Below are 144,179 nucleotides of genomic sequence, written 5' to 3'. Positions count from 1 at the left end.
GTCTCTCTGTCACTCTCAATCTCCGGCAAGGACCTCAGAGTCTCTCAATCACTCACCTCACCATCATCACAAAAATAATATGGAAAGTATGTCATACATGATATCAGTCTCAACACATATCACCAATATGCAATCGACAAGTACAAGTCATATCATTGTCCACTGTCCAATTATCAATATTATAATTCTTTTTCATGTGATGAGTGAGCTAGTATGTGACGGAGGTACAACCAGGTGATAATCACAGAAAATAACACATATGGCGACAAGCCCACATAACAGCTATCGAAACCAACTTAATTGGAATTCATCTCCACTTCATGCCCGAAGGCCTATCATGCTATCCCGTCACTTTCTACAACTACATACGATTCTCTAATCAGAGTCTAACTAAAGTAGACCGTAACCTACCTCAATGCCGAACAGGTGCCACGAACGCTCACACCAAAGCTTTTCCCTTCCGAAGTGCTTCCAAACGGACAGTGTCTATCAAATATATAACTTACGTTATTTACGAGTCTAAATCCTAACTTAGGATTTAATTCTCACTTTCCACAACTCAAATATCATGGATTTGAAGGTTTTCATATAATCCATACACTCAATATTCCATTACATCTACACAATATATAAAATTAACAAAAAGAATAAAACTTCAAACTGCAAAGTCAACCACCTCTAATGCATTATATATATATATATATATATATATGAATCAGTAACCAAACCAATTGCCTGGTTTAATCTAATCTATATATGATCATGTTTTCATTTAATAACCTATTAAGTATACTTAGTATCTTTTTTCCTTGTACTATTATTAGTAAAAATAATGACTTCCTCCAAACAGTATACTCACTTAACAAACTAGGACCTACAGTGGCAATGGCTAATTTGCTACAGACACAAACTAAAGTAAAATAGAGAAACAATTACAAGGACATAAAAGATAACTTAAAAAAAAAAAAAAAAATGTGGCTTCAGTAATAAAGGTTGAAACTCAAGAATTGCTTTTGACTTTAATAGACTCAATATGCCAAAATTGAAGTTGTAATCATGATGAACAAGGAGAATTTCAAAACCAAAAGAAAAATAGGGACCCACTGCTTTCCATCAAACAAGAAACGTACAAATACCATTATCCAACAACCATTCTATATTATTTTATCATTAAATGAACCCTCCAATCATTGAGTCATCATTATGCTACCTCTAAGTTTCACCAATTTCTAATATATAAAAACAAGAACTGCACACGAATTAATGGAGGGTACTATGAAGAAATCAATTCAATTATCTAACCTAAACTAGTATTTGATGGGAACTGCACTGCCACTTCTTCTTCTCATGGTGAGCAGTTTTTTTCTTTCTTTCTTATGTTCGTGCAAACTTTTAATCCCAAAAGCCAATAATAATTCTTCCACCCTAATATATCATATATTCTAGTATGTGGACTAGGAATAAATGGGGCTAGCCCACTCTTATAAATGACCCAAATTACTTAGTCACCCAACTAATATGTAACAGTGTAAATTAAGCTCACTAGCCACCAAATTAATTCTCCAACTTATACCTTATATAACTGCAAATAAAATTCCTATGAATAAGCTATTCACACGCATTAAATAAATATATTTCAAAAATTACACATCAATTATATAACCGTGCCCCTATCCCCACAAGTTAAGAATGCCATTTAAAGCTACGAAAAGGGTTTTTTAACGAAAAAGAGTTCAAAAGTGCTAAACGACCAAACGGATCGTTACATCAGATACCAATCAAACAATCGCTCGTCCTCGAGCGATAAGGGAAAGATGGAGAAAAGGGTACCTGAACTGTCGAACAACCGAGGATATCTACTCCGCATATCCGCCTCGGTCTTCCAAGTGACCTCCTCAATCGGACGGTGCTTCCACTGTACCTTGACCGAAGCAATATCCTTGGACCTTAACTTTCTCACTTGCCTATCTAGGATTGCTACCGGCTCTTCCTCGAAGGATAGATTCTGATCTAATAGTACCGAATCCCACTGAATGATATAAGACCCATCTGAATGGTACTTCTTCAGCATGGAAACATGGAATACCGGATGAACACCTGCCAAACCTGGTGGCAAAGCCAACTCATAAGCCACCTCGCCAACACGACGAAGAATCTCAAAAGGGCCAATAAACCTCGGGCTCAACTTGTCCTTTTTCCCAAATCGCATCACACCCTTCATGGGTGAAACCTTCAATAGGACCTGCTCACCAACCATGAACTCCATATCACGAACCTTCCGGTCAGCATACTCCTTCTGCCTACTCTGAGCTGCCAAAAGCTTTTCCTGAATAAGCTTCACCTTATCCAAAGACTCCCTCAGCAAATCTGTGTCCCAAGGTCGAACCTCAAAAGCATCAAACCATCCAATAGGAGAACCACACCTCCTACCATATAAAGCCTCGAATGGCGTCATATCAATACTGGAATGGTAGCTATTGTTGTACGCGAACTCTGCCAAGGGTAAGAATTTGTCCCAATGACCACCAAAATTAATAACACAAGCCCTCAACATATCCTCAAGCACCTAAATAGTCCTCTCGGACTGACCATTTGTCTGCAGGCGGAACGCGGTGCTAAGATCTAACTGAGTTCCCAATTCCTTCTGCAAAGTCCTCCAGAATGGGAAGTAAACTGAGTGCCTCTGTCGGAAATGATGGAAATAGGAACCCCGTGCAATCACACTATCTCTCGAATGTAAATCCTGGCCAACTTCTCTGCATTATAAGTAATCTGAACCGGAATGAAGTGTGCGGATTTAGTCAGCTTATCCACAATAACCCAAATCGAATCAAACTTGCCCAAAGTCTTCGGAAGACCAACCACGAAATCCATAGCAATCCTCTCCCACTTCCACTCGGGAATGGGCATTTTCTGAAGCACACCACCTGGTCTCAGCTGTTCATACTTAACCTGCTGACAATTCGAACACTGAGCAACAAACTCCACAATGTCTCTCTTCATTCTACCCCACTAATAGTGTTGCCTCAATTCACGATACATCTTTGTTGCTCCCCGATGAATGGAGTATCTAGAACTATAAGCCTGTTTCAAGATCAACGGAATCAAATCACCAACTCTAGCACTTTATCCCGAATCTTGCACAATTTCACATCCTCAAACTGCTGGGCCCTAATCTGCTCTAAAAGAGACGACCTTGCCTCCACACAAGCTAGAACCTTACCAGGTTCGGAAATATCGAGCCTCACCATACTATTAGCCAAACACTGAACCTCCATAGCTAAATGACGCTCTCCCACAATCAAACGCGCCAAGCTGCCCATACTCACTGTCTTTCGGCTCAACGCATCAACTACCACATTAGCTTTTCCCGGATGATAGAGGATAGTAATATCATAATGCTTGAGCAACTCCATCCATCTACGCTGCCTCGAGTTCAGATATCTCTGACTAAACACATGCTGAAGGCTACGATGATCTGTGAAGACCTCACAATGAACTCCATACAAGTAATGCCTCCAAATCTTCAAAGCGAAGACTACTGCAGCCAACTCTAAGTCATGAGTAGGATAGTTCTTCTCGTGAACCTTCAACTGTCTTGAAGCATACGCGATCACCTTACCCTCTTGCATCAACACACATCCTAAGCCAATACGTGAAGCATCACAATAAACAGTAAGGTCCTTTCCCTTCACCGGTAAAGCCAAAATCGGGGCTGAAGTCAATAAAGCCTTAAGCTTTTGAAAGTTCTCCTCACACTCATTAGACCACTGGAAAGGCATATTCTTTTGAGTCAACCTAGTCAAATGGGAAGCAATAGATGAAAATCCCTTCACAAATCGGCGATAGTAACTCGCAAGGCCTACGAAGCTCCGAATCTCAGTCACCGAAGTAGGCCTGGCCCAATCTCTAACCGCCTCGATCTTTTTGGGATCAACCATAATCCCATCCTTGGACACAACATGTCCCAAAAATGCTACGGAGCTGAGCCAGAACTCACACTTGGAAAACTTGGCATACAATTTCTTCTCCTTCAACAGGTCAAGCACGATCCTCAGATGCTTCTCATGATCTTCCTTACTCCGAGAGTACACCAGGATGTCATCAATAAACATGATCACAAATGAATCCAAGTAAGGCTTGAAGATCCCATTCATCAAATTCATGAAGGCTGCAGGGGCATTAGTAAGCCCGAAGGACATCACCAAGAACTCAAAATGACCATAACGGGTCCTGAAAGCGGTCTTCGGAATATCCTCCGCTCGAATCTTCAACTGATGATAGCCTGACCTTAAATCAATCTTAGAAAAGATCGACGCACCTTGAAGATGATCAAATAAGTCATCAATGCGAGGTATTGGACACCTATTTCTGATTGTAACCTTGTTTAATTGCCGATAATCGATACACATTCGCATGGTACCATCTTTCTTCTTCACGAACAGAACGGGAGCACCCCAAGGAGAAATACTAGGTCTAATAAATCATTTGCTCAGCAAGTCTTGCAACTGCTCCTTCAACTCTCTCAACTCTGCCGGAGCCATCCGATAGGGTGGAATAGAAATAGGTCGGGTGCCTGGCTCCAAGTCAATGCAAAATTCAATATCTCGATCAGGCGGCATACCAGGCAAATCTATAGGGTAAACCTCTGAGAACTCACAAACAACTGGCACTGACTCTACGGATGGAGTATCCACACTAGTATCCCGAATATGAGCCAAATATGCTAAACATCCCTTATCCACTAACTTCTTCGCCCGAAGAAATGATATGATCTTCTTAGGTGCTGGACTAGGAGTACCCTTCTACTCTAACCATGGAATACCTGGCATGGCCAACGTGACTGTCTTGGCATGACAGTCTAAAATAGCATGATAAGGAGATAACTAATCCATGCCCAAAATAATATCAAAGTCCACCACATTCAAAATAACCAAGTCTACCCAAGTATTATACCCTATAAACGTGACCACACAAGACTTATAGACCCGATCTACTATCACAGAATCTCCAACAGGAGTAGAGACACGAATAGGTACTTCAAGCATATCACAAAGTTTATCCAGACCTGTAAAGAAATAGGTGGACACATAAGAGAAAGTAGAACCCGGATCAAATAAGACAGAAACTGATCGGTGACAAACCGAAATAATACCTGTGATAACCGCATCAGAGGCCTCGGCCTCTGGTCTACCTGGAAAAGCATAGAAACGGGCACGTCTACCCTTGGACTGTGTGCCTCCACGACCACCACGAACTGCCTGAGATCTTCCTCTCACTGACTGAGCGCTGCCCCTACCAGACTGACGACCACCTCTGCTAGGCTGATGGCCATCCCTGCCCGACTGCGAACCCCCTCTACTAGAATATCCTCCTCCTCTAGCTGGGAGTGCTGGAGGCCTAGATGTCTGAACTCTGGAACCCTGCCTGGATCTAGGACACTCTCTCGCGTAATGCTCTGTCTCACCACACTCAAAACATGCTCCTCTGGCCATAGGCTGCTGAACTGTCATAGAAGAACCAGAATACCCTCCGCGGTCTGAAGGTCGAGAGTAAGACCCTCGGGAAATCTGCTTAGAGTTGTGGCCGCTATAACCTGAAGAATCACCTGCTAAATCCTGTAATGATGATTGGATGGGGGGGGGGGGGCTGTAGGGATGATGACGAACCCTGTCATGGTGTCCCCCACCTCTAATAGGACCTCTAAAACTGTCAAATCTACGAGCTTTCTTGTCGCCACCCCCACTATGTGCCCGACCCATCTCTGACTCAACCCTCCTGACATGCTCTACTACTGATTGAAATGAGGCCCCAGAACACTCCAACTGTAAGGTCGCCAGTCGAAGTGGAAGGTCCAAACCCTTCACAAATCTCCTCACTCTCTCAGCCTCTGTGGGAAGTAATGTCGTCGCATAACGGGACAAAGCGAGAAATCCTGTCTCATACTCCGCAACCGACCTACCCCGCTGCTCCAATGTCAAAAACTCATCCTTCCCGTTGTCTCTCAGAGTACGAGGGACATACTTCTCCAGGAACACCTGGTAGAACTGGGTCCAGGTCAAAGGTGGTGATACAACTGGTCGACACTCCATGTACGATCTCCACCACTACTTGACATCCCCAACAAACTGGAAAGAAACATAATCGACCCCGTGAGACTCCACTACACCCAACTTATGAAGCATCTCATGGCAGCTAACAATAAACTCATACGCATCCTCCCCGGAAGTACCATAGAACCAAGGAGGAGACATTTTGGTAAACCCCTCGAACAATTTTCGCTCCTCACTGGTCAACACTGTCCCATCCATAGGCCTTAGAGCAAAATCAGGCACTGGAGTAGCATTAATACGGGGAGCCACTGTTGCTGCCGGCAATACCCTCGATGTCCGAAATCCTGGAGTAACTCTAGCATCGGGAGTATGACCTCCCACTTTAGTCTGCGAGCCATCTGGAGCAACTGGAATCATGCCCGCCTGAGCCAAACTGTCAAAGTACCACAACACTCGAAACACAGCCTCCTGAAAATCAGGAGTTGTAGCGACCCCAGGCTGTGCCTCAGCAGCCCTAATCTCCTCCTCCGAAATGTCATCAAGCTTCGGAGTCAACTCTCTGTCAGGATCCTGAGCAGGTGCTGGTGCTTGGTTCCTATCTGGATTAGCTGCACGGCCTCTGCCCCTGCCACGTCCCCTGCATCGCCCAAGGACAGCTGCTCAGGCAACGGGTATGGATGCGGGTGCGGGTGCGGGTGCAAGCTCCTGGCCTCCAGTAGCGGTCGATCGCGTCCTCACCATCTGTGAGAGAACATAGAAATGAGGTTAAGATACCAATCTGAACAATCTCGCACGAAAAGAATGAACTAGATACCAATCGGATTGAACTAGCACGAAAAGAGAATAAGAAGTGGAGTGTTTCCTAAATGTCCTATAGCCTCTCGAGGATGGGTACAGACGTCTACGTACCAATCCGCAAGACTCTACTAGACATTGCTCTTGTACTCATTAGACCAATTAACCTAGAAGCTCTGAGACCAACTTGTTACGACCCAATTCGCGAGTCGTGGTGGCACCTACACTATCCCTCCAAGTAGGCGAACCACATTACTAATAACAAATTAAATAAGCGGAAAATTAAATAAGAATAAGTTATCAAGTCTTAAATACTTATCATAACTAGAAATGTCACGACAACCCCAAAATCTGGTCAAAGGGTACAAGAGCGCTAACATAGTACGAAATATAAGTCTGAAAATACCCGAAGGCTACATATTGTCTGTCGAATACAAAAACAGAAATAAATAGAGGAGGTCCTTCAGGGGCCACGGATGACCAAGTAGCTCACCCTGAATGACTGAGAGATGTCACCCTCGCGTATCAGTCACGGGGTGTAGAACTGGAGCCTGGATCGTACTCTGCACTCAACAAAAGTGCAGCAAGAGTAGTATCAGTACAACACTAGTACCGGTAAGCATTATAGGCCGAAAATGATTAGATAACGCATGAAGAAGTTGAAACCAACAAGTATCACATAGAGCAAACAGGTATGGTCACGTATCATATACAAGTAAAGTGTAAAGGAATCATGAAATCAACCAAGACAGATATAAATCACCAAATGATCAGTCAAATATATGAGTGGATGAATGCAGTGCAATGCAACAGTCACCTCTCCCACTCCACTCTCGTACACACATGCTAAGGGCAGTGCCTCAAAGCCATGACCCATGGGGGACCCGCGAAGTCCATGTACCACTCGTGCTCTCCGGCAGAAACCTCGGAGGCTATCAATCACTCTCAATCTCCGGCAAGGACCTCGGAGTCACTCTGTCACTCTCAATCTCCGGCAAGGACCTCAGAGTCTCTCAATCACTCACCTCACCATCATCACAAAAATAATATGGAAAGTATGTCATACATGATATCAGTCTCAACACATATCACCAATATGCAATCGACAAGTACAAGTCATATCATTGTCCACTGTCCAATTATCAATATTACAATTCTTTTTCATGTGATGAGTGAGCTAGTATATGACGGAGGTACAACCAGGTGATAATCACAGAAAATAACACATATGGCGACAAGCCCACATAACAGCTATCGAAACCAACTTAATTGGAATTCATCTCCACTTCATGCCCGAAGGCCTATCATGCTATCCCGTCACTTTCTACAACTACATACGATTCTCTAATCAGAGTCTAACTAAAGTAGACCGTAACCTACCTCAATGCCGAACAGGTGCCACGAACGCTCACACCAAATCTTTTCCCTTCCGAAGTGCTTCCAAACGGACAGTGTCTATCAAATATATAACTTACGTTATTTACGAGTCTAAATCCTAACTTAGGATTTAATTCTCACTTTCCACAACTCAAATATCATGGATTTGAAGGTTTTCATATAATCCATACACTCAATATTCCATTACATCTACACAATATATAAAATTAACAAAAAGAATAAAACTTCAAACTGCAAAGTCAACCACCTCTAATGCATTATATATATATATATATATATATATATATATATATATATATATATATATATATATATATATATATATATATATGAATCAGTAACCAAACCAATTGCCTGGTTTAATCTAATCTATATATATATATATATATATGAATCAGTAACCAAACCAATTGCCTGGTTTAATCTAATCTATATATGATCATGTTTTCATTTAATAACCTATTAAGTATACTTAGTATTTTTTTTCCTTGTACTATTATTAGTAAAAATAATGACTTCCTCCAAACAGTATACTCACTTAACAAACTAGGACCTACAGTGGCAATGGCTAATTTGCTACAGACACAAACTAAAGTAAAATAGAGAAACAATTACAAGGACATAAAAGATAACTTAAAAAAAAAAAAAAAAAAAACTGTGGCTTCAGTAATAAAGGTTGAAACTCAAGAATTGCTTTTGACTTTAATAGACTCAATATGCCAAAATTGAAGTTGTAATCATGATGAACAAGGAGAATTTCAAAACCAAAAGAAAAATAGGGACCCACTGCTTTCCATCAAACAAGAAACGTACAAATACCATTATCCAACAACCATTCTATATTATTTTATCATTAAATGAACCCTCCAATCATTGAGTCATCATTATGCTACCTCTAAGTTTCACCAATTTCTAATATATAAAAACAAGAACTGCACACGAATTAATGGAGGGTACTATGAAGAAATCAATTCAATTATCTAACCTAAACTAGTATTTGATGGGAACTGCACTGCCACTTCTTCTTCTCATGGCCAATAATAATTCTTCCACCCTAATATATCACATATTCTAGTATGTGGACTAGGAATAAATGGGCCTAGCCCACTCTTATAAATTATCCAAATTATTTAGTCACCCAACTAATATGTAACAGTGTAAATTAAGCTCACTAGCCACCAAATTAATTCTCCAACTTATACCTTATATAACTGTAAATAAAATTCCTATGAATAAGCTATTCACACACATTAAATAAATATATTTCAAAAATTGCACAACAAGTATATAACCGTGCCCCTATCTCACAAGTTAAGAATACCATTTAAAGTTACGAAAAAGGTTTTTTAACGAAAAAGAGTCCAAAAGTGCTAAACGACCAAACGGGTCGTTACAAACTCAAATCTAAAAAAATAAAGGAAAAAACAACAAGATAGACATGAGATTTTTTTAAAGATGCATGCACCCGATAAATATGGCACCATAAAACTCGTTGAGCTTCGGTGCACAATGTTTAAATAATTTTAAAAAAAGTGGTATTATTATACATGATCTAGGGCGAGGAGCATTTTTATTTGTGTAAAAAAACAAATTGTATACAGAAATATATAATTGTATACCTAGGGAGAGGAGCATTAGTTATAGATGCACTCCTGACTAGAGATCTATTGCCTACTTATTAGTGAAAATACATTAAGAAAATTGTGTGCAAATAATTTTGTAACTTTACTATATGTCAAAATTATTATTTAAAAAAAAAAAGAAAAAAACTTTAAAAGGTGGATCTTCTTACTAGAAAATACAATAATAATAGTTGTGCCTTAATATCAAACAAGTTATAATCGACTATATGGCTTAATATTATAGGTATAAGGGGATGAGGCTCCTCTCCATTTCCACTCTCTCCATTTTCTCCAAGTTCCAACTTAGATGAGAGACACATGTCATAGTTAAGAATTAAAGGTTAGGATTTAATTGTCCAAAAGCAAAATCTTAATCATGGTTAGGATGATAAGTATTTCCTTTATTTACTCTAAAATTTTGACAATTCCACAATTCTAGCTAAAACATTATCTCATTCAAAAATATATTTAATTTTTTCTGACCTTTCCTATTCTATCGTGTGTTCCTTTTTTTTTTCTTTTTAGTTACACATACATATCTATATTTTGTCAAATTGTGTTATAACTCTTTTATAATTACATTTGTTCCATTGGACACTTAAGACATGAAAACACTTACGATCATCTAATTCGACCAACAATCTTATTCTATTCATTTTTGTAGCTATTTTGTTGCTAAAAGATTTCCATATAGTTATAGCAAAAATAAAGAAAATTAACCTCTTACAAATTCTTTTTAATTTAAAATTTACAAATATTATTTTTTATTTTTAAAATTTTCAATTAGTAAATGTTGATTCAATTTGGTCTTACTATTCCCACTGAGCTAATGATGTCTATTTCTCTCATATTTGATAGGAATGTAAAGAAGAATTAGGGGGAAAATATAAAACTAGTAATTTAATACATGTATAAACATAAAAACAAAACTTTTTTTAAAAAAACTCGTAATAAAGTAGGAAAAGTGAGAAAACCTTAAATATATTTATGGATGAGATAATGTTTTAGCTAGAATTGTGGAATTGCCAAAAAAAAAAAATAGAGTAAATAAATGAAATATTTGTTATTCTAACCATCATTAGGATTTTATTTTGGGCAATTAAATTTTAACCTTTAATTTTTAACTATGACATGTGTCAATCGTCTAAATGAGAAATTGGGGAAAATGGAGAAGAGCCCAATTAGTATACTGGTATTAAAAACGACTCTTTTTAATTCTGGGTATAAATAGTCCTTCCCGCCTATCAAACTTCCCAGTTACATTTCGACTTAGCTCTCTCTCACCACTCTTCTGTTCTGTGGAAACAAATTAAATATCAAGAATTGCCCCCTCTTTCTTTTGTGTAAAGCCCTCTAAAAATGGATCCTTCAATTCCAGGTTCTTCTTCTTTATTCTTCTTGTTTTTTTTTCTTTTGAAGTTTTCTTCCAAAGCTTCCTCATTTCTTGAAAGTTTATGTGAAATTGGATTATGTTCAACATTTTGAAACGCCCCAAAATGACATGTAATTGGAATACCATGGATTATCTTCTTGTTTTTTTCTTTTCAAATTTTCTTCCAAAGGTTATTGAATTTCTTGAGTTTCATGAAAGTTTATGTGAAATTGGATTATGTTCAACATTTCAAAATGCCCCAAGATGGATTGAAGGAAAATATTTTATTGATAAACTCTATGAATTCTCTGAATGCTTTCTACAATTCCATAATATAAAATAACTAGCAGCCACCCTATTTATAATAATATAAAATCTATTTTAACTCAAAACAGGAAAACCTAGTCCTATACTAATTTGATTATAAATCCTAGTTAGATATGAATTAAAATACCAAATCCTAACCTATTTTGGTTTCCTACAATTTTGAATTATTATTTCCAACATTCTCCCATAATTCAAAATTGTATATCTAATTCTTGATGCACTTGTCATCATCTTCCAATTTTGAAGCATTTGTTTCCAGCCCATCAATTGTTGAAGCACTTTCTCTTCAACCGTCACTCACCATCTTTTAATTTTTTAAAGCACTTTCTCTTCCATCTTCACAATCATTAGAGTACTTTCTCTCCAACATTCCAGTTTGTTGATGCACTTTCTCACCAACCTTCAATTGTTGAAGCACGTTCTCTTCAACCTTCACAATCGTTGGAGCACTTTCTCTCCAACATTCCAATTTATTGATGCACTTTCTCACCAACCTTCAATTGTTGAAGCACTTTTTCTTCAACCTTCAACTGTTAGAGCACTTTCTCTCCAATATTTCAATTTTAGTGATGCAGTTTCTCACCAACCTTCAATTGTTGAAGCACTTTCTCTTTAACCTTCAACCGTTGGAGCACTTTCTCTCCAACATTTCAATTTTGTTGATGCACTTTCTCATCAACCTTTAATTGTTGAAGCACTTTCTCTTCAATTTTCACAATCATTAGGACACTTTCTCCCAACATTCCAATTTTGTTGATGCACTTTCTCATCAACCTTCCATTTTTTTTTTGCCTTCTCTTTAACTTTTAGAGACGATATCCTTCCTCTTGTGCCATATGTGCTTGCATCTCTTTAAACATGCAATAGTTTGTTATTCCTTCTCAACATGATTGTTTTTCATGCATATCATTAGCTCGATATTTGCCAACATCATCATCATTGGCCAGACGGGCGACATATATGAGTCATAGCCGCCCGCCGGTAGCGGAAGCTCTTTAATTCTTTACGAGGATCGTAGAAGCTCTGATACCAATTTGAAGAAAAATATTTTATTGATAAATTCTATGAATCTCTGAATGCTCTCTACAATCTCCACAATATAAAATAACTAGCAGCGACCTTATTTATAATAATATAAAACTTACTTTAACTCAAAACAGGAAAACCTATTCCTATACTAATTTGACTACAAATCCTAATTAGACATGAATTAAAATACCAAATCCTAACCAATTTTGTTTTCCTACAATTTTGAATTATTATTTTCAACACGAATTATCTTCTTGCCCTTTTTAATTTATTGGTGTCAAATTACTTATGGAGAAAGGTAACACATTTCTGAAATCCATTCTATTGTTGACAGAATCAGATGGTAGGGGCCATCTTTATGTGAAGTTTGAGATTTATAACTTGCTGGGAAGGCTGCTCGATAGGGAAAAAAATGTGAGAGGATAGAAAAGAAAATACCACTTTTGATATGGGAAAAACTGGAACTAGTAATGGATAATTTCCTTCTTGAGAATTATTCAGATGATTGAGACTTAGATAATCAGAATGTGTCAGTTTCTGAAACTGCCGAGGCACCATCCGATTTGATCTTGCCACTGTTGAGGTACCAAAATGAGTGGTTGGCTTGGTCATTAAAGCAAGAAGAATCTAAAGCCAAAGGGGCTATTCTTGCTGATGAAATGGGAATGGGGAAGACTGTTCAAGCCATCGCACTTGTGCTTGCTAAACGCGAATTACAGAAACTCTTGTTGTCTATCCTGTGGTTGGAGCAATGCAATGGTTTTGCGAGATTGAACGTTGCACTACTAAAGGAAGCAACAAAACTCTTGTTTACCATGGCGCCAACAGGGAGAAACTTATGCACAAACTGGAGGAATATGATTTTATCATTACTACGCACTCCACTATCAAGGCCGACTATAGGCCAAAGTAGTCAAAGCAGCACAACAAGAACTCAAAACCTCGGGTAGAAATGTTGGACCAGAAAAGATTCTACAGAAAAATTGAGTGACGATGGTTCTATTGATAATTCAGTCAATGTTTCTAGGAGGAAGTCAGTTTTGCATTCAATGAAGTGGGATCGCATCATTCTGGATGAGGCAAGTCATACGTTCACAGATTCATGCATTATGTTGTTGTTTTCTTCAATTGGCGTTCAATTGGTTTCCCTGTATATGTCCATTTGCTGTTTAAACGATCTCTTTATGTAACTTGTAAGTACCAGACATTCTTCAAGCTTATTATAGATCTTCCCCTCATGAGCTAGATTTTGGGTTGAGTTAGGCCAAGGCCATATCTTACAAAGCTAGACTTGAAAATGTGGAGATTGGTGTGGTGAATTCTTAATGAGCTATGGCGGTTATGGAAAAACCTCTACATAGCTAACTGCTGAATAATGAAGCTATGGTGGTTATTAGAATGTAAATAGTCTTATGTTGGCTCTTAGAACGCCATGAAGAGTCTTATAACGGTAATGATGAAACTTTTACAGTTAATTATTGAATAATGTCGGTGAGAGTACCTACATACCTCTCTGATATTTTAGGTATTAAACTTTATCAGAATATAAGAACATGAAATTTGTCTTTGTCCTAAGTTAATTCATTTATTTGCTTAACTTCTCATCATGTGAAATTTTATCTGAAATTTTAGTTTGATAGACATCTTTTATCTTCATAGCAGATCATGGATTTTATGTGATCTCTGCTCCTATATTAAATGATGTTGCATGTTATTTTACTTTCTGCCTGCCTTAGTCATGGGAACTAGTCGCTCATGAGAGTAGAATTCCTAAATTACATTTGATACTAAATCTTTTTATCTGGATTTTTTTTACCTGATTGCACTTCTGTGGCATAGGCTCATTATGTAAAAGATGCACACTGCAACAAGGCAAGAGCTATTTTTGCTTTAGAATCTTCTTACAAGTGGGCCTTAACTGGTATACCCTGCAGAACCGTATGGGAGAATTGTACTCGTTCGTAAGTTAAACTTTTGCAGGTTTATCGTTTTTCAGAACTTTTTATTGTTGTGAGGTTAATTACGTTCTTTACTTTTGCACAGGTCCGTTTCTTACAAGTTACTCCTTACGCTTATTACTTTTGCAAAGATTTTCTTGCAGAGCACTTGATTATAGGTATACATAAAGTTTCTGTTTTTAAATCTTGATTCCTACCCCTGAGGGTGAAAAGATGCAATGGCTCAAGTACTTAATATATGTTATTCTTTGCTTCTCAACCAATGCTATTGAAATGGTTCAGTAACTGTCTCGAAAAATCTCTTTTATAATATGTTCTTTGATAAATGTGGTGTACCCCTACCTGGCGCGATAACAATTTATAATTTTGTCTATTTCAAAAAAATGTGATGTACTACAGCTTCTCAACTGAGTACCCACAAGTGCCGCCACAAACGTGCACACCACTTTCTCTTGTGGAATAGAGTAAGTAATACGTAATTAATATACATAATTTTGAGGCTTTATCTTATTGCTATCATGGTAAAGTTGAAACATCTTGTTTTTCTAGTATATTGCAAAACCTTTAGAATCAATTCAATCCAATGCGACTAGTAGAGATGCGATGGTTTTATTGAAGCACAAAATTTTGAAAAACCTATTGCTAAAACGTACCAAAAAGGAGAGAGCTACAGATCTTGGAATTCCCCGGAAAACTGTAAGTTATGTCTTACATTAATGCTGTTTGCTTCAATTTGATCATAATTTCTCATGGGTGTAGTTTGTTACTTATTTTTTGGATTCAGGTTATTGTGAGAAAAGATTCTTTGGACGTGAATGAAAATGAATACTACCTACAAATGTTAGAAGAAACCATGGCAAAGTTGGATAAGTATGCTCTCTCTGATACTTTATTTTCAAAACTGAGCTCTTTTTGTTTGCAAGTTCCACTTTGCTCGTCTCTTGGGCTGCAAATTTGCTGGTCACACTAAAGTCGCATTTTCCCATAGAATTTATTTCACGGGATTGGCTCATTTTTGTTTTCCTTTTTGGGTTGCATATCCTGTTTTCTTGTCTTATGCATGAAGTACTTGCATGTAATGTGTTTCCGACAATTACTTGTTCTTAAGTAGTTTTGGAACATATTGGGTTAGTTTCTAGGTATACTAAATACCTAAGATCTTACAAGTCTTTTTCTTCCCATAAAATTCTCAATCATTTGTGTCATTACCTCGCCTGCTAAAAGTACGAAGAGGATATTTTTATTTCTAACTGTGTTTTTATCCCCTGATGTATTTTGTGCAGATATGCTCAGGCTGGACCTCTAAGGAAGAACTATCCCTCTTTAAATACACGCATACAGCAGGTACGAAGACAATGTTGTATAAATGACATGCGTGAAACCTGCATATATATTTATTGTTCTGCAGCTTCTTTTATATTTTCATCTTCTGTTTCCTATTCAATTTTCTGGTGTAATTTTCACATAAATATTTTCTCGTTAAAATTTAATCACTATAGTATTACGAGCCCGTTTGGATTGGCTTACAAGTAGCTTATAGGCTGTTTTCAGCTTTTTTGAGTGTTTGACTGACCAGCTTAAAGTCATTTTGTGCTTAAAATAAGCTCAAAAAAATAATTGGGTCAGTTTGACTTAGCTTATCTAAAGCAGCTTATAAGCTGAAAACAGTTTTCAGCCAGTTCACATTGTTTTTGGATCTAATACAATATTCTCTTCAGAATGTAAGATATAAAAATATTTTATGTTCTTCCTTCCCATTTTCTCCTCCTTTTTTTTTTGTCAGTGTGTAACAAAAAATAAGCTTGTCATGTATGTTTTTGGCAGTCGGGCGTCAAATTTGTTCAATTAGTTGGAAACATGTCTATTTCTGCAAGAGACACAGCAGTTACCAGATTTACTGAGGATCTAGATTGCAGGATATTGCTTGCGAGCTTTAAAGCTGGAGGCGTTGCCCTCAATATTATAGTTGTATCACATGTAAGGGATCTATTTTCTTTCTTTGTGAATGTTGACTCTGGTAACCATTTCATATCCAAAGACTTGTGGATATCTAGTGTCTCATTCCTGTCTCTTTAGATCTCCTCTTATGTTGTTCACTTGGTATATTTCAACTTCACTTCTATTTGCACTTAAAGAACCATTATGACTTGTAATCATCTATTAAAGAAGTACATGATATGTGGCTCATCTCTTGACCTATGCTAGGTTTTCTTGATGGAACCCTGCTCGAATCCTGCTGTAGAGCAGCAAGCCCAAGATAGAGTCCATCGAATAGGGCAGCATAAACCAGTCAGGTGTGTTTTGCATTCTTGTATTTTTATGCCCTTGAATGGCTCTTATTTTTGTCTTCTCATTACTGGGATTGTGAGATTTATTATTGAGGATACAATTGACGAGAGGATCTTACAGTCGCAAGAGAAGAAGAAGCATCTTCAAAAGTGTCTTTTTACAGTCGTTTAGATTGTTGCATATGTTATCTGACAAAAAAATGCCGATGAGCTGAAGTTATTTACATTCTGATTTCGTGTTCCCCTTCTTTGCTTCCACCCTTCCCTCCTCTGCTCTTTATTGCAGGACGATGACTGATTCTTTTGAGGCCTGGGAGAAACTGTCGTTTGAGGAGTGGGGGTTACTGTTCGAGCGCGACTTCGTTTAGAAAACATATTAACATTTACTTTTTTTTTTTAAGCTTCTAGCAAAAAATTTGTACCTAGTGTCTGCCATTTGCCCTGAGGCTGTTGTACAACTTTTGATCTGTCCAGAGTGAGTTTCTGTTGCCTCTGAATCACAGTGATTAGTTCCATCAATTGTAAATTGTTCTAATTGATTCCACAAGTATCTTTCCATTTTAGTGTCACCAACATCATAAAAGATGCATCTTCATACCCTCTCAAGGCATGGTCATAGAAATGTGTATCTTTATTTTGCCTTTGGTTTTTGTGTTTACGTGATACTTTCCATCTTAGGCCCCTTCCAGTTCTTTCGCGATTTGGTTCAGACAAGCTTATCCTTTGTTCTATTCGTTAACATAATGAATAGTTTTTTTTTTTTTTTTTTTTCAGATTCCTCTCTTTACCCCCTTTGCCTTATTTATATATTTTTATGGTTGTCTTGTACATAACTTGGAGTGGCAACGTGTGTCAGATATAGATGGGTCGAAAATAGGTTAAACAAAAATGGAGGAAAAACACTTAAAAATAAAAAATTACTCGTAAAAAATTTTAAAATAAGGAAATAAAAAAAAATTAAATAAAAAAAATTCTAAAAAAATTAAAAATAAAAATGATTACAAAAATAAAGTTAAATAATAATTAAAAATAAAGTTAATCATGTTTTGTAGCTTTTATACTTGTGAATGGGTGACAATTGATGGGTCAATTTGCGCTCATTTGATGGGTCAGTTTGGGTTGATGATTTGTGATGGGTCAACTTGAGTTAGCCCAAATCGTCTCATCTTCAAAATCAATCTAGTCCAAACCCATTAAAGCTTGGGAGGATCAAGTGGATTTGGACTAGTTTTGCCGCCCCTAATGACCTTAGATTATTCGAAAAATGTGTTTGTCAACTCACTACAAGGTGAATTTTTCCAGCTCAACGTATGCGTATGTTTACCTGTTTTATTTTTCAAGTAACTCATTTTACTATTCTGGACAATAATTTGTGATTTTTCTAAGTGACCTCATAATTTAAAAACACCCAAGCGATTGAGTTCAGTAGTTAATCATACAAAATTATTAATTATAGGGATAGGACAATAAGGAGAGAAAAAATTGTTTCAAGCACCGACAAAATTGAAATTGCCCCTTCTTTCAAAGAGAGGGACATGTTATTTACAACTGGCATACCATTGTGTGTTGTGGTTCTTACTAGGACCGGAGATCTTCCATGACGTTCTTTTGTTGGGTTTGGCCGCATTGGATTTGTAATTGCAGTAGTGTAGGTGTTTTTGGACTGAACTGGGACGGTAGATATGTTACTCAAGAACAAATGTAGTTTGTTGGCTACGGATTCATTTGAAATCACTACTTTTGAGACGGAGTATAGATATATATATGTAAAACCTTAGTAAATATCTAGAAATATTATATTTTAACTAAGCCTGTCAATTGGGCCGGGTCGGCCCTGGACCGACCCACCTAACCCGGCCCCCCAACCCGATAAGAGGTTGGTGGGCTGGGCTAGTGGAAAAAATTAGGGGTCTGGGCCGGACATGCCATTTAGCCCGGTAGCCCGGCCCACCAATAGCCCGGGTTCTAGCCCATCGGGGGCCCGACCCGGCCCACTTGGAATTAATTTTTTAAAAAAAATCATAAATAAGCATTTTTACATATATATAATAACACTATTGAGCATCATGGATATTATTATAAAAATAATCAATTAGCATAATTAAAAGGAAGATAGTTATGTCGAAATGCTGTGTCATCAGTCATCCCTACTAATAGTTGAGTTTACAGAATCGTTAAAATAAAATAAAAGGATCAACTCAAAGAGAAATTGGAAGATAGATTGTCATGACGTAGGCAAATGTAGAACAACGTAGGAGAAAAGTAGGAAGAGAGATGTTCTTTTGATATATTTATGGATAAAATAACTGTAGCTGTAATTGTGGGATAATCATTTGAGTGGAGGATTATCATTATCCATTAAATTTAAATTTTGAAATTTGAACTTGGAAGTTGGAAGAGAGAGAGAGAGAGAGAGAGAGAGAGAGAGAGAGAGAGATTTAGATGCGTAGGAAATTTAGAGAAAGAGGAGAGTAGGGAATTGTGAGATAATATGGAGAAGAATGACTGATATTTATAGATTGAAAATAGGGCCAAAGTATAATTTAAGGAACTTGATGGTTAAAATAAAGTTGACAACAACTAGATTTTAAAGTATCAAACTTAATAAATTTAGTATTAGAATTTTTTTTAAAATAATTAAAATCCGGCGCAGCCCACTAACTAAAACCCGGCCCGGCCCACTTAGCCCACTATGTACCCTTACCCGGGTAGAGGGTTGGGCCAGACATCCTTTCCCTCCCCCAACCCGGCCCACTAACTATGGCCCGATCCGGCCCCATGTGACCCACATTTATATGACCCAGCTCGGCCCACTTGACAGGCATAATTTTAACCCATAGTTTAAAAAAAACATGGTACAATGCTAAAATTCTTAAAAATTGACACATTAACTTTATAACCTGGACTTGTCTCTGGTATTACGTACTAACTGTAGATCACTTAAATATACCTGATGCACCTATTGGCTGTCGTCGATGGGTCTATGATGGTGGAGCGTTACACTCAATTTCTATTACTAAAATGTTACCACAATAATACAAATAGGATTTAGAGAGGGAAAATATACAAAATGTATTTACCTTAGTGATGTTATAACCTAAAATTCATCAGGTCCCGTTGTGATCAATAATCAAATGGAAAGCCAATGTCCATAATAAAAAGTAAAATTAAAAAGAGAATATTACATGAAGCGCTCAAGTAGAAAGGGTAAGGGATTGAGTACAAGTAGTCAGTGTTATTTAGAGCATGCTTGGAAAGTCATCATGTAATTGGATTTGAGTGTAATTGAGTGTAATTACATAGCTTTAGTCTGTTTATCTGACAAAGTAATTACTTGGTCTGTTTGTCTCACAAAGTAATTATTGGTCAGCATGTAATTGGGTGTAATTGAGAGGTTGTAATAACACTCTACTATTTAGGTAATTTCTTTCCTTTTTGTTTTTATTTTAATTTCTTTTTTTCTTAATTTTTCTTAATTTCTATTATTTTTACTTTTAAAATTGTTTTTATTTTTAAAATATATTTTTCTTATACATTATTTATCTTTTATTTCTTTTCTTCTCATTTCCCAATCTTTGCTTCTTGTGATTCCATATAATTGCCCTTTTTTAATTTCTTTTTTTCTTTATTTTTTTCTTTTAACATAACGACATTTTTTATTCTAATTTTTGAAATTATACCTCATAATATTAGAAAGAATGATTCATTAATAAACTTGGTATACAGTGAGAGATAATTAAAGTAGAATTTCATTGTTGAATGAGATTATAGACTTATGTTTTTCTTTTCTTTTGAATTATATTTACTTAAGTTATATTGGAACATATTTTATGTTATGTTGGAATTTGACATAAGAATATTATGTTAACCTATTTTATGGATTTTAAATTTCTGTTGTATTTTCGTTTTCGATTCATTTGCTTTAGTAGTATTGACTTGTTATTTCAAATTGCATGCCGTTCATTTTTTTGTTAGAATTGAAAGTTTTTTTTTTTGTCTAACATTTGAATAATGATATAGTATTATATTTATAAATATTAATAGTTTTGTTAAACATGCCGTCCGTGATGTTCTTAGAAAATGATGCTTTTAATTTTTATAATTAATTAAATTAAAATATTATTAATTTGAAAAAAAATATATCAATTATTTTTTACAATATTAGTCACAAATAAGTAATTATTATTTGATATATTTTCAAGAAACAAGGTGTATCTTAAATACCTAATTTTAATATCATTTATAAAAGCACATATGTCAAATATTAAACTTTTAATTTTTGACAATTAACATTTATTTTTTAATTTAATCTAACTGTGTAATTAAACTTGTACAACCAAACAGTACGCTTGTAATTATACTGTAATTACATTATGACAAATAAACAGGTCGTCGTAATTTCTAGGCCGTGTAATTACTACCCAAGTAATTACACCAATTCCAATTCCCAGGTGGCTTTCCAAACAGACCCTTAAAGTACACAAAATACCAGTTAAAGGCAACTAGATTAAATGCTTTCCTCTTTAACGTCTTTTTTTTTTTATTATTATTTTATCATCTAGATTTAATGAGATTAATTATTTTGTGCAGTTGTGTGGTAAAGGAAATTTCTAATCAACTATTAAGTTGTCCGAGAACTAAAAAGCATTTTGTCGATGTCTTAATCAACTTTTGAACTCCTTCGTCCTTTTGCAACTTTCTACCAAAATTCTAGTTAACACTTTTCTTTTTCTTTGTTGCCGAATTCAATACCATTAGAGATTGTGCCTTTTGAATTTTGATGCTAGTGACGAGATATTCGTTTTCCCGAACTAATCATAATTCGTGTTTTCCCGAACTAATCATAATTCGTTATGTATATTTGTTCTGGTTTGTTTCTATGATACTATACTACTAGACTATATATGCATTTTAATGCTTTTAACTACACAATTATATGAGCTAAACTTGGGTGAGTAAAATCAAGGATTGATAAGAGTTTGGAAAACCACTTGTTTAACATAACGCTATAATTAGTATTCGTAGCCTTTAATTTTGCTTTTAAAAATGATGAATTCTCAACTTTTTAAATATTTTGTTTTAAAAGCATTTTAGCTACCTATTGGCTGGAGTAGTGACGACTGTAGATGAATTTGTAGTCATTTATAAAGAACAAATTGGGGGGTTTTGAGCAAAACACGGGCTTATTAGTGACATAAATTTCGATTTTGCTGATGTAGTGGAGTTACTAGGGCTTAAGCCTATGAAATTGAAATTGAGAAAATCTCTCGATATTCTTATTTTTAAGCTTTTTCACCCTTTCATATTACTTATTATGTTTCTTTTAAATGATTCAGTCGATATTTAATTTTCGTTAGTTCACACAAGAATTATTATCGGAATAAAGAACTAACCCAGAGGCCAAAATCACTATTTTTTCATAACATAGATATTTCCATCTTTGGTCAGAAATACACGTTATTAATGAATGCCTAATTAGTATTCCTTTACAAATGTTACATACGAGTTGGCTCTAAAAATTCGAACCAAAACTACCGAATGAAAAAATAATTACAGTAATACATTTGATTTTTCTTTTCGTCAAATAATTATACAATTGATGACCGTTGATTGTTAGGCCTGCAGAGCATTGGATCATCACCTGGTAGAAGTGCATTGGAATTAAACGCGGTGAAAATCATTAACACAAGTGATACTATCACTGATAATCCAGAAAGAAGCAGCATTAATATATGGGAAGCAGTGTTCTTCATTTCTTGAGCATATTTGGTTGATGCAATTGCCATCACTGTTAAAGGGAATGAATATGCCCAGCATGATACATTGAATTTCCTCATTGATCTCTTAAATAACACTGGTCTTGATATCTGTACGTTTTCAACAAGTTAGGAAACAGCTGTAGCCATACATTCATAATTTTTCAACTATCAGAAATGGCTCATTTATGTTACTCGTCAATAATTTGGCTCATTTATGCCATCGAACTATAGGAAATGACTCATTTACGCCATCGAACTATAGGAAATGGCTCATTTATGTCATTCATCAATAGTTTGACTCATTTATGTTATGACATGTTACCAAAATGACTTATCCATGCCATATTTCATTAAAGCTGGTTTTACAATACTATATATGACACGTGGCCTCCAACTAGATTATGGTTGTGGGTGGATTAGGTGTATGGGTCGGATTTTTTTTTATTAATTTGGTATTTGAAATTGGGCTGATTTAATTAAACGACATAGACTTCTAATTGGAGGCCACGTGTCATATCTGGTATTATAAAACCGGCGTTAATGAAAAGTGGCATGGATGAGTCATTTTGGTAACGGACGATGACATAAATGAGTCAAACTATTGATGAGTGGCATAAATGAGTCATTTCTATAGTTCGATGGCATAAATGAGTCATTTTCTATAGTTCGATGACATAAATAAGCCAAACTATTGATGAGTGACATAAATGAACTATTTTTTATAGTTAAATGACATTTTTGAGTCTTTTTCGTAGAAAAAATTACTTCTAGATAAGACAACTAAATAAATCTTAGTGGTGAGGCCTTAGGTTGACAAAAGAGCACACACGTGTTTAATTTGATGGTGACAGCATGACCTAAAATATGGTTGGTAGCTAACTACCTACATCATTTCTTACAAAGAAGAATAATATGAAGACTGCTTCAAAATCTTGCAAAAGCCAACTCGAATACTTCTAATAGGTCAATTTAGGGGTCACCTTCAGTCTCTTTTTTCTTATGTTCAGTTTTCTTTTTTTCCAAAGAACGGCAAAGACCAAACAAATAAATGCAGGAATATGCGTCGTGTTTCATTAATGACATTCCTTCTAGTCCGTTAAAAAATGACTTTTTTTTCCCGGAAAGTAAGTGGGGTTTTTACTTCTTTTCTGATGTTTGGTAAGCACAAAGCAAAATATATTATCTCAAAAATATTTGTATTTTATAATCTAGGCACACACTATAGCGGATGGTGGGGTGGGGGTGGATATAGGATGTGTTGGAGGGTGTGAACGAGACAGTCAATGTGTAATATTATATGGAATTTGTTTTCTCTACTTCCATTGAGAAAGTTATTTTTCTTATTCTTAATGAACTTATTTTCCTAATGAAAATGTTTTTCAAATACTTTGACCAACCAAAGATTCAAAAATTCGAAAACATCTATATCAAACACACCCTTAATTATATGTTCTTATAATCATACAATGTCATGACATATTTAAGATAACAAATTAATTATAAGACCACTTTTGATTTGTGTCAAAATTCTTAGTTTTTCTTTTCATAAGCTCGTCGAGCATTAGGACTGCGTGTAAAATGAAACATATTGCAAGAAACAAAAATGCTCACCAGTGAAAGGAAAAGGAAGAGGGAGAGGAAGAAAAGCATCTTGGATGAAATATCGAACTCTCCATAAATAGAATCCCATGCCAAGCTTGCCATGCTCGGAGTAGCTAAGAACAAGAAGAATACTGGCCTTAGCATTGCCGGAATTGAATTACTTCCTGGCAACCTCTGATAAAGTGTCACAAAAAGCACTAAATAGTGTGACATTCCAATTGCAAACAAAAAAAGTGCACACTCATTCCATCCCATTTGAGCAGCTGCCCTTGCTCCTACCAAATTCCCAATAACCGATAGTTGGCTCGTAGGATTAGCTACTCCTGATAAAAAGCGCTTCCCCTTTGTGATCCATTGTCCATATAACTTGATGTCCAGTGCCAGTATAGGTATAATAAAGATCAACCAAAGTAGAAGAAAATAAACCTCTTTGGGTTTGAAAAATGGGGTGGCTTGAAGCAAAACAAGCCACGAAATCCACGGGGTGAAAAGGTAATTTACTCCAACGTTGTGTAAGAATTCACTTTTAACCATGTCAAAGTGAAAGTGGAGACGAAGTAGATATAGTAAAGAGAGTGATACTAATGAGAATAAAGCTAAAGACCATAGAAGAATGAAGGCTGTAGAGGGAAGCAACCGAAAAATATTTATAAATTTATGAATATCATCCGATGGCTCACTTAATGTTTTCCATAATAATGCTTGGCCACATAAAGAAAGGCTTATTCTAAAATAACCTGCATGAAATCTACTTAATATTGATAAAAACTGATTCTTCTTATGTGACATAATAGTAGTAGCATTTTTCTGTGTTGGGTACAAAGCATCTTTGCTATGCATTTCCATTGGAAATTAGTAATGAGTCAAGTTTCATAAGTGAGAATGGGGTATTAATAGGAAAAACAATTGGTGGATGAAAAAGCAGTAATACTTACGTACGTACTTTCGTTGAAGCATAGGTAGGAGAAAAGTCGGCCGACTTAGGCTAACCATTGTGGACTTGTGCGTGGATTGTATTGTGCTTCTATGAGTTGTTCTCCAGTCTGTTACAGCTAAATCTTGTCTCGAGGGGACCAAATTTTATCTGGTCAAAATCTCTTCTAGAGTGTGCGAATAAAAACCTCATATTGATATTGGATAAAAAGAAGAAGTAAGCTATAGATAAAATGTAGGGCAAGTTAGATATTTGGCCAATCAATCAAAAATAATTACATTCGCTAGCTAAATATTAAAGAAATACATTATTATGTATCAAAAATGTATATTTTATGTACATTAATATACATTTACTGACTATTATTTTTGTGGGCGGCTATTATGTTAATTTTTCTAGCAAAGATATTCTAAATGGTGTGGCATTCTTAGAGTATCACACCATATTAACAATGTCTTTGGACTAGTTTAGTCGAACACCTCTCACTTGATAGAAGGTGTTGCTCTAAAAGAAATAACACTTAAAACTAAGAGATAGAATCACCTCTTTGTTGTTTTTTTTCATTTATGTGCGTAGTGGATGATGATATTCCTTGATCCGCTTTTGGTAATTAGGATAGGAAGGAACGTCATCCTAGCAATATTGGGAGTACTCAAAATGCAAAAAATTTAAACAAAAAGAAACAAAAACACGGAGTAATGAGCTTTTGAATAACTAGGAATTTCTAATAGTTAAGGTTTTGATTGATTTGAAGGAAGAGGGAAGAATAAAAAGAATTAATTGGAAGTACTATTCTATCAAAATGATCAAAACGCACTATCAAGCACATGTGATAATTGCATTCCGTTTTTTCCTCCTCGTGTCTTCACCCATTAGCTACATCTTTATAGTGGTGAGAGCACTCTTTAGTAAAAGGTTATAACTTGTAAATCTTTGTGGGGTACTTTTATTTTAGCTAAATACTATTCTACTCATCCAGTTGCTTCTACTATTCAGCCCACCCATTTCCTTGCTTGGAAACAGTTGGTCAAGATAAGAGATCAAGTGGAAGAACTTCTAATTTGAAAGATCAATAAGAGCAATAGTAATTTTTGGTGGGATAACTGGTGTGAAATGGGTGTTGTAGCTCAGATTATTCACAGAAATGATTTTAATTATGACCAAATTGTTACTGATGTTATTACTAATGGAAATTGGGATGTAAATAACTTACAGTTTCCTGAATATCTTGCTGAACACATCACCTCCATTGACATAGGTAATCAGGATCTAATTGATACTCCTATTTGGATGCCTTACAATAATGGTACTCTTTCTACTGCTTCTGCCTGGAGACATATTAGACAGAAAATGAGGTTTCTTATTTCTTAAAGAAGTTCTGGCATAAGCATTTACCTTTTAAAATGTCTTTCTTAATTTGGAGATTTCTGAAAAGAAACTTGCCTTTTAATGATACTATTGCTTCTAGATTTGGGGTTGACAGTGATGCCATGTGTTTTTGTTGTCCTATTGATCAAACAGATGCTATGCACCACACTTTCATTGGTGGGAAAATTGCTGAACAAATGTGGAATTTCTTTGAAAATCCTGTTGGAATTTCTTGGGAGGATATACCTATCAGGTGTGTGCTTCAAAAGTGGTGGAATATCAAACCAAAAAATTCACTTCATCAGACTATTCTACAAATTACTCCTATAATAATTTGTTGGGAGATTTGGAAAGTGAGATGCTCAGTCATATATGGAGGTAACATATGCTATACAAAACGGACTCAATATAAGATTCTTTCTCATCTAAAATGGGTTGTCTCCAAAGCAAAGAGTAATACTGAATGGAGTTCTAGGTGGGAAAATATGTATCAAGAGGTTATGGGCCTTATTCCCAAGATTGAATGTATTGTGGTTAAATGGTTGAAGACCCCTGAAAATTGGGTGAAGATTAACACTGATGGAAGCAAGGATGCAAATGGTAGAGAATTGGAGGAATTTGTAGAGATCACAGAGGAATAATTATCATGGCCTTTGCTCGAAAGGTGGGTATGGATACTAGTAATATGGCTGAAGTCAAGGCAGCTCTAAATGGCCTGGAATGGTGTTATCGAAATGGGCATAGCAATGTAATCATGGAATGTGATTCAAAGATTGTAGTTGAGATGATCAAAGGCAACTACTATATCCCTTCGGCAAATGAAGAGCATCATTACTCACATTTAAAATATATCAAGTACTATTGCTTGCGAGGTTCGACATTGCTATAGGGAAGCCAACCAAGTCGCAGATGCCTTAGCAAAATGGAGTATTACAAATGAGGATTTGAATATATTTGCACATGCGCATCTTCCATCGAGAGCCAATGGACCTTACAGACTTGATCTCATACAAATGGAGTCCCTTCGCCATAAACAGAGGAAGAATTCTTTTGTATAAAAATGGTCCAATTGAGATTGCCTATCACACTAGATTTGGCGCAGAACCTGGTCATTGTCATCTTCTACTGTATATTTTAACCATTCTTGGGATCCTTTGATGCTACATTCCGAGATCTGTTGCTTTATTTTTTGTGAGCAGTCATTAGCTGTAAATTGAAACAGAGGGTTGAGCTTATGTTCCCCTTCGCTTTGTAATTCTTGATTTATTGATATAAAGGTCACGCCACCATACGACGATGATTTTTTTTTTTTTTAAATTCTTTTAAAATAGTATATGTGTACATATATAATATGTGAAAATTGCATGAAAATAAATACTCTTTCCATTTCATTTATATGAAACTATTTTCGTTTTAGTCAGTTAAATGACAAGCTTTTACAATCAGGTAAAAAGTGTAGGAAATAAACCAAGAGTAGGAAACCTAAGTTGTTTAGGATTTAGTTTATTTAGTTCATGTCTAGTTAGGATTTATTTATCAAATCCATATTGGAATAGGTTTTTCTAGTCCTAGTGTATTTTGGTTTCTAGTATTATGAATAGGGATGCTATGTCACATATTTTCATTGTAGTGAGATTCAAGGATTTTTGAGTTATCAACTAAAGTCTCCTACATTCTCTCTTTAGTTTGATAAATTTCTTCTATATAGCCATTGTTGAGTCTTCCGCTTGTGCTTATATTATTCCTTTGAGTATTTTTTATTTCCTTCAAATTGGTGTCAGAGTCTGTGTGAGATCCGACACATATAAATGAATGTGGATATTCCATATTTACCAAATTGTCCTGTTTTTATGTTTCATGGCAAAAATTATTTTGAGAGTTGGTATCAACAGATGAAGAATTTTTTCAATGTTGTTGGACTATGATCCATTATTGATACAGGGTTCGTGGAAACCCCAGAAGGCACAACATTGACCGGTGAAGTAGCTAAAGAATTGGAGAAAAATAGACAATTGGATTATAAGACACGTTTTAACATGGCAGCAAGGTCAAACTGCATGTATGCAATAAATTTTTACAAGCAAAGTCCGCAAAGGAGGCTTGGAAAATTTTGGTGAATTCACGTCGAGGTTCCGCAGACGTAAGGAAAGTCAAATTGCAAGAGCTTAGAAGACAGTATGAGTTGGCCCAAATGAAACCTACAGATTCTGTCAGAGAATTCTTTACAAGAGTTATTGATATTGTCAATGATATGACGACTAATAGAGAAGCATTAGACCAAGTTAAAGTTGCTGAAAATATATTGCGGTCCTTGAGTATAAAATTTCACACTAAGAACGAGGTTCTTGAGGCAACCAAAGATCTTAGCACTTTGACACTTGATGATTTAGAAGGTGAACTGGTGACGTATGAGATGTCCCTGAATCAACAAACAACTGAAACAGTTGATGAGGCATTGCAAGCAAAGGTGAATCAACCTAAAGAAAAAGAAGAAACATCAAATCTGGCTGAAACAAATCAAAGAGGTCACTATTTCAGAGGTAGAGAACGAGGTGGTAGAAGTGATTATCGAGACCGTGGTAGAGGTAATTTTTCCTATCAACAGAGAAATGGTAATAATTTCAAGAGGGAACAACAGAGTAATCAAAATTTTCAAAGACGTGATAAATCAAATGATCAGTGTTATAATTGTGGAAAATATGGACATTATCAACGTGATTGTTGGTACAATGAATCTGAAAATAGGGAAGAACATGCAAAGATGGCTGAAAATTATGGAGATAAACAAGAGACAAGATTGTTTTCTAGCTCCGCGACTAAAGAAAATAAAGGGAATGAATGGTTTATTGATTCTGGCTGTAGCAATCATATGTCTGGAAATAAGGAATTATTTGTTGATCTGGATGAATCATTTAAAGCTATAGTAAGACTTGACAATAATGCAAAGGTGTCTGTTGTTGGAAGGGGAAAAATTCTAATTACTTCGAAAAATGGATCTTCTCATTTTATATCTGAGGTATATTATGTTCCGAGTCTTCATCACAATTTATTGAGTTTGGGGCAACTAACAGAAAAAGGTTATGATTTGTGTTTTACGTACGGAATGGGTACTATCAGTGATGATAAAATAGGACTAATTGCAAAAATAAAGATGAATAATAGTCGTTTATGGCCTCTTTATCTCAATCGTGGTGATTTACCTTTCTTTAGTTCTATGAATTGTGATGATACTTCGCTGTGGCATCTACGCTTTGGGCATCTGAATTTTGGAAGTTTGAATTTTCTTGCAAGAAAGAATTTGGTTGATGGTTTGCCTTCTATTGATTTTCCTGACAGAAGGTGTGAGTCTTATATTTTGGGAAAGAAGTACAAAGAACCTTTTCAAAAAGGCAAAGCTTGGAGGGCTAATGCACCATTAGAGTTAATCCACTCAGACTTGTGCTCAGTTGAAGTTCCTTCTAATGGAGGTAGTAAGTATTTTATTACTTTGATCGATGATTTCAGCCTAAAGACTTGGGTATATTTTCTGAAAAATAAATCTGATGCATGTGAAGTTTTTAGAGCTCAAGGCTTATGTACAGAAGCAAAGTGGATATTTTATTAAGACATTGAGAAGTGATAGGGGAACTGAGTTTCTTATGTGTGATAATTATTTGAAGAAGTATGATATTAAGCATTAATTGACAGCTAGATATACTCCTCAACAAAATGGTGTGGCTGAAAGGAAAAATAGAACAGTGATGGATATGGTGAGATCTATGATGCATTCAAAAAATATTCCTAAAGATTTTTGGGCAGAAGCTGTTTCCTGTGCAATGTATGTTCTAAATAGGACACCTACTCGATCTAATTTTGGAAAAACTCCACAAGAAGTTTGGACAGGTAAGAAACCAAGTATTTCTCATCTAAAAGTATTTGGTTGTCTTGCTTATGCTCATGTTCCTAATATTTTGAGAAGGAAATTGGATGATAAGGCAGAAAAGTGTATTTTTATTGGCTACAATCATGAGACAAAAGGTTACCAATTATTTAATTCGGATACAGGAAAAATAATTATTGGCAAAGGTGTTACCTTTGATGAGCAGAGTGCCTGCGATTGGTCAAAGAAGGATCCCTAAACCTTCCAAGAAGGATCCTAAACCTTCCACATCTCAACCAATAATTCCAGTCATGGAGGAAGGAAGTTCTAGCAGACATCAAGAGGAACAAATAGTGCAACCTGTTCAAGAAATCCAATTGCCCGCAAAGACATCACCATTTACCAGCTCGTTTGTAAGACTATGTTGTTGGTGATGATAATGGCTTATCCGACGAAGATATTGTGAATTTTGCTCTATTTGCAGACTGTGATCCAGTTACTTTTGAAGAAGCTGTGAAAGATGATTGTTGGATACATGCAATGAATGAAGCAAATTCATGCTATTAAGAAAAATAACACATGGGAATTGACTACTTTACCACCTTCAAACAGACCAATTGGAGTCAAGTGGGTATACAAGACCAAATACAAATCAACTGGAGAAGTTTATTGCTTTGAGGAAAGATTAGTTGTTAAAGGATATAAACAGAAAGCAAGTATTGATTATTTTGAGGTATTTGCACCTGTTGCAAGACTTGATACAATTCGTATTTATTTCTCTTGCTGCCAATAATTGTTGGAAAATTTATCACATGGATGTGAAATCTGCTTTCTCGAATGGTGTTCTGAGGAAGAAGTGTATGTTGAGCAGCCTGCAGGGTATGTCAAAAAGGGTCAAGAAAATAAAGTTTACAAGTTGAAGAAGGCGTTATATGGGTTGAAACGAGCTCCTAGAGCTTGGTATACTCGTATTGATTCTTATTTTATTGGACATGGTTTTCATAGATGTCCCTGTGAGCATACACTATACATCAAATTTAATTCTAGTGGAGACATTGTCATTGTGTGTTTATACGTGGATGACTTAATATTTACTGGCAATAATCCCAAACTAATTTCTGAATTTAAGGAGGCCATGATTAGACAGTTTGAGATGACTGATTTGAGCCTAATGTCTTATTTCCTCGGCATTGAAGTTTCTCAATTGGAAGTTGAAATTTTTATCTCTCAGAAAAATATCCTAGTGATATTTTCAAGAGATTTAATATGGACAAAGCCAAGCCAATTCTGTCCCCTATTGAAGAAAAATTGAAGTTCACTAAAAATGGAACTGGTGATTTTGTTGATGCTACATATTTTAGGAAATTGGTTGGGAGTCTAAGGTACTTGACTTCTACAAGACCTGACATTACTTATGGAATTGGATCAATTAGCAGATTTATGGAGTCGCCTCTTCAATCACACTTGCAAGCAGCTAAGAGAATTTTGAGATATATTCAAGGTACGCAATCTGATGGCATATTTTATTCAAAGACTAATGACAATAGTCTTGTTGGATTTACAGACAATGATCGGGTTGGTGATATGATGCAAAGAAAAAGTACTTCTGGATATGCATTTTATTTGGGGTCTGGTGTATTTTCTTGGTCTTAAAAAAAGCAACAAGTTGTTGCTTTGTCAACAGCTGAAGCAGAGTACATGACTGCAACAAGTAGTGCTACACAAGCATTATGGTTGAGAAGGATGCTTGGATTTCTTCAACACAAGCAAGATAATCCTATAAAAATATTTTGTGATTGCAAGTCTGCAATTGAGTTAACAAAGAATCCAATTTCATGGCCGCAGCAAACACATTGACATTAAATATCACTTCATTCATGATTTGGTTCAAGATAAGGAGATAGTTGTTGATTATTGCAAGACTGAAGAACAAGTTGCTGATGTTTTCACAAAGCCACTAAAATTGGAGTTGTTCATAAAGTTGATGAAGATGCTAGGCATGGTCAAGTTTGAAGATCTTGGTTTAAGGGAGGCTATGTAGGAAATAAACCAAGAGTAGGAAACCCAAGTTGTTTAGAATTTAGTTTATTTAATTCATGTCTAGTTAGGATTTATTTATCAAATATATATTGGAATAGGTTTTTCTAGTCCTAGTTTATTTTGGTTTCTATTATTATAAATAGGGATGCTGTCTCGCCCCGAACCATGGCCTGGGCATAACACGGCACTCGGTGCCTGACTGCATGTGACCAAGCGAACCACATGGCTTGCTGAATAATCATGAGGCATACATGAGGGAGTATAACGTGAATGCATGATGAGCCTTTATAAAACTTAACGAGTCATATTACTTAATAGAAAAATACTTGTTTAATCATGAGTGCGGAAATAACATGCATGAGCCAAAACGGCTAACCGACTCTGAAAGTCTAACATGAGATGAACAAGCTTGTTGGGACAAGTCCCCCAGCATACCTTTAGATGCAAAACTAAATAAGGAAAGACAATGTCTAAACCTCGGATGAGATGATGCTCACCAATAATCTGGTACGTGTAGATCCTAATAAGCAGAGGCGTCGTACTATAAATCAGTACCTGCATCGTGAAATTCAGGCCCCCAAGGCAATAAAAGGGGACGTCAGTACTTTGAATGTACTGGTAAGTAAACACATGAGAGAAATAAGCAGGCACATAATATATAGACATGAAATTGAAACTGAACATGAATGCTGAAACTGAACATGAACATGAGTACTGTAAGCATGAAATAATCTGTAACTGAGGTGAAAACATGATAATAATTGTAATACCGACATGAACCACCACGGGAAGAAACATGGAGTCTGATCTAGGTCCGATCAGCTAAGCCATCTTGTACCTTGCCAGGGTACAAGACATGAACATGACTTGAATGGATCCAAAATCCCTCAATGGGGAAAACATGAAGGAATCGTCCTAACTGGGCGGAGCGATCCTTATCCTACGTTGGCATACGTAGTTTCAGGCTATCCGAGTCTTCTCGGTATTAATACAACTCCCGAACATGAAAGACAACTGTAGACATGATTTTCTGATTCTTAACATGAACATGGATACATGAAGACATGACAATAAATACATATATAAATATATATGCAAGCTTTTCATGGAAATAAGCACAATATCTCATATCTTGTGTTATAGAACCCATGGGATACAAGTCATGGGTTTTCATAGATGACGGACTGAGTCTCAATCACCAAAATAGTAAATTAAGACTAATTAAACGGGATTGCAACTGACAATATAATATTTAAATCATGGTTCAAGTGTCTAGGGTTTATCATGAATATACCTAGAATCCTAAAACCTAGGGTATAATCATGGAATACTGAAACATGGGGAAGAACAAGGATGTTTCCACATGTGGATAGCGTCTACATACCTTAATCGCTCCAAAACTTGAAGAAAAGTCTGAATCTTTGAAGAAGAATTCCAAAAGCTTTGAATTTGGAAACCTTGAGAAGATTTTCACTGATTTTCGTAGCTACTGTTTGTGGCTCAAAGGGTACTGTTATGGACCTCCAAATCCAATCTCCACCGTTCATATTTTATACTTATGTGTTATGAACACTCAGTTAAAATTTAGGCTCGATCCAACGGTTCGATTTTCGGAAAACACCAAATTAATATGGCTGGTCGGAATGAAACTCAACAGAAAAATACTAGAGTTTTCTCCAACTTTTTACAACTCTTGATTTTTATAGGGTAACAGGATGGATGGATTTATTCTAGTCTTTATAAATGATAAATCTTGTAGAATACAAAGGTTCTTGATTAAAATATTTACCTTGGAGGAAACCTTAGGAACCAAATTCTTGAAGGTTTCTTGATTTTTCTTGATTGCAAGGATGAGCTTCTTGAAAGATTGAAGTGTCTAGGTTCTTTAGGGATGGAGGTAGAGAGAAATATAATAGCATCTTAGGGTTTATAATAGTGTTATGGACGTTTTTAATTCATCAAATAATAAAATAGGTAGTCCCAATTCGAGTAGGAAAAGGCTAAAAAACGTAACCCAAAATCTGAAAATTCTGCTCTAACTAGCGTTAGTAAAATAGGCATAACCCTTAGCACAAAGTTCTGTTTGGGCTCCACAAGATACCGTTGGAAAGCTATTCCAAAAGCTACAACTTTCATGTTTTTAGTTTTCTCAAATTATCAACTAATCCAGGAGTTACGAGTGCCCGAGGTAGGCTGGTCAACCACTCTCGTAATACGTACAAACTTTCAAATTTTTCGCTAAAACTCTAACGTTACGAGTCTAACATGAGTTCTGAGATACGAGGTGTTACAGATGCTATGTCACATATTTTCATTAAGTGAGATTCAAGGATTTTTGAGTTATTAACTAAAGTCTCATTTTCTCTTTAGTTTGATAAATTTCTTCTATATAGCCATTGTTGAGTCTTCCGCTTGTGCTTATATTATTCCTCTGAGTATTTTTTATTTCCTTCAAAAAATTTTGACATGTGAAAGCCACAAATATGTTATGGTGTGTTAGAGACACAAATGTTATAGTCACATACATATATGCATGTCTACATTTGGAAACACTTCAATTTAAACTTGGCTAAAGTTATCGATGGACCCCTAAACTTGTCCTGATTTTCCATTTAGACCCCCCAACTAAAACGTTGACCATCTGGATCCTCGAACACACGCTAAACTGTGTCATTTGAACACATCGTGCCAGCTTGGCACATGCGTGCAATACACAGCTTTAAACAGAGCGTAAGAGACCAAGTTTTTTCTTTTTTAATTTTTTTAAGCATTAAAAATTAATTTTAAGAAAAACTCTATTTTAAAATCTATTTAAATAATTAAAAAAAACTGAAAAACTCAACCCATCCTCTCCGATAGCCCACTTCGCCGCCGCCACTGCCACCGCTGCTTTCGCCGCTCCACTTCAAAATCTATTTAAACAAATCTCCGACAAAAAACGACACCATTTTTTTAATTATTTAAATAGATTTTGAAGCAGCAGTGGCAGTAGCGAAGTGGGCTATCGGAGAGGATGGGTTGGGTTTTTCAGATTTTTTTAAAATTATTTAATAGATTTTAAAATTAATTTTTTTTATTGACATGGCTTATTTTTATTGGTTTATTTTTTCATGTCACAGCAAGTGTAGCTCACGCACCACACTTGATCTGGACTGTGTTCAAATGTAACAATTTAGCTTGTGTTCGAGGGTCCAGATGGCCAACATTTTAGTTGGGGGGTCTAAATGAAAAATCAGGACAAGTTTAGGGGTCTATCGATGACTTTAGCCTTTAAACTTTTCTATTTTACTTTTAATGACAAGTTTTATAGCCACAAAAATATTATGGTATGTTTAAGATCACAAATTTAATCATAAAACCTACATTTTTCTAAACCTAGATGCCTAATCAGGCTACATATATAAATGAAACAGAGGGAGTAACACAAATAAGTATCTATTTGTGATAGGGTGTAAAGCCTTAAACCAATACGTTCATCCTAAACCTAAACTCACTAAGAAATCAAATTTCGAATTTGTATTTTCTTTGTGCATCAATAAAAAAAATCAAGACTTTTTTCACGCTCATGCTAAGTCTAGTAGTGTAGAAAATCGAAACCAAACCGAACCAAACCGATAAATATACATATATTTATAATTTTATATACATACATATACATGTATGTATACATACATACATATATATGTATATACATGTATCTATGTATCTATGTATATACATGTATGTATGTATCTATGTATTAAATTTAGATATTTGAGATAGTTGAAAAAGGTAAATTTATACATTTAACTCTTTATGAATATTCTTATGTTTTATAAAATTTGAAGGCCTAATATGTTAATTTTTTTTCTTTTGTAGATTATGATGGATCAGTTTTAAGCATTGATTAGTCTAGTTGTTGCAATTGAGATTCATAATGTTGCAATTAGTAGTGGCAATTAGTCATGACAATACAACTATATAACAACTTTTAATATCTATGTGAATTCTCGTTGCGTTTAAGTACTTGTTCCCTGCAAGTTGTGGAATTCACTATGCTAGATTTCAGTGTTTTAAAGTATTACTTTTTTTTTTCAACTTCTGGAAAATTCAGTACACAAAATGAACGGTGCTTGAAGGCTAAGACTGGTTAGTGTTTGGGAACGTTATTATGAAATTATTGGTCGTTTTTCACTTTAGCTTGCAGTGAAATGCCTTTTCTCCAACAAGAGTCAGGAGGTGCCGCTAGAGGTTGTGCCAAACGAAGGGCTTACATTCCAAGAACCTTTTACCACTGAGGCGAGCGAGGATGACGTGGAGGTCCTGTCCGAGGACGTCTCGCTTGGTAAAGAGTGGGTTATGAAGGTTAATGTGGGGATGGACGCCATCAACATATTTGGCCAACATTTAGGCAAGGTGGAAGGCACTCTTAGCGTTCTTGAGGGGAATACTCTTGAAGAAATTGAAAGCATCCGAAATGACTTGGAGAGGCGTATGCAGGTTGAGATTGAGGTAAAGCAAACCATCACTGCCTTAGAGTGCACTCATGGAGGCGTTGAGTACTATCGACGCCATGAAGGCAAAAATAGTGGCACTCGAAGAACAGGTCAACGTTGGTGTGACCAAGGCAACGAACAATGTTGTTGTGACGAGGGAGGCTAAGATCGAGGCTACCAAGCCACCAGTGTTCAAAGGGGTTCGTGATGCACAAGAGGTGGAGAACTTTCTTTGGGACTTGGAGAACTATTTCAGGCATGGAAAAGTGAGGGACGATGAGACCAAGATCAACACCGCTGTGTTGTACCTATCAGATACTGCCATGCTATGGTGGAGAAGAAAGGTCGCCGATGCTGAGAGAGGTCTATGCACAATTAGCACGTGGGATCAGTTCAAGAACGACTTCAAGCGACAGTTCTCACCAAGTAATGTTTTGTACAAGGCAAGGAGAAAACTTAGGGAGTTGAAGCAAACAGGGAGCATACGAGACTATGTCAAGGAGTTCACCACCCTTACGCTTCAAATTCCCAACCTCACCAATGATGACTTATTGTTTCACTTTATAGACGGGTTGCAAAATTAGGCTAAGCAGGAGTTGCAACGCCGTCAAGTCGCAGACATAGACCAAGCCATAGTAGAGGCCGAGTCTTTGATAGACTTTAGGCATGACAAGCATGACAAAGTCCAAGGCAATGAGTCACGGGGTAGCGATGCCAAAGGTGGGGGAGACCATGGCGAGAGCAAGGAGTCGCAACAACCATACTCCAAGACTCAAAATGCGAACAAGTTCAACGGCAAGAAGTCAAGTGATCGTCAGGGCTATGCCGAAAAGAAGGCACAGAATGAGAAGAAGGGATGCTACTTATGCGGACGGCCGCACAACTTCAAAAATTGCCCTGACCTGAAGAGTCTTAGCGCTTTGGTGCGTGAAAGTCACGAGCAGACGCAAGGTCAGAGTACGGGAATCACACAGTTGTGGACGATTAGACTATGTGGCGCTGTCACGAAGCAAGATAGTCAAACCAACAATAACAAAAACCAGTATGTGGATCTCACCATCAATAACAAGCCCGCTCGTGCACTGGTAGACACTGGGGAGACTCATAATTTTGTGACCGACGTCGCAGCGAAGAGACTAGAGTTGAAGCTCGCTCCAATTAACGCCCTCGTCAAGACCGTAAATGCTAAGCTAAAAAATGCTCTTGGTGTAGCCAATGGAGTTGGTGTCAAATTGGGTGATTGGAAAGGTATGACAAATTTTACCACCACTACTATGGATATCTTTGACATTGTTCTGGGGCAAGAATTCATTAGACATTGCCACGAGATGATCGATCCCTACCTCCAATGTCTCTTGGTCATGAAGCGAGAAGGTGCTTGCATGGTGCCTATTATGTCGCATGGACAGGACCATGCACAACTTTCAGCTATGCAGCTTGTCAAGGGGCTCAAGAAAAAGGAGCCAACATACATGGCAACTATTACAAGTTTGGAGGAAGATAATGGTACCCAAGAGACACCGCTGCCTTGGATAGATAATTTGCTCGAAGAAAACAAAGATAGTATTTCTGAAGAGCTACCTAAGAGCTTACCTCTTAGGTGTGAGCTAGTTCACAAGATTGAGTTGGAGCATGAACCGGGAAAGGGTCAATTCATGTACCGATTACCATCACCGCCTCACACGATAGGGGGATTGAAGCTATCATTGACTACCAGGCCAAGCGGAAACAAGGGCAAGAAGCCACTGCCATTTTTCTCGTCCATTGGAAAGGGCAATCACCAGAAGAGGTCACATGTGAACGATACAAAGACTTGTGGTAGTTTAAAAACAAGAGTTGAGAGTTTAAGCAGTAGCAGTGCACCGCGGTCGTCGCAACATCAGGTGGGGGAGAGTGTGATGACCCGCCACGTCATCATGCCACCTAGGCACCATGTGAAACTATTTTTGCCATGTAGGAAGCTTATGTGGATGCTTACATGGAAAGGAGGCTAACTTATGTGAGAAGGTTCTAGAGAAATATGGAGATTTCTTATGGAAGACTTTAGAACCTTATGGAATTGCATGTAAAGTCCTTGAAATAATCTAGTTGTGTAGAAATTTCTAAAATAGGGGCTTATTTGTAAATATGTAGGGACTTGTACGATAAGTATTATTTGCATACTAGTCCCTAGGTGAGTAGTATAAATAGGAGGGTCATTCATTTGTAAAATCATCAAGCAAAAATCAATCAACTCTTCTATAATAAAAAGCTTCCTTCTAGCAAATTTCTCTTGTCTTATTCACTTACCATTCCCTTAGCGATCTTGAGTGTAGTAATCTAGGCTGACTTGGCATAGCAAGATCGTGAGCAAGTTGTGTAAGAACGTGAGCGAGTTATCAAGTGTCGCACGTGCACTTAGTTGAAGACTAAGGACGTGACAACGTGGTATTAGAGCGAAGGTTACGACTAAGGTATTGGCAAACGACGGAGAAATCAACGCTACTAAAACCCAAGATAACGTCATCCAGGATGCTGCTGGCAAGAAGGGCCATAACAAAAAGAGGAATGTCGCCAACAAGAGCCAGGAGGTGCCGCTAGAGGTTGTGCCAAACGAAGGGCTTAAGGACGTGACATTAGGCTCCTCTTCATTTTCCTTCTCTCCATTTTCCCCATGTTCTATCTTGGATTAGTGACACATGACATCGATTAGAATTAATGGCTAAGATTTGATTGACTAATTATGTAATCATGGTTCTATTTTTTTTTTTTCAATCATGATAACTCTTTAATGGTGATATTTTTTTAGAATATAGACAACTCTTTCAGAAATATACAATTAATAATTGAATAATGGGGTCTATATTATGTGAATTTGTAAACATCATAATTGAAAAAAATGGAAATTATCACCAATTGAATAATGGATCTATTAGGGAAAAATAATTAAGTGTCAAAAAATAATCGGATAAATCAGAAAAGATTTTTTACTGGTTAGGAAAAGTAAATAGGAAGAGAGGGAAAAATATTCTAATATATTTATGGATAAGTTATTAATTATGTAATCAAGGTTAGGGCCTTGTTTTAGTCAATCAAATCTTAGCCATTAATTCTAACCTATGTCATGTATCTCTAATCTAATGTAGAACTTGGGGAAAATGGAGAGAAGGGAAATGGAGAGGAGCACAATCCTCATTGCTGGGACTTGAGAGTCAGCAACTTAAATGACCCAAAAAGTGACAGGAGGTATCAAAATAACGCATTTAAAAAAAAAGTTACTGAAGTACCTTTTACGCACTAAATTAATGTGCAATAAGACCAAACTATAAATTTACAGTTAAGTCCTATTGAGCACTAATTTAGTGCGCAATAGGTGTTTACCAAATCCCCCAACACTTTGTTCATTGGCCAATAGTTTTGAAATTCACGTTTTTTCCGTACTTTGACCAAAGATTAGTCATGTTTAAAAATGCCGAAAGATTAATATTTTATATAGAACTTGATATCTTTTTCTGCGCACAATAATATAGGCTCAACACATCTAGTATACCTATACATTTGGATCGTCGTTTTAGGGGTTGTAAAGTGTCTCGAAGTAAGTTTTGTTTGTTTGGAAACTTGTTATCTTTAGGTTTAAGTTTTTATTTTATAAGGTTTTGATTAATTTAGGACGTCGCACAAGTTATTATTAAACCACAATAAAAACTAAGATAACTAATTATCATTAAGAAATTAATACCAAATAATATATAATATTTACATAAAATGTATATTTTATTTACAAATACTCAATCTCCTTCCCCCTAGGTCCCATATGTGGGAGCTTTTAGAGTAACCTTAGGCCTAAGGCGAAGCCCACTGCCCTTCTTTCTCTTAATCCGTACATCCACTATGGCATGATCATCCTGCATTCCCTTCCTTGGGAGCTTGTTCAAAATATGCTTCCTATGGGACTAGACGGTGGCCGAAATGTGAGCTTCAGGAGATGACTCAATCTCAACAGGAGACGGGTCCACAGGTGTAGAAGAATGAACCTGAAATAACATATAAATAATTTAATTTAGATTTATGCTAAACTAAACATGGAATAACATATAAAGAATTAATTAATACATTATTTTATTGTAAAAAATCAAACCTGTATATCGATGGGCTCCTGAGATAGCTGGCGAGAAGGCTCCTTAGAGGGCCAATGAGCTAGCTCCTCAGCCGTCCCTGGAGCCGGAGATGTAGATGGTGCCGGAGCAGGAGACGGGTCCACAGGCGCAGAAGAATGAACTTGAAATAACATATAAGCAATTTAGTTTAGACCTATGCTAAACTAAACATGAAATAACATATAAATAATTAATTTAATACATTATTTTATTATAAAAATCAAACTTATGTGTCGACAGGCTCATGAGATGGCTCCTCAGCTGTCTCCTGAGCGTGCCCCGGAGTAGGAGACATGTCAAAGTCCTCGAATAAGTAATCAAAGTCCAGCTCTGTGCCACCCTGTAGATCACGAGCTGGCCGCTCACCCTATGGATAACGAACTAGCGGCTTGCAGGCGATGGCCAGAACATATGATCTGAAAATAAATCCAGCGTATATACTGGTGTTGACGGATGCTCTGAAGTCGTCGGTCGGTAAGAAGTCGACGGGATCTCTAAAGTCGACGGAGGCTGCTAGGCTAGAGCTAGAACTGGAGCATGCTCGTCATGCTCATCTACTAGACCACCAGCACCTCTGGGCCTACCACCTCGGCCACCAACCCCTCTGCCCCTACCCTCTCGGCCACCAGCCCCTCTGGCATGACCACGACCACGACCACCTGCTGCCTGATGCGGACCTCTGGGACACGCTCGTTGAGACGTCCGAGCTCCTGGGCCTGTAGCATACCACCGTCGGCTAGCTGAACCATCCCCGTTGCATATCCCGCTATCTCAGGGGCATCCATATGGTCCAAGCTCTCCCAGCGCATCCTCTATACGATTCATAGCTGCATTTGTTTGCAAATATCAATGATTGAATAAATTTGTAACGTAATACATAAAACGATTAATTAATTTTAAGAATAATAAAGCTTACCAACGCCTCATACTGTCCTGCGAGTAATGCATATCCTCGGTCATCTGCACGAGGCCTAGCGGGGTTGCCAATCAAGCTGCGAGTGATCCGCGTATACCACTCTATGTACCTTTAGAACGGAGTCGCATGTCCAACCACCGCTAGCATCCCCACCCTCTGATCCCAACGGTGGACCTAGAACTGCATAAAGGCTCGACATGCATCCGTGATGGCCGCACGCTCATCCCGCGAATAACGGTCGTGCTCCTAAGTAACTCGCTTAGGTATATTCTATACATGGCCGAACTGTCGTAAGACGCTGTCGGGCGCGTGATCCTCAACAATATCCATATGTATGAACAGACACCGCGACATCCACGTGTGCATATCAGCCCTACAAAACGTCTGCAGCTGATCCAATATCTGATCATACGGCGTCCATATAAAAGTCTGTAAAAAGAATTAAATTAGTTAACAATAAAACACTTAAATAGTAAAAAAAATTAACATACTAATGTTAAATCAAAAAAACTTACCGTGTCTGACGTTATACGATCTAGATGATCCTTGAACGAAAGAAATCTATGGTGCGTATCCATATATCAGATTTCGCTTCCCGTCCATCTCCGTGCGCTAGGCACCGCCTGACCAATATAGTCAAGCGGAGGGTCAACAGTTGTGGGCTGAAAAGGTCTCATCCTAGTCCACACCCATATTTGAAAGGGTCATTAAAAAAATGTTTTATTAGTGGTCGTTTCAAAAAGTTATATTTAGAATAAAATTACACACACTTAAATATATTACCTAGAGGAGCGGGAAAAATACAGCGACATCGGTCCTCGTGCCCATAGATGCTCGACAGAATCTGCGGTACATATAAGCTAGAACAACAACACCCTAACTGTAACATCCCAACTCGACCAGATGCTCAAGAAACGGCAAATGCCTCAAGCTCACATGGGAACCCGATGTGTTTGGGAATAGGATACCCCCGAATATGACGAGAAGGTACAGACGAGCACGTTGGTTAACATCCACCTGAGGCGTTTCCTCTATAATCAGATGCTCTATGTCTACGAGGCGCAACTGAGTAAAGAGTGAATGCATCAACAGCCGACTCTGTCCCCATATATCACGCTCCTAAGGTGGGAAGCCAGTGAGCCTAGTCAACTTCTGTCGATACGACGACATCTGCTGAGGCTCCTCAATATACAAAGCGCGTCCATCTACCTGTAGACCGTAAATGACCTCCACATCCTGAAAGGTGATGGTGTCCTCAATAGTGCGGAGATGAAATGTATGGGTTTCCAGTCGCCATAGCTCAATCATGGCCGTCACAAGAGTCCTATGATGTTGTACGCGACCAGCAGTGACGCAACGGAGGATACCACCCTAATATAGTATATCTAAGACGCGACGATGTGGGGGCCGAGCTGCTAAAATATCCCATGCTTGTTCCATCAACCTAGGATGGACCAAGCGGCTGGCATTTACATCTAAATGTCATACTAGCTGGGACTTATGTTGCTGCTGTAGATGAAGTACCTCTAGCTCGAAGGGCCTCGGATGAAGGGGGCGGATCCATGAAGGTGTTGTATCTGTTTTACGCATTTTTAATTAATCATTAACCTGTAATATTAATTATGTAATCTTTTATCGAAAAATTATACTAAGGATGTTCAATACTAAACTAAGGATGTTCAATTATACTAACTAACTAAGACTTAAACGGAAAATTATATTAACTATCTAAATTTTTGAATTAACAATTGTTAATTAATTATTATACTAACTATAATTAACTAACTAATATTAGATTAATGCTATTTTAAATCTTAAACTAAGGATGTTCAAACCTAACCTAAGGATTAAATACAATTAACTAACAAATATAATCTTAAGGATATTAAGGTTTAACTAAGGATGTTCAAACCTAAACTAAGGATGTATAATCCTAAACTAAGGATGTTCAATTATACTAACCAACTAAGACTTTAACAGGAAATTATATTAACTATCTAAATTTGTGAATTAATAATTGTTAATTAATTATTATACTAACTACAATTAACTAACTAATATTATATTAATGCTATTTTAAATCTTAAACTAAAGACGTTCAAACCTAAACTAAGGATTAAATACAATTAACTAAAAAATGTAGTCTTAAGGCTATTAAGGTTTAACTAAGGATGTTCAAACCTAAACTAAGGATGTTCAATCCTAAATTAACAAAATTTCACAAATAAAAATATAAAGATTAACAATTCATAATCATCTAATAAACAATTAGCTAGCAAAAAATTAGCAAATAATTAATAAATAGTTAACAAATAATTAACAAATAAACAATTAACTAATGAAACTATTAACAAATATTTAATAAATAATTAACAAATAAATAATTAGCTAATCCGACAATTAAGAAATACTAAATAAATAATCAACAAATAAAAAATTAGCTAACAAACCATTACGAATTAATTAATAAAAAATTAACAAATAAAAAATTACCTAACAAACATCTAACAATTAATTAATAAAAAAAAATTAAAAACCAAAAAAAGGGGCAGTGGACTGCCCCATTTGCGCTTAAGAAAAGTGCGTAGTATTTTTTCCCGAAATTCGCAACTATTACACAACAATCATGCTTAGGATAATAATATATTTAACAATTCAATAGAAAATTTGTAGTGAAATACCTCCTAGACTGAAGGTGGTTTTTATTTTTTGAAATCGAGTTCTACACAGCTTTATTTCGAAATCAAAGTTTTGAAACTTGTTCCTTGCCTTGAATATACCAATAATATTGACTTTCGGGTTAAAAAATAACACGGAAATGAAGTTTTTAAAATGTGGGGACCACTATTTTTGGTTGATGAGCCTTTTTTTTTAAATGGTGGGGGGACCGTCAGGGTGGGGAAGATGGTGGGGACTTTTGATAAACACCTATTGTGCACTAAATTAGTGCGCAAAAAGTACTTCGGTAACTTTTTTTTTTTTTTACTGGATTATTTTGGTGGCTTTTGTCACTTTTTGGATCATTTAAGTTGTAGACTCTCAGTGTTGGTGCATGCATATAGCTATGTATTAGACTAATTGTTCCATTGTGTTACTCGTTTTACACTGTTGCATTTTCATAGGAATACTTGAAAATCCTTTGTGTTACTCGTGAGTTTCTTTATATTTGGAAATTCAGAAACTTTTGTACCCCACATAGATGGAATACTCAACAAAGTGCTTGAAACTTTTGTTTGCTTTATTTTTGAATATTTGGTAAAACACAAATAACTGTAAAAATCCAACCAAATCGAAACCGACAAAATTTATATAATATTGATTTGGTTTGGTTTTAATATTAAAAAAACTGGTTTTTTTTTGTTTGGTTTTCTTTTAAATCAAAACCGAGTCAAATCGCACCATGAACACCCCTACGGCCATATCCCTATACATTGGTAGCAAAAGGATGATGTTGTAGTGTGTGGTGTACAGTGTTGATTTCACAAGATGGTAAAGAAATCTCCTCTCTATAGAACAAGAGATGAGAACATAATGAAAAGAAATAAAATAGTACTCCTATTACTTTACAAACTTTTTAGTACGCCACTACTTTTTATTAAAATTAAAATATAATTAAATGAGATTATTTTGTCTCATTAGAAACCATCAAAATCATGAGAGAGCTAGTTGTTAATGAGACCTAACAAAGATCATGCGAAGACAAAGTTTAAGAATTTAACTTCAATTAACTGGGAGGCAATATAGTAGACTTATTTTGAAAATAGCCAATCAACGTTGTGATGGTGTGTAAAAGCATTGCAGTTTCATTCAACCATTTTTTTCAATCAAGATCTTGTAACAACTAATAAGTAATTAAGAGCATTTATTCGATGGACACTGGAGAATCAACTCATGTTTCTCTTATCAAATATTCCTAATCTCCTTGACTTTGTGAACTTCTGTTTAATTTTATATCATGTATGTGTGAACCTTGAAATTATTGAATTTTTTCATTAAATCCTTGAGAATTGTCATGAGTTGTCTAGTGATGCCTCACTGTATTCCTGATATTGGTATTTTATTTTACGGAAAAGAGCCAAAATTACCCTTGAACTTTGGGAAATAGTTCATTCATATCCTTCGTTATACTTTAGGGTCAATTATACCCTTACCGTTATACTATAAGGTCAAGTATACCCTTATATCTAACAGCTGCCACGTGACATCATCCCAGCCCTTCAAAATTTTTTACCCACTAAAATAACCCAACCCGACCCGATTTTTTTGTCTTTCCAGCCAAGGGGTATTGGGTTGGGTCCGTATCAGTTTGGCTGGAAAAAACAATTCGGGTCGGGTTGGGTTATTTTAGTGGGTAAAAAATTATTTGAGGGGAAAATAATTTTGAAGGGCTGGGATCCACGTGGCAGCTGTTAGACATAAGAGTATAATTGACCCCATAGTATAACGGTAAGGGTATAACTGGCCCTAAAGTATAACGAAGGATATGGATGAACTATTTTTCAAAGTTCAGGGGTAATTTTGGCCTTTTTCCGTTTAGTTTATTAGGAGTATTTATGCAGGACCAGAGACTGATGGTTCTTGTAAACTTCCTGACGTTGTCTAATAAATAAATAAAATGCACCTTAGTCTATACATGTTTGAATAATGAAATACGATGCTCTCTCCGTCTCAAATTATTTGTCGCCTTTTTATTTTACACGTCTCTTAAGAAATATTAATTAGGAGGGAGTCTTGACTACTTTACCCTTATTTATATCTAAATTATAATTTACTCTTATATATGCATGTCATCTCCATTAATAACAAAATTTTACTAAGGGTAAAATGAAAAAAAAAAAATTAATTTTGTCTTGAACTTCTAAAACGATAAATAATTTGAGACAACTATTTTTAGTAATCACGGCAAATAATTTGAGACGGAGGGAGTAATAGCAATTTGTCTATTGTACAAAGTGATTAAATGTTTAGCTAAAGGCATAAAAGTTATTGTTACAGTTTCATTGACGTGGGATATTGCTCATTGAATTAAACTAAAATTGCTCGTTGAATTCATTGACATGGGATGAGTTAAATCGTGTACATGTACACGAACACGATTTGCCAAAATTAATTTTGTAAATCGTGTACATCTACAAGATTTGCAAAAAGAATTTTTCGCAAATTGTGTAGTGGTATACGATTTGCCCTTTAATTTTTTATTTTTTTTTAAACTTCACGGATGGAAAGACGGAAGCAGTTAAAAAATGGGTAAATCGTGTAGGACTACACGATTAACCCATTTTGGTTTATTGCGTAGGCCACAACCCCTTTTGGAAATTTTGGTCCAAATTTGTGCCATTTAGGCTCCGGACTCCGACTACTATATTAATTAATGACCCTTCAAATCAAACTATGAGGAGAAGAGTCACATTTTGTACCAATTAGTAATACATGAAATTAAATCTGTTTAAGCAAAAAAAAAAAAAAAGAGTTTTTGATATATTACTAGCACCTTAGCGTAACTACTGTGTAAGTAAAGCATTTCTTACTCCACAAATTGATAACTAGAAGACCAAATTCAGATTCACAACAAATTGGCATATAAAAGTACACTGAGAAATGGGAGGAACAAGTCAAGCTAAATTACATATCTAAAAGTGATATGATTCTGTTGGAAATTTTATGGATAATACTTGATGACAACACTGTACTCATGAATTCTTGAACAATCTCATAACTTGAGGCGTGTCAATTAAGACAATATCCTTAAGGATATTTCAACCTATATGGGTGTATCCCCCAAGATTCAACAAGCTCTTCTAGTACAAAACTAGGAGCCAGAATTAACAAAGATTTCAATAATATTATAAAATCCAGCAAAAGGAAAATGAAGAGTGAAAGAATTTGTCTGTGTTCTATCTCCCAAAAGAGAAGGAGTACAAGTGTATATATAGGTGAAGAAGGGCTCAGATGATCACAATCAAAGTTTAAGGTCAGAGAGTATGCTACAACGGTAATGGAGGATTAATGGCCAAGAATTAATACCAATAAATAAAGGATAATAGTTAATGGCAATAGGGAATCAATTCAATTGCCATAATCAGCCATCAAGACAAGTCAATATCAAATATTTGTTACAATATATAGACGTTAGGAATGTTAGGAATTTTCAAATATTATTATTTTTGAGATATTCTATTATTTTTTTCAACAGATCCCAACAAGCTCAAGAACATTCACTTAGAGTCAAGTAAGGGAACTCCAAGAGCTACAAGCCTTATTCATGAAGAGGGAAACATTGGAGGAGCTTGAAGAGAAGGCCTCGCGAGTGTACAACCTTTGGGAGATAGCTTGGGAAGAGATAGGAAAGGCTACTACACAAAGTGGCTAGAAGTGCAAGATGGATAGAAGTGAAAATCACGGTTAGAGGTTGCAACTCTTGGCTAAGGATGCAATTCAAGGCTAAGGATGCAATTTAGGGCTATAATTGCACGTCAATTGGACATGTGGAATGAAGGCCTCGTGTAGGGGTTATTTGCGCAAAGTATCCCTTTTGGGCCTTTGTTGTAATAAGGTTTAGTATAAATAGACCCCTTAGTCTCTTCATTTACACTTAGCTTGAATATTGATAAAACTTGAGTGTTTTGAGAGAGTATTTAGTATCTTAATAAAGTTTGTTTGGTTGACTAAGTGTGATTTCTTAGGTGTTAAGTGAATCATTTCCATTGAATTCACATAGGAATGCTCATTTGTAGAATTCCAATGTTGAGTCATCTTTGAATTCAAATAGTATAAGTTTTTAGGATTGATTCCAATTAGAAGGGTTTGGGTTTAGTATACCCAAATTTGTCCATAGAATCATTATTCTAAAGGTCTTGATTCTATCCTCTAAGCTTCTCAACCCTAATTCTCTTTTACTTTTCCAATTTTTATTTTTATTTTTTGAATTTCTAGAGTTTCTAATTAGGATCTTATTAGCATATCAGCCTTTAAAGCTTCCGAGACATTGTTGGTGAGGAATATCCTCTCACTTTGCAACTTCCATTCAAGGAACTCTTCTGGATCACTACTCCCCTTGAACCTTGGAAGGGGCGCCTTGATGGTATTCAAGTTTCGTTCATTATCCCTATGAGCCTCATGACCTTGCCATCTCCCTCGGTATTCATGACCTTGAATTGTCCCCCGGTATTCATGACGTTGGAACCTAGCCTCATGGCCTTGAAACCTTGCAAAGCCCCTTTGTCTTCCTCTACCCCGATTAGCCATCTCTCCACGTCTTCCTCCTTGATGTGTTTCATTCCACCACCTTTCTTGTGGCATCTCTCCATACTCCACTTCATCCAACGGGTTTTGGTATTGGTTTTAGAAGGGATCTTGTTGTTGATTTTGTGGAGGTGCTTGTGGAATATTTTGCGGGGTTCTTTGTGGTGTTGACTCCTATTGGGTTGTTTGGTACATTAAGGGATAGGTTTGTCGATTGGTGTTTTTGAAGGTGGGTGTTTGGTATTGTGGAGCTCTTTGGGTAGGTGAGGAGGTAGTAGGGGGATAGCACAATGTGTATACTCTCCCGGGTGTAAGGGTGGGAGTAGTCTCCGTGTTCTTACTCCGATCTCCTTCAACTTGAGAATAGGGAGTGCCCACTCTACTTGAGGTCTCAACTTGCACCACACTCATCTCCAAGCTCTCTATCCTTTTCGTCAACCTCCCTACATTGAGTACGCTCTCCTTGATTAGACATTATAACCTGCAAAACTAGCAAACAATGTTAGTAGTAAAAACCTCACTTCACTCATATTGAACTCTCAATTCTTACCACACTCCCGTCCTCTTTCAAAATTGTTGATGAATCACTTAACCAATTAAATTCACACGGTTACTTATCCTTTGTGGAAGAATGGATTCTTATTTAGATGAAAGAAGGATAACTCAAAGCAAACAGACAAAAGCCAATAAAGTTTCAACGAAATAAAAGAGAAAAGCTTGAAAGAAATTGACACGAAATGTAATTCGAACTCAAGAACTAGTTAACAACAAGTAAGATCGATTACTAGTTGTCAATTAGTTAGAAGAACTAAATAAAATAGATTAGGAAAGATTCAAACCATTTTGGACACTTAGAAAAGTTTTTGGAAAAATCTCTGATGGACCCATGTGAGACTTGTGTCGCGGGTGTATCGCGCAAAATTATGCCTCTGCAAGTGTAGTACACGCGCCTCGAAATTTCTGAAATTTTGTAAACTTTCTGTCCACAAGCGTTAGACGTACAACCCATGTACAACACCTGCAAGGGCCACACGCATTAGACGTGCGATGTGTGTCTCACGCGAGGGTCTCTGTACCCGATTGCTCGAACTTTGGGCCGGATTTTCTGACATTTGCTTACCTAATGGGCCCACTCAACCTAAGATCTTTCCTTTTTGGACTGGAAATATAACTTTTCACAACTTGGGTGAATTTCTTTGGATCATACTGCCCTTTTTGGTCTTCTTCTTCACTTTGAAGATATGAAGATGCTCAAGAACATGAAGAACACCCAATTTCCAAATCAGCTCCAAATCACCTCATTTTCCCTCCAAATTGCAGATTTAGACTCCTACTGAGTAGGAGAACAAAGCCCAATAGTAATTAAGACCAATTAAACCCTCACTCAACAAACCTACTTTTGAATTTTTCAAGCTTTAAAGGTCCTCCAATGGTGAAAACCTCAAAACTCTTCCAAACAACTTCAAATTGCGTATTTGAGGGTTTTCCACATCAACAAACTCATATATAACATTAAAATCAACAAACAACAACTAATTTTTGGATTTTTTTTTAAGCTTTTGTAGATCAAGGATGAAGAATTGATAGAACAATCCCTCTACCTTGCTCTGATACCAAATGATGAGATCCTAATTAGAAACACTAGAAATTCAAACAACAAAAACCAAAATTAGAAAAGTAAAAGAGAATTGCGGTTGAGAAGTTTAGAGGATAGAAGAAAGACCTTTAGAATAATGATTCTATGGACAAATTTGGGTATACTAAATCCAAACCCTTCTAATTGGAATCAATCCTAAAAACCTATACTATTTGAATTCAAAGATGACTCAACATTGGAATTCTACAAATGAGCATTCCTATGTGAATTCAATGGAAATGATTCACTTAGCAACTAAGAAATCACACTTAGTCAACCAAACAAACTATATTAAAATACTAAATACTCTCTCAAACACTCAAGTTTTATCAATATTCAAGCTAAGTGTAAATGAAGAGACTAAGCGGTCTATTTATACTAAAGCTTATTACAACAAAGGCCCAAAAGGGATACTTTGCGCAAATAACCCCTACATGAGGCCTTCATTCCACATGTCTAATTGACTTGAAATTATAGCCCTAAATTGCATCCTTAGCCTTGAATTTCATCCTTAGCCAAGAGTTGCAACCTTGTAGATCTTGGAGTTCACTTGCTTGACTCTGAGTGAATGGTCTTGAGCTTGTTGGGATCATATCAGAAAGTGATTTTTATTTCACTTGATCGATCTAAAGATTTTCTTTTTAAAATATTCATTCAATAAGCTATTCGACAGTACCATGATCCCTTTATTTAGCATATAAAGATAGTTATGGGTCAGGTATTGTGTCAGATGGGAGGTTTTTGGTTTGCCGTATTTGTTTTCATTAAAATTAAAACGTTTGAATCTAAATACACATCTGAATAATTAAGATGTGCATTAATATCTAGATGTCTGGATCTAAATGAACATTTGAATATTAAAATATGATCTCTAGATCTGAACACTGAATGATTAAGATTGTTTGTTTTCAATATCTGAATGTGCATTTTAAATTACACTATATCAGTAGATTAGTATAAAATTTTCATTTCAGCAAAATAAAAGTAGTTTTTGTGATAGAAAATAATATTTTGAATATTTATCTTGCTTTTTCTGATAAGCAACACAAAGGGAATTCTAATATGCCCCCTAAACTTTTGTATATAGTGTTGGAGTGTTATCATTAGTCTCAAGTGAAAAAAGGAAAAAGAAAAGTGACTTTTCTTTCAAATTGAATTGTTGGGATTAATATACAAGTACTGCTGCTATATAGTATCTATAATGGAGTGACAGCCATCACCAATATCACAAACGTGCTTTACCATGGAGCCCCAAACCAATAAATTTCTATCAGGGTATAATCTCAACACTAAACCTTAAACCATAAATCCATAAATTTATATCAGGGTATAATCTCACCACTAAACCTTAAACCCAATTTTTTTTTATTACTTTAAGCAAAGAGTTAATCTTTTTTTGTAACAAAAATATTTAAAAACGCAGTAGGTTGATAAACATCAATACACCCAAAAATATTGTGAATATCAAAGATATCATACAAAATACTTGTAAAGATTATTAGAATTTACCAGTTCAAGAGGGAAAAACTAGTATTTGGTTAAGAAAGAATTGCAAGAGATGTGAAACTTTTTTGGTGGAGGAGAGAAGGCAGAGGCGTCAAAGGTTTGAGTATTATTTTATGAGTCTGATGGAACAAGACTCTCTTACAGATCTTATTTATTCAGATCCATTAAGAGGTTTTATAAGGAAACAAAACAAATACACTTAATGAGCTAAATCTGAATAAGTAAGAGTCGGATCTCATAAATAAATGCACTTAAGATTCAGATCTCCATTAAGTGCAAATAAATGAGGCCTATGTATTGAGTTTAATGTTTTTATTTTTATGTTTTGGCTTAACAAATAAGGTGTCAATATATTACTTTTTAGATTGAGTGGTTTTTTGAGTGAAATAGCAAAAGATAAGTGACTTACATTACACCTATTTCCAGTAGTTTAGTGGTTGTTTAAGCAGTTAGCTCATTGTATTTGGAATGCACGTACCAACATGGGTTGTGGTGTGATGGTTGGGGACTTGGGGTCCCTCCACCTTTAATAAGAGGTCTTGGTTTTAAGCCCCCAGAAATGTACCCTGCAGTGCACTATCCGCATTTGATCGGGCTTCAATGCGCAGGTACCGAACACCGGGCAGGAAACAAAAAAGAAGAAACTCATTTTGTTAGTAACATCTTGCATTTGCTTTGACGGGGTGACTCGAGATATTTTGCAACACAAGGATTATCCACGTTTTCTTGACATGTAAGTTCCAACTTGTAGGTACATTTCAGATATTGTTAAAAATCTCAGTATCTTTGCGAGATAATTCCAACTTGTAGGTACTTTTCTTGTATTGTCCAAGTCTCTAATTATCTTTATCAACTTTAATTTAGTCTTCACCTAATAGTATGATTTTTCGTCAAGTTGTCTCCTGTAGCACATATATGCTGACAAATATTAGCTGGATAGTGGGAGAACAAATTGTATTGAACTTTTTCGATTAAGGTTAAGGAATTGTCCATATTCTGTAGCTGACGACCATGAAGAAAGATTAATCTTGATGAATAAAGAGAATACTATTTTAATTAGTTTAAACGATTTGTCAGCTCATAATGCATCAAAATTAGACAAATACTTGGTGAATTATTACGCTAGGTAACTTCGGTGAACTCTAGATATATCTGTAATGTGTTGTGAGATTATTTGGATAATGCGTTTTAAATAAAGGTGAGTTTTTCGAAGAGTTCGAATCAGGCATCTAAAATTAAGCCTGACAGTTAAGTCAATAAAAATAACAACTTCAAATAAATATCTTCAAATTTGAAAATATAAATTAAATCAACGATCTCAGAAAACCAAAAGAAGTTAATTAGAAAAAGATACAAAGAAGTTGGGGTTGATGCAGATTTAACATTCTGTCTCACGTATAAAACGCTATGCTTGCTACCTAGTACGGTAGTACCTTTATTACTTAAATCGGATAGGAAATACTTAATCCGTCCGAATTTAGGTGTTATTATTTGACTGGAACAGTTTTAATATATATATATATATATATATATATATATATATATATATATATATATATATATATATATTTCTTTTTGAAATTTATGATCTAAAATAAATCTTAGATAATGTATAGCCATAAATTATCTGATTAAGATTAAATTGTCTGATTAAGATAATATTGAAAATTTAAGTTAAGATCTTAGACATTATATAGCTACAGCCCATTTAACCCATATTCAAGTAGGATCTTCCATCATTGGAGTTTGGATGAAAAAGAGAAGAAGAGAAAATAAATTAATTAAAGGGTTTCGGGTCGGTTTAAACGGGTCGGTTTCTAAGGAAATCGGTTATTTAAAATTGAGTGGTTCATTTGATTCTGAGTTTTACACGTGTCCATATGTTAAAATTAAGGGCAAACTTGTGCCAAATTATAATGGGCGAGGTAAATTTGAACCGAAAGTATAACAACATGGGTAGCGGTATATTTGGCCCTTTTTCCGTTTTATTTTTAACAAAAACTAGTGAATTTGCCTACAAATAAAAACGGCTCTGTTGGCGAAATTAGGAAGCACTCTGCAGTTGTAAATAGCTAAGAGCAACGATTTTGTGTCTGTATGTGTACTTACCTTCGTGTGAATGATTTGCTAACATGTGTCATGTTCTTTTGCACTTATTCCAATTTATTTTGTATATTGATGATCTTATTGAAATAAAACCAAGATCAAATTTGGTGCTTTTTAATTTGCTATAGAGCATAGACACTCTTTTGCTTGTTATTTGAACTACCAAATGGCTTTCAATGATACAATATGCAGTTCATACATTGACAGTGGCCGGTGATGTAAGGATGTATTTGCTAAGAAAAACAAAAAAAATTAAAAAATACATTGACAGTAAAGCAGAAGAGAAACAAAACAGTAGGGATCTAGTAGCTCAGCTGGTTGACTACCTGAACTCTCACCTTGTTGGTGAGGGTTTGAATCCCCACGTTGTAATGCCCTTCCCCTATCCCTATGTAATAAAAAAAAGTTTTAAAAAATAAATATAAAAATAAAAAGAAGAGAAACAAAACAAGTTCAAGCAAATCCACTATGTTGTAACATAACAATCCCTGTACATTTGCTGATTGGTGATTCAGGCTACCAGATAATTATCTTTAACACCATCCCATTTTGCAATCTAAATTTATTCTCTTAATGATGAAATTCACATATGAATTCAAATGCATTTTTTCTCATGTAAGTGAAGTTAAAATGGAAGGACACCTTTGGAAACAATTAGAACTATTTATAATTGACTGTTGAAGGCGATTCTTATCAACTATGATGCAGAAGCAACATAAACTCACTATGGACAAATCAAAAGGCGTACACCCTAAGGGAAAATGTCAGAACACTTTCTACAAAATTTTTGCTAGAAGCTAAAGCAAAGCATATGTCAATTAGCTTGTCAAACAGAAGAAATAGAACATATCAAAAGTGAGGATAAAACTGGGATGCCAAGTCCTCCTTTGTTAGCTTTCCTAACCCATCTCAAGAACCACCGACTGTCCCGCAACTGAAAAGTTGGAAGTTCAGTATGTAGAGGAAAAACAAACACTTATGGGAAAATGTTTTCAAGAGAAAGATCAGAGGAAGGGAGGGTCGGAACAAAGAAGGAATGTAACAGACAGGTTTTGTCGGAACAAAGAAGGAATGTAACAAAAAGGTTTTTTGAGCTCTCAACTTGTCTTAACTATCAGTTCTACTATCTACTAGAAAATTACTTGACTCCTGCACCTTCTGGAGACCTCTGCAACTGAAGGAAACATATATATTTTTATCACAACACATATGCAACTATCTAAATGACTAAAAGGAAAAGACACTTGCCTTTAAAGATGTTTCTTCTTCTCTTGTGACTCTAAGATCTTCTCTTCCATTGTAGGCTCGATAATAAATCTCACAATCCTAGTAATGAGAAGACAAAAATAAGAGCCATTCAAGGGCATAAAAAAACAAGAATGCAAAACACACCTGACTGGTTTATGCTGCCCTATTCGATGGACTCTATCTTGGGCTTGCTGCTCTACAGCAAGGTTCCATCAAGAAAACCTAGCATAGGTCAAGAGATGAGCCACATATCATGTACTTCTTTAATAGATGATTACAAGTCATAATGGTTCTTTAAGTGCAAATAGAAGTGAAGTTGAAATATATCAAGTGAACAACATAAGAGGAGATCTAAAGAGAAACAGGAATGCGACACTAGATATCCACAAGTCTTTGGATCTGAAATGGTTACCAGAGTCAACATTCACGGAGAAAGAAAATAGATCCCTTACATGTGATGCAACTGTAAGATTGAGCGCTAACACCTCTAGCTTTGAAGCTTGTAAGCAATAACCTACAATCTAGATCCTCAGTAAATCTGGTAACTGCTGCATCCATTACAAAAGCAGACGTGGATCCGACTAATTGAACACATTTGACGCCCGACTGCCAAAAACACATTTGAAAGCTTTTTTTTTGTTACACACTTACAAGAAAAAAAGGAGGGGAATATGGGAAGGAAGAACAAAAAATATTTTTATATCTTACATTCTGAAGAGAATATTGTATCAGATCCAAAAAAGATGTGAACTGGCTGAAAACTACTCCTTTTACAGAACCATCTCGTTCAAACATGAGCCTAATTTCTTCTCTCTACATTTAAAAAAAAAAGTAGAAATGAACATCAAGCATGTATTTAGCAGACACCATTCACTTTGAAATTCATGATGGAGTTCCGTAATATCAAAGTAGAGATACTGTAGCAATATTATTGAAGTAGATCAAAGAGTTAAGCACACTAGCGCAACGTCAATCAAATTGATAAGATTTAGATTCTTCAATTCTTTCATACTTGAAATGGGGAATACAATTAATGCATAGGCCTCACTTATTCAGGTGAGTGGGGCACAACTAGATTCACAAAAATAGTTGGGTTTTCGCCAATGCAAAAGCACATAAATAGAGATACAAGATCATGAGTTCACACCCCTTGGGTTAGAACATCATATTAGTTCTAAATCTGGTCATTTAGATGGTATAACTGTGAGAATCAATTAGTGGCATGACACTCCTTGCTCTATTTGTGAAAAGGAAAGAAACACATAAGGAAAAGAAGAAAAGCAAACTGAGGAGAATATGATGATAGTGTAGAATGTAATTGCATACCAGAGCTTCTATTTTAGTTCTTGTCCGGAAAGGAGCGAGCTTAATTTTGCTCAATATACTTGTGGACTTAAACACTTTGACAGTAGGTTTAGTAATAAAATGCCGCTTATCGTTATCTGTGCTGGACTCAAGGGGTTTAACACATGAAGGGAATGACACTCTTTATGAACTTCCAACTTTGTCTCGAAAACACGTCATGCAAAACACATGACCACATGAAGTAACCTGCAGTGAGGTGCCATCATAAGAATTATAGAAGCATTTTTACGTGTTCAAAGTATAATAAAAAGGGAAGGAGGTCCATAGAGGTAAACAAACTCACTACTGAATTTTCCTCGTTACGGTGACATAAGCTACATGATAGCTTACCACAACCAGCATCTGTTTTCCAACACCCATAATAGGTGTCAGAAAATTCCACAAGGAAAGGATGATTCAATGCCTGCAAATGACAGGAAGCAACAAAAAAAGATTTATGTGAAATTACACCAGAAAATTGAATAGGAAATAGAAGATAAAAATATAAAAGAAGCTGCAGTACAATAAATATATATGCAGGTTTCACGCATGTCATTTATACAACATTGTCTTAGTACCTGTTGTACGCGTTTATTTAAAGAGGGATAGTTCTTCCTTAGAGGTCCAACTTGAGCATATCTACACAAAATACAACGTGGGAAAAAAAATACAGTTAGAAATAAAAATATCCTCTTCGTACTTTTTGTAGGCGAGGTAATGACACAAATGATTGAGAATTTTATGGGAAGAAAAAGACTTGTAAGATCTTACATATTTAGTATACATAGAAACTAACCCAATATGTTCCAAAACTACTTAAGAACAAGTAAATGTCTGAAACACATCACATGCAAGTACTTTATGCATAAGACAAGAAAACAGGATATGCAACCCAAAAAGGAAAACAAAACTGAGCCAATCCCATGAAATAAATTCTATGGGAAAACGCTACTTTAGTGTGACCAGCAAATTTGCTGCGCAAGAGACAAGCAAAGTGGAACTTGCAGGCAAACAGAGCTCTATTTATGAAAATAAAATGTCAGAGAGAGCATACTTAGCCAATTTTGCGAGGGTTTCTTTTAACATGAATTGGTAGTAGTAATTTGCATCCTCGTCTAAAGAATCTTTTCTCACAGTAACCTGAATCCAAAAATAAGTAATAAGCTACACCGGTGAGAAGATTATTATGAAATTGAAGCATAGGGCATTAGTGTAAGACAGACTTACAGTCTTCGGGGGAAGTGAAAGATCAACAACTCTCTCCTTTTTGGTACGTTTTAGCAATAGGCTTTTCAGGATTTTGTGCTTCAACAAAACCATCGCATCTCTACCAACCGCATTGGATTGAACTGATTCTAAAGGTTTTGCAATATACTAGAAAGAGAAGATATTTCAACTTTACCATGCTAGCAATATGATGAAGCCTCAAAAGTATGTATATTAATCATTAACTTACTCTATTCCACCAGAGAAAGTGGCGTGCGCGTTTGGGGGGCAATGTGAGCACCCTGCTGAGAAGCTGTAGTGCATTACATTTATCAAAGAACATTATATAGGCGATTTCAGACAGTTATTGAACCATTTCAATAACATTGGTTGAGTAGCAAAGAATAAGTAAAATAGATTTTGAGCCATTGCATCTTTTCACCCTCAGGGATAGAAATCAAGACTTAAAGAAAGAAACTTTATGTCTACCTATAATCAAGTGCTCTGCAATCACAATCTTTGCAAAGGTAATAAGAGTAAGGCGTAACTTGTGAGAAACAGACCTGTGCAAAAGTAAAGAATGTAATAACCTCACAACAATAAAAGGTTCTGGAAAACGTTAAACCTGAAAAAGTTAACTTACATATGAGTACAATTCTCCGATATGGTTCTGCAGGGGTATACCAGTTAAGGCCCACTTGTAAGAAGATTCTAAAGCAAGAATTGCTCTTGCCGTGTTGTAGTGTGCATCTTTTATATATTGAGCCTATGCCACAGAAGTGCAATCAGGTAAAAACATTGCAGATAAAAATATTTTGTACATATGTAATTCAGGAATTTACTCTCAGCAGCTAGTTCATGTTTTACCACCAACACGGATACACGATGACTAGAACAGGCACAAACTACAAACCACATGCAAAATTATTCAATAGCAACAGAGCGAACAGAACGTCCATGTCCACCATAAAGATAGAAAATGGTAAACTAGAATTGAAGATGAAATTTCCCAAGATGAGAAGTTAAGCAAAACAATGAACTTTAGGACAGATAATTTTTCACATGATGACCAAAGCAAAGAACTCTAGGATAGAGATACATTTTGTGTTCTTACATTTTGCTAAGTCTTAATAGCTGAAACATCATGGCGGTATGTAGGTACTCTCACCTACATTATTCAGCAGTTAATTGTATAGGTTTCTTCTTAGCCACCATAAGACTCTTCACACTCTAATAACAACCATAGCTGATAGCAGATTATTCAGCATTTAACTGCATAGCTTTCTTCGTAACCCTCGTAGATCATTAAAAGTTCACCATACCAATCTCCACAATTACAACTCTAATAACATGGAGACTTGAAAAACAGGTATTTATAAGAAAAAAATTGCATAATCTCAAAGAAACAAAGAATGTTCTCAAACCTCAGGTACTACAGAGACAGAATGCAATTAAGGAAAACAACAACATAATACATGAATCTGTGAATGTATATGACTTACCTCATCCAAGATGATGCGATCCCACTTCACAAAATGCAAAACTGACTTTCTCCTGGACACATCTTCACTCAATTTTTCTGTAGATTTCGTTTTCTGGTCCAACATTTCTATCTGAGGTTTTGAGTTCTTGCTGTGCTGATGATTTGATTGTCTGGGCCTATATTCCGCCTCAACAATAGAGTACGTAGTGACGACAAAATCATATTCTTCAATATTGTGGTTAAGCTTGTTGGAATCAAGATAAATGAGAATTTTATTGCTTCCTTCAATGGTGCATCGATTTATCTCATTTATCCACTGCTGGACAGCAACCACCGGACATATTACAAGGGCTCCCTTTACTAGTGGGAGTTTCTGGGAAGTACTTGGTGAAGAAGAAAATATACTGGAATCTTTCTTTAATTCGCGTTTAGCCAGAACAAGCGCTATTGCTTGAATAGTCTTGCCCATACCCATCTCATCGGCAAGAATACCGCCTTTGGCTTCAGATTCTTCTTGATTAAGTGCCCAAAACAACCACTCCTTCCGGTACCTGAACAATGACACAATCATATCCGATGAAGGCTCTGCTGTTTCACAAATCAACAAGTTCTGAATATCCAAATCCAAATCATCTGAAATTTCACATAATATTTCCAAGAAAATCAAGAACCTTTGCAAGAATACTTCAAAAGGAAAAAAAAACAGAAGAATGAAGAAAAGAATGACCTGGAATTGACATTTTTCCAAGAATGCAGAGAGAAGTCTTTACACAAAAGAAAGAAGATTAAGGTGTAATTGAAATGGAACTGGTAAGAGAGAGCTAAGTCAAATGGAAGGCGGTAAGGACTATTTATACCGACAATTGAAAACGCGAGTCGTTTTTTAGCCTTTCTTGTTGTCTTTTGCTTTCTTTTTTTGGGTGTGACATTTCTTTTAAACAAATAAAAATATTTCTCTCCCTTGATCATATATAATAACACTCTACTATATTATCTTAAAAATAATTGGAGGAGGAGGGAGTATAACTTCAATTTTCACTATAAATAGCAGTAATTCCAGGTTAATGTCGTACGGTATTAACCGCCATAAACTGTAATTAACTAAACCAATTTGATATGATGACATGTCAAAAAATCTAGCTAACCGCTCTAACTTTGAGTACTTGCAGACATGTCAAATGAGGTGGATAATTAATGTGCCCTATGCTTAGATCAAGGTTTCATATTCGGGAACACCTGATTAATACATCCGATTTGAAGTTAGATAAATGTGCATGATCGATTTTATGTTATAGAAATACTTCAGCACATACAAAACCAAAGGCAAAACTTGCATGAAAAATGGAAAAGATTGGAAAGAAATAAAGTCCCTACGTTTCTTGCTGTCATCAAGCTCCAAGTTGTGCAACAAACATTGAACCGCGACCTCCCCAAAACTGCAGGTTAGGTGTTCGTTGAATTGGCTTAATGTGTATCCGAGCTTCTAAATTGATCATGAGTAATAACAGGGCGTCAAATTAATCAGTGTTGGGTGTTTGGAGAGGGGTTAGTAGCGCGCTAGGTCAGCTTTAGATATATTAGCCTCTTCTGATTAGTTTTTGTTTCCTTTTTATTAGAAGTTGTATTTTGCTGTTTAGATAGTATTGAAGGAGAGTCCAGTATTGTATTTGCTTGCACTGTTATGGGCATAACGTCAATGTCGGGCATGTCGCTCGTAAGCTAAACTATCCTGGCAAATTAAGATGAGCTGCACTAAATTGCACTCTATTGTCTTATTGCTAATTGCCCACCAAAGAAAATCATGTTAGTTTAGTTCTTGTAGATTTGTTCTCATTTATTTTGTGTGACTAGGTGCATAACATAGGGGTGGATGCCATTCTATATTTCCACGATATGTGCTAGAGAACTTTTTGGTTTATAAGTGATTTAGCGAGGGGGAAGTCTGAGTACGTCTAAGCAAATTAAATGCTAATCTAAGCTCAATTGAGTGCTAAAATGAATTCATGCAAGCTCAATTTACATGGCTGCTAACCCTAACTATGTTGAGTGGAACGCAGTTATGGAAGGAGTAGAGAGAGAAATATTTTCTATTGAACTGTATGAATCATACAATGCTCATATCAAATATTTATCTTCTAATCAAGTCGGTGCTCAAGCAGTTAGTTAGTAACTAACTGCTCTGTACAAAGGCACCCTATAGTCTAGTCTAATTACACTTTGCACCCCTATATCTCCAGTATTCACCCTCAAGCTGGAGGGTGAAAGACATCAAACACTCCAAGCTTGGATAACAACAGTTGATGTTGTGCACCTCCAAGTGCTTTAGTCATCAGGTCTGCCAGTTGCAAAGTAGTTGGTATATATTACGGTGCAATCAGTCCACTCTTGATCTTTTCTCTCACAAAATGGCAATCCAATTTAATATGTTTGATCCTTTCATGAAATATGAAAATTGCTGCTATCTGAAGAGTTGCTTTGCTGTCACAGTGCAATTTTTCTGGTCCTGCTAATTGCACATTCAGTTCTTGTAACAAACCAACCATCCATGTGATCTCAGTTGATGCTGCTGCCATACTCTTATACTCTGCCTCTGCAGAACATCTGCTGATAGTCTGTTGTTTCTTTGATTTCCAAGACAGTAATGAATCTCTTAGTTTTAACACATAACCAGTCACAGGTTTCTTGTATTGGGACATGAAGCCCAATCAGAGTCACAAAATGCTTCAAGCTGGTCAACTGGTCCCTTCTTCATAAGGATTCCCATTCCCAGTGAACCTTTAAGATACCTTACAAGTCTCATGGCAGCTTCGATGTGATTGCTTTTGATGTTGCATAAACTACTCAACAGTTGTACTACAAAACAAATGTCAGTTCTTGTGATGGTCACATAAATCAACTTCCCAATTAACTTCTGGTAAATATCAACATTTTGTAGAATCTCATCTCCTTGTACTCCGACATGCTCATCATAATCCACAGTGGTGAGCTTCAATTTAGCTTCCAATGGTGTAGCAACGGGTTTAGCACCACTTAAGCCAGTATTAGATATTATTTCTAACATATATTTCCTCTAATTAAGCAGTATCCCTTTGTCTGACCTCATGACCTCAATTCCCAAAAAGAACTTTAAGAGTCCAAGGTCCTTCATCTTAAAGTTATTATGCAAAGTCTTCTTAGCTTCCTCTACTAAAGTCACATTGCTACCAGTGATCAAGAGATCATCTACATAAACTAGAATATAATGACTACATGGTGTTGTCCTGATCTCTTTGTAAACAAAGGATGATCAATAGTGGCTTTGAATGTATCCTGCTTCAAACAATGCATCAGTGAGTTTAATGTTCCATTGTCTAGAATTCTATTTTAGGCCATACAAATGAGTAACCTGCAAACCCCTTCCGTACTCCAACACAGCCTTATTTTTCAATTGCACTAACATTATTCAACACATCTTTGCACGAAGGAACATAGTGAAAGGCACCTGAGTCTACTATTCACTCTCATTCAAGTACACTTGCCAGGAAAACAATAATACATGTCATTTTGAATGCAGTTGAGCTCTCTCCAATCTCTTTGTTATTCAACCTGTTCAGCACATCTTCATATTGGCTCTCTAAGAGATGATGTCCTTGTAAGTTGACTCATGTTTTCCATTTTTCCTTAAGCAGCTGCATTGTTGACATGTGGTCCCTTTCTTGTGCAGGTGGTTGCTAATTTTGCTCTTGAAATTAGGAGGATATCAAACTAGTCTGTAACATTTATTTTTCAAATGTCCCTTATATCCACAATGCTCACATACCACACCTCCATGTTTTCTAGGATATGTACTTGGAGAACTCTATCCAGTGTAAAAATTCTGACTCTTGCTAGAAGTTTGTCCAGGTTGATAGTTCTGATTCTGATTAGAACTTTGTCCAAGATAATAGTTCTGATTTTGACTAGAACTTTCCCCAGGATAATAGTTTTGATTTTGACTAGAACTTTGTCCAGGATGAAAACTGTGATTCTGACTTCTACCTGTTGTCTGATTAAGATTGGAACTTTGTCCATGATAAAGTTGTGACCTCTACCTTCTAGCACAATTAGAGGTTCCTTACTTGTTGCTCTTACTCCCATTGTTCTTTGACTTTGTTCAGCTCCTACTCCTATTGTTCCTTGACTTTCTTCCTGAACTACTACTACATAGGCTTGGTTTATAGTAGGCACTGGTGTTATCAATAAGATTTCACTCCTAACATGTCAAATGCTCTCATTATTTTCGATTGATCTGTAAAATAATGAATCTTACAATGCTCGTATAAGATATTTATCTTCTAATCAAGTCGGCGCTCAGGCAGTTAGTTACTAACTAACAGCTCTGTACAAATGCACCCTCTAGTCTAGTCTAATTACACTTTGCACCCCTATATCTTTAATACTAAGTTTTAAGTGTGGGGTCCGTTTGACCTTTACTTTTACTTTGACTTGCCTTCTGAGATACAACTAGCGTGTTGCTTCTGTTGTTTACAGTTTTAGGTAAAAATAAGAAAAATTGGAAGAGCTAAGATTGACAAATCTGTAGCTAGACCATCCGAGGCTGCCCAGTCATCGAGGAAACATAAGGAGGATATGTCTAGCAATCACTGTAAAGAAGTTGCTTAATAATCTGCCAGACCACCAAAGAGGTCCCGTCATGGACCCAAGCTTACTAATGATGAAGGCAGGAAGTGGTATAAGAATTTCAAACTGCACGACCGCTATGTGTTTGAGTGGGTATTGATGAGGCAATTGTAGAGAAGAATTTTCCAAGAGTATTAGCAATTATGAAAGAACGGGTTTGGACTCTCTGCCGCACCCATATAGTCAAAGAACTATACGCTACCACACGGCAAATGGCAAGTAACTGATCAGGGAACCCCCCCCCCCCCCCTCTCCCAACAAGACACTCACTGAGTTCATCTGCGACCGACCTATAGGGACATCCTTCATACTCTATGTGTGGAGAGACCTAGGGTCTTGTGGACCTGCAATAGATGTAGGGAGCACCTCGAGATGCTGAGAGGTGAGTTTCAAAAGCCAGCCCGAGTCTGGTAGTTGATCGTTCAGGCTCATATCATACTGGGAGAGCACTGGACAAAGGTTACACGAGCTCGTATATGTTTCATTTATTTCTTGATGACAGGACAATCCATCAATGTAGGTGAGCTCATGCTTAATGAGATGCAGCGGACTAGATATCATGGATGAAGAGATTGTACCTAGGTAAGTTCTTGACAAAGTACATGTTGGATTCGGGAGTTCCTGAGTATACGGAAGATGAGATTATTCCAGCTTCTCGGGCTCTTTTGGATATCAACTCGGTGAAGGGTCCCGAGGATGAGAAGATAGTGAAGCTGACTAATGAGGAGAGACATGCCTGGACCGCGAGCATTTTAGTCCGCTTGTGTGGATGATGGAATTACGGTTGAAGCATAGCGGGGCCAACATGCGATAGTTAAATGTGCAATACCCTCTGTCTGGGCCAGCTAAGCAGCTGCTTGGTTACGACTCTATTAGTGACGTCCACCCTTAGAAGGATGAGAATAACGTTGTAGAGTTAAAAGAGTTCCTGGGACCCTAGACTAATGTTTATGCCATGAAAACAACAAAAAGATTTGTTGCTACGTGACTTAAATTGTCTATTAATACGTTGCAGCAAGTTAAACGCTCTAATAAATTTCCAAACCTGTAATCTGATTGCGAGTTAGTTTAACGCACGATGCAAATTGTTGCACTCATTACTCGGTATCAGTTTATTTTCTTACCTCAGAAGCAAGAGACTTTTACGAGCTTTTAGGTTGATGACAGTGGGGAAGAACTAGTTAACATGGAAGCCAATAGTAAACTCTGCCTACTAGTCCATAAAGTCACTTGTGGAGAGTTAAGATTCTGTGTTTATGGAAAACAAACACAAATATTAACACAGTTAAGATTGCATGATTTTTTAATTAATTTTGTCGTATAACAGCTATATGTATGGACAAACTTTTTCAAGTTAACTTCACTAATTGACTTTGCAGGTTTTCTATATTATTTCAATAGGAAAAAAAAAAGATACGCCAACTTTCAACTTCAAGGTGAAAAGTAAACCATTTCATCTGCATCGATCATGGATAAATCAATGAAAGCACCAATGCTACGATTCAAATACACAAAATCCAAAGGCAAACCGGACTGATTATATATAATATGAAACGAAAAAGAACGATGACAACTTGAAATTGTTTAACTAGACAACTGGAATGAAATTACTAGACAATTAAGATAGACAAACAAGAAGAAGAGATGAGCAGAAATAGAGTAGAGCAGAAAGAGAGATGAGAAATATTGAGAGAACCGACAACTTCCACGATGCCAACTGAGTGCCCTATTTGTAATTGCTTTCTATTAGCCTTCATTATCCACAATGTAGTCACCAAGTCTTTTATTTTTCATTCACATCCTAGAGCTTCTCCAAATTATATTTGTGGCATCCATAACATCTTGTGTCGGTAGGGAGCCCGATGAAGAAGATTCGGATTTATTATCGGTAACGTACTTCTCGTCATTCTGTTGCTGTTCTAATTGCTTTTTACGTAGGGCTTTCGCTTCGGCTTCAAGGATTTTCTGTTTGATCACCAATTTACCGAATTTTTTCCAGTCACCGACATCTGGGCTTTGGCTTAGTCTGTCTAATTCCTGTTTGATCAGTGAATACATGTTGCCTGTTTTAGCTTCTCCACTGCCCTTTTTCAGTGTATCAATGGCAGTCGGGTTGACTTTAAATAAATAAATAAATAAATAAATAAATAAATAAATAGACGCAAATCAAAACCATGTAGGAATAGAATTTCACTCCTCAAAACGAATAGGATTTGGATTTAATTTTCTCAACTCCAACACAAAATAGGAAATTTTCGTGCAGCAAGAAATCTTAGATTTAACAGTCTTTATTAGTACTATGCTACAAGTGGCATTTAGCCCTTGCTAAGCCCAGGCCCAAAGCTAATACTCTCTCTGTTTCAATTTACGTGAACCTATTACTATTTGGGAAGTCTACGAGATGGTTCTTTGACCACGTTTTCCTTACTTTTTTTCTAAATTATTTGAATTATAAATTATCATGACTTATAGCACTTTTTATGTAGTTTCTAAATATATGGAGTAAATTTTATTTTTACAAACTTGAAAAATCTATGTCAAAATTTAGGGTCAAAAGGCCCCCGGGCTCAATTGGTGAGAGTCGTCTCCTTTGGGAGAACAAAAGGCCTGAGGTCACGGGTTCGAAGCTCTGCAGGGCGCAGCGAACTGTTGTGATTTCACTGCTACAATACCTGAGTATGTCATGACAAGTCATGGTGTCCAGTTGTAAGGGGCTGGCACAAGGGTTCACAGTATGGCCAAGGCCCAGCTGTGGGTCCTCACAAAAAAGGCGACTTTTTGTCGAGGATCCGACCCCCTTGCGAGTCGGGTTGCCCCCTCCGTACCTGCATCGTGAAATACAGGCCCCCGGGCAATAAAAGGGGACGTCAGCACATTGAATGTACTGGTATATAAAGCAACTGAAAGAAATAACATAGGACATGAATAATATGATAAGAACTGAAACTGAAAACCTGGACATGAACATGAGCATGAGTACATAAGCATGAAATTGAAACTGAAACTGAGTACTGGAACTGAACATAAACATGAGTACTGTAAACATGAGATAATCTGTAATAATCTGTAATGATCTGTAATAATGACATGAACCACCACGGGGAGAAACGTGGAGTCTGATCTCCGCCCGATCAGCTAAGCCATCTCGTACCTTGTCGGGGCACGAGACATGAACATGACATGAACTGTAATACCGACATGAACCACCACGGGGAGAAACGTGGAGTCTGATCTCTGCCCGATCAGCTAAGCTATCTCGTACCTTGCCGGGGCACGAGACATGAATCTGACATAAATGGATCCAAATCCCTCAATGGGGAAAATATGAAGGAATCGTCCTATCTGGGCGGAGCGATCCTTATCCTACGTTGGCATACGTAGTTTCAGGCTATCTTGAGCCTTCTCGGTATTAATATAACTCCCGAACATGAGAATAACGTAGTTGGCTAAGAAGCCCATGACTTTCGTGAATTAACTTGTACTTGTCTTGAAATCATGATTTCACGAAATAACTTGTAAACATGGTTTCATGCAATAATCTTGTAAACATGGTTTCATGAAATAACTTATAAAATAGTTTCATAAGATAACTTGTCATAGTCTTGCAAACATGTTCTTGATTCATGAGTAATAAGAATATTTCGAAATCATATATATAATTGACTTGAAAACATGCTTGTAACTTGCTAGATAAAATCATGAAGTTTCATGTAATCATATTGAGAACCCATGAGGAAGAATTCATGATTCATGGATTAAGCTAGGGTTCCTAATAACCGTAATGGAAGATTAGGAATACAACAACGAATATAGATACAAAATTCATGTACATAAATACTTAAATACGGGCTACCAATATATTGGATTTAGTGCCCTAAGATTTGAACTTCATGGATATCAAGGAAACGAAGCATGGGGAAGAACATAGAGATTCCCTCATGTGGATGGAAGTTCTACATACCTTAGTTGCTCCAAAACTTGAATTAAAGACTTGGATTTTGAAAAAGATTTCCTAAATCTTGATTCTTGAATCTTGAGATGGGTTTTCTTGAAAACCCTAGATTAGGAATGATTATTTCTTGTTTAGATTACAAGGATATATGTTAGAATTGAGTTGGAATAATTGGAATGGACTTACCTTGGTGTTCTTGATGTTGGAGGAGAGTAGGAGGTCGTTCTAGGGTTTGAGGGAATGAAAAATAATGACTTGAACTGATATAAACGAACATATAATGTTCTGGAAAATGCAGTTTACGTCCAGCACTGTGCTGGCCGTATTTCAAGTTTACGGGCCGTAAACTGCAATACGGTCCGTATTCTGTCATACGGACTGCGCTGCCTCTCTTCAGTAAAATGGCCATAACTCTTTGCACAGATGTCCGTTTGACCCCCGTAAGATACCGTTAGAAAGGTATTTCAATGCTCTACAACTTCCATCAAGGAAGTTTTCTCAAATTCCAAACACGTTTTGAAATACGGGCCGTAAAGTACAATACGGTCCGTATTTAACCATATGACCTCAAAATGTCAAATTCCAGAATGTTCAGAAATTCTTGGTTTCAGTTTACGGGCACTGTTCATGGTCGTAAATTGAAATACGACCACTGTTCATGGGCGTAAACCACCATATCACAACATAACGGAAAAATTTCAATTCCCACATTCTTTATCTGATGTTCTAAGTCTAGGATCGTGGTCAAAACTTTCATTAAAAGTACGGGGTGTTACAAGTAGCTCACTTGGCTTGCTTCTGAAAAGTCAAAAGTATATTTCTTATTAATACTTATTTTAGGTTAATGTGTCTGATCAATTTTTTTTTTTTTTGAAAAGAAAATGCTTTTGAGTAGTAGCATAAGCAATTTTTCAAAAGTTAAACATAATATGCTACTTTTGAAAAGTATTTTTTTTCAAAAAAATACTTATGATAAACAATATTTTTAAGATAAATAGATTCTGAAAGTGATAAAACTAAGATTCCACTGAACCGTTTAGAGAACTAGGTTCTCTATTTGTTCCCTCAAGTAAAACATAGAAAGTAAATAACGCAAGATGTTTACGTGGAAACTCCTTACTCAAGGGATTAAGAACCACGACCTACCTTAATAGGATTTCCCAACTTCACTAAACTGAGCAACGTAACTTTATATTACAACCTATTGCAACCTAAGAATTAACCTCTTAATGCCTCACCCCTTACAATAACTCTATTGTAAGCCCTTTACAATAACTCTATTGTAAGCCATTTACAATAACTTTATTGCAGAGCTACAAACCTTGACTAACTCTAGCCAATAAACCAAAACAACAACGGTTGAAATCTGTCCTACAATGACACTTCTTGAAAGTAGTGTAGGATTACAAATAAAGAACAATATGACAAAGACTCAACAAACCTAAGGACTTAAGACATCTTCCATGTCGAGATCTGGTCTTTGAGCTTGTAGTAGCTTTGTTCTTGAGAGAACCCTGAGAGCAGCGGTAGCTAGCACTCGAGAGAGAATATGATTTTCAGATTTTGCAAGTGTTAGGTTAATCCTTGTAACGTGTTGTTTATATGTGAGAGAGCATGTGAGAAGAGATAGGGACATTTCATCTTTTAGTTTGGCCTCTAGCAAGCTGCAGTTGTGCTGCTGCATTGCTGCCAGTCAGTACAGTGCAGCAGCTTTTACAGCTGTAGAGTTGACTGTACAACGGCCAAGGGAACTGACCACACCTGGTCCCTATCTGGTTCCTCAAGAGTGTTTGGCAAATCATTAAAACACGAAATAGCATAACTTATCAGAAAGTTTGACCAAACAGGCTATTACCATCTTATTTGTATTACCACCATTAATTATATTTTAACTATTCTTCCCAAATAGAAAAGGTTGTTTCATCCAACAAAAAAAATTACTCGTCCTAATGTGTTTGTAGGTTTGTTTTATGATGTATAGTAATAAATTTCATATTTCTAGACTTAAAACTAAACTTAATTTTTTATTAGCATATTTTAAATATAAAAACTAAACTTAATTTTTATTAGTATATTTTTAAATATACGTGTACATTTTAAGTTGTAGAGGGGATATTTTTCGTTTTTTTTCGCGGGTTGCCCTTCAAATGCAATGGTCTTTAATTTTGTTCCTCATATCTACGATTTTTAATTTGTACCTCAAATCAAGTCATAATTTCTATAACATTTTTATCTTTCGAAATAGAATTTTTGCCTCGTTCGGCATAAATTACGCAGGAATTAAGTTATGCGGAATAAGTTTTTTAGCATTTTTCAGATTATGTTGAGTGTTGAAAGTTTTGCTTTGTTCGGCATAATTTGTGTGGATGTTATAATACATATGCCGAAGTTAAACATAAACTATGCCGAGCGAAATCTAAAATTATGCCTTTTTACAGGTTATGTTAAGTGTTGAAAGTTTGGCAAAGTCCGGCATAATTTGTGTGGACGTTATGATACATATGCCGAAGTTAAACATAAACTATGCCGAGCGAAATCTAAAATTATGTTTTTTTTCACGTTATGATGAGTGTTGAAAGTTTTGTCTTTTCCAGCTTATTTGTGCGTATGTTATGATACATATGCCGAAGTTAAACGTAAAATATGCCTTGCGAAATCTAAATTATGCCTTTTTTCAGATTATGTTGAGTGTTGAAAATTTTGCCTTGTCCTGTATAATTTGTGTGGATGTTAAGATATATATGCCGAAGTTAAATGTGAACTATGCCTTGTGAAATCTAAATTATGCCGCGCTAAAAATAATGAAGGGTAAAAATTAAAGATCACAAATTTAAATGGCAAAATTAAAGACCACCCCGAAATAGGGGCATTTGTGCGAATGACCCGGTTCAAGTAGGGCTGCATATCGGTCGGTTCGGTTCGGATTTGAAAGTTATCGGTTAAACTTATCGGTTATCGGTTTGTAGAATTGTAATTAAATAAATGGTTATCGAGATATCGGTTGACCCGTTAACAAAATTGGCCAAACCATGACCCGACCCAATAAGCCAATAACCACAGGGCACCACCCGATACCTGAACCAGTAATCCATTAACCCGAACCATTAACCAATAACCCAATAATTGATTCGAGTTATTGATTTAACCGTTAATTTGCACAGCCCTAGGTTCAAGTGCTTTTTATTAAGAGTTGTAAAGTAAATTGTGAATGCCTATGAAATATCTATATATATATATATATATTATATTAAAAGCATAAATTCCTCAACTTGAAAGTTAAATTACTAAAATGCCTTCTTATTAAAATTCCCTATCTAAGGAAAAAAAAAACTAATAAAACAAAGAGACGGCAACAGTTTTATTTTTTGGAATAGAGGGCAACGCTTCATTAAGGAGCACTACAATATCAAACAGACGCATAGAGTTGCTGAACAAGATCTTCTTTTTCCAATAACCTAACGGAGAAAAGAACAAATTTTGCTGCAAATTGGTAAGCAAAAGTTGAATTCCTATTATCTCCACTATCTACTTTGTCACCTATATAGTTGATGGACATATTAATGTTAATACCCTCCCCATTGCTCCTGAATTTGTGTAATGACAATTCTCTATCTAATTTTCAAATCATTAATTTACTCTCAATTTATTTTCCTAACGATTTTTATGGCCAATTAGTGGGCTGGACGACAGTTAAAGGGCTCTACTTTTGGTTCTTAACTTATTGAAGATAAACATATTTTGTCCCAAACATTTTTTTCACTGGTTTCACCCACTTTTTGTTTTGAATTTGAAAATTTTGTATTACTTATCTAAAAGTGTCTATCGAATTTTGTGTCCTTTATGTAAAGTTCATGCTTCTATAGTGCAATTTCATTGATTTGTTGCTGTTATTTTTCACCTAAATAAGTAATTTTCTCTAATCTTTTTCGGAGTTTTAATTTTCATTTGCACGACTTTTGGTAATAATTTTGCTCTCTGAGCTTGTATTAGCATAGACATGCCCAATTGATAATGCGCTTCCGAATTTCACTTGATTTAGTACTCAAGCTTAGTTGTGAATTGTGATGCTTATACTTGAGTACATATGTTATTGAGAACTGGATAAAAATTGAGAGAAGAGGAAAATATACCTCAAGGTCAGGGAATGTATTACTGTTTAAATATTTTAAAGTATGAAATCAACTAAAGTAAGAGGATAAACTGATTAGAAAATTATATAGGTGTAGGTTAAATTTATGAATAAAATGAACGTCAATTAAATACATCATTCAATAAAAAAACATTTTTAGCACAAATTCCCCCGAATTAATATTCGTACTTTCTTATATTATATTATATTATATATATATATATATATATATATATATATATATGGTGCATTACTTGAACTGATTCCAATTTAGTGCATATCTAAATTTTAAAAATAAAGCCAAAATAACTGAATAAAAATAATTTAAAATATACAATTACAATAATATTTTTCTTTTAGTGCAATTACATGAGTGATAAATCATTGACTTTTCACTATTTTCCCTTTTGTTCTTTCTAATGTATTCCGAGATTTTTCATGTGAAACAAGATTGTAAGATAACTCTAATAAGGTTTCAAAAAGTTTTGTAGTACAACCTTTCATCAGATAATAACTTTAAGATCGATATGGATGTTTGATGAAAGAATAATTTTAAGATAAAAAAATAACTGAATAAAAACAATTTAAAATATACAATTACAAGAATATTTGTCTTTTAGTGTAACTAGATGAGTGATAAATCATTGCCTTTTCACTATTTTTCCCTTTAGTTCTTTCTAATGTATTGTAAGGTAACTCTAATAAAGTTTCAAAAAGTTTTGTAGTACAATCTTTCATCAGATAAATAACTTTAAGATCAATAAGGATGTTTGATGAAAGATAGTTGTAGTACAACCTTTAGTTTTCAAATATATATATATAAAACAAGAAGCCTTATTTAGGTAGAAATGCAGTAATAAACCTCTACTATAAAATAGTACTAATTTTTTCAATAATCCTCCAAGTGTGATATATATATATATATATATATATATATATATATATATATATATATATATATATATATATATATATATATATATAACAAGAAGCCTTATTTAGATAGAAATGCAGTAATAAACCTCTACTATAAAATAGTACTAGTTTTTTCAATAATCCTCCAAGTGTGAGAAGTAGTTTTTGGGGTTCCTCGAAAAGGAAGCCTCTCTCCGTCTTTAATTCATGTAAGTTTTTATAACTATGTTTCTGTATTACTCTCCCAGTTATGTACATTATTAAAGTATTTATTGTAAATCTATATTATATAAATCTATGTTTAAGTACTTTTTTGTTATATGAATCTATTACTCTTAGTATATGGTTATTCTCTTAATTTCTTAATAAACTTGATGGATTAACCTGTAAATTTCTAGGTGTTAAGCGGTCATTAAAATGTCCAAAAGATGATAAAAGACTAAATGTTGGCCATGTCCGGGGTGTGGTTAAAGAAGAGGATTATTAAAAACAGAAGATAAGAGAAAGAGATGAACAGTATAACGAGATTCATGACTGGACAGAGTTCAGATTAAAAAAAAAAGATAAACAGAAACTTAGATATATAACTACATGATAAGAAGACATTGATTAGTGAGGAAGTACCGAGTAGGATTTTTTAAAACTTGATACAAACCACAGTGTCCTTGCCTTTATCACTTTGAATTTTGAATTTCCAATTTCTAAATTCTAATTTTTTTTCTACACCCCCTATCTCTTTGGTATTTTTCTATTCCCCCGCTCTCTTCGGTATCAGAGATAAAAGATTTTTGGACCTTAAGACTATATTTTTAGGAATAATAAATTATGCTAGAAATTTTATAAAAGGCTTAGGAAAAATAGCAGGACCTTTATATTCTAAGACAGGATCTAATGGTCAAAAACATTTTAATACAGAAGATATTAAATTAGCACAAAAAATTAAAGAAAAAATAAAAATTATCCCTGACCTAAATATTCCATTAGAAACGGACTATTTAATTATAGAAACAGATGGTAACTTTGAAGGATGGGGAGCAGTGTTAAAAGCAAGACCAAATAGATATAGTAATAAAAGTGAAGAAAAAATATGTGCTTATCAAAGTGGTAAGTACAAAGAAAAAGGCAACATGAGTAGTATTGATGCCGAAATCTTAGCTGTAATATACGGACTAAATAGTTTCAGGTTATATATTTTAAATAAACCAGAAATATTAATTAGAATAGATTGTGAAGCCATAGTTAAATTTCACCAAAAAATAAATGATAAAAATAGTAGTCGGAGAAGATGGTTAAATTTTATAGATACCATCTCAATATACAATTTAATTTTCGAACATATTAAGGGAAAAGATAATAACTTAGCAGACCAATTAAGTAGGTTAAAAATTACTGTCAACTAATAACTTTATTTCATTATTGACAGCATGAGACCAACAATCCCAAAGATTACACACAAGGGAAAGGGCATTCAAGCCTCACCCCAAGACATTTACAGACAAACAATATTAGGTAATCTTCATTTTAGACCACAAGCTTCATTAGGAAGTAATGTTTTAGAAAGAATACAGTTCGGTCCAAAACATAATTTAATATTTTTCCCACAGGCAAACATGACATTTAGAAAATTACCAGAATGTGTAATAGATAGACCACATACATGTTTAGTAGACAATCTATGGATATCATACAATAAAAAAGACACAAAACATTTTATAGCAACTTTAAATGCTCGTTGCCAATATTTTACAGACAAAAATCAAGACAATTTTTTTAAATTTTATGTTGTAATACACGGCAAAACAAACGGCATTTTTCAAACTTGGCCGGAAGTTATAGATTCAATTAAAGACATCAAGAAACCTTTGTTTAAAGGATTTAATGATTTTACTGAAGTCTCAAGACAAAATGGATGAGACGGGTGTGCATTCCCCAATGAATGCAGTAAAATCCACTGTATCGAATAAAGATACATCTAGTCCGGTTCAAAGGGTAGCTGATAAAGACTTATCAAATCCGTTAATGGCTGTCACTTTGTCAAAAAGTGAAGATGCAGGTTGTTCATCACTTCTGACAAGGCGAAGACTCCCAAAAACATTAACACTAGGAAACAATTCAAAAAAGAAAAATTTATTATCAAAAAAGAAAAAGTGAGAAAATAGAGGATACAGTAAAACAGACATTGGAAAAGTTTTTTCAAAAAAAAGAAGATCAAGACAAGCACATAATTAAAAATCTTAGTCCAGAACTATCCCCAAGTCCAGAAATGTCTCCAGTAGATAGGTCAGACCTTGAAAGAGATATGGTAGATTTTCAGAATAGTGCAATTCAAGATTCACAAGATCCAAACTACGTCGACTCGGGGATGAGTTTTGATTCTATTGCACTACACAATCTAGACACTTAAAAAAAAAAAACTGATAGACATATAATCACTACAGCCAAGACAAAGAAAAAGCAGATTCGATAGAAGAAAGCAACAAAGACGGATGAAGATAACTTTATAAAGTAGCTTTAATATAGCAGCTACAGGACCAACAAGGACAATAATATAAGGACTCTTCTGAAATTTTCACGTGATGATGAGGCCCAATGATTACTCGGCTGAATTCAGAAAGATTCTTTAACAATTTGAAATCTAAAGTTGAAGTCCGGAAGCTCCTATAAATAGAGGTCATTTGTGAAAACAAAAGACATCATCAAGAACACATACGAGCACCAAACACCAAGAAATCCATATTCCCCTTCCCTTTCATCAAATGCCTTAAATCCTTTTCCTAATCCAAACCTTTTTAATATAAACCTCTACTGTAAAATAGTACTAGTTTTATCAATAATCCTCCAAGTGTGAGAAGTAGTTTTTGGGGTTCCCCGAAAGGGAAACCTTTCTCCGTCTTTAAGTCATGTAAGTTTTTATAACTATGTTTCTGTATTAATCTCCCAGTTATTATTATTAAAGTATTTATTGTAAATCTATGTCATATAAATCTATGTTTAAGTACTTTCTTGTTATTATGAATCTATTACTCTTATTATATAGTTATTCTCTTAATTTCTTAAAAAACTCGATGGATTAACCTGTAAATTCCTAGTTGTTAAGCGGCCATTAAAATGTCCAAAAGATGATAAAGGACTAAATGTTGGCCATGTTCGGGGTGTGGTTAAAGAAGAGGATTATTAAGAACAGAAGTTAAAAGATAGAGATGAACAGTGTAACAAGATTTATGACTGGATAGAGTTCAGATTAAAAAAAAAAAAAAAAAAAAAACTTAGAGATAATAACTACATGATAAGAAGATATTCAGGAGTGAGGAAGTACCGAGTAGGATTGTTTAAAACATATATATATATTTGAAAAGATGAAATCACACGTATATTTGCCAACAGTTTTATGAGTTCCTATTTTACTGTTTTTAATTTGTTGCATTTCTAAACTAACATTATAGGCAATATAATTCTTACAAATTGGGGCAATATAATTTTTACTACATTTGGATTGGTTTTGGAAAGTAGAGGGACAAAGCAACATTAAAGTCCATCATTTTGATAAATGTATTAATTCCTTCTATAATTTCCTCTTTGTCTAAGTCCCTTATTAGTTTGTTTACACATCTTATAAATGTTTCTTTGTTGAACTTATGTTATCTTTATATTTGTTATATTTAGTTAAATGGAGAGAGAAAAGTCTATGGATTGAGATACAGCTAATATGAAAAGGACATTGGTAATCTAAGGAAGATATCAAGCTTTAAGATTTTACTGAAAGATAAAAAAAAAAATTTAATACTTTTGAATAGTACATGAGATATATAGACCTTTTTCATCTTACTTCAAAAGAAATGAGTAATCTAACATGTGATAAAGTTCAATTTGAATTATTGGATGCTATATTCTAAAAAACATTAGAAGAATAACGAAGGGAACAACTTTTATACTCCCTCTGTTTCAATTTATGTGAACATTTTCAGAGTACGAGAGTCAAACTTTAAAACTTGATCCTAAATTTTGACATAGATTTTTCAAGTTTATAAAAATAAAATTTACTTTATATATTTAGAAACTACATAAAAAGTACTATAGGTCATAATAATTTATAATTCAAATAATTTAGAAAAAAAAGTAAGGAAAACGTGGTCAAAGAACCACCTCGTAGACTCTCCAAATAGTAATAAGTTCACGTAAATTGAAACAGCGGGAGTATTAGCTTTGGGCCCGGGCTTAGCAAGGGCTAAATGCCACTTGTAACATAGTACTAATAAAGACTCTTAAATCTAAGATTTCTTGTTGCACGAAAATTTCCTATTTTGTGTTGGGGTTGAGAAAATTAAATCCAAATCCTATTCGTACATGGTTTTGAGGAGTGAAATTCTATTCCTACATGGTTTTGATTTGTGTCTATTTATTTATTTAAAGTGAACCCGGCTTTCATTGATACACTGAACAGGGCAGTGGAGAACCTAAAGCAGGCAACATGTATTCACTGATCAAACAAAGCCAAGATGTTACCGATAATCTCTGGATAAAATACGGTAAATTGGCGATCGAACAGAAAATCCTTGAAGCCGAAGCGAAATCCCTACGTAAAAAGCAATTAGAACAGCAATAGAAGGACAAGAAGTACGTTACCGATAATAAATCCGAATCTTCTTCATCGGGCTCCCTACCGACACAAGATGTTGTGAATGCTAGAGATCCCGCGGGTACAGATGTTACTTTAGATGCGACAAATATAATTAGGAGAAGCTCTAGGGTGAAAATGAAAAATAAAAGACTTGGTGACTACATTGTGAGTAATGAAGGCTAATAGAAAGCAGTTACAAATAGGGCACTCAGTTGGCATCGTGGAAGTTCTAGTAATTTCATTCCAGTTGTGTAGTCGAACAATTTCAAGTTGTAATCGTTATTTTCCGTTGTTTAATATATAATTAGTTGGGTTTGCCTTTCGATTTTGTGTATTTGAATCGTAGCATTGGTGCTTTCATTGATTTATGTCAAATTCTACATTAATTTTGAAGTTTAATTTGCCTTTCAGCTCTGTTTTTTCCCATATGTATGCTAATTATCCAAAATCGATGCAGAGGAAATAGTTTACTTTCTCCTTGAAGTTGAAAGTTGGCGTATTCAAAGTTTTTTTAGTAAGTTTTTTTTTTTCTATTGAAATAATATAGAAAACCTGCAAAGTCAATTAGTGAAGTTAACATGAAAAAGTTTGTCCACACATATAGCTGTTATATGACAAAATTAATTAAAATATCATGGAATCTTAACTATGGTGGTGCCGGGGAGGAAAAAAAAGGGTCGGGTTTTGGGCAGGTCACGGATCAAAGTTTGTTGCACAACTTCAAGCTTGATGACAACAAGAAACAAGGGACTTTAAAAGTTTTTTTCACTTTTTCCCCTTTTTCATGGTGTATTGGGTAAAATCCGGAGTTGTCAATAAGATACATACACATGACAGGTCAGGCATGAGTCAGCGATCAAGTGGTACCGATTAAGTTCATGTAACCGGTCATAACACTTGTCCTACACACGGTCTTCGCAAACACGGCTCTGGGGGAGTGGGGTTAAGTATGGGTCAGTGGCCCGATGGAATGAAGCTGAGAGGTCAGCGATTACGTAAGATCCCAAGATCCTCTCCGGACGTTACTCGGCCATTGTGATAGGCATCCATTTGACTTTAAGAGGGTGTGGATCGTGTCTCTCCATTTAACAGAGCATAGCACTTCTATTTCTGAAGGTCTTGTTCTACATTGAGTTTCCAAAATCTGTTGAGAAGTCTTCTACAACGGTCTCAGCTCATAGCAACACCGAGATTCAGGCTTGCTTTGTTCCTTCGTTTAATTGAATCGTCCTTCATAGTTCCTATTGCTAATTCTTATTTTTTAACTTGTTAATTTGTTCATCACAATCAGCATATCCATAAACCATATTTACAAATTCAACTGTAACGTTTTATGGGTAAACAGTTTGGCGCTCACCGTGGAACTTGGACATTTGTGGGACTAACTGGCTTAAATCTTTCACTAAGAAATCTCATTTCATTTATGGAAAATAACGGTGTCAACGACCAGATTAACATCAGTTTAGGCAACAAACGGCATAGTTGAGCGCAACGATTTGCATCCTGTACCCTTCGAAACCCAAAAAGAACATCCGTCCGACAAAAGTCGTCATGAGGGGGACAAAAAGACTCCTATCGGACGGAAGGGTACACCCGACGAACAGCGAGGAGCCATACCCCTGATGATATGGAGGACGAAGCCCTAGAGGACACAGTGAGCATCTTGACGGCGCAACAGAGAGATTATGAACCACCTTTCATGACGAGGAGTCATGCCTCTGGTTGAATTATACAAAATTTAGCAACAATGACAGAAAGAGAGTAACGATTTTAATATGTCAGACTTGGGAATTTCAAAAGAAGTACTTGATTAAAAGAAAAGACCACTTTTGATATGGGAAAAACTGGAACAAGTAATGGATAATTTCCTTCTTGAGAATTATTCAGATGATTTAGACTTAGATAATCAGAATGTGTTAGTTTCTGAAACTGCCGAGGCATCATCCGATTTGATCTTTCCACTGTTGAGGTACCAAAAGGAGTGGTTAGCTTGGTCATTAAAGCAAGAAGAATCTAAATCCAAAGGGGGTATTCTTGTTGATGAAATGGGAATGGGGAACACTGTTCAAGCCATCGCACTTGTGCTTGCTAAACGCGAATTACAGAAAATATCTAGTGATTCCATACAATTTCATCTTCACCAAGTACTTCCCAGGAACTCCCGGTAGTAAAAGGAACTCTTGTTGTCTGTCCTGTGGTTGGAGCAATGCATGGTTTCGTGAGATTGAACGTTGCACTACTAAAGGAAGCAATAAAACTCTCGCTTATCATGGCGCCAACATGGAGAAACTTATGCACAAACTGGAGGAATAGGATTTTTGTATTACTACGTACTCCACTATCAAGGCTGACTATAGGCCAAAGCAGCACGACAAGAACTCAAACCCTCGAGTAGAAATGTTGGACCAGAAAACAGATTCTACAAAAAAAATTGAGTGACGATGGTTCTATTGATAATTCAGTCAATGTTTCTAGGAGGAAGTCAGTTTTGCATTTAGTGAAGTGGGATCGCATCATTTTGGATGAGGCAAGTCATACGTTCACAGATTCATGCATTATGTTGTTGTTTTCTTCAATTGGCGTTCCATTGGTTTCCCTGTTTATGTCCATTTGCCATTTATATGATCTCTTTATGTAACTTGTAAGTACCAGACATTCTTCAAGCTTATTATAGATCTTCCCCTCATGAGCTAGATTTTGGGTTGAGTTAGTGTTGGGAATAAAATAGACTCAAAAATAATATTCACGGTATTAGTGATAAACGCGGAACATTAAGTTATGGTTAAATCAGCAAGAATAAAATGAAGCAATAATGACACCAAGATTTTACGTGGAAACCCTTCTGAATAAGGGAAAAACCACGGCCAAGAGGAGCAACTGATATCACTATAGCAAGGAATTTTACACTGTGTAGTAACGAGTACAAACACTCTTAAGACCACTACACCCTCAAAAGAAATAACACTCTTTTGATTTTCTCACCTCACTGCAATATCGCTCACACTCTATTTTTCTTCACAGACTATTTTCTTACACAGTTTATGGTATACCTCACTTTGCTCTCACTCAGATGTATTCTCTGAGATTTTTGGTGTGTCTTTAAACTGAAAGAGAGCTCCCTATTTATAGGGATGGACTGTGCAATTTTTCTCTTGGCATTAATTGGCTAATGCCAATTCTTCAAAGATTAGTCTGCCAAAACAAATGGCTGCAAATCACTTTCACACAATATGTCAAAGGAAATAAACATTTCCCTTAAATCATGGGTATGGGGCTGGACCCCACAAATCTCCCCCTTCAGACCCATTCACCTGAAGAAGGGTACACCGGGCTTCTAGTTTGAGTGTATGCCGACAAGTTCTTTGCACAATTCAAACTTGTCTCTTGGTAACACCTTGGTCAGCATATCTGCAGGATTTTCTCTCGTGTGAATCTTCTTGACCTGGAATAATTCGTTCTCTACCTGATCACGAATCCAATAATATCTAACGTCAATGTGTTTTGTTCTCGCATGGTACATGGAGTTCTTGCTCAAGTCTATTGCACTCTGACTGTCACAATAGACAACATACTCCCTTTGCTGCAATCCAAGTTCTTGAAGAAATCTCTTGAGCAATATCATCTTCTTGCCAGCTTCAGTAGCCGCAATATACTCTGCTTCTGTTGTAGACAGTGCAACACACTTCTACAACTTCGACTGCCATGATATAGCTCCCCCTGAAAAAGTAAACAAATATCCAGTAGTGGATTTTCTGTTATCAAGGTCACCTGCCATATCAGAATCTATATAGCCCTTCAAGATTGGATTTGATCCTCCAAAACACAAGCATTCATCTGAGCTTCCTCTTAGATACCTGAGTATCCACTTCACAGCTTCCCAATGCTTTTTCCCTGGATTTTCGAGAAATCTGCTAACAATACCGACTGCATGAGCAATATCTGGTCGAGTGCATACCATTGCATACATCAAACTTCCGATGGCAGAGGAATAAGGAATCTTGGTCATTCTCTCTTTTTCATCCGTTGCTGTAGGGCACATCTCTTTGCTCAATTTCAGATGACCAGGAAGAGGTGTGCTAACCCACTTAGCACTCTTCATATTGAAGCGCTCCAGTACACGTTCTATGTACTTTTTCTGTGACAATAAAGGTTCCTTTCATCTCTTGAACGAGTAATTCTCATGCCCAAAATCTGCTTAGCATGACCTAAGTCTTTTATTGCAAAAGACTTACTCAACTGTTTCTTCAACTCGTCAATCTTGGAAGCATTCCTGCCTACAATCAACATATTATCCACATATAGCAGGAGGATGATAAAGGCATCATCAGAAAATTTTTGTGCAAACACACAGTGATTTGAAGAAGTCTTCTTATAGCCTTGCTCCCCCATAACAGATTCAAACTTCTTGTACCACTGTCTGGGAGCTTGCTTCAATTCATATAGACTCTTCTTAAGTTTGCATATAAGATTTTCTTTACCTTTTTCCTTGAAGCCCTCAGGTTGTTCCATATAAATCTCCTCTTCTAAGTCACCACGAGGAAAAGCAGTCTTCATATCCATCTGCTCAATCTCCAAATCAAGACTAGCATTTCTAAACAACTATCGTTTGTGAATGTGGGTTGTGTCGGGGAGAGGAACGAAGCTTCGTCTTTGTTTTTCTTCAAACCCCCAATCAGTCAAACCAAGAACTATCCGAATGGAGGACATTTTCACGATAGGAGAAAATATTTCGTCAAAGTCAACACCATTCCTTTGACCAAATCCCTTAACAACCAATCTATCTTTGTATCTAGGCTTCAAGCTGTATTCTTCGGCTTTAACTTTGAACACCCACTTGTTCTTCAAAGTTCTCATGCCCTTAGGCAATTTCACCAACTCATAAGTATGATTCTGATGCAAAGATTTCATCTCATCTTGCATGGCTTCAATCCATTGATCCTTGTGCTCATCTTCCATGGCCTCCTCATAACATTCAGGTTCTCCCCCATCAGTGAGTAATACATACTCATTAGGTGAATCACAGGAAGAAGGAATGTGCTGTCTAGTAGACCTTCTACCTCATCAATAGCAGCATCGTTATCATCATCAATATGTTGATCTGGAACATGATTCTGGGCATCACCATCGTCATCGATCCCACCAACGTCATCAACATTTGTATGAGGGACTTGATCAAGATTAACTAAACTTTCAGAACTTGAAGATTTTGTCTTCTCCGCTTTGTTAATATCTTCAACGGTTTGATCCTCCACGAAGATAACATCACGGCTTCTCACGGCCTTCTTCTCAATTGGATCACATATCCTGTAACCAAACTCATCAAGGCCATAACCAATGAAGAGGCACTGCCTTGTCTTGGCAGTTAATTTTGACCTCTCATCTTTAGGCACATGTATAAAAGCTTTGCAACCAAACACTTTCAAGTGGTCATAGGAAACATCCTTGCCATACCAAACTTTGTTTGGAACATCAGTTTGCAAAGCAAACGCAGGGGATAGATTAATAACATGTGCGACGGTCAACAAAGCCTCACCCCAAAAGGAATTCAGCAACTTTGCTTCAGAAAGCAAACATCTGACTCTTTCCGTCAAGGTCTTGTTCATCCTCTCTGCTAAACCATTAAGCTGAGGAGTCTTAGGAGGAGTCTTCTAGTGTCTGATACCCTGTTGCTTACAGTATTCGTCAAAAGGTCCTCAATATTCACCACCGTTATCAGTACGAATACACTTCAGCTTCTTTCCAGTTTCTCTTTCAACTGAATCCTGAAACTGCTTAAAGACACCCAACACTTGGTCTTTAGTCTTCAAGACGTAGACCCAAAGTTTCCTTGAGCAATCATCAATAAAAGTAGCAAAGTAAAGTGCACCACCCAAAGTCCTTGTCTTCATTGGACCACATAAATCTGAATGCACCAACTCAAGCAACTCTGTCTTTCTTGAAGGAGGATGAGACTTGAAAGAAACTCTATTTTGTTTTCCAGCCAAGCAATGCTCACACTTTTCTAATTTAGCACTTTCGAAATTTGACAATTTCTTTTTGGCCAGAACATTTAGTCCTTTCTCGCTAATGTGGCTAAGCCTCTTATGCCATAATGTTGAAGAGCTATTGCTCTCAACTGCATTCACCATATCAACACAGGTAGAGGTCGTAGTTTAGTATAGACCACGACGCTTTTCGCCACGAGCCACAATCATGGAACTTTTAGTAAGCTTCCACTTTCTAGCACCATTGGTACTGACATATCCCTTATCATCCAAAACACCAACAGAGATCAAGTGCAAACGAACATCGGGTGCATGCTTTACATTGTTTAAAACTAGTTTAGTTCCAATACTAGTTTCCAGAAAACTCGTTCCAACACCAGCCACCCTAGATACAGTCTCATTACCCATACTCAAAGTTCCAAAGTCACTCGGAGTATAGGATGAGAAAAATTCCTTCCTTAATGTCACATGAGATGCGGCACCACTATCCACAACCCAGCTTGACTCATCACAAGAAATATTTATCAGATCTGCATCAAGGACAGTAACAAGATCTTCTGTAGTAACGGTGGCCACACGATTGCCATCTTCTTTCTTTTCCTCCTTATCTCTATTCTCCTTTTTTAAAATCCAATAGAACTTCTTTGTGTGCCCTTTTTTTCCCGCAATGATAGCACTCAATATCTTTAAGTTTGCTTCTGGATTTGATTCTATTATGTTCTCTATTTTGAGAACCACGATTCTTGCCTCTCCCCCTAGTGTCAGTCACCAAGACATCTGATGAGGAGGAACCTTGAGATTTTCTTCTCATTTCTTCATTTAAAAGACTGCTCTTGGCAAGATCCATAGAGATCACACCATCCGGAGCAGAATTTGATAATGAAGTTCTAATAATTTCCCAAGAATCTGGTAGGGAACCAAGTAGAAACAAGCCTTGAATTTCTTCATCAAAATTAATGCCCATAGCGGATAACTGGTTCATGATCCCCTGAAAAATATTCAGATGATCTGTCATTGCGGAACCATCGTGGTATTTTAAACCCAACATCTGCTTTATCAAAAACATCTTGTTGTTTCCAGTTTTCCGAGCATACAAACTTTCAAGATGCCCCCATAGGGTCCGAGCATGTGTCTCCCCAGAAATATGGTTCAACACATTATCGTCAACCCACTGTCTAATAAAACCACAAACCTGCCTATGTAACAAATTCCACTCTTCGTCTGATTTATTATCAGGCTTTTTAGTGGCAAAGACAGGTTGATGAAAATTCTTGACATAGAGCATATCTTCCATTTTGCCCTTCCAAATGGCATAATTTATACCACTCAAAGTAATCATTCTACTAGTGTTGGCTTTCATCGTTTATCACAAATACAAATATTATTTATTAGGAGACCAAAGTAATTCTTTTCTGATATGGAAGTTCAAACTGTGCTGCAACCACAGAGCATACTCAGACAGAACATTGGCTCTGATACCACTTGTTGGGAATAAAATAGAGCCGCAAAAATAATATTCACGGTATTAGTGATAAACATGGAACATTAAGTTATGGTTAAATCAGCAAGAGTAAAATGAAGCAATAATGATACTAAGATCTTACATGGAAACCCTTCTGAATAAGGGAAAAACCACGGCCAAGAGGAGCAAATGATATCACTATAGCAAGAAATTTTACACTGTGCAGTAACGAGTACAAATACTCCTAAGGCCACTACACCCTCAAAAGAAATAACACTCTTTTGATTTTCCCACCTCACTACAATATCGCTCACATTCTATTTTTCTTCACAGACTATTTTCTTACACAGTCTATGGTATACCTCACTCTGCTCTTACTCAGATGTATTGTCTGAGATTTTTGGTGTGTCTTTAAACTGAAAGAGAGCTCTCTATTTATAGGGATGGAATGTGCAATTTTTCTCTTGGCATTAATTGGCCAGTGCCAATTCTTCAAAGATGAGTCTGCCAAAACAAATGGCTGCAGATCACTTTCACACAATATGTCAAAGGAAATAAACATTTCCCTTAAATCATGGGTATGGGGCTGGACCCCACAGTTAGGCCAAGGCCATATCTTACAAAGCTAGACTTGAAAATGTGGAGATTGGTGTGGTGAATTCTTAATGAGCTATGGCGGTTATGAAGAAACCTCTACATAGCTAACTGCTGAATAATGAAGTTATGGCGGTTATTAGAATGTAAATAGTCTTATGTTGGCTCTTAGAATGCCGTGAAGAGTCTTATAATGGTAATGATGAAACTTTTACAGTTAATTATTGAATAATGTCGGTGAGAGTACCTACATACCTCTATGACATTTTAGCTATTAAAATTTATCAGAGTATAAGAACATGAAATTTGTCTTTGTCCTAAGTTAATTCATTTATTTGCTTAACTGCTCATCATGTGAAATTTTAGTTTGATAGCCATCTTTTATCTTCATAGCAGATCATGGATTTTATGTGATCTTTGCTCCTATATTAAATGATGCTGCATGTTATTTTACTTTCTGCCTGCCCTAGTCATGGGAACTAGTCGTTCATGAGAGTAGAATCCTAAATTACATTTGATACTAAATCTTTTTATCTGCAATTTTTTTACCTGATTGCACTTCTGTGGCATAGGATCATTATGTAAAAGATGCACACTGCAACAAGGCAAGAGCTGTTTTTGCTTTAGAATCTTCTTACAAGTGGGCCTTAACTGGTATACCCCTGCAGAGCCGTATGGGAGAATTGTACTCGTTCGTAAGTTAAACTTCTGCAGGTTTATCGTTTTTCAGAACTTTTTATTGTTGTGCGGTTAATTACATTCTTTACTTTTGCACAGGTCCGTTTCTTACAAGTTACTCCTTACGCTTATTACTTTTGCAAAGATTGTGATTGCAGAGCACTTGATTATAGGTATACATAAAGTTTCTGTTTTTAAATCTTGATTCCTATCCTGAGGGTGAAAAGATGCAATGGCTCAAGTACTTAATATCTGTTATTCTTTGCTTCTCAACCAATGCTGTTGAAATGGTTTAGTAACTGTCTCAAAAAATCTCTTTTATAATATGTTCTTTGATAAATGTGGTGTACCCCTACCTGGCGCGATAACAATTTATAATTTTGTCTATTTCAAAAAAATGTGATGTACTACAGATTCTCAACTGAGTGCCCACAGTGCCGCCACAAACGTGCACGCCACTTTCTCTGGTGGAATAGAGTAAGTTAATACGTAATTAATATACATACTTTTGAGGCTTCATCTTATTGCTAACATGGTAAAGTTGAAACATCTTCTTTTTCTAGTATATTGCAAAACCTTTATAATCAATTCAATCCAATGCTACTGGTAGAGATGCTATGGTTTTGTTGAAGCACCAAATTCTGAAAAACATATTGCTAAAACGTACCAAAAAGGAGAGAGCTACAGATCTTGCACTTCCCCGGAAGACTGTAAGTTATGTCTTACATTAATGCTGTGTGCTTCAGTTTGATCATAATTTCCCATGGGTGTAGTTTGTTACTTATTTTTTGGATTCAGGTTATTGTGAGAAAAGATTCTTTGGACGTGAATGAAAATGACTACTACCTACAAATGTTAGAAGAAACCATGGCAAAGTTGGATAAGTATGCTCTCTCTGATACTTTATTTTCAAAACTGAGCTCTTTTTGTTTGCAAGTTCCACTTGCTCGTCTCTTGCGCTGCAAATTTGCTGGTCACACTAAAGTAGCATTTTCCCATAGAATTTGTTTCACGGGATTGGCTCATTTTTGTTTTCCTTTTTGGGTTGCATATCCTGTTTTCTTGTCTTATGCATGAAGTACTTGCATGTAATGTGTTTCCGACAATTACTTGTTCTTAAGTAGTTTTGGAACATATTGGGTTAGTTTCGAGGTATACTAAATACGTAAGATCTTACAAGTCTTTTTCTTCCCATAAAGTTCTCAATCATTTGTGTCATTACCTCGCCTGCTAAAAGTATGAAGAGGATATTTTTATTTCTAACTGTATTTTTATCCCCTGATGTATTTTGTGCAGATATGCTCAGGCTGGACCTCTAAGGAAGAACTATCCCTCTTTAAATACACGCATACAGCAGGTACGAAGACAATGTTGTATAAATGACATGCGTGAAACCTGCATATATATTTATTGTTCTGCAGCTTCTTTTATATTTTTCATCTTCTGTTTCCTATTCAATTTTCTGGTGTAATTTTTACATAAATGTTTTCTCGTTAAAATTTAATCACTATAGTATTACATTGAGTATTACATTTTTTTAGTTTTATTGAAGTCTTGGACTGGTGGATCTGTATTTGGATGATAAAATGGACAGCTAATACAATTTGGTCAAGAGAATTATGTAACCACAGGAATTAATCTGACAGTGGACCAAATGTAAATCGGTATAAAAGATTGGACTATGGAATACTTATTTGATGTGCATTGTGAAAGTTATTAAAGATATTTGTTTGCTTAAATTATTTTCTCATGTCAAAGCTAAATCTTTTGCATTATATGAAAAAACTGATTTTTGAAGTGGCTGCTTTTAGTTTTCTTGTCCTTCTATTATGCTTGGCCCACGTATTATATAGTTTTACCTCCCTATACATGAGCTTAAATACAAGCCTTTTTCTTTTGCTTCCTGTCATTTGAAGGCATTGGATCATCCTTTCCTAGTGGAATTCTCTGAAACATATTATGGGTGTTGGAAAACAAATGCTGAGTCCAACACAGATAATGATAAGCGGCATTCTCTTACTAAACCTACTGTCAAAGGGTTTAAGTCCACAAGTATATTGAACAAAATTAAGCTCGATCCTTTCCGGACAAGCACTAAAATAGAAGCTCTGGTATGCAATTACATTCTACACTATTATCATATTTCTTCTCAGTTTGCTTTTCTTCTTTTCCTAATGTGTTTCTTTCCTTTTCACAAATAGAGCAAGGAGTGTCATGCCGCTAATTGATTCTCAGAGTTATACCATCTAAATGACCAGATTTAGAACTAAGATGATGTTCTAACCCAAGGGGTGTGAACTCATGATCTTGTATCTCTATTAATGTGCTTTTGCATTGGCGAAAACCCAACTGTTTTTGTGAATCTAGTTGTGCCCCATTCACCTGAATAAGTGAGGCCTATGCATTAATTATATTCCCCATTTCAAGTGTGAAAGAATTGAAGAATCTAAATCTTATCAATTTGATTGACGCTGCGCTAGTGTGCTTAACTCTTCGATCTAGTTCAATAATATTGCTACAGTATCTCTACTTTGATATTACGGAACTCCATCATGAATTTCAAAGTGAAGGGTGTCAGCTAAATACATGCTTGATGTTCATTTCTACTTTTTTTTTTTTTTGAAATGTAGAGAGAAGAAATTAGGTTCATGTTTGAAAGAGATGGTTCTGCAAGTAGTTTTCAGCCAGTTCACATCGTTTTTTGATCTGATACAATATTCTCTTCAGAATGTAAGATATAAAAATATTTTATGTTCTTCCTTCCCATTTTCCCCTCCTTTTTTTCTTGTCAGTGTGTAACAAAAAAGAAGCTTGTCATGTATGTTTTTGGCAGTCGGGCGTCAAATGTGTTCAATTAGTTGGAAACATGTCTGTTTCTGCAAGAGACACAGCAGTTACCAGATTTACTGAGGATCTAGATTGCAGGATATTGCTTGCGAGCTTTAAAGCTGGAGGCGTTGCCCTTAATCTTACAGTTGCATCACATGTAAGTGATCTATTTTCTTTCTCTATGAATGTTGACTCTGGTAACCATTTCAGATCCAAAGACTTGTGGATATCTAGTGTCGCATTCCTGTTTCTCTTTAGATCTCCTCTTATGTTGTTCACTTGATATATTTCAACTTCACTTTTATTTGCACTTAAAGAACCATTATGACTTGTAATCGTCTATTAAATAAGTACATGATATGTGGCTCATCTCTTGACCTATGCTAGGTTTTCTTGATGGAACCCTGCTCGAATCCTGCTGTAGAGCAGCAAGCCCAAGATAGAGTCCATCGAATAGGGCAACATAAACCAGTCAGGTGTATTTTGCATTCTTGTATTTTTATGCCCTTGAATGGCTCTTATTTTTGTCTTCTCATTACTAGGATTGTGAGATTTATTATTGAGGATATGATTGACAAGAGGATCTTACAGTCGCAAGAGAAGAAGAAACATCTTCAAAGGTGTCTTTTTCTTGTAGTAGTTTAGATTGTTGCATATGTTATCTGACAAAAAAATGCCGATGAGCTGAAGTTATTTACATTCTGATTTCTTGTTCCCCTTCTTTGCTTCCACCCTCCCCTCCTCCGCTCTTTATTGCAGGATGATGACTGATTCTTTTGAGGCCTGGGAGAAACTGTCGTTTGAGGAGTGGGGGTTACTGTTCGAGTGCGACTTCATTTAGAAAGCAGATTAACATTTACTTTTTTTTTAAAGCTTCTAGCAAAAATTTTGTATCTAGTGTCTGCCATTTGCCCTTAGGCTGTTGTACAACTTTTGATCTGTCCAGAGTGAGTTTCTGTTGCTTCTGAATCACAGTGATTAGTTCCATCAATTGTAAATTGTTCTAATTGATTCCACAAGTATCTTTCCATTTTAGTGTCACCAACATCATAAAAGATGCATCTTCATACCCTCTCAAGGCATGGTCATAGAAATGTGTATCTTTATTTTGCCTTTGGTTTTTGTGTTTACGTGATACTTTCCATCTTAGGCCCCTTCCAGTTCTTTCGTGATTTGGTTCAGACAAGCTTATCCTTTGTTCTATTCGTCGATATCTCATCTATTCCTCATGTTGTACAATCGATACAGACTTTTTCTTGATTTATTTTATGGGGTGACAAATATGTACCAGCCGCTTTGAGTATTCTTTCAACAAGCAAAACCTTATAAATAAAGCCCCCAACCTCCATCAGCACTCTGATTTTTTGTCATGAGCAAGCTGTTGGTTTCATCACTCTCTCGTAATTGATTCCATCCCCATTTTCTACCTCTCGAAAGTTGAGGCCTGAGAGATGGAGATCGTCCCTCAAAATGCATTGTTCTCACTTCTCAAGCTTCTTGTTTCTGAGACTTCTTCTTTTCTTGTACCTTCTTGTTTTTGTACATTGTACTTTCAAGATTGGTCTGGTGATCCAATTGCCACTGTTGGTGCTGTCTAATTTGTGACTAAAGAACACTTGCACGGTCAAAACATCTCTTTAGATACCTAATTTGTCCAGTTTTTTTGTTGTCTTTCATAGCGATTGATCATCTATAATAGTCATAGAATAGTCAAATAAGATCGTTACAAAAGAACACTTATATATATATGAGTTGTGGCTTGTTGCATGGTTCTAGAGGTTGTTAGCTAGCTAAAATTTGTACTACTTTTTTGCTTCCAAAACGATGCAGATATATTAAGCCAGAAATTTAAAGAGGTTCATTACAAATCAAGACCAATCTCGGAATATCATGAATCCAAAAATCCCAACTCTTTCGATAGATCAGAAAGACAATCCACTTGTATGAAAACTACAAAAAATATTGCAAAAAATAAGAAGAATATTTTGTCAATCTGGCCCTTGTATTTTAAAATTAAGCACTTAATACCCTTATATTATGAAAATCCTAAACAAATACTCCATTAAAAACATAAAGGTGAAAAGTAAACCACTTTCCAATGCCTCATGGAGAATCAACATACAGAAAAAAGGAGTTCAAATGCAAATTAAACTGTAGATGTCCCTTGTGAAGGCATAGGCATTATTGGAAGCCTTTCCTCTGAGATTTGAGAACGCAGAGAGTGCAAGTCACTGCCATTTGCAAGGCTATTGAACTCCACACATTTGGATGGCATAGTTGGATAGCGTCGTTGGCAGAATGTGACCAGCCTTCTAACGGAATGCAGAAGCTTCCTAGTTGTCTCGTCATTCATGATATGAGCAACACTATTTGTGTGAATCTTCTCACGAGCTGATCGTTCATGAATACCAACCATAGTAACCCCAATAGGCCAAGGTGCATTACCAATTGCTATCTTATTAACGTATTGATCCATTGCAGCACTATATTCCCTATTCATACAGCATTCAACCATCACAACTAGTGCTTTCCTAATGTCATCACCAAGTAACCTTTTCCTGCATAAATCAAATAATGGATTCAAGTCCCTAGCACGCTGCATATAAGTAGCCACCATCGAAATAGATTCCCCCTGATCTTCCTTCCGGTTATCAGCCTCATGATCAAGTTCTTGATTCCACTCATTCAACAACTTCTTGTAGAACACTAAAATCTTGTCCTCATCACACAAATCCTCGAAATTCATTTTCATTCTCTTCAAATCTCCTTCGTCGCGTTCTTTATCCTCTGTCGCCTTCCGCTTCAACATCCCTGACTTCTTCAACTCCAAAATATCTCTCAAAAAGTCATTTGTTTGCCCTTCAGTACTATCATCAACTTCAAACAATCCAGCTTTCAACACAAAATTCAACCTAACAAGCCTTGCCTCTTCATCTTCTCCGAATAAAGTCACCGGATGTTTCAGAAACCTAAGACGGCGAATAACTTCTTCTTGCGGAAGGGAGCTCAATAAAGAAGATTCTGGTTTGATCAGGTATTGGATGTTGGATAACTTTGACAAGTTGGTAAAGTGCTTCTTCTGTTGTTGTTCTGATTGCTTTTTACGTTCAGCTTCACGTTTTTCCTCTTCGCGACGTTTTTGTAAACTTCTCTGTTGCATCTCCATTCGATTGAAGAATTTCAGACCACCCCGATTGGCTTGAGCTAGGCTTTGGCGTAGATTTTCCGTTACCTGTTTCACTGTATCCATGTCACCCGCTTCTTCTAATCACTCAAATTTATATTTTCTTATTCCTTGGTTTTGATTTGTGAATTTGCTTTGCGTCTATCTTTATTTATTTAAAGAAGAAGCAAAACCAAATCCATGTAGAAATAGGATTTGACGCAAATCAAGTGAGAATAGGATTTGAGTTCATAGAAAGCCATGTAGAAATAGGGTTTGACGCAAACTAAGCGAGAATAGGATTTGAGTTCACAGAAATCCATGAAGAAATAGGATTTGACGCAAACCACGCGCGAATAGGATTTGAGTTCACAGAAAGCCATGTAGAAATAGGATTTGACGCAAACTAAGCGAGAATAGGATCTGAGTTCACAGAAATCCATGTAGAAATAGGATTTGATGCAAACCAAGCGCGAATAGGATTTGAGTTCATAAAAAGCCATGTAGAAATAGGATTTGACGCAAACCAAGCGAGAATAGGATTTGAGTTCATGACAGGAAGCCATGTAGAAATAGGATTTGACGCAAACCAAGTGAGAATAGGATTTGAGTTCACAGAAATCCATGTAGAAATAGGATATGACGCAAACCAAGCGAGAATAGGATTTGACGCAAACCAAGCGAGAATAGGATTTAACACAAACCAAGCGAGAATAGGATTTGAGTTTACAGAAAGCCATGTAGAAATAGGATTTGACGCAAACCAAGCCAGAACAGGATTTGAGTTCACAGAAAGCCATGTAGAAATAAGATTTGTCGCAAACTAAGCGAGAATAGGATTTGAGTTCACAGAAAGCCATGTAGAAATAGGATTTGACGCAAACTAAGTGAGAATAGGATTTGACGCAAACCAAGCGAGAATAGGATTTGAGTTTACAGAAAGCCATGTAGAAATAGGATTTGACGCAAACCAAGCCAGAACAGGATTTGAGTTCACAGAAAGCCATGTAGAAATAAGATTTGTCGCAAACTAAGCGAGAATAGGATTTGAGTTCACAGAAAGCCATGTAGAAATAGGATTTGATGCAAACTAAGTGAGAATAGGATTTGACGCAAACCAAGCGAGAATAGGATTTGAATTCACAGAAATCATGTAGAAATAGGATTTGATGCAAACCAAGCGAGAATAAGATTTGAGTTCACACAAAGCCATGTAGAAATAGGATTTAAAGCCAACCAAACGAGAATAGGATTTGATATTGCCAACATAATATATGGAGATATTATATATGGTTAATTACCTTTCTAATGGAAACGTAAAATCTTCCCAAATAAATTACATTAGACAAAATTGCAACATTGGACAAATTTGATAATTGTCACTATCCCTGCTAGCTGTTTTGTAATTTGTCAATGTTTAGTTTATTTAATTCGCGTAAATTTATTAAACAGCACGTCAAACGTGCCCATGTAAACATTATTATACCTAAAAATTGCAAGAATACTAAATAGTTTAATTTCATTTAAAAAGAAGCACTTTAATACTCCCTTTCCGCCGTAAAAACATCCAAACAAACACGAATATTATTCTTAAAAATTGCAAGAGCAATTAAAAACTTTAATTTCATTTACTTTGTCCGTCTCAAATTATTTATCATGGTTACTAAAAATAGTAGTTTCAAATAATTTGTCAATTTAGAGATTCAAGACACAATTTATTAATTTTCCTCATTTATCATTTATCATTAATGGAGATGACACATAAATAGAGTACACATTTAATGGAGAGAGATTATAACATAGACATAAATAAGGATAAAGTTAGTGAAATACCACTACTAATTAATATTTCTTAAGGGACGTGTAAAATAAAAAAGCGACAAATAATTTGAGATGGAGGGAGTAAAAAGAAACACTTTAAAATACTCCTTTTCAACCGGAAATATATCCAAAATAATTAGGGCTATTATCTATTATTTGAGAAGGAATTGGTATTTTATATCCAGGGAAAAATGTTGACTGATCATTTTGTTTTGAAAAGAGATTTGACATTGGATAAAGTCGTGATAGAAATCTTAATATCTGGGATTTTAAAATTTTACCTTAATAAATAGTTTCTTATTTTACCTCATCATAATTATAATCGTTGCTTTTTTTTATTTTATGATTGCCCTAAGAAGAAGTTATATATGTGGAATAAGGTGGGTGATAACTCATACTTTATATCACCTTTTATCATGTTAGAACAAAGGTATTACTCTGTTTATCTAGGATACCACAAATATATTGACTCTCTGTTTTCATTATATACTAAGTTAATTTCTATAAAATAATGACTCAACAATTATAGTCCTCGTATACTTTGAATTATCATTGTCTTAGACATAGAAGAATAATTTTTTAATTTGTATTATCTCTAAAAGATCATAAGGATTAATTTATTAATTTGTGTAATGTCATAAATATTTGAAAATCGTGATAAAAGTATATTTAAAATTATTTGATAATTTGAATTACAGTATTAGGTCGCATAAACAATAATAATTTTCATAAGATATTTTTAAAAAATATGCTTTTCAATTCACAAAAAATACATGTGTGCTATTATCAAAGCACAATTTTGGTTGACCTTTTAACCCTTAAAATTAAATTTCACACCATATAAAAATACTCTTTTAATTATTTTTCTAATATGTAGGACTTTGAAATTGAAAAAATACTACTTATTAAATCTCTTTATTTAACTATTTAGTAATCCTAATATTTTCAACTTAAAATCAAGAGTTTAAACAAGGTGGTTTGGAAATTTTTGTTTTTCATATCCAAAAATAAATAAAAAATGAACTAAATTTTTTATTATCATTATTTCCTTTCTTATTTGAACTATGTTGGAAATTAATGTAATATCTAGGATTTTATAAGAACTAATAATTTTACTTTCTATATATTATTTCAGTATATGAATAATGACGTGACTACAATTCATGCAATACTATTCTTTATGAACTCTTTTAATTTCCTACTCAAATAAATCCTCTTCATCGACTTTTTTTTTTTTATGTGAAAGCAGAACTCAATAATCAGGAGGTGGTGGTATATTCTCGGAGATCACAATGGGGATCTGGTCACTGCATTCTCAGATTACTATGGCCATTGCAGTAATAACATGGCTGAGGCAAAGATAATTTTCTATGGTATGATTTTGTGTGTTAATAGAAGGGTGAAAAAGGTTGAAGTGGAATCTTGATTCACTTATGTTGATTAACATGATTAATAACAAACTGAAAACAACTTGGGACTTGGACCCTCTTGTGGATCAAATATGTAACGTGACCAGTACTGGTATTTTTACTCGTGTACACAAGTTCAGAGAAAGAAACATGCTGACTGATTTCCTTGCTAATCACGGTTCCTACTTGTGCACACTCAAAGTTGAAGAGCATATTTACCGGCTCAAGTCAAGTTTTATGTATTATGCCTAGATTGAATTTTATCATCCTTCATGTTGTGCTGAAGGTTAAAGGGAATATCCTCCCCCTTGTATTACTCTTTTTTTACTATAGACAGGTAGGGATTCGTGCCTAAACACACCCCCACCCCACCCCCTACACCTCAATGATGGAAGTGTCTGTTTAAAAAAAAAAAAAAAAAACCGACAATCAGAATAAATAATCAAAGATATAAATGAGAGATAGAGAGTGAGCGAGTGTACCCAGTCAGATAATTTTGATAATTAAAGGAAAGATAAAAACTATAATAAGTTATCTTTCTTCATTTATTGAGCCAAATATGATAAACATTATCATTTTCAGGAACCTACATTTTATTTTATTTTGCAAATTTACTTTTTTATAACTCAGACACGTTTAATACTATACACTGCCAATTGAAAAATAAATTCTAATAATTTATGTAGCTGTCAGTGAATTCAATATTTAGATAATTTCTCAAATTTTAATACTCATCGACATGGGTACACGTGCTTTGCGCGTGTCCTAAAAGTTGTTTACGTGGATATTAAAAAGTAAATTATTAAACGATAAAAAGATCCCCGAGATGTTAACGGCCTTTCAATGCCCTTGAAAATTTAAGTTAATTCAGCGAGTCAAAATAATATTATATTCACCCGAAACATATAAAAAAATTAATAAACGTATATTTTGGATTTTAAAGCCAATTATATATGAATCATCCAGAGGCTAGCAAATCAAATCCTACCTGGATTAGAAGACACATCCATAATTATTTATTTGGAAAAAAGAATCGTGTTCCTAAGTACACGCAATTGTTGTCTAAAGCACCACTACACCTCCTGCAAAATCTTCATCTAACCGCTTTGACCTTGTTAACAAGATGTGTCAAATGAAGATAGTATTAAGTTGTGCCGCCTGGCAAAACTTGTGAACAAATGGTTTGTTCAGCGGACAAATCGTGCGGATAATTTAACAAGATTAAGTTGAACAAAGATAGTACTAAGCAACAAAGCTTGTGAACCATTGAACAAGCGTAATTGTTTTATATTTTTGGGTTGCGTAGCGCCAAAATTATTTTTGTAAAACTTCATTAAACGGGGATACAATATAAACAGTGGCCAAAATCATCCTATTTGTGCAAATTTCTCATATTTTGAAAAGGTTTTTTATGGATCAATTGAGGCTAATATTTGGGAAAATTTAATAGATGGTCATATAACTATCACTTTTTTTCACCAAATTCACTTAATTATGTTTTCTAACACAAAAATCACATAACTATCATTTTGTTTCACCAAAGTCTCTTAACTATGCTTTCTAACACAAAAATTACAAACCTTTGAGCTTACTAACACAAAAATCAACCAGTGATTAAACCGGGATCTTCTTCATTGGCCTCCCTTCAGCGAGAAGAAGTTATTAATTCACCGCCTTCGGTTTCTGAAACATGCGGTGATTTTATTTGGAGAAGATGAAAAGGCAAGGCTTGTTTGGTTGAATATTTTGGTTGAAAGCTGGATTATTTGAAGTTGATGATAGTGATATGACTAAAGGGCAAACGAATGTGATAGAATATATGAGTCCACCAAACAGTGTAGAGAACCTGGTTCTCTATCTGTTCCCTTAAGTAAAGACAAAAGGTAAATAACACAAGATATTTAAGTGAAAAACTCTTTACTCAAGGGATTAAAAACCACGACCTACCGGAGTAGGATTTCCCAACTTCACTAACTGAGCAACTTCTTATTACAACTTATTGCAACCTAGAAATTAAACTCTTAATCCCTCACCCCTTACAACAACTCTATCGTAAGACCTTTACAATAATTCTATTGCAAAGAACAAAACTTGACTAACTCTAGCCAAGAACCCAAACAAACCTTGACTAATTTTAGCCAAGTGAACAAACTCAGAATGGTTGTAACTCTGTCCTACTATTACACTTCTTTAAAGTCGTGTAGGAATACAAGTTAAGAACAAAAGACAAAGACTCTACAAACCTAAGGACTAAAGATATCTTCAGTGGTTGGGAATTGGTCCTTCTGTTTGTTGGAGCTTTGTTCTTGAGAGCACCTTAAGAAGCGGCTGCTTGCACTTTGAGATGTATAAAACTTTCTGATTTTGCAAAGTGTTGGGATTTCTCTTGCATCATGTTGCTTATATATGAGAGAAAAGTGTTGAGATGAAAGGGACATTGCATTGTCCACTAGCATGCTACAGTTGTGTTGCTGCACTATCCAGTCCGTACAGTGGCAGCAACTTTACCGCTGTAGAGTTGATCGAGCAACGGCTAGGGGACCTGATTCCATCTAATCTGTAACACCTCGTAACTTCGGACGAAAGTTTGACTCATAAGATGATAATATAATGGAACCAATATGAGGGTTATAGGAAGTGTTTTGAAAACCAATTAAGTCATAGGAAATGTCTTTGGGCAAGGAAAAGTTGGAAGCCACTCTACGGGGCATGTTTGCAAGTGAGTTTATAGAAGGTCTTACTTCCAACGACCATAACCCCTCTATTAATTTGGAATTTGGGAAGACTTCCTTGATGAAAGTTGTAGCCCTTTGGAATAGCTTTCCAACGGTATATTATGGGTCTTGAACGGAGCTATGTACAAGAAGGTATGCCTATTTTACCGAACACTGTACAGAACCGACACCCGTCGCTTCTCGGGGCGCGTGCGGGCGCGTGGGAGAGCGAGAGATGGTCCCGCTTCGCGGACCGATCGCGCAACTCTGAGTTTTTAGCTGCAGAATGTTGCGCGATGCAGCCGCATCGCGGAACCATCGCGAAACAGGTCAATTACGGGTCAAAAGTCGGGTTTATGCGTTTTCTTGTACTATTTGGGGTTGGGGTTTATTTCCCCAACACCCCATTCACGAAAATTCTCTCTAAACTCAGAGAAAACAAATCCCAAACCTCAAGATCTTCCAAGGTAAGTTTTTATCATGATTCTAGGTTGAATTTAAATCCCTAATCCCTTTTCTAACTTGAGTAAACTCTTCTAATCCATAGAGTTAGGATTGGAACATTATTGTTGGATGTGGAAACCCTAGAACCCGAATTCAAGAGGATTGGACTCCAAAAAGGTAATGTTTCTACTCCCTAATCATTTATAGTTGTGAATTGATGAATTCTTGGGAGAATAATAATTGGATTTGTTAGAGAGAATTATATGAACTAGGCTAGAGTTGTTGGATTGTTGACTTGGGATTGTTGTATTCATATGGGTGATGAAGAATGATGTTAATTGCATCTAATTGAGATTGTAGAAATAACTAGAAGTAATAGAATGGGGATTGGGTGAAGAAAACACCATTAATGAGGGTTATAGAGCTTCATGCCCACTAAGTGTTTGATAAAATGCTTAGATGAACAAAACATGGATATTGTTGCTAATATAGAGTCCCTATGGCTTGTATTGCTATAGATTGAAGTTTGAAGGGATTGAAGGACATTGGGATACGCTCAAAAGCGGGAAGTTAAGGTATGTAGAACTTCCATCTACATGTGGGAACCTCTACGTTTTTCCCCATGATCCGTTTCGTAAAATCTATGAAGTTCAAATCCTAGGGCATTAAACCCAACATATTGGTAGCCCGTAATTATGTATGTATGTACACGAGTTTCGTATCTATGTTCGTTATTGTATTCCTAACCTTCCATTATGGATATTAGGAATCCTAACTTAATCCATGAATCATGAATTCTTTCTCATGTGTTCTCATTATGTTCATATGAAACTGCATGAGTTATTTTGCAAGTCATAAACATGTTTTCAAGTCAACTACAAATACATGATTATGAACTATTGTATTACTCATAACTCAAGGATATGTTTACAACATTATTGCATGAACCCATGTTTACAAGTCATTTCGTGAAATCATGATTTCAAGACAAGTACAAGTAAATTCACGAAATTCATGGGCTTTTTAGCCAACTATATTATGTTCATGTTTTTGGGAGTTGCACAAATTACCGAGAAGGCTCAGATAGCCTGAAACTACGGAGCCACCGTAGGACAAGGATCGCTCCGCCCAGATAAGACGATACCTTAATTTTACACTGAATGGATCCATCAGGTACCTTACTACCTCAGGCAAGGTATGGGGGCTCTGCTGGTCCGGTGAGGTACCAGACTCCACGTACCCACGTGGTAAATTACTACCTTATACCCTGGCAAGGTATAGGGGCTCTGCTGGTCCGGCGAGGTACCAGACTCCACATACCCACGTGGTGATATGATATGTCGGTTTATGAAATGCTCTCCCTACTTATCATGTTTTACTCATGTTATGTATACGTATATGTACTCATGCTCATGTTCATGTCCAAGTTTCCAGTTTCAGTTCTTATCATGTTATTCCATGTCCCCTGTTGTTTCTTCCAGTTGCTTTACATACCAGTACATTCAATATGTTGACGTCCCCTTTTATTGCCCGGGGGCCTGTATTTCACGATGCAGGTACGGAGTTACAGGACGACGCTTCTGATCATTAGGATTTACTCGTACCAGCTTATCGGTGAGCCCCATCTCATTCGGGGTTTAAACATTGTATTTCTCTGTTTAGTTTTGCATGTAAAGGTATGCTGGGGGCCTTGTCCCAGTAATTATGTTTTCCAGTCAGACTCATGATAGAGGTTTCATAGACTAGACCAGTCAGTTATGTTATGTCAGACATTTGGAGTCGTATAGCCATTTTGGCTCACTCATGTTTTAAACAGGTACTTTATTAAGTATTATGAATTATTACGTTTTACAAAGGCTCATCATGCATTCACGTTATATTCCGCTTATGTTATGCATCATGATGATTTAGCAAGTCATGTGGTTCGCTCGGTCACATGTAGTCAGGCACCGAGTGTCGTGTTACGTCCAGGCCATGGTTCGGGGCGTGACAAAGCTTGGTATCAGAGCCTAGGTTCAAGGATCTTTAGGGAGTCTATGAAACCGTGTCCAGTGGGGTCTCTTTTATATGTGTGAGGGCCCCACACATATAAACAGTTGACCACCAAGACATTCAGGATTGTCTCATTTCTTTCCTATTCTAGATCGTACAGTTAGAGCAGTATTTTTAGGATGGCTTCCTAATTCGTGCGTGTACGTGTTTCCAGAAAATGCCTTACAAGAGAACTTACAAGAAGAAAAACACAGCCACCAGCCAAAGGGCTGCCGCCGGAGTAGCTCACGGAGATACTGTTCCAACTCAGGCAACAGCTCCAACCGCCTCTACTGTTACACCTCCTAGTGCTTCAGACAGGGATGTTAGGAGTGCTATCAACATGCTCACCCAGCTGGTAGCAGCTCAGGCCCAACGTCAGGAATCTGGGTCAAGTTCAGGAGGTAATGGAGAGTCATCTAAGACGAAGGATTTTCTTAGAATGAATCCCCCAGTATTCACGGGGACGAAGAAAGATGAAGACCCTCAGGACTACATTGATGCTCTACAAAAGATCTTCAGGGTTATGACAGTTACCGAAACCGAGGCAGCTACTTTTGGAGCTCATCAGCTACAGAGTATTGCTAACACATGGTATGAATCTTGGGAATTGTCCCGAGGTGAGAATGCGCCTGATGCTACATGGGATGAATTTGCTAGTGCATTCCTAGACCACTTTATGCCAGTAGAGCTCAGAGAGGCTAAGGCTGAACAATTCCTGAAGCTCAAACAAAATGGCAGACCAGTTCAAGAATACTATTGGGAGTTCGTTAGCCTGACAAAGCATGCCCCACACATGTTACCCGATATGAGGGCAAGAGTGAGAAGATTCGTTGGAGGTCTTGATTCCCATTTGTATGATGGAGCCAATATTGTTGCACAGAATGGGACAATGACTATTTCCAAAATGGTTGCTTTTGTACAGGGCAAGGAGACAAGGCTAAAGGAGGAAGAAGCCTTACAAAAAGAGAAGGACAAGGAGTTCAGCAAGAGAGTCAAGTTTACCGGACAGTTCAGCGGGAACCGAAACAGGAAATTCTTTAAGAACAGGTCAGCAGTACCGGCTCCGTCCTCAGCAAGTGCCCCACTTCCTAAGTTCCGCAATGATAAGAAGCCGAATTTCAGGCCATCAAGTTCGTACCCTCAAGCTAGTGGGGGTCAGTCAACTAATACTTATCCGATGTGCGGCAAGTGTAATAAGAGACACTTAGGTAATTGTCGTGTGGGTACTGATGCCTGTTTTAGATGTGGTCAGAAGGGCCATTTTCAGAAAGAGTGTCCATCAACCAGGCAGGGTACTGGAGGTAATACGACGCCATCCATAAATTCAGCGGTTCCTCGTAATAATCAGGCCCAGCAGGGGAACAATGCGGCTAGGTCTGGAAACACAAGCGGGGGGCGAAACCGCATGTATGCATTGACAGGCCGTCAGGATACAGAAGCTCGAGCAGATGTTGTTACAGGTACTCTAACAGTTTTTATTTTCGAAGTATATGCCCTTATTGACCCAGGATCCACCCTATCTTATGTAACCCCTTTTGTTGCTAAGAAATTTGGTATTGAACCTGAAAAATTGCATGAACCCTTTGAGGTGTCCACCCCCGTTGGGGAATCACTCACAGTTAGACATATGTATAGGGGTTGCCCAGTTTTGGTCTACCACCGCAGAACCATAGCTGATTTAGCAGAATTAGAAATGGTAGACTTCGATGTGATCATGGGTATGGATTGGTTAGCTTCATGTTATGCCACAGTATGTTGTAGAACTAAGGCAGTAAGATTCGAGTTTCCTAATGAGCCAGTCATAGAATGGAAGGGTAATTCAGTAGTACCCAGGGGTAGATTCATTTCTTACCTAAAAGCCAGGAAAATGATTTCCAAAGGTCATATCTACCACCTAGTTCGAGTCAAGGATTCAGATGCTCAGACTCCAACTCTTCAATCTGTTCCAGTTGTAAATGAATTTCCGGAAGTCTTCCCAGAAGATCTTCCAGGAGTCCCTCCTGACAGGGAGATTGAGTTTGGAATTGATTTACTTCCCGATACTCAGCCGATATCTATTCCGCCATACAGAATGGCTCCAGCAGAGTTAAAAGAGTTAAAAGCCCAGTTGAAAGATCTTCTTGATAAGGGGTTTATTAGGCCCAGTGTTTCGCCTTGGGGTGCACCAGTCCTATTTGTCCGAAAGAAGGATGGTTCTTTACGTATGTGTATAGATTACCGTCAGCTGAACAAGGTCACCATTAAGAACAGGTACCCTCTTCCTAGAATCGATGACTTATTTGATCAGCTGCAAGGCGCCCAATGTTATTCCAAGATTGATCTCAGAACAGGCTATCATCAGTTGAAGGTTAAGGAAGTTGATATTCCTAAGACAGCTTTTAGGACCCGTTATAGCCATTTTGAATTTCTAGTTATGTCATTTGGGTTGACAAATGCACCAGCTGCTTTCATGGATCTTATGAATAGGGTCTTCAAGCCTTATCTCGATTTATTCGTCATTGTCTTCATTGATGATATTTTGGTGTATTCCCGTAATGAGGTCGATCATGCAGAACATCTCAGAATGGTGTTGCAGACTCTTAAAGATCGTGAGTTTTTTGCAAAATTCTCAAAGTGTGAGTTTTGGCTAAAATCAGTGGCATTCTTAGGCCATGTGATCTCGGGTGAAGGTGTTAAAGTTGATTCTCAAAAGATTGACGCCGTAAAGAGTTGGCCCAGACCCACCTCAGTTTTTGATATAAGAAGTTTCTTGGGTCTGGCAGGCTATTATCGACGCTTCGAAGAAGGATTTTCTTCTATCTCGGCTCCGTTGACTAAGTTGACACAGAAGAAAGTTAAGTTCCAATGGTCAGATGCGTGTGAGCGAAGCTTTGAGGAGTTGAAGAAAAGATTGACTTCTGCTCCAGTTTTGACTTTGCCAGAGGGAACTGAAGGATTCGTGGTTTATTGTGATGCTTCGGGAGTTGGTCTCGGATGTGTCTTAATGCAGCATGGTAAGGTTGTAGCTTATGCATCTCGTCAACTCAAGGTACACGAAAAGAATTATCCGACTCATGACTTAGAGTTGGCAGCTGTAGTTTTTGCACTTAAGATATGGCGACATTATTTGTATGGAGTTCACGTTGATATCTTCACGGATCATAAAATCCTGCAATATATCTTCAGGCAAAGGGAGCTAAATCTTAGACAGAGGAGATGGCTCGAATTGCTTAAGGATTATGATGTGGATATTCTCTATCATCCGGGAAAATCAAATGTTGTAGCCGATGCTCTTAGTCGACATTCCATGGGAAGTTTAGCCCACGTGGACAAGGATAAGAGAATTATGGCAAAGGAAGTTCACCGTTTGGCCAATCTTGGAGTTCGACTTTTGGAATCCGAGAATGGTGGTGTGGTTGTTCAGAATAGTGCTCTTTCCTCTTTAGTCGTTGAAGTCCAGGAGAAACAATTTAGTGATCCCTATTTATTGCAGCTAAAGGAGGGGATTCACAAGCATAAGACAACGGCTTTTGAACAAGGGGGAGATGATGGTACCTTGAGGTACCAAGGCAGATTATGTGTCCCAGATGTAGATGGACTCAGAGAGCGAATCATGTCAGAAGCTCACAATTCCAAGTACTCCATTCACCCAGGTTCCACTAAGATGTATCATGATCTTAAGGAAATTTACTGGTGGAACGATATGAAGAAGAATGTGGCAGATTTTGTAGCTAAGTGCCCGAACTGTCAGCAGGTGAAAGCCGAACACCAGAGGCCTGGTGGCTTGGCTCGGAATATTGATATTCCTGTCTGGAAATGGGAAATGATCAATATGGATTTTGTATCAGGTTTACCTCGTTCAGCTAGGAGACATGACTCTATTTGGGTGATCGTTGACCGGCTTACTAAGTCAGCACACTTTTTGCCAGTCAAGACCACAGATTCAGCAGAAGATTATGCCAAGCTGTATGTTAATGAGATTGTCAGATTGCATGGGACACCAGTGTCCATTATTTCAGATCGTGGTGCTCAGTTTACAACGAACTTCTGGAAATCCTTTCAGAAAGGATTGGGTACCAAGGTGAACCTCAGCACAGCTTTTCATCCACAAACAGATGGCCAGGCAGAGCGTACTATTCAGACTCTGGAGGATATGTTGAGAGCATGTGTCTTGGATTTCAAAGGTAATTGGGATGATCACTTACCTCTCATTGAGTTTTCTTATAATAACAGTTATCATGCTAGTATTGGGATGGCACCATTTAAATCTCTGTATGGGCGAAGGTGCAGATCACCAATTGGTTGGTTCGAAGTAGGTGAAGCAGAGTTGTTAGGACCAGATTTGGTTTATCAAGCTATGGAGAAAGTCAAGTTAATACAGGAGCGTTTGAAAACAGCTCAGAGTCGCCAGAAGTCTTATACAGATGTGAGACGAAGGGATTTAGAATTTTCAGTTGATGATTGGGTGTTCCTTAAAGTCTCACCTATGAAGGGTGTTATGCGATTTGGCAAGAAAGGGAAGCTCAGTCCCAGATATATTGGACCTTACAGAATTTTACGAAAGGTCGGTCTAGTAGCTTATGAACTTGAGTTGCCACAAGGGTTAGCTGCTGTTCATCCAGTGTTTCATGTATCCATGTTGAAGAAGTGTGTGGGAGACCCTTCGTTGGTTGTTCCTGCTGATGCTATAACAGTTAAGGATGGCCTCACCTATGAGGAGATCCCTGTAGCCATTCTTGATCGTCAAGTTCGCAAGTTGAGAACTAAGGAAGTAGCCTCAGTGAAAGTCCTGTGGAGGAGTCAGAAAGTTGAGGAAGCTACATGGGAAGCCGAGGAGGATATGAAATCCAAGTACCCGCACTTGTTTCAGCCTGCAGAAGAGATTTATGATGAAGCACCAAGATTTTGAGGTATGTAAGCTTTCTTTTCATGCTTTGGGTCGTGTGTGGCCAATTTATAGTGCTAATGTGATATAGCCCTGTGAGGCAATGATATTATGGGTTGTTGTGACAGGTTGGTAGTGTCATATTACAGAGGAATCTCTGGCGAAATTTTTGTAGAATCCCGAATGCTTATCATTCGAGGACGAATGATCCCAAGGGGGAGATATTGTAACACCTCATAACTTCGGACGAAAGTTTGACTCATAAGATGATAATATAATGGAACCAATATGAGGGTTATAGGAAGTGTTTTGAAAACCAATTAAGTCATAGGAAATGTCTTTGGGCAAGGAAAAGTTGGAAGCCACTCTACGGGGCATGTTTGCAAGTGAGTTTATAGAAGGTCTTACTTCCAACGACCATAACCCCTCTATTAATTTGGAATTTGGGAAGACTTCCTTGATGAAAGTTGTAGCCCTTTGAAATAGCTTTCCAACGGTATATTATGGGTCTTGAACGGAGCTATGTACAAGAAGGTATGCCTATTTTACCGAACACTGTACAGAACCGACACCCGTCGCTTCTCGGGGCGCGTGAGGGCGCGTGGAAGAGCGCGAGATGGTCCCGCTTCGCGGACCGATCGCGCAACTCTGAGTTTTTAGCTGCCGAATGTTGCGCGATGCAGCCGCATCGCGGAACCATCGCGAAACAGGTCCATTACGGGTCAAAAGTCGGGTTTACGCGTTTTCTTGTACTATTTGGGGTTGGGGTTTATTTCCCCAACACCCCATTCACGAAAATTCTCTCTAAACTCAGAGAAAACAAATCCCAAACCTCAAGATCTTCCAAGGTAAGTTTTTATCATGATTCTAGGTTGAATTTAAATCCCTAATCCCTTTTCTAACTTGAGTAAACTCTTCTAATCCATAGAGTTAGGATTGGAACATTATTGTTGGATGTGGAAACCCTAGAACCCGAATTCAAGAGGATTGGACTCCAAAAAGGTAATGTTTCTACTCCCTAATCATTTATATTTGTGAATTGATGAATTCTTGGGAGAATAATAATTGGATTTGTTAGAGAGAATTATATGAACTAGGCTAGAGTTGTTGGATTGTTGACTTGGGATTGTTGTATTCATATGGGTGATGAAGAATGATGTTAATTGCATCTAATTGAGATTGTAGAAATAACTAGAAGTAATAGAATGGGGATTGGGTGAAGAAAACACCATTAATGAGGGTTATAGAGCTTCATGCCCACTAAGTGTTTGATAAAATGCTTAGATGAACAAAACATGGATATTGTTGCTAATATAGAGTCCCTATGGCTTGTATTGCTATAGATTGAAGTTTGAAGGGATTGAAGGACATTGGGATACGCTCAAAAGCGGGAAGTTAAGGTATGTAGAACTTCCATCTACATGTGGGAACCTCTACGTTTTTCCCCATGATCCGTTTCGTAAAATCTATGAAGTTCAAATCCTAGGGCATTAAACCCAACATATTGGTAGCCCGTAATTATGTATGTATGTACACGAGTTTCGTATCTATGTTCGTTATTGTATTCCTAACCTTCCATTATGGATATTAGGAATCCTAACTTAATCCATGAATCATGAATTCTTTCTCATGTGTTCTCATTATGTTCATATGAAACTGCATGAGTTATTTTGCAAGTCATAAACATGTTTTCAAGTCAACTACAAATACATGATTATGAACTATTGTATTACTCATAACTCAAGGATATGTTTACAAGATTATTGCATGAACCCATGTTTACAAGTCATTTCGTGAAATCATGATTTCAAGACAAGTACAAGTAAATTCACGAAATTCATGGGCTTTTTAGCCAACTATATTATGTTCATGTTTTTGGGAGTTGCACAAATTACCGAGAAGGCTCAGATAGCCTGAAACTACGGAGCCACCGTAGGACAAGGATCGCTCCGCCCAGATAAGACGATACCTTAATTTTACACTGAATGGATCCATCAGGTACCTTACTACCTCAGGCAAGGTATGGGGGCTCTGCTGGTCCGGTGAGGTACCAGACTCCACGTACCCACGTGGTAAATTACTACCTTATACCCTGGCAAGGTATAGGGGCTCTGCTGGTCCGGCGAGGTACCAGACTCCACATACCCACGTGGTGATATGATATGTCGGTTTATGAAATGCTCTCCCTACTTATCATGTTTTACTCATGTTATGTATACGTATATGTACTCATGCTCATGTTCATGTCCAAGTTTCCAGTTTCAGTTCTTATCATGTTATTCCATGTCCCCTGTTGTTTCTTCCAGTTGCTTTACATACCAGTACATTCAATATGTTGACGTCACCTTTTATTGCCCGGGGCCTGTATTTCACGATGCAGGTACGGAGTTACAGGACGACGCTTCTGATCATTAGGATTTACTCGTACCAGCTTATCGGTGAGCCCCATCTCATTCGGGGTTTAAACATTGTATTTCTCTGTTTAGTTTTGCATGTAAAGGTATGCTGGGGGCCTTGTCCCAGTAATTATGTTTTCCAGTCAGACTCATGATAGAGGTTTCATAGACTAGACCAGTCAGTTATGTTATGTCAGACATTTGGAGTCGTATAGCCATTTTGGCTCACTCATGTTTTAAACAGGTACTTTATTAAGTATTATGAATTATTACGTTTTACAAAGGCTCATCATGCATTCACGTTATATTCCGCTTATGTTATGCATCATGATGATTTAGCAAGTCATGTGGTTCGCTCGGTCACATGTAGTCAGGCACCGAGTGTCGTGTTACGTCCAGGCCATGGTTCGGGGCGTGACATAATCCCTCTAAAAGCGTATTTGGTCCCTATCCAGCTCCTCATTTGGTCCCTTTATAAACATATCTTGCAGCTTGTGTGGTGAGGCTGATTGCATCCAATTCTTCAGAATGTCATCCCATCAGTACGTGATGTATTGTAAGATTAACCAAGTCATCAAGTTAACCTTATCACATCTGATTCCTTGAATGGGATGCGTCAGATCATCACGACACAGGGTATCATGTCTCATCATTCTCCCTATCGAATGAACCTGACCGCATCTGGTTCCTCGAATAAGGTTAATCACACCACAAGGTATCATGAGTGAGGACACCTGATCCCATCTGGTCCCTCCAATTAGGTTTGTCATTTTCAATTATTATAACATGTGGTACCACTCAAATGAGGTTTGCCAAATCATCAAAACATAAGTTATCATAACTCATCAATTTCCCCCATTTCGAAGATGACAAATACATGGCGGTATTCCCCCTGAGGCCCAGATGTCCCACTTATTTGTCATTGTCAAAACATCATAACACAAAATACCACATAAATGAGGTTTGTCAATTCATCAAAATACAAGGTATCATAGCTCATCAATTTTCCCCTTTTTGATGATGACACATATAATTGTATTCCCCCTGAGGACCAAATTCCTCACTTGTTCCTACTGAGAGTCAAAATCATTGTTCAACACACTTATCCAACAAGCACTAAACATTCAATACACTTATCGAACAAACACTAAACATTCAACACATTTATCCAACCAGCACTAAACAAACTCCCTGACTTCCCTAATCATATTCCCTTCTTTTGGCATCATTAAAAAGAGCAAACACAAAGCATTTGCACAGTAATGTTAAGTGACATTAACTCAGGGCCACAGGGCAACACAGCATAAGTAATCAATAAAACAAACATGGCTAAATAATATTGCATAAACAAAGATAATGGCCAAATTTGATTAGCAGCAAAACCATAGTATGTCCAGCAAGCACAAAATAGTTTCAAAAAAATAGACCAAAATGCCAATATCAGTATAACCCAAAAACATAGAGAGTCAATGGATTAGGAGCATCAGAGGATTTTAGGAAGAGGTTATAAGAAGCAGGAAGAGAAAAGAAAAAGGCTCAGTTTAGAGCTTAGAGAGAAGCTTATCAATGTACTTATTGGCAGCTCGATGATCATGAACTAGCTGTTGAGTCAAGTTTTGTAGACCAGCTACTTCAGCCTTGAGCTTAGAATTTTCATCCTTTATCTTATTTAGGGTACCAGGTCCCTCTGTTCCCCGTGAACGTTGTTGTAGCTCACCTTTCAAAATCGCAATTTCAATGGCCTTATCCTGAGCCTTTATCAAGCTTGAGATCACAGAATTGATTCCAACTCCACCTTTCTTTAGTATGCATTCACAATCCATGAGAGTGCTCTCAGTTAACAAGTGCATTTTGGTACCCAAGTTTGCACTGCCTGTATCCTAAAGTGCTCAAAGATTTTAGTAAGGAAAAATCCATAAGGTAGCCCATGCCTGCCATCCCTGATTGTAGCAACCGTACTCATGTGCTCTAGGCAACAACAGTGTGGTTGTCCAAGGCTTCAATCAAGCATAAATCAGGGATCGCAGCTACAGATCTTCTTTCTGAGCAGGGCAAGATCATTTTGTTTACCAATTCAAAAAGCAACTGATATACAGGTTTGAGCTGTTTCTTGAACATTCTTTCTCCATTTATGGATCCTTCTTGTTTGGCAATGTTGTCCAGAAAACGAGGTGATGCAGAGACATCCTTAACAGATTTCAACCCATCAGTAGGAACTTGTAAAATTCTCAAATGGCAGTTCATAAAGTGTAAATTCATAGCCATTCATAGACACTAGCAGTGTGTCATCTGAGATGAGCAGGTTAATAAAGAAATCTACCACTTCATCCTCAAACACTTTTGGGATTAGGGGTTTGAAGAGATGAGTCCATTCCTAAAACTCAACTATCTCCATCAACTCTTTCATGTCAGGCCGCCCAGTAATCTCAAGGTCAAAAACTCTGCCTTTTAGTACCTTGAGTTCTCAAATTTTCCTTCCTTTCTGATTCTGATAGTTCCACCTTTTGCCTTTTAGAAGAGGAACCGGGTTTCTTCCTCATGCTTGACTCTCAGCACCTGGTTCTTTTTCTCTTATTTCAATTTCCTTCTCAACCGCCTTTTCAGACTCAACCTCTTTTAACTTCCTTTTCTTTGAATTTTTTCTTGAGAGTGTGACTTCTGCCTAGGGGCGAAATTATAGGGGTGCAAGGGGTGTCAATCGAACCCCCTTCGTCGAAAAATTACACTATATATATGGGGTCAATTTTTTGATTCATGTGTAAATATTAATGTTGCATCCCCTTAACATATTGGAGAACTCAACCCAGCGGCTGAGGTGCCTATTATTGAGCCCATGATTGTGGGTTCGATTCTCTGTAACAACACTTTTTAACCCTTTTTCATCCAGTTCCTTTTTCTTGAACCCCCTTATCAAATGTTCTGGCTCTGCCCCTGCTTCTGCCACTTTTGCTTCTTCCTCCTCCACTCCCACATTTCTCATGCATTAGGTCTTTTCAATTTGTGATTCTTCTACCTCACCCACCAATCCCTTAGTCCTTTTCACTGGTTGATCCCTTTTTCTTAGGACACATTTTCTTTTTTAATTTTTGAAGCATTCTCCATCTGAGCTTTTGCTTTTCCTCTAGTAATTGGTCCCTGTCTTGATTCGGATGACCTCAATTTTTCTTTCTCTTTCTGAGAGGACCTTGTGTTTCTTTTAAATCACAAACTAAGAGACTCATCCTCAAAATGAGTGAAGACAATCAGTTCTCTTCTTTCAAAAAATTCTCATAAGGGTACAGTAATTGTAGGTACATAGTGTTATACCTCTTTTTAACCGGATCAAAGTAGAATACAACATATTGGTGATTCCTAATTATTTAAATTAAGGAGTCGTCAGGGTGAATTAGGACACCTATTTGTAACTAAGTAAACGTAAATTAACTCAGATTAATAGCCTACTTAACTAAATGTGATTCTAGATAAGGGTTCTTGGTTATCGTAAAGGGAAGGGATTAAACATCCTTTAAAATCCGTTAACTATGATTAACCGGCCAAACTTAGGTTAATTATTCTAAGGTCTAAAATTTAAGAAAATAGCTTTGGATACTAAATATTTGAGAAAAAAAATAACTTGTAACTAACAAGTTTAAAATATTAATATGTGAATGATAATAGTCAACTCAAGTTTCAAAGAAGATCAAAAGATGAAAATTCCCTCATGTCCGTGAGGGTTTTTAGATGGCAAAATAGCTACAAGAATGATTTGAGCATTCATGGGTTCTAGGAAAATATTTAACCATTCAAAAGTTTTATCCAATCAAATGATCATGAAAGAAAATATGTTGACTTAAAACATGGCCAAAATCTCCAAAGTTCTTATCCTTAAAAAGAAAAAAATCTTATAAAATGGAATTTTAAATCCATGTGTTTCAAAGCCATGATTTAGCACAGAGTTAAATGAAATCTAAGAGAGTACACAAGTTTAAACGACGAGCTTCATTTATACAGTAAAAACAGCTGCTTCAATAATTTAGAATAAGGCCGAGTTAGTAACTATCCTAACAAGATTATTCCAGATTTTAAAAGTGTTTACGAAAAAAGGTGATGCACTCTAGATGGTGAAAATAAGTACTTAATATTAAGAGTGGTAACCCTAAATGATAAAAAAATCTACCCATTCTAATCCTACGTGAATCATAAGTTCCACACATAATTTCAAACCATAAACAAATCCAAAACACAGATAAATTAGCAATCATAAAAGCAGAGGGTGAAATAAAATGAATGAGGAAAGGGGAGAAGAGAAAAGAATAAAGATGTCATACACTACTTTATTTTATCAGAAAATGAATGGAATTCACAGACTGCTATCAAAGTTCTCACTTTTTAGAGAGAGAGAGAGAAAAAAAAAAACCTCAACAGATGCACTACACCGCAATGGTGGTACTTTTATTTGATGCCTTAAGGACACGACCTTTGAATGTAGAAAACATCTTATAACATGAAAAGAGGACAAATTGTAAACTTGAGCTGCTAAAAGTTTTCAACCACATTTGAACTATTTATTAACTCCATAGAGATGAAGATTAATCATGAGGTTCATAAAGGCTGTTGAGCTAATGATACATAGAGTTTTCAAGCACATATTGAGCTAATGATATAAGTCAAAACATTCCAAAGTTAAAAAATGATAAACTTTCTTGAATCTTAAACAATGCATCCAGTCCGAAAGGCACACATTAAGCTTCTACTCTTGCCAATTTATTTTTAAAAAATCTGATTCTAGTAATAGGCAAACAAGCAAGACAAGCGATTTCCTATAGGCATAATTTAATACACAAGCTACAAATCATGAATAATGACAATAAACTAGAAGCTTGCTGAAAACTTATATTTCATGATATTTAACATTAGTCTAGCATACTTCATAGCATGAATACGACTAAATATCTTCAAAATTGAAAAAAATATGAAGAGACACTACTGACCTGCTATGGGTGCAGTGAAATGGGGTTTTAGATCTCCGGTCTATGCTCGAGCACGAACGATGCTCAGATCCGAAGTTTTAAACAGAGATAATAAGAGAGTAAATAAGCTTAGTGCTTTGAGCGGAAAAAAAAATAGCATGATGAATATTAATAGTTCAAAGGGGAGAAGTGGCGGCTAAAAGCTTTTTTTTCAATGGCTGCTATAGCTGGGTATTTATAGATACAACTAGGGTTCCTAGAGTGGCCTTTGGGCAGATTTTTTGAATTGATTCAAAATCAACAAAGAGTTATGAAATTTGAACGTTGTGACAGCAGAAGAGAGGGAGCAGAGGCCTTTGTACGAAAATGGTAAAAATATGCAAAATAAAATTAAAGAAATTCTCACTCTTTTCAACAAATGGACTCTTAGTCAAATAAAGCATTCAAGAAGGAGAGAGGAAAAGATTTTCACTGAAATGGGGAAGCAAGTCATGAGGGAAAATCAATTGTGGTGGAGTTTTCTCCAGAAAAGGAAAAGGAGGGCAATTTGGTACTTTCTGGGGGGCTTCAGATAATTCTAGAATATAGGGATTTGAAATGGACCTTTCCTGATTGGGCCTTCAGTTTAGGACTTGGGTCATGGGTTGCGATTGGGCTTGCGGCTGATTTGGGCTTTAATTTGTTAGTCTTTTCTCCTTGTTCTTTTGATTTTTTTTTTTTTTTTTGAGCTTCATAGTTGGATAAAAATATACTTTTAACCATATTATATAATATCATGTAACAATAACGTATTAACATTAAGCAATTCAATTACTTAACAAAATTATAGTTGTTGCACTTAAATAAATTATGGGATATTCAAAAGTTTATTGAAATAAAAATGTTGTAGTAAAAATATAATAGTAGCTATTTATAAAGTGTAAAACTAGAATAGTATTTCTACTTGATTAAGTAAATGAACATGAGGAGCCTGATGATGAAAAAGAAGGAAAATAATAATATTAATAACACTAATAGAAAATAATGATGATGAGAATAATATTAATACTAATTGAGTTTCTAATAGTAGCGACGATACAATATTTCATTTATTACCAACTTAGAAGCTCAAGAAAAAAAAATTGGAAGAAAGGAGAGTCAAAATTGGGTGTCAATACATAGTGGGAACCTGGTTCTTCCTCTGGTACAGAAGCATTTTCCACTACACGATGATTCTTTTCCTTTTAGACTGAGGAACCGGGTCCCCCCAAGGTCCCCCCATCCATCAACTTCTCAATGGACAATAGAGAATTAACAACAATCTTTTCCTCCTCACTAGATAAAATGTTGGATACATCCCTCCTTTTTTCAATGAGATTTCCCTCAAAAAGGTGATCAACAGAGGACTCAAATTGTCGTTTGTCAGACACACCACCCCTTTTCTTATTTATGGAATCAGAAATACCTGGTATGTGATCATTTTTCTTATCTGCAACCTTTTGTCACCTTTCATGTTCCTTCATCCCAACGTGGGAATTGTCTGATGTAGTGATCGGATTACCAACCTTTGTCAACTTGGGTATCTCAAAATCCTTGCATTGATTTTGATTTGAAACTTTGTCATCACCTTGGTTAACTTCAAGATCAACTGTATCACAGGAGAATTTCGACAAGAATACCGTCCGGTCATTATCGTTCAGAACATGGGTTTTTTTTATGTTAGAGCACTGAGGTTTTGACACAAGGCTTCCTGGTGAATGATTCTCTTGCTGACAAACAGGGCTAGAAATGGCTGATAATGATGGTAAGGAATGGATATTTGAGTTAGAGAGAGATGGATACTTAGGTGGTGGCATAGTAGGGAGTTTTTCAGAAAGGCTGGCGTTTTTTAAGGTGAAACACAGGGATTTGGGCTAGATGAGTTGGGTGTAGTAGATTTGAACTCGGACATGCTGGAATTTTAGTAGGGAGATAATCGGAGGTAAGGTTTTGATACTCAAATTCGGCAGAGAGAATAGGAATGTCAAACAGTTTCTACCTTGGAAAGAGAGATGGAAGAGGTGAAATCTTTTAGAAAGAGGAAGAGTGATTCTTGAGAATAGAAGTGGAGTGACACGTGGGCATACGAGAGTGTCTGGGAAAGGGGTTTGTCATTTTTTTATTTTTTATTTTTGAGCAGGAAAGGTCATAATGAGATAGAAATCTAGCTATTTTAATAAAACATAATGCACAGCTGAAAATACTTACTTGACTCAGGTCCCTTAACATACTTTGAAAAAAGAGGCATGATCTCTGAAGTATGCAATAATACTTAGCCTTGTCGTTATTTTTTATTTGACATGCATGTATACCTGTAAAGTAGAGTTGAGTTAGATATCAGATAGAAACCCTTTTTTTGGCATATACCTGTCCTCTAATCATACCCGATGAAAACTTGTAAGAAGTCAATTCACAGAATTTGATCAGACCCAGCTTCAAATAATTTTTGTTCAAAAGGTCCCTTGCACAGTACTTTAGGAAGATGTCTCCTACCTAAACCTTTGCTTTTCAAAGCTTCATATATCTCAACCCCTTTTTGATATCATCACACCCATCATTTCCACAGCACACTCAGGGAGTACCCACTAGCCTTGCCACATTCCTCACTGTGAGCCACTCTCTTGGTTTTATTTTTTTTCTTTGACTATAGGAACCAAGTTCCACACTTGCTTCTCCAAACTCAATAGACTTCATTTTGCATCGAACTTGCCAGGCTTGTTTTTTCATTCTTAGGACCAAGTCATTTTCAACCAATGGCTCTCAAGGAGGTCATCTTGTGCATTTCTTCCATTTGAGAAATTCATAGATACTTTTCTCAAGCAGGAACTTAATCATGCATTTCCTTTCCTTTTCTTCAAGCATCGCACACTTGTGATCAAAGAACTTGACTGCTGGCATCCCATTAATCAGGTCCTTCACACGCATCTTGTCAAACAAAAAGGGAAGGCCTGCAAGTTTCATCCGTTTGTATCCTAATTCTTCATCATCATCCATAATTTGAGAGACACTTATCAGGTTGTGCCTCAATACAATACACATCTTCAATTATAAGAGAGAGTATCTGGCCAGATTTACTAATGCCAAGAATATACCATTTCTTGGTATTTCTTAAAAACAAAATACACTCCCTCCTTGGTAGACCTCAAGTGAAGGGAAATCATTCATTCGTGTTGTTGCATGCTTCAAGTAGTCCCTATTCATATCATTTTGACTGCGTTCTCTCACTCAAGCCTGTCAATTGGATCACTGACTGGTTTTAGGAACCCAAACCAGCTTGGGTCCTTTGGAGTGATGGAAAGGATGAATCAAACTTCTTTTTGCCCATTCAGGCAAGCCCGTTTTTATTTTGCGAGGAACAGATCCCTTAACTCTTGATTTCCTTTCAATAAACTCTTATTTCTCAGAAGAGCTTGAAATTTGTATTTGCATAAATCTTTATAATGGCTGGTTTGACCACAGTGAGTGCATAGCTAATTTTCAGGTGTGGTGACATACTTGCTATGGGAATTATAAGAAGATTTAGCCTTTTTAAATCCAATACCTTCCCTACCTCCTGTGTTTCTCTTGTACATAGAGGTGACTACATCTGAGGACCAGGTCTATTAAAGTGACTTATCCAGATCAATTTTTACCCTTTTTAAATCTTGTTGAAGTTGTTTGTCCTTTCAAGTGCAGCAATAATATTCATCTTGGTCTTGTTAAGTTCCTTCTCAAGCTTAAGTTGAACCTTAGTAGCTTCTTCATTTCCTCTAGAGGGAGTGTTCATCCATCTTTTAATTAGACTTTTTAACAAAAAGTTTTCTCTGGACAGCACGTCTACTTGTTCCTTCAGATCTTCATTAGTGTTTACCAAGTCATCCTTTTCTTGTTCTATTTCACCAAATTCTTCAATTAACACATTATTTTCTTTAATGAAGCAGTGGTATGTATCAATTAGCACAGTTGCTAATGATATCAATTAGTTGCTTATGACATTACTTTTTTATGAGAGTAATTTTTCAGATTTTTCTGAACATCAAGAAAACTTACCTCATCCTTTTCACTATCATTATCAGTATCAGATTTTGCCATGAGTGCACAGATTGACTCATGTTCTGAAGGTTCAAAGTCAACAGCCATCGTTGATGCATCACCTTGGTCATCTCTATCTTCAGATTTACTTGAAGAGTCTCTCCAGGCAACCTAATTTTGCTTCGCCAAGTTGTCAGTTGCATCGTTCTTTTTGAATTTTTCATCATGAACATGGTTCTTCTTTGCTATTTTGTTAGAGTTGTTCTTGTAATAGTCCTGCTTTTGGAGAGGGCATTCTTTGATAAAGTGCCCGGCCTTCCCACACTTGTGACAACAGTGATATCCTTTGAGGTTTTTGCTGGAGCTTTCTTTCTAGGAACCACAATCTCTCTGGACCCTCTATCGAAATCTTTGAGTGAGATACTCCAGATCCTAAATGGACTCACTATCCTTCATCTTGAAGGATTCATATTCTGTGGTTAGCATGTCAATCTTGAACCGCTTTATTTGACTGGTTCCCTCATACGCAATCTGGAGAGCTTCTTACATTTCCTTTGCAGTTTCACAATATGAGATGCGCTAGTACTCTTCTGATCCAATACCACAAATAAGGATTTTCTTTGCTTTGAACTCCTTTTTCACAGCTTTTCTTTCAGCATCACTGTGTTTCTTCCTTGTTTTTGGATCTATCGCAGTGCCAGCCTTATAAATCTTCATAGAACCATGAGGACCATCAAAAATGTCCCAGAACTCAGGATCCTCAGCCATGATAAAATCATGCATTCTTGCTTTCCATCATCTATAGTACTTTCCATCAAATCTCGGTGATCTTTGATAGATTGTCCTTCTTCTAGGTTTGGTTAACTAGCCATGAGAAGGATCCTTTCTAAGTGTTAACCTTTTAGAAATAACCTGCTCTGATACCAATTGATAGAATATATGAGTCCACCAAACAATGTAGAGAACCTGGTTCTCTATTTGTTCCTTTAAGTAAAGACGGAAGGTAAATAACACAAGATATTAATGTGAAAAACTCCTTACTCAAGGGATTAAAAACTACAACCTACCGGAGTAGGATTTCCTAACTTCACTAACTGAGAAACTTCAGATTACAACCTATTGCAACCTAGTAATTAAACTCTTAATCCCTCACCCCTTACAATAACTCTATTGTAAGACCTTTACAATAACTCTATTGCAAAGAACAAAACTTGACTAATTCTAGCCAAGAACCCAAACAAACCTTGACTAACTCTAGCCAAGTGAACAAACTCAGAATGGTTGTAAATTTGTCCTACTATTACACTTCTTCAAAGCCGTGTAGGAATAAAAGTTAAGAACAAGAGACAAAGCCTCAACAAACCTAAGGACTAAAGATATCTTCAATGATTGGGAATTGGTCCTTCTGTTTGTTGGAGCTTTGTTCTTGAAAGCACCTTAAGAGGAGGCTGCTAACTTTGAGATGTATAAAATTTTCTGATTTGCAAAGTGTTGGGGTTTCTCTTGCATTATGTTGTTTATATATGAGAGACAAGTGTTGAGATGAAAGGGACATTGCATTGTCCACTAGCATGCTACAGCTGTGTTGCTGCACTGTCCAGTCGGTACGGTGGCAGCAACTTTACAGCTGTAGAGTTGACCGAGCAACGACCAGGGGACCTGATTACATCTGATCCTTCTGAAAGCGTATTTGGTCCCTATCCAGCTCCTCATTTGGTCCCTTCATAAATGTATCTTGCAGCTTGTGTGGTGAGGCTGATTGCGTCCGGTTCTTCAGAAGAGAATGTCATCCCATCAGTACGTGATGTATTGTAAGATTATCCAAGTCATCAAGTGAACCTTATCACATCTGGTTCCTTGAATGGGATGTGTCAGATCATCATGACACAGGGTATCATATCTCATCATTCTCCCTATCGAGTGAACCTGACCGCATCTGGTTCCTCGAATAAGGTTAATCACACCGCAAGGTATCATGAGTGAGGACACCTGATCCCGTCTGGTCCATCCAATAAGGTTTGTCATTTTCAAGTATTATAACACGTGGTACCACTCAAATGAGGTTTGTCAAATCATCAAAACATAAGTTATCATAACTCATCAGAATGACTTTTTGAGAGATATTTTGGAGTTGAAGAAGTCAGGGATGTTGAAGCAGAAGGCGACAGAGGATAAAGATCGTGATGAGGGAGATTTGAAGAGGATGAAAATAAATTTTGAGGATTTGTGTGATGAGGATAAGATTTTGGTGTTCTACAACAAGTTGTTGAATGAGTGGAATCAAGAACTTGATCATGAGACTGATAACTGGAAGGAAGATCAGAGGGAATCTATTTCGATGGTTGCTATTTTTATGCAGTGTGCTAGGGACTTGAATCCGTTATTCAATCTGTGCAGGAAAAGGTTACTTGCTGATGACATTAGGAGAGCACTAGTTGTGATGGTTGAATGTTGTATGGATAGGGAATATAGTGCTGCAATGGATCAATACGTTGATAAGATAGCAATTGGTAATGCACCTTAGCCTATTGGGATTACTATGGTTGGTATTCATGAACGATCAGCTCGTGAGAAGATTCACACAAACAGTGTTGCTCATATCATGAACGATGTGACGACTAGTAGCTTCAGCATTCCGTTAGAAGACTGGTCACATTCTGCTAACGACGCTACCCAACTACGCCATCCAAGTCTGTGGAGCAATAGCCTTGCAAATGGTAGTGAACCTCAAGAGGAAAGGCTTCCAATAGTGCCTACATAAGGGACATCTATAATTTAATTTGCCTTTGAATACTGTTTGTTTATGCATGTTATTCTTCATCACACTGACGAAAGTGGTTTAATTCTCTCTTTGAAGTTGAAAATTCGCCTATTCAAAGTTCTTATATCAATTTGTTTCTTTATGTTCTTTTGAAATAATGTATGGAACTAGCAAAATCAATTGCTGTACTTAACATGAAGTTTGTCAAGCTATGTGAAAGTAATTTACAAAGGATCACTGAGTCTTAACTGTGTTAATATTCGTGTAAGATTTCCCTAATACAAGGGTTAAATGTTTATTTTAAAAATACCTGGCTGTCTTTCATATACAGGAGTGTTTGAAGGAAATTTACTTCTTATGCTACAAGTTGATAGCGTAATGTCATCGATGTACCTCACACTATTTGTATCGGATGTTACCCGAGTGAATATTGTGTATCATAAAGGGAGAAGCACATAAGAAGGAAGATTAGGAAAATAATGACAGGGAATAATAGAAGGATTTGTCGAGAATGCTTAAAATCTACCGATGTACCAATGCTCAGACTTGCGAGGGTGGTGGAGTTTTTACATAAATATGAAGATGCTTATAACTTTTCCAAAAATAACTTGAAAGACGCCATATCGCTGTGGTACTAACTGATCCTACTACAGCATGAGAACATCAAAACAAATAAGATCATAAGCTAATCATGGTGATGCAAAAGCAACATTCCCTGGACAAACCAAAAGCAGTACAGCCTTTCTACTGGCTATATTCAGAAGTATATATATATAAACTATAAAGCATGGGCAGCAGACGACTAGCCTATTTACAAACTTTGTGATAGAAGCTAATCAAAATACTAGTGAATCTGCTTCCTAAACTGAAAAACAAAATATTAACTAATTTAAGTTGCAAACAAGAATTTTAAGTCTGCTTCTGTCAGCTTTCCAAACGCCTCTGAAGAGCCACCAATTGTCCTGCAATCACAGTTGAAACTTAAGTAAGTCGAGGAGAAAAAGAAGAGGAGAAAAAGAAGGGGAGAAAAGTTTTGGAGAGTGTGTTTGGGGGTGGGGAGAATAGAGAAGGGAACAAGAAAGCAAAAAGTAAACTGTTTTACTTCTGCTAGTTTTCCAGATGGCATGGCATGAGAAATTGGCTACTGAGGAGAAATCAATAATTTTGGAGTACTCAAGATGTTGAAGCAAGAAGCTAGTGAGCAATGCAGTAGGATATTCAAAAAAATACTCGAATAATACAGTTTGGATTTGAACATATGAATTAGAGCAACTTTGTGTACCCTTTACCATTACAGTAAAAAAAAAAAAAAAAGTCTTAATGACAAGGGGAGTCACTAGAACCTCCTTAAAATCTAGCTCCACCCACAGAGCAAGGACGAAAGTGGGGCACGTTTCAGCCACATTGAATGGGCCTTCCTCTACTTAGATTTAAACTGATGAGAGTGACATCTCTCATAATTACTCTACTTCAAGGGAAATCATATATGAAGTAGGCAGTTGGAACGGTGCTGTGACATACAACTGTGATAGCAAGGAACTGATTGAGTAATCAATACACCGAGAGAGTCAAGAACAATGAGGATAAGTAGGATGAGCTGCAAGCTTGCAAATACACAAAGTGGAAGGGGAAAGGGAAGCTACTTGTGTATGTATTTGAATCCTCGACCTACATGGTGGAAGATGATGATGCTCACCAAGTGTGGCACCTAATAGACTTAGAATTTAGAAGAAAATTACCTCCATCACCATAATTTCTCGAGACTTCTCAAACTAAGAACGCATTCGAAAATCACTTCAACTTTTAACTCATCACCTATTTCTTATCAGAATACATATACAACCCTATAAGAATAAAACTCACTTACCCTTCAAAAACAAGGTCCTTCTTCTCCTGCAGCTTTAAGATCTTCTCTTCAATTGTATTTTCAATCACAAATCTCACAATCCTAGGAATGAGGGAAAAAAAATAAGCTCCACTCAATGACATAAAGAGTACAAGAAATGCAAAACAGACCTGACAGGTTTATATTGCCCTATTCGATGGATTCTATCTTGGGCTTGTCGCTCCACAGCAGGATTCCACCAAGGATCCATCATGAAAACCTGGCATAGGCAAAGAGAAGCCACCTATCAGACATGAATTGTGCACTTATGCAACATATAGACAAGTGATAATGGTATTTAAGCTGGTTGTTTAAGTGCACAGACAAGTGAAGTCAGAATATGTTAAATGAACCAAATAACAGGAGTTCTGAAGAGTGATAGGAACAAAACAGCCTTTGGAATTTGGTAAAAGCTACCACAGCCGGTGTCGGCAGAAATGATAGAGACAGCTTACCTGTGATGCAACTGTAAGATTGAGTGCAACACTTCCAGCTTTCAAGCTCATAAGCAATATCCTGCAATCTGGATCCGCAGTAAATGTGGTAATGGCTGCAGCTCTTGCATCAATAGACATGGATCCAACTAATTGAACACAATTGATGCCCGACTGAAAAATACAAAAGGCGAGCTCTTCTTGTTAGACATATTGAAAAAGAAAGGAGGGGAAAGTAGGAAGGGAGCAAAGCTATCTTTATATCTTACCTTCTGAAGAGAATAGTGTATCAGATCCAAAAAAGATGTGAACTGGCTGAAAACAATTCCTTTTGCAGAACCATCTCTTTCAATCATGAACCTAATTTCTTCCCGCTAGAATCAATAAAACAAGCAATGAGAACCACTCATGTACTTCATGCACAGCCTCTCACGTTGAATCTCAAGATGGGATCATTGTATTTAAATACTGAGTTTAAGGTGTCAATTTAATTTCACTATAATACCATGGAAATGGAAGAAACATACATTAAAGGTTGAAAAGTTAGTCTAATTAAGAAAATATCGCATCAAAGTTAAATTTTAGTTTTTGAGTGAAATAAATGTTTGAAAATTGTACAGTTGAACAGAATAATACAACTAGCGAATTGATAGCAACATTCTAGTATAGTCCCAATTTGAAAAGAGTGTCACATAAACTGAAACGAAGAGAATATGAAAATAAAGGTGTTGTAACTTTATTATGCACAATAAATAATAGAAGACTTCAAGAACAATCTGAATGGAAAATGATAAGAATGAGATTCGTTCATTTTTCCGCACTTCAAATTGGGAAAATATTTAATCCATAAGCTTCAACATATTTCCAGGTTGGCACACTACTAAATTTACAACAATATGTTGGTTTGCTTCAATGCAAAAGCACATACATCAAGGTACATCATCATAAGCTGATTCCAGTAATCTTTTTTTATCGGTAGCTAATTCCAGTAATTAAGATTCCATGTAAGTCTTAGAATCATAAGTAGTGGCTCGATGCCTGTACAGGATGTGGCATGACATCAACTTGCTCCCTTTGTGAGAAGGGAAAAACCATAATGCAAAGGAAAAAAAGCAACTTGAGGAAAATATAACAAAAGGAGAAGGTAATTGCATACCAATGCATCTATTTTAGTGCTGGACTGGAATGCATCGAGCTGCATTCTGTTCAGTATACTTGAGGACTTAAACCCTTTGAGAGTCGGTTTAGAATTCTGACCATTATCATTATTTGCAGTGAAGTCAACTGTAAGTAGTTCAGAACACAAAGGGCATGGCACTTGTCCAACACTTGCAGCAAAGTCCATCAAACACGTTTTGCAAAATACATGCATGCAAGAAGTAACCTGCAACAATCAAAAGAGAATGCACAGTTCAAAAAAAGGACTGTCTAATGGATAAGGACATTTAGTATGCCATCTGAAGAGTTAAATAAAGTGTTTTAAGGTGTCCAAAGGATAATAAAAGTACTCCCTATGAAAACTAATTTCTTTGGTACACTGGGAAAAGACTTCCCCAGATATTCATGAACTTCAAGAGGTTTTGGGGGAAACGGGAATAACATATGGAGTAGCTGAACTTCCACTTCCGTTTTTTTTTTTTTTTTTTGGCAGGGTGGAGTGGGGTGGGAATAGGTTTGCTTAAACTCACAACTGGATCATCCACTGTCTCATGACATAAGCCACAAGGTTGATCAACATTTCCAGAGTCTAGGTTCCCACTTTTAGCCAAAGCAGTACTCGAGTATACCACAAGGTAAGGATGATCAACTGCCTGTCGATCAAAAGAAAGATATCAATCAGACATTTAGCACAACAAAACATGGCTGAAGATGGATCAGTAATAAAATACACACATGCATATTTTAGATAATCAAATTGCTGACTTTATTACAAGTGGTTTGAACTGTTATTTTATTGCTAGCTTTTTATGCAAGAGGCATGTCTAAAAGATGCAAAAAGGAAAGTTAATACTTACTGCATATAACAAGTGACAGAAAACTAAATGTATACCTGGGGCTAAGCATGATAAAGAGGGGCAGGTACTTCAAAATTATATTCATAAAAGAGACTAGCACAGCAAAACTTAAGAACTCTGCCATGAGAAAATGATTAAGCATAGGAGTATGCTTAAATAACCTTTAGGGCTCATCTAGTAAGCTGGATTACACATCAGATAAGTTCTGCAATTCAATCTATGCTCCAGTCTACACTTTGGTTGAGTGCAGATTAATTTTGTGGTTCCAAAATACCCTTGACCAAAATTTATTGACTATCCACCATTAAGCTATCATACAAATAACATTCAACCATTCAAAGTTATAACTTCAAAAATTTAACAAACAAAAACATTGTAATACCAGAAGGGTTATAAAATCACAGCAGAACACAGTATAGGGAAAAGATGAGGTGAATTTAAAGTTGCAGAATATTAAAAAGAATATGTGAAGATAAAGAGCTTGCACAACATATGTCTATGTATTTTATAAGAAATAAGTTGTTAAATGAAAAGACTAAGGAAAAGTAGCTGAATGTGAAAACATTTGCAAGGAAAGAAAATCAGATAGAGATTTCACCATAAAACTAGAGTCTGGTAGATCAAATTGTGAGGGAGGTAATAACTAGTCAATCAGAATGAACGAGTATGTGAATGAAGGTGTACATTACAATTATCAAGAACATTTTGGTTCGATGCATGTTAAGCAAGTATACATCATCTTCGTACCTGCCGTAGGCGCGTGAGAATCTCAAAAATGTGTGCAAAGTTATTCATCAATGTTCCAGCTTGAACATAACTGCACAGGAACACATAATGGGAAAAATATAATTAGAGCTAAAACTATCCTTGCTCTCTTGTTAACCTTTTGGCAAGGTAAAATAACAAGGGAAGAAATTCATGGTGACGTAGAGATGAGGAGGGAGAAGGGAGAACGGTAAGGAGAAGAAATGAGAAAGGAAGAATTAAAAAAAAAAAAATACAGAGAGAGAGAGAGAGAGAACGAGAGAGATGCAGTCAGATAGTAGCATAATTCATGATCTAACACATTGGAAGGGAAATGAAAGCACATGATCTTAATCATTCAATATTCCAAGAAATGAAACCAATATGTTCCAGAAAGACTCAAGACCAAGCAATCATATGAAACATAGTCCATGAGAATAGTTAATACATAAGACAAGAATACAAAGTCAAGAGTTCCCCTCATCATACAAAATCAATAGGGAAAACACTACTTAAGGGTGACCAGCAAACTGGGGAACCACAGAAAAGCAAGAAAGAAAAGCTTGGGTTGGAATGGCATATATAGGATAGATGGCATACGTATTAAATTGTGCCTGGCCTTTATTGTACAATGACATGTAGTAGTCTTCTTCTTTGACATCCAAAGAATCTTTTCTCAAAGTAACCTGAGGCCATATACAAGTACAAGAATAAGCTGGAGAGAAGATTATCAAATTGAAGTAGACTACATTAGTGCCCGACAAAACTTACAATCTTTTGAGGAAGTGCAAGATCAGCAGCTCTTGCTTTTTTGCTACGTCTTAATAGGATACAATTTAGAATTTTGTGCTTCAAAAGAACCATTGCATCTCGACCATTCCCAGAACTCCCTTCATGTGTCATAGGTGTAGTAATGTACTAGAAAGAGAAGACGCATCAACCTCACCATGTCAGCAATAAATTTATTTTTGGCAATAAGAGCAAGCCTCAAAAGTTTGAATAATCAATTTGTAACTTACTCTATTCCACCAGCAAAAGTGCCGGTTAGATGTGTGAGGGCACTGTGGGCACTCGGTTGTAGAGCTGGAAGACATAAAAGTTACAATAAAGATTACAGACAACAATGGGCGAACAGCAAAAGGAGGAAGAGATAAAATATAAACTAAATTTACAGCCCCATACGTCTTTAATCCTAGGGGATAGGTACAAAGATACGAGAAGCTTTACTACCTATGGTCAAGTGTTCTGCAATCACAATCCTTGCAAAAGTAAAAAGAGTAGGGTACTATTTGTAGGAAACGGACCTGTGCAAAAGTAAAGCATTTAATTAATCTCATAACACAAACATCTGGAAGACATTAACCTGCAAAAGTTGAACTTACAAGTGAATACAAGTCTCCGACAAGATTCTGAATCGGAGTACCACTTAAGGCCCACTTAAAAGAAGATTCCAAACTTAGAGTAGCTTTTGTCGTGTTGCTGCGCCTATCTTTTACATAATGAGCCTGTTTCAGATAAGTGAAATGAGTTCACACATTGAAGACAAAAGATTTTAGATCACATGCAATTAAGGAATTTTCAATGCAGTGAGATGATAGGGACAGGCACCTACAACAAATCAAATACAACAGCATCCAGTTGGAAACAGAGAGAACAGAATGTTCAGATCCATTATGAGGATAGAAGAGATCAAACTAGAATTGCAGATAAAATTTCACATGATAAACAATTGAAAATAACAATGAGCATCAGGACAAGGATAAATACTTTCTTTCATACTGCTAATTAAATGTTAATGACCTAAACCATGCTAGAGGTAGGTAGGTAATTTATCTATATAAGTCAGCAGTTATCATAGTGTTTCTGTGTAAACCATAAGATTTTCACATTCTAGCTCCTCAAGATATCACTACAGATCTCCATGTTTCTAACTCTTAAGCATTTGTGAATAACTTGATCATCCGTGATAAAACTGGTATTTTTATCAAACGAATCATTAGGAAACCAACCACATTCACTCCAAGCTAATACTAACAAATAAAAACTATGAGAAAATGATAATTGAAGAAAGCAACACATTATAAATGAAGAAAGCAACACCCTGTATATGTATGCATGATATGCAAATGCACGACTTACCTCATCCAAGATGATACGATCCCACTTTACTGAATGCAAAATTGACTTCCTGTGTGACAAATCTTGACTTGTACTGGCTGAATTATCAATAGAACCATCATTTTTCCGTTCTTCTGTCATTCTCCTATGCTTCCTACGACCTGTTTTCTTCATATCAGTCATTGACTCAGTAGAACCTGATTTCTGCACATTAGTCTCTGACGCCATAGAGTCTGTCGTCTGCATATTTGTCTCTAACTCCGTAGTATCTGTTTTCTGCTTCAACAATTCTACATCAAGTTTTAACTTCTTCCCCTGATTCTTTGGCGCATCTGGTCCACAAAACCTCTTCAGGTGCATGGACAACTTCTCTTCATAATATGATCTGCCACACCATTCGCACTTTTGTTTTGGAGGCATCACGTTTTTCCTATATTCAGCCTCGACAATGGAGTACGTAGTGATGACAAAATCATATTCTTCAATATTGTGGTTAAGCTTCCTTCTGTTGGAACCATGATAAACAAGAATTCTGTTGCTTCCTTCAATGGTGCATCGATTTATCTCATTGAGCCACTGCTGGACAGCAACCACCGGACATATAATAAGAGTCCCCTTTAGTACTGGGAGTTTCTGGGAAGTACTGGGTGAAGACGAATATATACTGGAAACTTTCTGTAATTCACGTTTGGCAAGAACAAGCGCTATCGCTTGTATGGTCTTACCCATTCCCATCTCGTCAGCGAGAATACCCCCTTTGGCTTCAGATTCTTCTTGATTAAGTGCCCAAAACAACCACTCCTTCTGGTACCTGAACAATGGCACAATCATATCCGATGATGGTTCTACTGTTTCATAAATTAACTCGTTCCGATCATCCAAATCCAAATCATGATCTCTGTAGTTTTCCTCAAGCCAACTATCGTTTTGTTCTTCCCATTTCTCCCACATTAACTCTGGTCTTTCCTCTTGTTTCTTCGCACGGTCTTTTTTCCTTCCTCCTATCCGTGCCATCAATTCGAGATAGTGATAGTCTCTCTCTTTATCAAGAACAGCATTCATTTTTGTTCTTTTACCAAATTGAAATCTTCAACTACATGGACAATTAATCAAAATAGAAACATTACATAACGAAACAACAAAATTAACAATGCAAAGCATGCCATGTTCATATACAGGATAATAGTTGCCTCTGAGCGTCATGCATCGCTCAAACAAAGGTCATAACAACTAGTACTCCATAAAGCACGTGTGAATTTTCATTAAGGATATATGGAACTCTGTCAAAGATAACAGTGTCAAAGATACATTATGACAGAAAATTTACACTAAGCTAGCGTTTGGCCATAGATTTTGAATCAGATTTTGAAAAATTTATCTTCAAATATCTGTTTGACCATGATATTTGATCATAAGTTGAAAATTTATCTTCAAACATCTGTTTGACCATGAAATTTGATCAGATTTTGGAAATTCATCTTCAAAATATTTCAAGTTCCAAAAACCGGCTCAGACCAGTTTTTGGGGGAAATTTCACTTCCACTCACATAACTTCAAATTTTTTTCCAACTAAAATGCATGTCCAAACACAACTTTCAAATTCCGAAAATCACAAACTTCAAAAACTCAAATTTTCAAGTTTCAAATTTCAACTTCAATAGCTATGACCAAACAGGAGCTTATAAGAACCACAAATACCTTTGTTATTTGAGCTTGTGTTTAGCACGATCGTCAGAATTCTCCAGGTATTGAGTACGTACTTTGATCACCTAATTTTAATTCCAAAAAGTAAAGTACAAAAACATCAAAACCTTAGATATAGGTGCATAACACATCTTAATTCATCGAAACACTTCATATCACACAAAAACAAAAACAAAAACAAAACAAAACAAAATCGGGAAACACATAATTTACAGTTCACTAGCAGAACTACTGATATATATATATATATATATATATATATATATTTCGATCATAAATAGACTTTTAAACAACAACAATGTCAAGTAAAATTGAACTAAGAGACTATTTTAGAACCACAATTTAAATTACCTGCATACAACAAGTAAAAGTAATTCTAAATTACCTGCTACGACAAATAAAAATAACTCTAGCAGCAGTTCTCTAAACAAATAGAGACAGAGAAAAGGAGGGAACTGAGAAGTTGAAAAGCGGGAAGTGTGTTTTTTTTTATATGGAGAGAAATACTTAGGGAATAGCAATCGCTCTTTTTTCTTTTTTTTTCTTTTTTTCGGTGCACATTTAGACACCTCAATTTATTTTAACTTTGAGAATGAATATCTATACACGCCTAAATTAAAATTGTTTAGATGTGTATTTTTAAAATTAAATGTCTAGAGGACCAACTTAAATTAAGTTGAAGTATCTAGATATGCAATCTCATATTACTTATAGTTGAAGTACCGGCTGTTAAAGCTAAGGTGTCTATCTAGATTTTTTTTTTTTTTTTTAAGCTAGTGACAGAGGGTACATCAGCTTATGCATGATGTATAAGCTGAAGCAGCGTACAATATCCACGTATGTGAATTGTCGTGCTGAATAAGCTAGCTTTCCCAAGGCTGTATGGCGGGACCCAATTATTAGAACTGTAAAAGGCGTTCAGCTTTGCATGTCAAGAAAGATGCGACTTGCAAGTATAACGCTCGTATGAGATGTAGCAAAAGCAAAAATTCCATTCGCTAAAAGGTTATTTTTTAATCATCAATGTTCTATAAGCAATAGCGGAGCCACATAAAGCCGAGGGTGTTCATCCCAACCCCTCGGGGAAAAATTATCTTTTATGTATATATAGTAGATGTTGAACTCCCTTAACCTTTTTCGTATGTTTATTTTTTTATATTTTGAACCCATTAGACGGAAATTCTGATTCCGTCACTGTCTATAAATAACAAGTTTTAGTGTACGCGTACCTATATCAATGAGAATATTATTAGAACAAAAATTATAGAATAAATATTAAAAGAAAAGAAGTTCTTGAAAATAATTAATGTTGATCATATTTATATAGATCGACGTCATATAGAAATTCTTGGACATGTAATGCAAATACTAATAGGATAAAAATACTAATAGGAACATAAATCCATATGATACATATGTTTAGCCCCGATTTTGATATACTCGCAACTTCTTTCTTCGTCTCTCACATGAATGTTATAATCAATACGATTATCAACCTATATGGTCCATTACTGATTTACCAATTTGAAGTGAACCCAACTCAAGTTGAATTCCAAGTACATTAAATGCCAAAATCTAAATAGTACTAAGTATAATAAATATAAGATAATCTTAACTATTTACCTTGCCTGATAATTATGCCAAGTTTTTCAAAGGCACTCGTTTATTAACTTTGATTAATGAACTGCCTCTACTTTTTATTTATACTAGTGTACTTGTTCGCGCTTCACGCGATCATAAGAAAATGAATCAAAATATGCATGAATACTAACATTACAAGATTGTGTATAAAATTATTTATAAAACTATTATGTATTTTGTTCTTATTTCTTACTTAGTAAATCTACAATTTTTATGCTTATTAGCACGTTCCTTTTACTTTTTATGCATATGTATTGTAACATTTTATTCCTTGGTAGAAATAATTTTAAAAAAATGGGGATTAACACTTATGTCTTTTATTTTACTTTTCTACTTCAAATTTTTTTTTTTTGTATTTTTTTCCATTAAATCTATGATTCTTTTTTTGTATATAATATATAGATAGATAGACTGCAGTACCGCAATTACAATATAGAACATGGAATGTCTTTTCTAGTTGTTGAACAATATTACTGCTACCATGTATGATTTGTGCTCTAGCTTCTTACAATCAAACTCCGTACTCTCTTTTCTCGATTTTTCATTCAAGTACTCATTTGGACGATTAAGATCCAAGACTTAAATTACGAAAAAAAGAAGAAAGAAATTAAAATTTTCAAGACAGAAAATATAACATTCAGTCATTGAACTTGCACAACAATTGGCTAATAAGAATTCATTTCTTGCCGACGTCCTTTCAACAAAATATAATACAACATAAATTTCTGGGAAGAATAGCCAGAGCATTAGTCATATCACCTTTATCTGAAGCTCGCATCTCCCTCGTTATTCCTCTTGCATTCCAAACCTCTTCCTTTTCTAAAAAGAAATTAAGTTTTTCATGTAAGTTGTTGTTTCTCCTCTACTCAAATTTATAAGAACTTTTCTCTGAAACGGTTTAGAGAAATAGAAAAAGATGTACTTAAGAGAATTAAGCGGTGTAGTTAAGAAATTAATGGGTGTAATTAACAGAAATAAAAGTGACTTTTTTTTGACATATACATATTAAGTCTAGCTATAGTAATAATATCATTATGGTGAGGCATGAAGAAACTCATAACATGGCCTCCAAGAAATATAACATGGCCTCCAAGAAAGTTAAATTATGTCCTCATCTATGGATGACTTAGCAAAAATTATCACCATAAATTTACCTTTGAATGCAGGAGATATATTCTCTCTTCTAATCTTTTCAACCATCTTAACCCTTTTCGGCTAATGAAAATCCTTCTGATTGCCATTTGCTAGAAGAAAAAATATAAAAGGCACGTTAAAAACATCGATCAATGATAAAAGATGACTTTTACTTGGAAACTAACTATATAGATACATTGGTATCCCAAACAAACCCCGTGATTTCTAAACGATATTCCAAATTAAATTTAATCTATCAAATTGATTTAAACAAAAAAATCACGAAAAAAGAGTAGAATTACTTGGCAAACAAATTGGATATACACACGAGGATGCCAAACAAATGTGATTTGCTTGGAAACTAATTGTAGAAACAAACGAAAATGCCAAACAAACTGTGAAACACCTACGAAAATGCCATCAAATTTGATCTGTACATGCTTCCAAATGAACTTCATCACTCATGGGAGTTTAATTGGACTTTAAGATTATAATAAAGCTAGGGAAACTCAAGAGACTCAAAGCTAGGGAAACTCAAGAGACTAAAGTCATTATGTGTATAGAATTTAGTGTTATTTAAAGCTTATAATGAAGGATTTGTAACTTAAAGTTCATGGGAAATTAATATTTAGACATTTTTATTTAGCGGAATAAGGAAGAAAAAAGACCCAAAAAATGAAAAAAAAAAATAATAGAATCTTTGGCCATAGAGAGGTGTCATATCACCTTGTCTATGCTTAACTTTATATTATATATATATTGATTATCACATTCTTGTATTGCATCCGTTTCATAGCCAGGAAAATTATATGTGGCAATTAATTATAGGCAAGAAAATGACTTGCCATGGTAGACAAAGAGACTGCCTTTAAGTCTTCTTAATTACAATAATTAGGACATTCAATCCTAAAGAAATTCTAATAATAAGATAAATAGAAAAAAGGAAGAAAAAGCCCAAAAAAGGAGAAAAAAGATAAATGCCAATGGAGGTCATAGAGAGGTGACACATAGAATTTTCTATGTCTAGCTTTATATTATATATAGATTTAAGCTAGTGAGCTATCTCTCAACCAAATCAAAGGATAGATGATATCTTCATAATCAAACGTATGGCCTGATATCTTCATAATCAAACGTATGGCCTTTGAATAGGATCGGGCTCCTCTCCATTACTCTTCTCTCCATTTTCTCCAAATTCTAGTTTAGATTAGGGACACATGACATAGGTTAAAATTAATGATTAAGATTAAATTAATTAAAATATGGCCTTAATCATGGTTTAGTTTATAATATCTTGTCCATAAATATATTAAAAAAAATCTCTCTCTTCCTACTTTTCCTTCCCTACGTACATCTATTTACTTCTTTTTGAATTGATAACTTACATTCTATCTCCAATTTCTTTTTGAGTTAATTAATCTTTTAATTGCAGTTTTCCTTTGGATCTGATCTTTAAAATTAGTTAATTTTAAAAATTGAAAAAGGAGAAATTGGCTACCAGCACAAATCATGCTCCGTATCAATATTAGGACTTCAAGCAAATTTGTTAAATTTAAATATTTAACGATAAAAAAATAAATAATATAAGATTTTATTGGTTATTTTCGTACACCTAATGATTTTGCTCTCCCGTTAAATTGTTTGTTCTTTCCTGTTCCTAACTATATTGGTACTTTTCCTATTCTCTAACTAAATTATAATTAATGTGTAATTTAAGCTAATTTTAAAGAAAAAGATTCAAAGGAAAAATGCAATAAAAAGTTTAACTCAATAAGAAATTTGGGACATAATTTAAGTTATCAATTCAAAAAGGAAGCATAGATACTGTACGTAGGAAAAGAAAAGGAGGAAGATAAAGAAAAGATTTTAATATATTTATGGACAAGATATTATTTACTAAATCATGATTGAGGCCTTATTTTAGTCAATTTAATCTTAGCCATTACTTTTAACCTATGTCATGCGTCTCTAATCTAAACTAGCACTTGGGGCAAATGGAGAGAAGAGAAATGGAGAGGAGTCCGGTCCCTTTGAATAAACTTATCATTCATATTCAAAAATTAGTTCTTCTTCATAAAATTAGGCAAAAGTCATAGATAGCCCCCTAAACTTTGCCACATTTTCCTCTGGGCTATCTAAACCGAGGGTTGTACCTATTGGGTACCTAAACCAGTCTAAATTGATCCTATTGGGTACCTTTTGCCTATGTGGCGCTTATGTGGCGCAGCAATTGATTACACTTTTTGTTGGGCGCGTGACAGCCCTTTCATCCTTATTTTTTTTTTTTGGTTAAAACTTTACTTCTTTTAAATAAAATTTAATAGATAAATTAATAAAAAAGTAACTCACCTCCCCCCCCCCACCCCAGCCGCACCCCACTGTACGTTCTTGCCTTCTTTTTTTTCTCTTCTTCTTCACTGTGTTCAGTTCTCTTCATCTTCTTCTTCCTTTTTTTTTTCTCTTCTTCCTCTTCATTATAACAATTCATTTAACCCACCTCCCCCCCCCCCCCCAGCCGCACCCCACTGTACGTTCTTTTTTTTTTTCTCTTCTTCTTCACTGTGTTTAGTTCTCTTCATCTTCTTCTTCCTTTTTTTTTTCTCTCCTTCCTCTTCATTATAACAATTCATTTCTTTTAATTATTTATATAAAATTAATTTGTGAATTGGATGTTATTTCTTACCACTATTTTTTTTGTCCTTTTTAGATCCGAAAAGTAACATTACCATCTTGTTCACCGGAAAAAATGGATATTTACCATTATTATGACTCTTTTTTTCATCTCACCTTTCATTAAAGGTTGGTGGGTCTTATAAAGACATTGATAGACCTAAATAAGAGAAGAAAAAGGAAATAAATTATGGGTGGGGTGGGGGACGGCGGTTGGGGGTGGTGGTGCAGCGGCCAGTGGTGGGGGAGCGGCGGCTGGTTGCAGTTGAGGGGGGCGGCGAAGGGGATAAAAAATTGGGGGGGGGGGGGGGGGGGTTGTATAATTTAGTTTTTAATTATTATGATGGACCCCCCCCCCCCCCCCACCGCCACGTGTCATGTTTTCATTTGACAAAGTTGTCACGTCACGGAGAGTGTAATACACTCTCCTAATTTTGCTGATTATTGTGAAAAAGGTACTCAATAGGATCGAATTTAGACTGGTCTAGATACTCAATAGGTAGAACCCTCGGTTTGGGTATCTCAGAGGAAAATGTGGTAAAGTTTAGGAGGCTATCTATGACTTTTGCCATAAAATTAAGACTATCCTAAACACATTCGCTATAGATTATGCCTATGGACGATTTTGATATTTCAAGAGTTCACAGAACTAAAGACAACTTTGAAAAATTATAGAAAAATAAAATACTTTAACTGATTTATAGTTATTTCAAAGATTAAAATATATTGTTCTATCTAAATTTCAATATATTATTGTATCTATAATCACATCATTGGTGACTTAATTTCTACTATATTAATAGAGTAGGTTGGATCGTCGTCCACCCACTCTTATAGAATAGTAAATTTTAAAAAAAAAAATTAAGGGCAAAAACAACAACAACAAAAAAAAAGAACATTTAAATAATGATAATAAGTTCAAAAAATGGTAAAGATACGCTTAGAGAAAATTCAAAGGAGAGAAATTTAAGGGGAAAAAAATATGATTTAAATTGAACACAAAAACCGCAAAAGAAGTCATAAAACCAAAAGATTTAAAACTTATACATTTGGGTATAAGTTTAGACACATACGTCTCACACAAATAATGAGGAATAACATCAAGAAGACGAAATATAAACGGTCAAGAAATGTATACACATATTTTCTTAAAATGATGAAGTTGGTCTATACTTAAAAATTTAAGACTATTACAGACGCTGACACATGAAAGCGCTTTTCAGTGTTGTTGAGTAGAAAAAGATGATGGCATGAAACTCCGCAGGAGAAGGTGTATTTCATATATGGGAGAAGTGGACTAAGTAAAATAATTTATTGATTTTCAATTAATTGAATTATAATACTTTGGGAAAATACATAAAAACCCCTTCCCAACGTATAGCTAGATTAATTATGACGCACCCAACCTTTGCGGGCGACCTATTACCCTCCTTGCCTTATTTTTTCTGTATTTTTGTACTTTTTTTCGGCTGACATGGCACAAAAAAAATTGATACCCAGTTGCACAGGGGAGAGTGTTACACACTCTCCACCACATCGGTTTCACGTCAGTGCCACCTCAGTACCACGTCACTAAACCCTCCTTCTTCTTCATTCCACCCACCTTTCATTTTCCCCACTCATCATCTTTTTCTTCATTCCACCCCACCCCTCATTTTCCCACCCATCTTCATCTTCTTCATTCCATCCCACCCCTTATTTTCCCCACCCATCTTCTTCTTCTTCATTCCACCCCACCCCGCATTTTCCCACCCACCGCTAACCCCACCGCCACCCCCGTTCTTCTTCATTTTTGATAATGTTACTTTTATTTATTCTTTCACAATTTTTTACTTTCTTTTTCTTTGTGCAACTCTTCTTCACTCTCATTCTTTTTCTTCACTTCCGAAACTCCATTTCTGTCGATTCAATCCTACATTTTCCTCCAATGATAGAAAAAATAGAGGAAAATGTTGTTGGGTGAGGAAAATGTTGTTGGGTTACCAATTGTGAATCTGAAATTTTTGGATCTGAAATGAAGTAATCGAATTCTTAAATCTGAAATGGGTAGTCGAAAATGTTGTTAGGTTACCAATTTTGAATCTGAAATTTTTGTATGTTGGTGATTTGTTAGTCAAAATTGGTTTGCAAGTAAAATCTGATGGGAAAGCTGCTGTGAATTTGATGAAATTGACGCTTTTAGGCAGTACTATGTCGTGATTTATGCATTGGTTGAACTGATAGGGAACATTAAAGTGCACATCTTGTAGAGCATTTTTACTTTGAAGTTTTGTTTAATTTCTTTGCTGTCAATCTTGTCTCTATATTGGTATAACTTCGGCATGTCATATGATTTCTTGGACTAGCACTGTTTCTGGAAAATAAAAATTGCTCTGTGAATTAAAGTTGGGGGTTAGTGGTGAAGAGGATAAAATTAATGGTGGGTGGAATGAAGAAGAAGAAGAAGAAGAAGAAGAAGAAGAAGGGTTTAGTGACGTAGCGTCGAGGTGGCACTGACGTGGCGCCGATGTGGCGGAGAGTGTACAACACTCTCCTCTGTGCAACTGGGCATCAAATTTTTTTGTGCCACGTCAGTCAGAAAATGGTACTAAAATACTGAAAAATTAAGACTGGGGGGTAATAGGTCGCCCGCAAAGGTTGGGTGCGTCATAATTAATCTGGCTATATGTTGGGGGGATTTTTATGTATTTTCCCTAATACTTTCTATTATAAAATTTTCATAATTATATTACTAAAAGGTACTCTCTCTGTCCTAAGTTATGTGACATAGTTTGATTAGATACGAAGTTTAAAAAAGAAAAGAAAGATCTTTGAAACTTATGATCTAAAACAAGTCATAAATATTTGTGTGGATTTAAATTATTTCATTAAAGGTAAAAGGGAAAGTTTCAAGTTAAATGATTTCTAAACATAAAAATATATCATTCTTTTTTAGACAGACTAAAAAATATATGTGATATTATTTTTTGTGTTGGGCACGGGCTTTCATCATCTAAATTTCTAAAGTTAATATCACCTTGTTAGTTTTTTTGTCGTCATTACCATGTTGGTTCAGACTTTTAGAATTTAGGATTTAAAACTAAATCAAAACTCAAACCTCAATTTGGATGGTCATTACCCATGGCTTCATAATGTTAGTATGGTATTGTATTGTACTGTATTAATGAATACAATGTTTGGATGGACTATATCGTTTGTAGTGGCGTTTAATAACATTTTAATTGTTTGGTTTAACTGTATGGTACTGTATAATAACATGTAAGTTTACTAAAATACCCTTAACTCTTAAATACAAGCTAGTTATACACGCACACGCGCGCGCGCACATACACAGATAAAATATGAACTTTAGAAAATAAATAGGTGATGGGTGGGGGTGGTAGTGTGATGGTGATGGAGGGCTGGGTGGTTGTAGGGTGGGGGTGAGGTGGTTGTGGGGTGGTGGGTGGTGGCTGGGGTTAGTGGGTGGTAGCATGGAAGTGGGAGGCAGAGAGTAGGTATTTGGGTGGGTTTGGGTGTGATGGAGAAGGGTGGATGGGGTGAGGTATAACGGAAAAAGGAAATACTTAACTACGTAAAAATCACCGAATCCATTGTTGCAAAATTAGACTTTTTTATGGTTATATAACCACAGTGTTATAATAGATTTACAACACCATATAATATAATTTAAAAAACAATGAAAACCAACATGATTTCAAGAAGACAATACAATAATGAACCACGGAAAATAACCATCCAAACAGGGAGTAAGATTTTAAAAGAAAACAACGAACATGATCTTGCTGAATTTTAGGTAATCAAATTAGTGGTAATTTTTGAAGAAAAAAAAAGGCTCTAATAATTACATACCTCAAGGTTTAGCTGTTAAAGACTAAGAAAAAAAAACTTTAATTGCTACGTATTGAACTCCACAGACCTTTTTAAGGTCTATAAAAATATATGTAAGTTTGTCAAATATTTATATAAGGTAAATTTTAATTGATTTTGAAATCTCAAGTATTAAGACATTTCATATTAGTTAATAAGGAAAAATATATGAAAAAAAAATTAGTTGATTTTAAAGTCTTAAACATTAGAGAAATTATTAAATTAAAAATTCATTCAATGTGAAATCTAATTTTAAAGAATAAAAAGGTATAAGCTATATAAAATAATGATGATTAGTTCGAATCAACCATGTCTCAAAATCCTCACAGGCGGTTAGCTAGGCAGTCCCATTTTATTTCCTTCATTATGCTGTTATATCTCACATAATTTTGCCAAAATCAAGAAAACTATTGACAATACATGGAAAAAGTTCTTATAAAACATGTAAAAGAATCCTTTTGTAAGATGAACTGGAAAAGCGTCTAATATATGAAGGAAAAAAAGGCGTTTAATATATATTTATTACCAAAGAATATGGTACAGTGGATGAGATTGTTCCTCTCTTAACCAAAAATCTCGAGTTTTGAGCCCTGAATATAGAAAAATCTTTAGTAGGGAACGCTTTCCCATAAATGGGGCCTATGCAACACAAATCTGGATATAATCAGACTCTAATGTGTATACCCAACATCGGGTGGGAAACCAAACAAAAAACGTCTTATATATATAGTTGAAATTGTTTTTGGGATTGAATTCGGCTTCTCCCCCACCCCTTATTTTTGGCACTAAATAATGAATATCATAGAATTAGTGTTTAATTAAAACTCTAATTCTTGTTAAGAATTTATTATCCTATAAGAGAAGTATGAACAAATTCAAAGGAATTACTTAAACATTCAAGGTCCTAAATTTAAGGATATATATGTTTCAATGTAATAAACAACAACATACCCAGTGTAATGTATGGGGAGAGTAAGATGTACGCAGACCTTACATCTATCTTTGGGATAGAGACACTACTTCCGATAGACCCTCGGCTCAAAAGAAATGTAACTAATGGAGAAACTTAGGAAAAGAAAAAGGGACGGCAAAATAGCAAATGTACAAAAATGCAGTAACAGATATCAATACACATTAGTGGATAAAAAATACCCTAAAACATACGACTAAAAGTAGGAAACATACTATTACCTACTAACCATCTACCCTAATCCTCGACCTCTACACCTTCCTATCCAAGGTCATGTTCTCATTCAACTGGAGCGCTGTCATGTCATGTCTAATCACCTTTCCCCAATTCTTCTTCGGCCTACCTCTACCTCTCCTAACTCCTGTTATAGTCAACCTCTCACACTTCCCCACTGGCGCATCCTCGCAACTTCTTTTCACATGACCGAATCATTTCAGCCTCGTTTCCCTCATCTTGTCCGCCATAGGGGCCACTCCCACCTTACCCCATATAACTTCATTCCTAATCATATCCCTCCTTGTATGCCCACACATCCATCTAAGCATTCTCATCTCCGCCACATTCATCTTCTGATCGTGAGCAGTCCGGACTGCCCAACACTCTGTCTCATACAAAAGTGTGGGTCGAACCACAACAAAGGTATATCAAAGTATTTTATCGTAAATTTATGGCAAACCTTAGTTGATTTCGGACTCAAAATATTAGGCAGAGGTATATGAAAAAAAAGTTCCCTTTTTTCTAAAATTTAAAATTAGATATTTTGCCAAAGTATATATATAAAAAAAAAAACTCCAAAAATAACGATGGGTTTCCAAAGCTAAAGACCTGTGATAGCAGTTATATTTTTGACAAAAATAACGGGTTTTTTTTTTCTTTTCCAAAAATTATTGGCAAAGTCAAAAAGGACTCAAAAATAACGGCCATTTTTTTTCGTTTTACTTTTTCCAAAAAGATAAAATAGGTGAAATACTAAAAAATAATTAAATAATAAATTGAAGAAAATAGTAAATGACATTTGTCTATTGTAGAGTCATTTAGTGAAGGACAAAAAGTTCAATCTAACATGTATGCACAAAAAGAATCCTTTTTATTTTCAGAAAAAATAATAGTATTATTAAGTAAATAAACACGTGAACTGATATATGTTATATGCTGGAAAAAGAAAAAGAAGAATAACGGATAGGATGTACAATTGCGGTGGCAGTGGCTTGCCGAATTCCTCAACTTTGAAAAGAGAATGACAGATAACAACGATAGTGACGATTTTTTTTTTATTATTACAATAATGACTATGACTATGCAAAATGTTGAAATATATGCATATAGATGAACCTAGTGTTTTGGAGGTCCTCTTGTGACATATTGATGATGTTACAATAAAAACCAATCTCGTACAATTTGTACCATAATACCCGACAGAATCCAGCTAGAACCAGAATAATAGATCCCAAAAATACCTTACATAGGTGAATTTTGTGCCTAACTCAAAATATTTTTAGACAGAGAGAAGGGAGAATAGTTTAAATTCCTAAATATTAGCAACTTCCACATAATTCAAATAAGAAAATTTAATAATCAAAATGTTAGTTAATTTCAAAGTCATAAACATTAGAAAATGTAGTAATGCCAATTTTGTTTAGGCTTGTTAAATTTACTTACTCTTTTTATTTTTCAAAGCAAACAATATTATAGGTCAATATTGTTATATGCCTACAAAACATTCTCGTGAAAAGAGAAAAAGATAAAATTATACCAATTCACCTTTGCCACAGGTAATCCGACATATCATCTTTCTTTCGTCATTAAACTTGTATGAGTAGAAAAATAATAGAACAAACTAATGTGCGAATGTAACTTAATAGTCATCTTGCTGAAACAACTCGGGTATGAAATCTAGAGTTGGCTTGAAAAGACTTCATGCTCCCAACCAAAAAACAAATTTTCAAATTTCCCATTAAAACTCCAAGTTATCGGTAAATAGTCCACGTTAATGATTTATCAAGAAATTGCAATTTTAGATATATGACAAAAAAATAAAATGAAAGTACATATGGAAAAGAGAAAAAGATAGTAATATTAGCATGAACACATACACTTATTTAATAAAATCTAGTCAACTTATTAGCATAAAGCGGCTTGTAAAGTGAAGTACCTCTTGCAAGATCGGATAGACCGGAAGGCGAAGGCCTACGGGAAAAACTTCCAATCTACATAGAAAATTGAAAAAATTCAAGCACAAATAAATATAATATATTTTTTCTCAAAGAAAAAAAAACCTGAAAATCATAAAGTGGAGAAATAATTACAAAGTTGCCTCTAACTCATAAAAAATTATGACAAAGCACTCGTAAACATAAAAAAAAAATAAAAACTCCTAAATTTGGAAGAAGAATAGAAACAAACCAAACTTTTATACCCAAAAAAAAAATAAAAAAAATTATAGCTGTAACCCCGGTACTCCTAAATTATGTGGAGTTGATAGTGAAGGAGACTTCTAAACGGAAGAGAATTGATTGTTAGTGTTAATGTATTATGTAGATTTTTATGATTTATAAAGATAACTAAATAGTACGTTAAAATAGGGAGTGTTTAAGAGTCCTTTTTCTATTAATACGTTCTTACCAAAATTGCTTCCGAAATAATAGTTGTATTTGTTGTCTATTTTGTTATAAATAATTAAATAATAATTTGTGAAAAATAGTAAGTGACAATTTTGTCTATTGTAGAGACTTTTAATGAAGGCAAAAAGTTCAATCAATAGTTCTAAGATCCTTCTTGCTTTTAATATAGTATAGATTATACAAAGAGCTTAAATCAATAATTAAAATTTGCATCATAAATTAATAAGGTTATATCAACATGTCACTAAAAGAAACTTATAAGAACAAGAACAACATGGCACATAAAGACGCTTTTTAAAAAAACATATTTCTCCTAATCTTGTTCTAAAACGTTATATCGATAATATATTTTTCAGATAAATAAATATCAATACAAAAATATAAAGAGAAAAATTAAACCTGTCAACCATTAAGGATTGTTAGTGGAATAAATAAGACTATTCCATCCTTAATCACATTATCAAAAAAAAAAAACACATCATGTTTTCTGAAGTAAAATAGAGACGAATTGAGTAAAAATATTAGGATTTCAAATATTCTCTAGCGGTTTCGCTGCGCTATTACTACCTAATTCAACAAAACATGTTTATGAAGTTGTTTTGCATTTATATTGAATAAATCAAGATGCGTGGCAACAAAATCTTATTAATTCTCGATAAGTAAGCCATAAAATCAAGAACATAGATATGAATTCAACAAAATAATAAATTATGTGTTGATGAGTTTCTTAAAACTTACCGGTTCAAGAGGAACAGATCTTGAGTTGTTGGAGAGGGAGGGATACTGACGAGCTTTGATGGAAACAAAATTGAGTGTTTGTAACATGGTTAGCTTGTTGAACTGTATTTATTGCTATAAAGTCCTGAATATCAGGACATATATCAGATCAGATTTTATAAATAAATGTTCAGATTATAAGAAACTGATTTGATAAATAAATTTTAAATTTTAAAGTCTCGTGTATTAGAAAAATAATTGAATTACAATTTAGTCTAATACGAATTATAATTTTAAAGGGTAAAACATCAAACGATGACAAAACCACGCTCATGATGGTCAGATCATACTTGTATTGCTCAATTGTTCACAAGTTGAACACGTAACCACAAATGCTAACTTGGCACTGACGTGACACATAAATTTTGGAGGTGCCACATCTGCGCCACGTCAATATTTGTGTTTACATGTTCAACTTTATACAAGTTGAGGTGCCTAATTGCGCACACCCAAAAGTTGAAGGGCATACTTTTTAGCTAAGGCCGAGTTTAAGGGTTTGTTTATGTTTATGTCATTCTAAATGTATCCTAATGCTGGTTAAATTTCACATTGGGCAAAGGGGCAAATTTACCGTCCAAGTATGATTTATAGTTTAAATTTGCCCGCGATCAAAGTTTGGGATCAAATATGTCCTCCCTGTTAGGATACCGGATAAATTTTCCCTTATATGGATGGAAGTGTGACTTGGACTCCACAACACAAAAAAATTAGCCATATAGGCTCCGCGTAAGCTCCCAACCCTAATTTTTTTAACCCGCTTCCCCATCACATAAAATAATACAATCCTAGTTCATTTTATTTTAAAAAGAGAGGGAACTCAAGCGATATTGTTGGAAATCGGCCTGTCAGGCAAGTTGTGTGAAAAATGGCATTCTATAAGAAACTGACCACGTTTTTGCACAGTGTTAATCAAAAAACAAAGTCACGAACAAATGAGCCAGGGACGAATATCCTAGTACTTAGCAAATTGCAATGCTTCTTTTTAAAATAGTAATGTCGAGAATAGTAAGACAGGCAGAAAGTGGTAAGAATAGCAAACAGTCAAATGTGATTGAGTGAAAGAAGAAACTTTGAGACACAAATCAACCTAAAAAGATCCTTTGATCAAATTTAGAGACACCCACTTGGAAAAATGGAAGCTTTGATCAAATTGAGAGATATCCTGTTGGAAAATGGAAGCTTTGATCGAATTGAAGAAAACCCAATTGTAAAAAGTGGAAACTTTAATCAATGAGCGATTTCTACATGGCCCTTCTATTCTCTCTTGAGTTCCCTCTCTTTATAAAATAAAATGAACTAGGGTTGTATTATTTTATGCGATGGTAACGGATTACGATTAAAATAATTGAGGTTGGGAGCCTACGTGGATCTGCGGTGGTTAATTTTCTTTGTATTGTGGAGTCCAAGTCACACTTACATCCATATAAGGGAAAATTATCAAGTATCCTAACGGAGAGGGCAAATTTGATCCCAAACTTTGACGGATGGTA

The 144,179-nt window shown here is 36.0% G+C and overlaps 5 protein-coding genes and 3 pseudogenes across 7 annotated transcripts; 3 read left to right on the top strand and 5 right to left on the bottom strand.

Annotated features, from left to right (window-relative positions):
- Window positions 1-10,994: 10,994 nt before the first annotated feature.
- Window positions 10,995-13,674, top strand: LOC132619528 (DNA repair protein RAD16-like; annotated as a pseudogene).
- A 759-nt stretch (window positions 13,675-14,433) lies between these two features.
- LOC132617992 (DNA repair protein RAD16-like) lies at window positions 14,434-18,144 on the top strand. Of its 2 annotated transcripts, XM_060333062.1 has the most exons (8): window positions 14,434-14,557; window positions 14,640-15,018; window positions 15,104-15,250; window positions 15,339-15,424; window positions 15,838-15,898; window positions 16,379-16,531; window positions 16,760-16,848; window positions 17,129-18,144. In XM_060333062.1, the coding sequence occupies exons 3-8, from the start codon at window positions 15,158-15,160 to the stop codon at window positions 17,208-17,210; spliced, it is 564 nt and encodes a 187-aa protein (XP_060189045.1). In that variant the 5' UTR covers window positions 14,434-14,557; window positions 14,640-15,018; window positions 15,104-15,157; the 3' UTR covers window positions 17,211-18,144. The 2 variants fall into 2 exon arrangements, with proteins under 2 accessions (XP_060189045.1, XP_060189044.1); XM_060333061.1 differs by having other exon boundaries at window positions 14,640-15,250.
- Window positions 18,145-22,247: 4,103 nt separating this feature from the next.
- LOC132617990 (S-type anion channel SLAH1-like) lies at window positions 22,248-25,227 on the bottom strand. The gene is made up of 2 exons (XM_060333059.1): window positions 24,213-25,227; window positions 22,248-22,709 (listed from the first exon to the last, which is right to left on the bottom strand). Exons 1-2 carry the CDS (start codon window positions 25,047-25,049, stop codon window positions 22,431-22,433), a joined length of 1,116 nt encoding a protein of 371 aa, XP_060189042.1. The 5' UTR covers window positions 25,050-25,227; the 3' UTR covers window positions 22,248-22,430.
- Window positions 25,228-49,564: 24,337 nt separating this feature from the next.
- On the bottom strand, window positions 49,565-62,275 carry LOC132619526 (ATP-dependent helicase rhp16-like; annotated as a pseudogene).
- Window positions 62,276-62,373: 98 nt separating this feature from the next.
- LOC132619525 (uncharacterized mitochondrial protein AtMg00240-like) lies at window positions 62,374-62,763 on the bottom strand. Its single transcript, XM_060334406.1, has one exon. The coding sequence runs from the start codon at window positions 62,761-62,763 to the stop codon at window positions 62,374-62,376; it is 390 nt and encodes a 129-aa protein (XP_060190389.1).
- A 17,026-nt stretch (window positions 62,764-79,789) lies between these two features.
- LOC132619524 (ATP-dependent helicase rhp16-like) lies at window positions 79,790-90,552 on the top strand (annotated as a pseudogene).
- An 858-nt stretch (window positions 90,553-91,410) lies between these two features.
- On the bottom strand, window positions 91,411-114,091 carry LOC132616526 (uncharacterized). Of its 2 annotated transcripts, none has more exons than XM_060330981.1 (2): window positions 113,338-114,091; window positions 91,411-92,754 (listed from the first exon to the last, which is right to left on the bottom strand). In XM_060330981.1, exon 2 carries the CDS (start codon window positions 92,686-92,688, stop codon window positions 91,669-91,671), a length of 1,020 nt encoding a protein of 339 aa, XP_060186964.1. In that variant the 5' UTR covers window positions 92,689-92,754; window positions 113,338-114,091; the 3' UTR covers window positions 91,411-91,668. The 2 variants fall into 2 exon arrangements, with proteins under 2 accessions (XP_060186964.1, XP_060186963.1); XM_060330980.1 differs by lacking the exon at window positions 113,338-114,091 and adding an exon at window positions 108,787-113,325 and having other exon boundaries at window positions 91,411-98,467.
- A 6,673-nt stretch (window positions 114,092-120,764) lies between these two features.
- LOC132618966 (DNA repair protein RAD16-like) lies at window positions 120,765-129,921 on the bottom strand. The gene is made up of 16 exons (XM_060333952.1): window positions 129,392-129,921; window positions 129,001-129,071; window positions 127,324-128,395; window positions 126,567-126,689; window positions 126,415-126,488; window positions 126,204-126,267; window positions 125,956-126,102; window positions 125,785-125,870; window positions 125,188-125,257; window positions 124,114-124,236; window positions 123,582-123,809; window positions 122,695-122,799; window positions 122,447-122,599; window positions 122,123-122,211; window positions 121,974-122,054; window positions 120,765-121,068 (listed from the first exon to the last, which is right to left on the bottom strand). Exons 3-16 carry the CDS (start codon window positions 128,362-128,364, stop codon window positions 120,996-120,998), a joined length of 2,457 nt encoding a protein of 818 aa, XP_060189935.1. The 5' UTR covers window positions 128,365-128,395; window positions 129,001-129,071; window positions 129,392-129,921; the 3' UTR covers window positions 120,765-120,995.
- Window positions 129,922-144,179: the final 14,258 nt, after the last annotated feature.

Source organism: Lycium barbarum, chromosome 11 (genome assembly GCF_019175385.1).
Source record: "Lycium barbarum isolate Lr01 chromosome 11, ASM1917538v2, whole genome shotgun sequence".
In the NCBI taxonomy this organism is placed as follows: Eukaryota; Viridiplantae; Streptophyta; class Magnoliopsida; order Solanales; family Solanaceae; genus Lycium; species Lycium barbarum.
This window is presented reverse-complemented; position numbering and strand designations above follow the sequence as displayed.

Coding starts and splice junctions, on each gene's coding strand:
- LOC132619525 (XM_060334406.1), bottom strand. CDS start 62,763: ATGTTAGAAATAATATCTAATACTGGCTTAAGTGGTGCTAAACCCGTT.
- LOC132618966 (XM_060333952.1), bottom strand. CDS start 128,364: ATGAATGCTGTTCTTGATAAAGAGAGAGACTATCACTATCTCGAATTG. Junction 126,489..126,566: donor TCGGAGACTTGTATTCACTT/GTAAGTTCAACT, acceptor ACTTTTGCACAG/GTCCGTTTCCTACAAATAGT. Junction 121,069..121,973: donor AAGGACCTTGTTTTTGAAGG/GTAAGTGAGTTT, acceptor CTGTGATTGCAG/GACAATTGGTGGCTCTTCAG.
- LOC132617990 (XM_060333059.1), bottom strand. CDS start 25,049: ATGGAAATGCATAGCAAAGATGCTTTGTACCCAACACAGAAAAATGCT. Junction 22,710..24,212: donor TCTTCCTTTTCCTTTCACTG/GTGAGCATTTTT, acceptor GAAAACGTACAG/ATATCAAGACCAGTGTTATT.
- LOC132617992 (XM_060333062.1), top strand. CDS start 15,158: ATGGTTTTATTGAAGCACAAAATTTTGAAAAACCTATTGCTAAAACGT. Junction 15,425..15,837: donor ACCATGGCAAAGTTGGATAA/GTATGCTCTCTC, acceptor TATTTTGTGCAG/ATATGCTCAGGCTGGACCTC. Junction 15,899..16,378: donor TAAATACACGCATACAGCAG/GTACGAAGACAA, acceptor TGTTTTTGGCAG/TCGGGCGTCAAATTTGTTCA.
- LOC132616526 (XM_060330980.1), bottom strand. CDS start 92,772: ATGGATACAGTGAAACAGGTAACGGAAAATCTACGCCAAAGCCTAGCT.